Source organism: Peromyscus californicus, unplaced genomic scaffold (genome assembly GCF_007827085.1).
Source record: "Peromyscus californicus insignis strain IS unplaced genomic scaffold, ASM782708v3 Scaffold_4__1_contigs__length_199733344, whole genome shotgun sequence".
Lineage (NCBI taxonomy): Eukaryota > Metazoa > Chordata > Mammalia > Rodentia > Cricetidae > Peromyscus > Peromyscus californicus.
Window position 1 is genome coordinate 170,802,688 of NW_026294562.1, and position 144,179 is coordinate 170,946,866.

A 144,179-nucleotide genomic window follows, 5' to 3' on the forward strand; every position below is an offset into this window, starting at 1 on the left:
CAAAGGACACAGTCAATAAGACAAAATGACAGCCTACAGAATGGGAAAACATCTTGACCAACCCCCACATCTGACAGAGGGCTGATATCCAGAACATATAAAGAACTCAAGAAATTAGACATCAAAATACACAACAGTCCAATTAAAAATGGGCTATAGAGCTAAACAGAGAATTCTCAACAGAAGAAGCTCAAATGGCTGAAAGACATCCTTAGTCATCAGGGAAACGCAAATCAAAATGACTCTGAGACACCATCTTACACCTACCTCTCAGAAGGGCTAAGATAAAAACCACTGAAGACAAGTTATGTTGGAGTGGATGTGGAGCAAGGGGGACACTTCTCCACTGTTGGTGGGAGTGCAAATTTGTACAGCCACTTTGGAAATCAGTATGGTACTTTCTCAGAAAATTGGGAATTGATCTCCCTTAAGACTTAGCTATACCACTCTTGAGAATATACCCAAGGAATGCTCAATCATGCCACAAGGACACATGCTCACCTATGTTCATAGCAGCCTTATTTGGAATATCTGGAACCTGGAAACAACCTAGATGCCCCTCAACTGAAGAATGGATAAAGAAAATGTGGTACATATACACAATGGAATACTACTCAACAGAGAAAAACAATGACAGCATAAAATTTGCAGGCAAATGGATGGAACTAGAAAAAAATCATCCTGAGTGAGGTAACCCAGACTCAGAAAGACAAACATGGTAGGTACTCACTCATAAGTGAATAGTAGATGAAAAGCAAAGGATAAGCAGACTGCAACTCACAGCTCCAGGGAGGCTACCTAGTGAAGAGGACCCTATGAAGGACACAATATTGCCCAACGATGGAGAAATGGATGTGATCTACATGATCAAGCATCATTTGGGGTTGAGAGGGGTTAATGGAGGGCAAGGGTTGAGACAAAGAGAGCTTAGGGGAGCAGGAGGTCTTAGCTAGATCAGGAACAGAGTGGGAGAACAAGGAAAGAGATACCATGATAAATGAAGCCACCATGGGAATAGGAAGATGCAGAGTGCTAGAGAGGTCCCCAGAAATCCACATACATGATTCCAATAAGACTACTGGCAACAGTCAAGAGGGTGCCTGAGCTGACCTACACTGGTGATGGAATGGTCGAACACCCTAACTGTTGTGATTGGACCCTCATCCAGGTACAATGGAAGCAGATGCAGAGATCCACGGCCAAGCCTCAGGTGGAGCTCCAGGAGTCCAATCGACGAGGGAGAGGAGGGATCATATGAGCAAGAGATATTGAGACCATGATTGAAAAAGGAAAGAGACGACTAGCCAAACTAGTGGAAACACATGAACTGTGTCCAATAGCGTAGGAACCCCCATGAGATTGGATTAGACCCTATGTATAAGTGAGACAGTTTCTTAGCTTGAACTGTTTAGGAGGACCCCAGACAGTGGGACTGGGACCTGTCCTTAGTGCATGAGCTGGTTTTTTGGAACCTAGTGTCTCTGCTGAGACACTTAGCTCAGCCATGGTACAGGGAGGAGGGGATTGGACCTGCCCCAAATGTAGGTACCACGCTCTGCTGACTCCCCAGGGAAGACCTTGCCTTGGGATTGGTGGGAATGAGGGGTGGGTCGGGGGGAAGGCTGGGAGGTAGGAGAAGGAAGGACAGGGTTATCTGTGGTTGATATGTAAATGAATAGAACATATCTTAATAAAATGAAAAGAAAAAAATATAAAAAATTCATTTCTGCTGGCTCTTTTGAATTTTTGGTGTGACACAGAGTTGTCCTATTGAGTTACAGAATTTGGAAGGCATTCTTGCTGTCCTTTTGACCCTCTGTGACCAGATGAGTTTTGATCAGGCTGCTAAGAATGTTCAATGATGAATGAATGATGTTACACAAGGGATGTTGGGAAAAAATGGGATATCCAGGTAAAAGAATGAAGTTAAGCCTTCATTCATATACAAATCATCTCTACATGGATCAAAGATCAGAGCTGACAGTCATCAGACTTTTAAGAGACAGGATGAAAGCATCTTGAAACTCGATTTCTAATGGTATCTTTGTTATGATGCCAGATGCATCATGTGGGCCTTTTGACTGCTTATATGTCACTACAGAAGATGCATGTTTGGTACCTGAGGAGGACAGAGAGGGTGTTGAATTCTTTGGAACTTCAGTTACAGATGTAATAGGCTGCCATGTGGGTGCTGGGAATTGAACTCATATCCTTTGGAAGAGCTGCCAGGGCTCTTAACTATTGAGCTCTCTCTCCAGTCCCATAAACCATACATACACACACACACACACACACACACACATACTATTACACACCAAAAAAACCCCAGTTATTAGAAAAAAAGCATCTTGTGCAGGGATGTCATGCTTCAAATGTCAGCATGAGGATAAGAAACTCAGTATACGGGCCACCAAGATGGCTCAGCTGGCAAGAGTGCCTGCCGTACTCCCTCCCAGTACCTGGCCCTAACTGCCACACAGAAATAAATGCACAAACAAATGTGGGCCAGTGAATTGGCTTAGCAGATAAACGGCTGGTTCATCCACCTGAGTTCAATCCCCTGTCCCTGGATAACTGGCTCCCACAAATTGTCCCCTGACCTCCACTCTTGGGTTGGGACATGCACACAAAATGAATAAGTATGCAAATATAGTAAGAAACTCGTTACAGGTCCTTTCTATCTATGCATTTTATATATATGGAATGAAACCTTGGAAACAAACTACTTGAAATAGTATCTCTACATAGAAAAATGTATTGTTTCCTCCTGTCTTTATACTGTACTCAACACAGTAAGACTAGTGTCTATGCAGTATTCATATTAGGCATTGGAAATAATCTAAAGAAGATCCGAATGTGTTGAAAGAAGTGTAGACTAACATGAATATTTTACTGGTTTCTGAGAGTTGACTGTGTGACAGACTCAGACCCTAAACTCTTAATCACTTTGCATTTCCATTTGCTCTATTGACATCTATTGTTGTTAATATTGACCGGGTCTCACAACGTAATCTGGGCTGGCCTTGTACTTCTATGCCTCCTGCTTCATGCTCTCTCTCTTTTGAGACAGGGTCTCACTATGTAGCTCTGACTAACCTGAAACTGGCTACAAAGACCAGGGTGGTTGGGAACTCAAGAGATCCAACTGTCTCTGCCTCTGGTGTGCTGGGATCAAATGCATGCAGCACTGTGCTCACCTTGCTTGGTGTTGTATCATGAGATTAACATGCATCCATCACCAAGCTGGCTGTATTTGTTTCCTGAACAATATTTTTCTCCTTGGGACTTTGACCCATTCTGCACTCTGTTGATAAAGAAACTGGTCCTAATCCCAAACACTATGGATTAGGAGGGAAACAGTGGTCACTCACGTATTATGTCCAGCTGGATGGGGTCACTCCTCTTGGAACTGACTTGATTGGATACTTCACACTGATAGTCCCCAGAATCCTCAATCCTCACAGAGTCTATTTGGAGGGTGCTGTTGTTGTGGGACAGCTTCATCCTGTCTGTGAGCTCCACACTCTGGCCTTTGAAGAGCCAATTGACAGAGATCCCAGTGTTGTTTGACAAGCAGTTCAGGAAGACAGAGGTCATATCTTTGAATGTGTTGTTGGTGACTTGGATGAAGGGTAGAGTCAGTGGATCTGTGGATAAATAGTGGAGGGACCAGCTGAGAGTCCTTCACCCTCAGAGAAATCAGCCAGTTCACAGGGCCCGTACAATGAAGGGGCCCTCTGCAAGATTGCATATTTGGGTTCAACATATGGTCTGTAGGGAGAGAGCTGAATCTTACTCCTACCAAGATCACTCACAGTGACCCTGACTCAGGGTATTTGTGTAGATTCCACACTGGGAGCCTCTTCAGCCCAAAAACCCAGAAATCTCATGGTTGGGAGGAATGTATTTCCCAATGATTTTTGTGGGGATTCTTGTTCACACTTTCTGTGAACAGTCAGGTCCCTCTTTTATGAAATAACCTCCTGTTTATATTTAATTAAATAATTTGTCATGGGGTTAAGATGGCCCAGCTAATCTTAAAGGTGTTAAAGGCTAGACCTCAGGACTGGGAGAAATCCCTAACTGAAGGATTTCTGTTTGTAGAAAAAAAATGTATTTCCTGCCCCATGGATATGGATTAAATACTACAGAGAAGAAGTGAATAATCACAGTGCTGACCACAGCCTACAAGTCTAATCCTTAGTATTGATATTATTTGACACAGGGTCTCAGTTTATAGTTCTAGCTTGCTTGGAACTTGCTATGTAGACCAGGCTCTCCTCAAACTATTACTATCTACATGCCTCTCCCTCCTCAGTGCTAGCATTGAAGATGTGTGACACCACACTCAGCTATTTGGTTTTTGGTTTGTTGTTGTTGTTTTGGTTTTTCTAGACAGAGTTTCTCTGTGTAGCTTTGTGCCTTTCCTGGATCTTGCTCTGTAGACCAGGCTGGCCTTGAACTCAGAGAGATCCACCTGCCTCTGCCTCCTGAGTGCTGGGATTAAAGGCATGTGCCACCACTGCCTGACTCTTATTTGTTTTTTGAAGCTTGAGAAGAGTAAGCAAAAAGGCATCATCAATTGTCAGTTTCATGGTTCACCCTGACTCAGAACAGGGCTCCCAGGCACCTTCTCCACCCACTCTTCCCATCCCATGGAGTCAGAACTGAGACAGGGGCAGACCTGGGAGCAGAGGTGTAGTCCCCATCTGTGGGGAATATTCTCCTCCAATTTGGAGAATAAGAATGTGAGCACAGTTGAAAGTCCTGGGTGTTCCTTGTAGGTCGTGGAGGTCATAAAATGAAAATGGAGGGCACAGGACAGCTTGTGTTAGGTACAGAAAGAAATCTTGACCTTGAGGCTCTCCTAACCATGGAAAGTCCCTCACAGAAACTAAGGCTTTTCAAGAGTGGGAGAACCTCCTCCTCACATTGCAAAAGTGGTGGTATTGTGTTCCCCAAAATATTGTACACCCTAATAAACTTATCTGGGGTCAGAGACAGAGCAGTCACTAGATACAAAGGCTAGAAAATGGTGGCACTCACACCTTTAATCCTAGCACTCCAGAGGTAGAAATCCCTCTGGATCTCTGTGAGTTCGAGGCCACATTGGAACCAGCCAGGCATGGTGACACACACTTTTAATCCCAGAAAGCAAGCCTTTAATCCCAGGGAGTTGTGGTTGAAAGCAGAAAGGTATATAAGGCGTGAGGACCAGAAACTAGAAGCATTTGGTGGGTTAAGCTTTCAGGCTTCTAGCTGCACAGTTCAGCTGAGAGCCATTCGGATATGAGGACACAGAGGCGTCCAGGCTGAGGAAACAAGATCAGCTGAGAAGTTGGTCAGGTGAGGTTAGCTGTGGCTTGTTCTGTCTCTCTGATCTTCCAGTGTTCACCTCAGTAACTGGCCTCAGGTTTGATTTAATTAATAAGACCTTTTAAGATTTCTGCTACAGCAAGCTTCATCCCTATCAGCCAGAAACCAGAGAACCAGGAGGCCAATAGACATAGGGATGGAGCAGGAGGCTTGAGGGAAGACTGAGTTTTGCTAGTTCCCGAAGTCTTGGGCTGGAAATTAAATGCTTCTGCCACTTCCCAGAAAGCTAAAAGACTCCACTCCAAACCTGTAACTGATATTTCAGAGATCAACTTACTAAGGACTGTAATGTTCTTGACTGTGGTCCTATAGACTCCAGGAAAAATGTTATAGATGAGGCAGGAATAGGATCCGATATTATTAGTATTGATATTGAGGATAAAGAGCTCTTGGGAGGATGACTGGAACTCTCTATTGACAAACCAAGAGTACTGTTGAGGTGGGTTAGCATCTATGTGGCAGGAGATGTGAGGTTTGTCCTTGAATGGAAATGAATATTTGAGGGGGATATGATCTGGACTTCTGGACCATCTGGAGAAAATAGAATTAAATCACACATGATATCAGCACAGAAAAGGGATTCCTGGTCTGTAGAAGGACATAGTATCTCTTTGAGCTGTGCTTTAACCTTAGTTGAGCAGGTCCTACCCAGAGTTGGGGAGGAGATTAGTACAAGAGTACTCATTCAGCATGCACAAGCCCTGATCTTTCTCAAGCACAACACACACACACACACACACACACACACACACACACACACACACACACACACACACACACCTCCCCATGGACACTCATGTGTGCACTGAAACTGAGTGTGACTTGTCCCCTGTCTCCATTACCCTGAGACTCTCTAGGCAGAATTCCCTGCAACCCATTCAAGCTCATTGCTGGGCCTGTCCACATATGTTTTGGCTGGTACAGGATGTCCTGGCAGCCTAGGAATCTGTATGGTAGGTCTGTGTCATGAACCCAAGTGGACTGGGACCGAGCATGGTATAGCTCTAGCCCTCTGTATTTACGCAGTTGGGACCAGGATGAAACAGAAAATACTTACAGGTAATGTTCAGAGAGAATGGGTCACTTGGGGAGGCACTCACTGAGTTCCAGTTTCACATTCATAGGGTCCTGTGTCAGTCTCACAACACTGAGTAATGTGAGGTTCCTGTAGTCATAAGACAGCTTCAGCCTGTCCTCTTCTGAGAGGCTTTGATCATTTATCCTCCACAGGTAGGTTATATTCTGAGTCTCATGCTCACACATTAATGCTACTGATCCTCACCCTCCATGGGATTGGAATTGTTGGTTGTGATGCTGGGCTTGGGTAGCAGTGCTATGCTGACCACAGAGAGATGATTGCCTTGTGTGGTACTTTTGTATCTTACAAAGGCCTCTTACAGCCAGACATTGTCTCTTAACTCCCAGCTGACCCAGATCCCTAAAGAATCAGGCAGGAAGCAAATTAAAGGCAGAAGGAGTGGCTGAGTTTTCAGAGATAATGGGGCCTCCTGTGCTGTGTATGGAAGAAGCAAGGACTTTCTCGTGAGAGAACTGAGCTGCGGTGTTTGGTGATGGTCAGACTCAAGACTTGGAATCACAATTCTCATTTTATATCCTGGTCCTCACTGACCCATTGCTGCCTTGAGACACAACATAACAGAAACAGAAGGAACATTGCCAAACTCTTTTTACCAGACTACAGTCAACCTGATACGCAAACCACACAAAGATGCAACAAGAAAGAGAATTGCACACCAATCTCTCTCATGAACATTGATGCAAAAATTCTCAATAAAAAAACTGGAAAATTGAATTCAAGAAGGGAGTATATATATATATATCCACCACAATCAAGTAGGCATCACACAGATATGCAAGGATGGTTCAAAATACATAAATCTGTCAATGCAATCCACCATATAAACAAACTGAAAGAAAAAACCCACATGATCATCTCATTAGATGCTGAAAAAGCCTTTGACAAAATCCAACACCCTCTTCATGACAAAGGTCTTGGGGTAATCAGGAATACATGGAACATTCCTGAATGTAATACAGGCAATTTACAGCAGTCTGACAGCCAACATCAAATTAAATGGAGAGAAACACAAAGCGATTTCACTAAAATCAGGAAGAAGACAAGGCTGTCCACTCCCCCCATATTTATTCAATATAGTACTCGAAGTTCTAAGTAGAGCAATAAGACAAAAACTAAAATCAGGGGGATACAAGTTGGAAAGGAAGAAGTCAAACTTTCCCTATTTGCAGAAGATACGATAGTATGCATAAGTGACCCGGAATTTCTACCAGAAAACCCCTACAGCTGATAAACACCTTCCCACTTTGCTGGCGGAAGACTGATTGGGTGAGTTGAAGTGTGAGTATCTTAGCAAGTGTCCTTTTAACCTCCCTGTGTTTCTAGGTTAGTTCTCCCTCTTCTTTCCAATCTTCGAATTCAATCAACTTCATTGAGGCAATCATGTAAAGCTGTGGGAATGTTAGACAGGGCGATTGCAATTTTGTGTGTTGAATATCCAGCGTTTCCATCTTATTCTCAGGGTCTCAGTTGTGGCAGCCATGAATAAGTGGTCTCTTGTGGCTGTGACCTAAGTGACAGAATGCCCAGGCTATTGACTCTCATTGTACCATGTCCTCTGCAGAGACCATGGTTTCTGCAGTGGGGTAGGACAGCAAGGCAGACTCTGTAAGACCCCAAATCCCTCTGCTTGGTGACTGTAGGGAACTCAGCCTCAAACTTGTAGAAACACTGTTGGAACTGCACTGCCATCTAAGACATGCCTCCTTCTCTGCCTCCACAGAGATCATATCTGCATGTGTCCTGAGGGCTATCCCAGGCTCACCGTCACAAGTATATTCCTCCACTAATAACTTGCTTGTCTCAGCCCTTCATGGTCACATCCTGGAGGATGAAATCTAGTAAATTACCAGGTTTAGAAATTTTGCATCAGACACCCCCCTCATTTTTTCTCTCCCATTTTTATTTAGTAGCTATGTTAAAGTGGTTTCACTTTTGCATAACATGTTTCTCCCCACACTCCTTATGTATCAATGCTGTCCTCACCTCTTTACTCCTTGTTGTGACCATTTGGGGTTCAAACTTCACCAGTCTGCTCAAGAGTGATTATAATGCTAATGTTGACCAAGGTGGTATGGTATTTATTATGTGGCTGGCCCTGTATTTGTATCTGGTTTCATCTATATGATGAGTCGGTCACATAGAAATTATTTCCATTCAGAGAATGAAAAACTGGAGCTTAAAGTGATTTTCAAAAAGTACTTAAATCTGTATGGTTAATCAGAGATAGACCAGGCTACCTGGCTTCAAGGCTAACACTAGTGGTAGGAATAATTGCAGCAACATTTTTTTCTTTCTCTGTGTGTGGTATTTTGCCAAAAAGGTTACTTGATTATTATATTAAGTCTTTAAAAACTACTATGAGGCAGGTGAAGGATGTGATATAACCTAGCACCCTAGCATCAGAGGCTGAGGCAGGATGATTGTGAATTTGAGGCAAGTTTGGGTTATATAGAGAGACCCCTGTCCCCTAAAAGGTTCCCTCAAGCTAGTAGATGGAGAAAACTAAAGATGAGGATGAAGATAAACAAAACAGAGTCTAGAGTAACTGCAAAGAAAGCTGATGCACCAAATGTTGGTCCTTCAAAAATGATTAACAACATTAGCAACTTTTTCCCAAATGAATTTTTAAAAAATGAGATGGATATTAATACAATTTGAGATCTCACCATCCATTCTCAAGAATATGAAGATTTTCAAGAGCACTCAGTAGTTATATGCTAACTGTTGTGTGGCCTAGATGCAATGGACAAATTCCTACAAACAGATTCTTTAGAGATGGAAGGGTGAAAGAAACCAAATGGAATAGCTGTATAACCAATAAGATTGAATCAACAAAAACATTGACAAAATTTCACAGACTTTGATAAGAAAAAAACACTGAAACATGATAGAAGTCCAGCGTCATATAACAAAGGCCACACATGGAAACCCACAGCCAACATCATATGCAGTGGGGAGACTGACAGCTTTCTCTTTAAGATCAGGAAGAACACAGGATGCTGCTGTGACCACCTCTGTTCAAGAGACCTTTAGGAGTGCTACACAGAGCCATTACAGTAGACAATGAAATGAAGGTACCCAATTATGAAGTGCTAAATATATCTGTAGATGAGAGGAACTTGTTCATAGAAAATCCTGAACATTCTACAGAAGGATCTCAGAACTACATGAGCAAAACTAGTAAATTTGTTGGCTAATGAAATGATCAAGCCTAAGTGAGCTGTATTTCTATATACTACTATTGACCATGAACAATCTGATTTTTGTTTTTCCTGGCAGTAGTAGAGCTTGAACCTAGGGCCTCGTGCATGCCCAGCAAGCGTTCAGCCCCTGAGCAATAAATAGTCCCAGCCATAACAGTGAACAATTGGAAAGGAAATGAAGAAAGTATTTATTTGTGAAAGCACCAAAAAGAATAAAATACTTAGAATTAACTCCACCAAGGAGATAAAAGACTTGCACTCAGAAAACTACCAAATAAGAGATGATGAAAGAAGACAAGAAATGACAGCCATTGGGGTTGATGGCCTGGAAGACTTAATCTCATTATTACTGTTGTTCTGCAGTACTGGGATTGAAGCCAGGGCTTTGTGCATGGTAAGCAATGCACTACCACTGAGCTATACTCTAAGCTCTGCCTTCTAATTTTTATTTAGAAACAGGATATCACTAAATTAATCAGGCTGGCCTTGAATTGGTTGTAGTAGGCACTTTTAGAACTTGTACTCCTGCCTCAACTTCTTGAGTAGCTGGAACTTTTTTTAATAGATGACAATATCCCTGAATTTACTCTATCAGTTCTATGCATATCAGATCAAAACCCCAGTAGCAATTTGCACAGAAATAGCAAAGTCCATTCTAGCTGTCCTGAAACTCACTATATAGTTCAAGCTGGCCTCAAACTGCTTGTCTCTGTTCCAAAGAGCTGGGGTTAGAAGCAAGCACCACCATAAATGGCCTTAAAAGTATCTTGAAAAAAACAAGAATAAAATTGCAGGTCATCCCCCATGATTTCATAATTTTAGTAGAAAGCTGCAACAATCAAAATAGTCTAGTGCTGACATAAAGGCAGACATACAAATCAGTGAAATAGAATTGGAAAGCCCAGAACTGCTCATGCACACTGGCCATGATTAAATTAAAGATTAATTAATATGATCAATATGTATGTTTATGGGGCACAGTTTTGCATATATATTATCATGTGTGTCAGATATGCACAGAGATTTCCTATTCATTTCACATATCAACCACAGATTCCCCTTTCCTCATTCCCCCAGCCCACCATTGTTCCCACCCAATACACCCCTATTCCCAACTACTCCAAGGCAATGTCTCCCATGGGGAGTCAGCAGAGCCTAGTCCATTCAGTTGAGTGGCCTTGTACTTCTATGCCTCCTGCTTCATGTTCTCTCTTTTGAGTCTATATAGCTCTGGCTAACCTGAAACTGGCTACAAAGACCAGGGTGGTTGGGAACTCATAGAGATCCAACTGTCTCTGCCTCTGGTGTGCTGGGGTTAAAGGCATGCAGCACTGTGCTCAGCTTGCTTGGTGTTGTATCATGAGATTAACATGCATCCATCACCAAGCTGGCTGTATTTGTATCTTGAGCCATCTTTTTCTCCTTGTGACTTTGACCCATTCTGCACTCTGTTGATAAAGAAATTGCTAGCCCCCATCCCAAAAGCTATGGAGTAACAAGGGAGGAGAGGTCACTCACCTGTTATGTCCACCTGGATGGGGTCACTCCTCTTGGAACTGACTTGATTGGATACTTCACACTGATAGTCCCCGGAATGCAAACTCCTGGCAGAGACTATTTTGAGGGTGCTGTTGTTCGGGGACAGCCTCATCTCATTCGTGATCCTCAGACTGTGGCCTTTGAAGAGCCAATGGATTGAGATCCCAGTGTCGTTTGACAAGCACTTCAGGAACACAGAGGTCAGGTCTTTGACTGTGGTGTTGGTGAATTGGATGGAGGGTTTAATCACTGGTTCTGTGAATAAACAGTGGAGGTTACCAGTTGAGAGTCCTTCACCCTCAGAGATCTCAGCCAGCTCCCAGAGCACATACAATGAATGGGCCCTCTGCAAGATCACATGTTCAAGATATAGTCTGTAAAGAAAGAGCTGAATCTTACTCCTACCAAGACCGCCCACAGTGACCCTGACTCAGGGTATTTTTGTAGATTCCACACTGGGAGCCTCTTCAGCCCACATGTACAGAAATCTCATGGTTGGGAGAAATGTATTTCCCAATAATATTTGTGGGAATTCTTGCTCATATTTTCTGTGAGTGTGAACAGTCAGATCCTGCCTTTATGAAATAGCCTTTTAAATTTTATTTAAAATATTAGCCATAGGGTTAAGATGGCCTAGCTAAACTTAAAGGTGTTAAAGGCTAGACCTCAGGACTGGGAGAAATCCTTAACTGAAGAAATTTTGTTTGTAGAAAAATTGTAATTCTTGCCACATGGATATGGATTAAATACTACAGAGAAGAAGTGATTAATCACAGTGCTGACCACAGCTTACCACTCTAATGCTGAGTACTGATATTTTTGAGACAGGCTCTCACTGTACAGTCCTAGCTCATGTGGAACTTGCTATGTAGACCAGGCTGGTCTCAAACTCACACTATCTACCTGTCTCTCCCTACTCAGTACTGGCATCAAAGGTGTGTGCCACCACACTCAGCTGACATATGTTTTTGGAACCTTGAAAAGAGCAAGCAAAAGGGCATCATCAACTATCAGTGACATGGTTCACCCTGACTCAGAACAGGGCTCCCAGGCACCTTCTCCACCCACTCTTTCCATCCCATGGAGTCAGAGCTGAGCCAGCCCCCTCACCCATGAGACAAGAGCAGACCTGGGAGCAGAGGTCTAGTCCCCATCTATGGAGAATATTCAACTATGGGAGTTACTCTAAACCTCATAGAAGAGAAAGTAGGAAGTAAAAGAAGAGAAAGGCTTGAATACATTGGCATCAGAGATCACTTCCTAAATATAACAGCAGTAACAGAGACACTAAGAGCAACAATTAATAAATGGGGCCTCTTGAAACTGAGAAGCATTTGTAGGACAAAGGAAATGGTCAATAAGACAAAATGACAGCCTACAGAATGGGAAAGTTCTTCACCAACCCCACATCTGACAGAGGGCTGATATCCAGAATATTTAAGAATTCAAGAAATTAGACATCAAAATACTCAACAGTTCAATTAAAAACGGGCTATAGAACTAAACAGAGAATTCTCAACAGAATAATCTCAAATGGCTGAAAGACATTTAAGGAAATGCTCAACATCCTTAGTCATCAGAGAAATGCAAATCAAAATGACTCTGAGATACCATTTTACACCTATCAGAAGGGCTAAGGTGAAAAACACTGAAGACAGCTTATGCTGGAGAGGATGTGGAGCAAGGGGAACACTCCTCCACTGTTGGTGAGAGTGCAAATTTGTACAGTAACTTTGGAAATCAGTATGGCGATTTCTCAGATAATTGGGAATTGATCTCCCTTAAGACCCAGCTATACCACTCTTGAGAATATACCCAAGGAATACTCAATCATACCACAAGGACACATGCTCAGCTATGTTCATAGCAGCATTATTTGGAATAGCCAGAACCTATAAACAACCTAGATGCCCCTCAACTGAAGAATGGATAAATAAAATGTGGTACATATACACAATAGAGTACTACTCAGCAGAGAAAAACAATGACAGCATGAAATTTGCAGGCAAATGGATGGAACTAGAAAAAAATCATCCTGAGTGAGGAACCCTGACTCAGAAAGACAAACATGGTAGGTACTCACTCATAAGTGGATACTAGATGAAAAGCAAAGGATAAGCAGACTGCACCTCACAGCTCCAGGGAGGCTACCTAATAAAGAAGACCCTATGAAAGACACAGGATTGCCCAGCAATGGAGAAATAGATGAGATCTACATGATCATGCTGGGGTTGAGAGGGGGTGATGGAGGGCAAGAGTCGGGGCAAAGAGAGCTTAGGGGAGCAGGAGGTCCTAGCTAGATCAGGAACAGAGTGGGAGAACAAGGAAAGAGATACCATGATAAATGAAGCCACCATGGGAATAGGAAGATGCAGAGTGCTAGAGAGGTCCCCAGAAGCCCACATAGATGACTCCACTATAGATTACTGGCAATGGTTGAGAGCGAGCCTGAGCAGACCTATACTGGTGATGGGATGGTCGAACACCCTAACTGTCATGATAGAACCCTCATCCAGGGACAATGGAGTAAGATGCAGAGATCCACAGCTAAGCCCCAGGTGGAGCTCTGAGAGTCCAATCAATGAGAGAGAGGAGGGATCATATGAGCAAGAGATATTGAGACCATGATTGGAAAAAGCACAGGGACAACTAGTCAGACTAGAAGAAACACATGAACTGTGTCCAATAGCTGAGGAGCCACCAAGGAACTGGATTAGACCCTCTGGATAAGTGAGACAGTTGTTTAGCTTGAACTGCTTAGGAGGACCCCAGGCAGTGGGACCGGGACCTGTCCTTAGTGCTTGAGCTGGCTTTTTGGAACCTAGTGCCTATGCTGAGACACTTAGCTCAGCCATGGTACAGGGAGGAGGGGATTGGACCTGCCCCAAATGTAGGCACCAGGCTCTGTTTACTCCCCAGAGAAGACCTTTCCTAGGAGGAGGTGGAAATGAGGGGTGGGTTGTGAGTGGGAAGACTGGGGGGTAGGATGAGGGAGGAGTGGGAAATCTGTGGTTGATATGTAAACGAATAGAACATATCTTAATAAAAAAGAAAAGAAATATAAAAAATTCATTTCTGCTGGCTCTTTTGTATTTATTGGTGTGAAACAGAGTTGTCCTATGGAGTTACAGAATTTGGAAGGCATTCTTGCTGTCCATCTGACCCTCTGTGACCAGATGAGTTTTGATCAGGCTGCTAAGATTGTTCAATGATGAATGAATAATCAGTTAAACAAGGGATGTCGGGGAAAATGGGATATCCAGGTAAAAGAATGAAGTTAAGCCTTCACTAACAACATATACCAATCAGCTCTACATGGATCAAAGATCAGAGCTGAAAGTTATCAGACTTTTAGGAGACAGGATGAAAGCATCTTGAAACTGGATTTCAAATGGTATTTTTGTTATGATGCCAGATGCATCATATGGGCCTTTTGGCTGCTTATATGTCTCTACAGAAGATGCATGTTTGGTACCTGAGGAGGACAGAAGAGAGTGTTGAATTCCTTGGAACATCAATTATAGATAGTAATAAGTTTCCATGTAGGTGCTGAGAATTGAAACCCTTTTCTTTATAAGAGCTGCCAGGGCTCTTAACTATTGAGCTATCTCTCCAGTCCCATAAACCATATATATACACACACATACTACTAAACACCAAAAAAACCCAGTTATTAGAAAAAAGCATTTTGTGCAGGGATGTCATGCTTCAAATGTCAGCATGATGATAAACTCAGAATACGGGCCACCAAGATGGATCAGTTGGGAAGAGTGTCTGCCGTACTCCCACACGGTACCCACCCCTGATTGCCACACAGAAATAAATGAACAAACAAATGTGGGCCAGTGAAATTGCCTAGCAGATAAAGGGCTAGTTCACGCACCTGAGTTCAATCCCATGTCCTTGGAGAACTGGCTACCACAAATTGTCCCCTGACCTCCACTCATGGGTGTGGGACATGCACACAAAATGAATAGATATGCAAATGTAGTAAGAAACTCATTACAGGTCCTTTCTATCTATGCATTTTATATTTATGGAATGAATCCTTGGAAACAAACTACTTGAAATAGTATCTCTGCAGTGAAAAATGTATTGTTTCCTCCTATCTTTGTACTGTACTCAACACAGTAAGACCAGTGTCTATGCAGTGTTCATATTAGGCATTGGAAATAATCTAAAGAAGATCGGAATGTGGTGAAAGAAGTGTAGAGTAACATGAATATTTTACTAGATTCTGAGGGTTGATTGTGTGACTGATTCAGACCCTAAACTCTTAATCACTTTGCATTTCCATTTGCTATATTGACATCTATTGCTGTTAATATTGACCGGTCTCACAATGTAGTCAGAGCTCAGCCTTGTAATTCTATGCCTCCTGCTTCATGCTATCTCTCTTTTGAGATGGGGTCTCACTATGTAGCTCTGGCTAACCTGAAACTGGCTACAAAGACCAGGGTGGTTGGGAACTCATAGAGATGCAACTGTCTCTGCCCTGGTGTGCTGGGGTCAAGTGCATGCAGCACTGTGCTCAGCTTGCTTGGTGTTGTATCATGAGACAAACATGCATCTACCACCAAGCCTGTTGTATTTGTTTCCTGAACAATGTTTTTCTCCTTGTGACTTTGACCCATTCTGCACTCTTTTGATAAAGAAACTGCCCCCATACCCACCTTATGAAGTAAGGAGGGAGCAGAGGTCACTCACGTAAAATGTCCAGCTGGATGGGGTCGCTCCTCTTGGAACTGACTTGATTGGATACTTCACACTGATAATCCCCGGAATCCTCAATCCTCACAGAGTCTATTTGGAGGGTGCTGTTGTTCTGAGACAGCTTCATCCTCTCTGTGAGCACCACACTCTGGCCTTTGAAGAGCCAATGGATTGAGATCCCAGTGTCATTTGACAAGCACTTCAGGAACACAGAGGTCAGGACTTTCACTGTGTTTTTGGTGACTTGGATGGAGGGTGTAGTCACTAGATCTGTGGATAAATAGTGGAGGGGACTAGCTGAGAGTCCTTCACCCTCAGAGAAATCAGCCAGTTCACAGGGCCATAGAATGAAGGGGTCTTCTGTAAGATTGCGTGTTTGGGTTCAAGATAAGGTCTGTAGGGAGAGAGCTAAAATTTACTCCTATCAAGATCACTCAGAGTGACCCTGACCAGGGTATTTGTGTAGATTCCACACTGGGAGCCTCTTCAGCCCACATGTCCAGAAATATCATGATGGGGGGAATGTATTTCTCAATGATTCTTGTGGGGATTCTTGTTCACACTTTTTGTGAGTGTGAACAATTAGGTCCCTCTTTTATGAAATAGCCTACTGTTTATATTTAATTAGACAATTTGTCATGGTGTTAAGATGGCCCAGCTAATCTTAAATGTGTTAAAGGCTAGATCTCAGGACTGGGAGAAATCCCTAACTGAAGGATTTCTGTTTGTAGAAGAAAATGTATTTCCTGTCCCATGTATATGGATTAAATACTACAGAGAAGAACTGAATAATCACATTTCTGAGCACAGCCTACAAGTCTAATCCTCAGTATTGATATTGTTTGAGACAGAGTCTCACTGTACAGTTCTAGCTTGCTTGGAACTTGCTGTGTAGACCAGGCTCTCCTCAAACTCATACTATCTACATGCCTCTCCCTCCTCAGTGCTAGCATTGAAGATGTGTGACACCACACTCAGCTATTTGTTTTTTGGTTTGTTGTTGTTGTTTTGGTTTTTGAGACAGGGTTTCTCTGTGTAGCTTTGTGCCTTTCCTGGATCTTGCTCTGTAGACCAGGCTGGCCTTGAACTCACAGAGATCTGCCTGCCTCTGCCTCCTGGGTGCTGGGATTAAAGTCGTGTGCCACCACTCCCTGGCTTTTATTTGTTTTTTGAAGCTTGAGAAGAATAAGCAAAAGAGCATCATCAACTGTCAGTTTCATGGTTCACCCTGCCTCAGAACAGGGCTCCCAGGCATCTTCTCCCACTCTTCCCATCCCATGGAGTCAGAACTGAGACAGGAGCAGACTTGGGAGCAGAGATCTAGACCCCATCTGTGGGGATTATTCTCCAGTTTGGAGAATAAGAATGGGAGCACAGTTGATCCATGGGTGTTTGTTGTAGGTCATGGAGGTCATAAAAAGAAAATGGAGGAGACAGGAAAGCTTGTGTTAGGCACAGAAAGAAATCTTGACCTTGAGGCTCTCCTAACCATGGAAAGTCCCTCACACAAGCTAAGGCTTTTCAAGACTGGGAGAACCTCCTCCTCACATTGCAAGCTCCATCCCTCTCAGCCAGAAATCAGAGAACCAGGAGGCCATTAAACATAGGGATGAAGCAGGAGGCTTGTGGGAAGACTGAGTTTTGCTTGTTCCCATAGTCCTGGGCTGGAAATTAAATGCTTCTGCCACTTCCCAGAAAGACAAAAGACTCCACTCCAAACCTGTAACTGATATTTCAGAGATCCACTTACTAAGAACTGTAATGTTCTTGACTGTGGTCCTATAGACTCCAGGAAAAATATTATAGATGAGACAGGAATAGGATCTGCTATTATTAGTATTAATATTGGGGATAAAGAGCTCTTGGGAGGAGGACTGGAGCTCTCCCTTGACAAACCAAGAGTACTGTTGAGGTGGGTTAGCATCTGTGTGGCAGGAGATGTGAGGTTTGTCCTTGAATGGAAATGAATATTTGAGGGGGATATGATCAGGACAATTGGATCATCTGGAACAAACAGAATAAAGTCACACATGATGTCAGCAGAGGGAATGGGAAATCCTGGTCTGTAGAAGGACATAGTATCTCTTTGAGCTGTGCTTTAACCTTAGTTGAGCAGGTCCTACCCAGAGTTGGGGAGGAGATAAGTACAAGAGTACTCATTCAGCATGCACAAGCCCTGATCTTTCTCATGCACAACATACACACACACACACACACACACACACACACACACACACACACACACACACACATCCCCATGGACACTCATGTGTGCACTGAGACTGAGTCTGACTTGTCCCCTGTCTCCATCACCCTGAGACTCTCTAGGCAGAATTCCCTGCAACCCATTCAAGCTCAATGCTGGGCCTGTCCACATATGTTTTGGCTGGTACAGGATGCCCTGGCAGCCTAGGTATCTGTATGGTAGGTCTGTGTCGTGAACCCAAGGGGACTGGGACCGAGCATGGTATAGCTCTAGCCCTCTGTATTTAGGCAGTTGGGACCAGGATGAAACAGAAAATATTTACAGGTAGTGTTCAGAGAGAATGGGTCACTTGGGGAGGCACTCACTGAGTTCCAGTTTCACATTCATAGGGTCCTGTGTCAGTCTCACAACACTGAGTAAAGTGAGAGTCCTGTTGTCCTCAGACAGCTTCAGCCTGTCCTCTTCTGAGAGGCTTTGGTCATTTATCCTCCACAGGTAGGCTGTATTCTGAGTCTCATGCTCACACATTAATGCTGCTGAGTCCTCACCCTCCATGGGATTGGAATTGTTGGTTGTGATGTTGGACTTGGGTAGCAGTGCTATGCTGACCACAGAGAGATGATTGCCTTGTGTGGTTATTTTGTATCTTACAAAGGCCTCTTACAGCCAGACATTGTCTCTTAACTCCCAGCTGACCCAGATACCGAAAGAATCAGGCAGGAAGCAAATTAAAGGCAGAAGGAGTGGCTGAGTGCTCAGAGATAATGGGGCCTCCTGTGCTGTGTATGGAAGAAGCAAGGACTTTCTCATGAGAGAACTGAGCTGCAGTGTTTGGTGATGGTCAGACTCAAGACTTGGAATCACAGATCTCATTTTATTTCCTGGTCCTCACTGACCCATTGCTGCCTTGAGACACAAGGTTTGGGTCCCTCTAGCTACACTGACCTTGCCTGCTTTGTGTAGACCAGAGCCCTCCCAGCCTTTGCTGTCCTACAGATAGGTCATGATTAGTCTTCCCATTGAGATTCCCTGAGAAACCTGACAGCCTGTCAGAGATCTCACACAGCTCAGGATCTGCCTGACATTTAGTTCAGGCTGGGCCACATATGGGCCATTCTTGTTAGGTGTTTGATGTTGATTGACAGGAATCTGGGAGCCCTATAAGAATCCTGTGTCTATGAAATGATCTAGAAGAGTGAAGTCCACCTAGTAGGTCCCTATGATGGGGACCTGGAGATGTGGTTTTGGACAGATAGCTTGTGCCACTGATGGTCTATGTGACCCTGACTCAATGACTGTGTTGGCTATCTCACTTTTTCTATAATAGGACACATGGTAAAGGATCATTGCTATGCCTGCAAAGTAACCTTAAATGTGAACAGTGATCTGACCTTCCACCAAGCAGTGTCTACTAGTATTTCCTGCAGGAAATAATCCCTGGACTGCGGTGGGAGAGATGGCTCAGTGGTTAAGAGCACTGGCAGCTCTTCTAGAGCTCCTGAGTTCAAATCCCTTACACCCATCTATAATTAAAATGTGGTGACCCTTTCTCGTGTGCAGGCAGAACACTTTATAATAAATAAATAAATAAATAAATAAATAAATAAATAAATAAATAAATAAATAAAGGCTAATCCGACTGTGGGAAGAAAACACCAAGGAGCTGTTGGTAGAAACATGTAAATTTCACATTGGAAAGAGGTGCAGATTATAAGCAATCCATAGACAATTGTAGTCAATGGCAGTGTACATTTCAGAGTAATCAAGACAAATTTACAATTTCTCACCATAACAAATGGGAGATAAAAGTGTAGTGGGTGTTACAGAGTTGACTTAATCATTCTGTCTTGTATACAGACATCAAAGATTACACTCTATTTCTTCAGACTAAGTACAGTTGGGAGGCCATTTAAAGCACTATTAACAAGCAATAGATCATGGATCAAAACAGTGGGAATATCATTTTCAAGTGCCAAAAAATGTTACATATTGTACATCTGAACATGGGCCAAAATATATAAAGAACTCTCACAGTTCAACAATAGTAACAATAAAACCACAAGTAGCTCAATCCAAAGAGAAGGAAAAGACCTGACATTCCTTTTAAAGAAAGAGGAACATATGACCAATAAAGACATGCTGCTTAGTTTTTGTCTATTTGACAGACTAAATTCACATTGGAAGAGAAAACCTCATTTGAGGTATCACCTCCATCACAATGGCCAGCAAGTCATTTTCTTAATTACTGTTTGGTGGAGGAGGACCCGGGGCTATCCCCTTGCAGATAGCCCCTTTCTTATGGGCTCTATAAGAAAAGCAGCTGAGCAAGTTGTGGGAGCAAGCCAGGAGGTTTTCCCCATGGTTCTTGCCTGCACTCCCCTCAATGACACACCCTGATTAAGACATTTAAGCCAAATAAACCCCTAACTGCCAAGTTGGTTTGGGTTGTGGCATTTCATCACAGTAACTGGAAAATCTATCTAGGACAGCACATAAAGAATTGCTATGGAAGCCGGGGGTGGGGGTGGGGTGGCACATTCCTTTAATCCTAGCACTTGGGAGGTAGAGAAGGGAGATATCTGGGATTTGAGGCCAGCCTGATCTACAGAGGGAGATCCAGGACAGGCACTAAAACTTCACAGAGAAACCCTGTCTCAAAAAAAACAAAAATTAAAAAAAAAAGAAATGTTATGGAGTTATGCGTAGTGGCACATGAATTTAATCCCAGCACTCAGGAGGCAGAGGCAGGTGTATCTGTGAGTTCCATGCCAGACTGGCCTGCAGAGTGAGTTCCAAGACAACCAGGGATATACAGAAAAACTCTGTCTCAAAAAACCAAAAATGAAAAAAAAATAAAAGAAATGCTTATGGGCCAGGCAAGGTGGTGCACACCTTTGATCCCACTACTCTAGGAATTCCAGCCTGGCCAGCTGGGAGTATATAGTGAGACCCTGTCTCACAAACAAAAACCAAAAACATGCTTAACACCAGTAGTCATTGTAAAAATGCACATGATTGACGGACCTAAACTGTACATTCTTAAGGATAAGTTGTATATAATTATAAGCTAAAAAGTTAGTTATTAGGATACAAATTAAAGCTTGATCATCTTATAAATGATCAAATTCTCTATACAAATGTATGTTTAGAAACAGGCTAAATATGCTGAATATTAGCATAATCAATTCCTTACTTCACCTATGACATTTAAAAAATGTTAAAGCCTCCCACTTTAAACTATGCCATGCCTCTTACAGCCAGGAATTAGTCCAAATTATACTTTGAGATCATTTAGACTATATTTCCACTTACTAGGTCTAAAGATAATTTGCCTTGCTATCCAATTTTCAGTAAAAGATAGCTCACCAAACAGATTTCAGAATAAGCTTTTACTATTCCTTCATTAAAAGAAATTTACTTTACATTGACTGTTCTCAATAATCAATCACCTATGTCTCCTGACTAATTAAATACATAAATGGTTTTGGATGTAAAGTTTTTATAAGGGTATAAAAGTTTAGATATAGAGACCGTTTAGGAAAGTTAAAAAATAACTTATGATATATGAATTGCCAGTTATTGGGATAGATAAATATAATATATAAACATCTAGATATGGTATAAATGATATCCACGTCTCCATAAATAACCTAGAGATACTGAGGATGTATACCTATGTTAGATGTATGGATAAAGTTTTTCTTGAGATCTGAGATCTGAGATATATAGGCTTTAGAAATAGACTTATGTATGCATTAATACATTAGTCTACAGACGTCCCCCAGAAGAGACCTGGGGCTAATAAAAGGCCATAGCTCCTCCACTGTACAAGGTATAATAATTGTCCAAGGAATGATTGATCTGACTTTACTTGGAAAATTAAGATTATTGTAAACCTCCTACAAAACAATTCAGAATCTACAGGGCAGCACCTAAGGGAGCTGCCAGTTTGGATTCAAGTTTTATGGTCTTCTGGGTTCAGGAAATTAAATATTCCAGACCAACTAAACCCTTAAAATACAGGGAAAGAAAGTAATTGATTTGCTAGACATAAGCATAGACATTTCTTACATTTTAGGAAATGACTGACCAAATACTTAAGACAATTATTAATCCTTCATCTCATATAGGTCTAGGAGGTCAAGCTAACATTGTAACCAAAAGCTCAGAAATATTAAAATGGCCAGACAGATAAAATTATGGACGATTCTGCCCACAGGCATCCCCTTTATACCTAACACTCTGTGGGGAAGAGACATGCTGCAATTAATTTGTGTATCATTAATCTCTGCTATGGACTAATATCAGTTCAAATGCTATAAATGACTGTTTAACTTTAAAGAACTTGGGTAAACAAACAAAAGGCATAATTGAGTCCATTATTCTAGAAATTATAAATGATAGACATGGCCTAGGGTATCAAAATTAATCTGAGGCACCACTGTTGACTGCTGACCCCACTACATGGAAATCTGATGCTCCTAACTCAGTTAAACAATGGACTTTGAATGCTCAGAGAATTGTAGCTGCTACTTGTCTGGTGGAAGAGAAGCTTAAAAATAGGGCATATAAAGCCTCCCACCAGCCCTTGAGTCACCCCAATATTTGTTGGTTAGAAAAAGTCTGGCTTACAGCTGTTACAAGACCTTAAAAAATTAAATGAACATTTTTGGAACCAAGGGGAGCTTCACAATCTAGTTTGCCCTCTCCCACTGCCACCCCTAGAATTCAAAACATAATTGTCATAGACTTACAAGATTGCTTCTTCACCCTACATTCTCACCCTAAAGATTGTCAGCATTTCACTTTAAGCTTGCCTTCTAACCTGACACAATGGAAGTCAAAAGCTTACATGCAGAGCAGAAAATATGTGTTCTGTTTATCCAGAACACATTGATTGAGCTGAGTTCCTCATCATATATATAGATTAACTATCAAATCTATCTGTAAATTATAGTTTCCTCACTGTCCCCTAACCCAATTATATCTATATCTCTATCTATCTATCTATCTATCTATCTATCTATCTATCTATCTATCTATCTATATCTGTGAGTGTGTGTGACTGTGTTTGTATATATATATATATATATATATATATATAAATACATTTATAACACAGGTGACATTATATTTATAACAAACTATAAAACATATGAGTCTATAGACTGGGAGATAAGTCTATGCTAGGTACTTTCTAATGTCTGTCCAACAATTACAAATTCTCACCCTATGGAAATTCACCCATGAGGCCTATGTCCTTATGATTTTTGTGTATGAAATAAAGAAATAATGCACCATTTATTCCACTGCTTTAAAATTTTAAGAAGACCTAGAGCTCATAATTGGACAAAAGCCTTATTATACTTCAAGAGCTCTTAACAATTGGTGCTTAATTTTTCATATCTCCCACTACAGACATCCCTTATTATCCACAGGCCAAGCCACAAAGTTACACCTAAGCAGCCAGAACCTTCTCACTTGTATTTGTAAAGGTCCTGATGTTTTCATAATGTAAAAACTGGATATGCTTACATGTTTTCACAGGATACTGACACATCTTTTTGAATCCTGGATTGCCTTGTCATGCCATATACTAGGCCGCTGCAGGACAAAGATGCTCTAAAGCTGCCAGTCTGAAAGAGGCTTATATTTACCTCTAGATTCTTAAATATTGAGCTGTGACTTTATGAATAAATTGATACAATTCCAGATGTTTTTGATGAACTCTGTTCATCAATGATATCAAAACTTGTAGAAATATGATTAGAAATAATCCTGTCCTAAATGAATTTTTATTAATTTTGACCAAAGATAATCAGGACTTGAGATATATTATAAATGAAACATTTCAGATTTCGTTTTCTGACTAGCCTGCTGTTTTGCTGAGACTCCAAAGATTCATAATCTTGCTCTGACAAATCACCAGTGTTATCATATTACTAATATGTCTAAAGATTTTGTCTTTTTAAGGAATGCATCCTGACTGCAGTTTATGTCTTCCACTTACAAATTCTCTTTTTCTTCTCTAGGACGGTGGATCTTTCCCTCTCTCCCTGGCCTGATATCCTTCCCTCATCTGGTAAGACATGCACTTAATATTCCATAGGTACACTTAAGAGAAAAAGTTTCCTCCTTAAAACTCCTCAAATATATGTTTTAATACATATATTTGTTTCCAGCAGAAATTCTGATTATTTAAAGAGTCATCCTCTGGACCACAGACATGCTGTCTAGCTGCAGGTCTGCACCCCATCCTCCATCCTCCAGTCCACATGGATGTGTTGTCCAGCTTAGTCCTGCATCATGCCCTCTAGCACAGGAGACAGAAAATCCTGCTACCCAAGTCTTACCCTGCAGAGCCTGAAACAGCCTGCTCTTCCTGGGTTTCCACTGCATTCCAGCCTTCAAGACCCTCAGCTTCAGACCCATATCAGCAGGAAGTAACCATGAATGATTTCTATAGCCCCGTTGTGACTTACCCCTCTTTCAATGCTGAATTCCCCAGCCCAGGGGCTGGACTGCCCTTAAAAAACGCTCCTTTATTAATACTATAAACTCTGATCCTGAAATATATATACTATCAGATTTTCTCCTCAAGTATTTCTGACACTGTTCTGTATATAAGTCTGCTAAGTATATCCTGACACAGATTATTACAGTCCTCCCATAGCTAAATGGGTCAATATTGTCTTGATTACAAATTTTAATTATTAGGTCAGTTTTAACTGCAGCCTTGGTCCCACAGGTGCTCATGACAGGCAAGACAGGAGCTAGGCAAGAGAACAGAACTGTAGCTCTGTAGACAGGATTTTATCCCAGATGAATAAAGTTGACAGACAAAGAAAAGAGCTTGGTTTCCTCAGATATATTTCCAAAAAATAATTGTCAGTGTTTACAGGCTTCTCTTCTTGGCTCCTGGGAAAAATATTATTAAGGTGGGTCCTTAATAATATTTGAGAATAATTCCTCTATGTTTTGTACCACCATGGCTTAAAGTTATATTTCAACAACAACAAAAATTAGAATCTACAATCTCATGGAAAGTGAATAGTGCTCAACATATTCACCAATCCGTCAAGGAGGAAATAAAGAAAGAATTAAAGACTTCCTAGAATTCAATGAAAATGAATGTACAACATACCTAAACTTATGGGACACTATGAAAGCACTGTTAAGAGGAAAATTCAAAGCACTGAATGCCCACATATAGAAGTTGGAGAAATCTCACACTAGAGACTTAACAGCACACCTGAAAGCTCTGGAACAAAAAGTAGCAAACTCACCCAGGAGGAATAGATGCTAGCAAATAATCAAATTGAGAACTGAAGTCAATAAAATAGAAACATATAGAAAAATACAAAGAATCAATAAAACAAAGAGTTGGTTCTTTCAAAATATCAACAAGATAGACAAGCCCTTCCCCAAACTAACCAAACTGCAAAAAGAGACCGTCCAAATAAATAAAATTAGAATTGAAAAGGGATACATGAAAACAAAAAATGAGAAAATCCAGAGAATCATCAAATCATTCCTCAAAATCCGTTCTTTACAAAATTGAAAAATCTAAAATAAATGTTCATTTTTTCTGGATTGGTACCATATACCAAAATTACCTCAAAACCAGATAAACAATTTAAATATAGCTATTACACTCAAGAAACTAGAAACAGTCATTAAATTTCCCAATCAGAAAAAGCCCAGGACCAAAATTCAACTAGATTTTCAAAGCAGAGCTAATACCCATATTCTTTAAATTGTTCCACATAACAGAAACAGAAGGAACATTTCCAAACTCCTTTTACAAGGCTACAGTCACCCTGATACGCAAACCACACAAAGATGCAACAAAGAAAGAGAATTGCACACCAATCTCCCTCATGAACATTGATGCAAAAATTCTCAATAAAATCTGGCAAATTGAATTGAAGAAGGGAGTATATATATATATATATATATATATCCACCACAATCAAGTAGGCTTAACACAGATATGCAAGGATGGTTCAAAATACATAAATCTGTCAATGCAATCCACCATATAAACAAACTGAAAGAAAAAACCCACATGATCATCTCATTAAAAGGTGAAAAAGCCTTTGACAAAATCCAACACCCTCTTCATGACAAAGGTCTTGGGGTAATCAGGAATACATGGAACATTCCTTAATGTAATACAGGCAATTTACAGCAGTCTGACAGCCAACATCAAATTAAATGGAGAGAAACACAAAGCGATTCCACTAAAATCAGGAAGAAGACAAGGCTGTCCCCTCTCCCCATATTTATTCAATATAGTACTCGAAGTTCTAAGTAGAGCAATAAGACAAAAACTAAAATCAGGGGGATACAAATTGGAAAGGAAGAAGTCAAACTTTCCCTATTTGCAGAAGATACGATAGTATGCATAAGTGAACCGGAATTTCTACCAGAAAACTCCTACAGCTGATAAACACCTTCCCACTTTGCTGGCGGAAGACTGATTGGGTGAGTTGAAGTGTGAGGATCTTAGCAAGTGTCCTTTTCACCTCCCTGTGTTTCTAGGTTAGTTCTCCCTCTTCTTTCCAATCTTCGAATTCCATTAACTTCATTGAGGCAATCATGTAAATCTGTGGGAATGTTAGACAGGGCGATTGCAATTTTGTGTGTAGAATATCCAGCGTTTCCATCTTATTCTCAGGGTCTCAGTTGTGGCAGCCATGAATAAGTGGTCTCTTGTGGCTGTGACCTAAGTGACAGAAGGCCCAGGCTATTGACTCTCATTGTACCATGTCCTCTGCAGAGACCATGGTTTCTGCAGTGGGGTAGGACAGCAAGGCAGACTCTGTAAGACCCCAAATCCCTCTGCTTGGTGACTGTAGGGAACTCAGCCTCAAACTTGTAGAAACACTGTTGGAACTGCACTGCCATCTAAGACATGCCTCCTTCTCTGCCTCCACAGAGATCATATCTGCATGTGTCCTGAGGGCTATCCCAGGCTCACCGTCACAAGTATATTCCTCCACTAATAACTTGCTTGTCTCAGCCCTTCATGGTCACATCCTGGAGGATGAAATCTAGTAAATTACCAGGTTTAGAAAGTTTGCATCAGACACCCCCCTCATTTTTTCTCTCCCATTTTTATTTAGTAGCTATGTTAAAGTGGTTTCACCTTGTGTATAACATGTGTCTCCCCACACTCCTTATGTATCAATGCTGTCCTCACCTCTTCACTCGTTGTTGTGACCATTTGGGGTTCAAACCTCACCAGTCTGCTCAAGAGTGATTATTAATGCTAATGTTGACCAAGGTGGTATGGTATTTATGATGTGGCTGGCCCTGTATTTGTATCTGGTTTCATCTATAGGATGAGTCTGTCACATAGAAATTACTTCCATTCAGAGGATGAAAAACTGGAGCTTAAAGTGGTTTTCAAAAAGTACTTAAATCTGTATGGTTAATCAGAGATAGACCTGGCTACCTGACTTCAAGGCTAACACTAGTGGTAGGAATAATTGCAGCAACATTTTTTCTTTCTCTGTGTGTGGTATTTTGCCAAAAAGGTTACTTGATTATTATATTAAGTCTTTAAAAACTACTATGAGGCAGGTGAAGGATGTGCTATAACCTAGCACCCTAGCATCAGAGGCTGAGGCAGGATGATTGTGATTTTGAGACAAGTTTGGGTTATATAAAGAGACCCCTGTCCCCTAAAATGTTCCCTCAAGCTAGTAGATGGAGAAAACTAAAGATGAGAATGAAGATAAACAAAACAGAGTCTAGAGTAACTGCAAAGAAAGCTGATGCACCAAATGTTGGTTCTTCAAAAATGATTAACAACATTAGCAAACTTTTCCCAAATGAATTTTTTTTTTTTCGAGACAGGGTTTCTCTGTGTAGCTTTGCGCCTTTCCTGGAACTCGCTTTGGAGTCCAGGCTGGCCTCGAACTCACAGAGATCCACCTGGCTCTGCCTCCCGAGTGCTGGGATTATAGGCGTGCGCCACCACCGCCCGGCTCCCAAATGAATTTTTAAAAAATGAGGTGGATATTAATACAATTTGAGATCTCACCATCCATTCTCAAGAATATGTAGATTTTCAAGAGCACTCAGTAGTTATATGCTAACTGTTGTGTGGCCTAGATGCAATGGACAAATTCCTACAAACATAGATTCTTTAGAGATGGAAGGGTGAAAGAAACCAAATGGAATAGCTGTATAACCAATAAGATTGAATCAACAAAAACATTGACAAAATTTCACAGACTTTGATACGAAAAAAAAAAAAAAACACTGAAACTGGATGGAAGTTCAGTTTAGTGTAACAAAGGCCACACATGGAAACCCACAGCCAACATCATATGCAGTAGGGAGTCTGACAGCTTTCTCTTTAAGATCAGGAAGAACACAGGATGCTGCTGTGACCACTTCTGTTCAAGAGACCTTTAGAAGTGCTACACAGAGCCTTAGGCTAGACAATGAAATGAAGGTGCCCAATTATGAGGTGCTAAATATATCTGTAGATGAGAGGAACTTGTTCATAGAAAATCCTGAACATTCTACAGAAAGATCTCAGAACTAAATGAGCAAAATTTGTTGGCTATTGCAATGAAAAAGCCCAAGTGAGCTGTATTTCTGTATACTACTATTGACCATGAACAATTTGTTTTTTGTTTTTCCTGGCAGTAGTGGAGCTTGAACCTACAGCCTCATTCATGCCCAGCAAGTGTTCAGCCCCTGAGCAATAAATAGTCCCAGCCATAACAGTGAACAACTGGAAAAGAAATGAAGAAAGTATTTATTTGTGAAAGCACCAAAAAGAATAAAATACTTAGAATTAAATCTACCAAGGAGATAAAAGACTTGCACTCAGAAAACTACCAAATAAGAGATGATGAAAGAAGACAAGAAATGACAGCCATTGGGGTTGATGGGTTGGAGACTTAATCTCATTATTACTGTTGTTCTGCAGTACTGGGATTGAAGCCAGGGCTTTGTGCATGGTAAGCAATGCACTACCACTGAGCTATACTCTAAGTTCTGTCTTGTAATTTTTATTTAGAAACAGGATATCACTAAATTAATCAGGCTGGCCTTGAATTGGTTGTAGTAGGCACTTTTAGAACTTGGTACTCCTGCCTCAACTTCTTGAGTGGCTGGAACTTTTTTTAATAGATGACAATATCCCTGAATGTACTCTATCAGTTCTATGCATATCAGATCAAAACCCCAGTGGCATTTGCACAGAAATAGCAAAGTCCATTCTAGCTGTTCTGAAACTCACTATATAGATCAAGCTGGCCTCAAACTGCTTGTCTCTGTTCCAAAGAGCTGGGGTTAGAGGCAAGCATCACCATAAATGGCCTTAAAAGTATCTTGAAAAAAACAAGAATAAAATTGCAGGTCATCCCCCATGATTTCATAATTTTAGTACAAAGCTGCAACAATCAAAATAGTCTACTGCTGACAGAAAGGCAGACATACAGATCAGTAATATAGAATTGGAAAGCCCAGAACTGCTCATGCACACTGGCCATGATTAAATTAAAGATTAGTTGAAATGATCAATATGTGTATTCATGGGGCACAGTTTTGCATATATATTACCATGTATGTCAGATATGCACAGTTGGCATATCCAGCATTTCATCTGTCACTTTTTATGTTTGTTAAAGCATACATTTCTGCTGGCTCTTTTGAATTAATTGGTGTGAAACAGAGTTGTCCTATTGAGTTACAGAACATGGAAGGCATTCTTGCTGTCCATCTGACCCTCTGTGTCCAGATGTGTTTTGATCAGGCTGCTAAGACTGCACAATGTTGGAAGTAAAATCAGTTAAGCAAGGGATGTTAGGAAGATGTAATATCCAGGTAAAAGAATGAAGTTAAACCTTCACCTAACAACATACACAAATCAACTCTACATGGATCAAAGACCTAACATGGATCAGAGCTGAAAGTCATCAGACTTTTAGGAGACCAGATGAAAGCATCTTGAAATTGATTTCAAATGTTGTCTTTGTTATGATGACAGATGCATCATATGGGCCTTTTGGCTGCTTATATGTCTCTACACCACATGCATGTTTTCTACCTGAGGAGGACAGAAGAGGGTGTTGAATTCCTTGGAACTTCAGTTACAGACAGTAACAAGTTACCATGTGGGTCCTGGGAATTGATCCCCTGTCCTTTGGAAGAGCTGCTAGGGCTCTTAACTATTGAGCTATCTCTCCATGCATTTGGTTTATGGGACTGGAGAGATAGCTCAATAGTTAAGAATCAAATACACACACACACATCACATACACACACACACAGAGATACTACTACTACTACTACTACTACTACTACTACTACTACTACTGCTACATACCACAAAAAACAGATATCAGAAAAATGGAGTCTTGTGCAAGGAGCATGAGGATAAGTAACTCAGTATATGGGCCACCAAAATGGCTCAGTTGCGAAGAGTGCCTGCTGTGCTCCCTCACAGTACCTACCCCCAACTGCCACACAGATAGCTATAAATGCACAAACAATGTGGGCCAGTGCGATGGCTTACCAGATAAAGGGCTTGCTCACCTACCTTAGTTCAATTCTCTATCCCCAGAAACTGGCCCCCACAAATTGTCTTATGACCTCCACACACTAGAGGGGAACAACCATGCAAAATGAATACATAGGCAAATGTAGTAAGAAACTCAATACAGGTCCTTTCTATCTATGAATTTTATATTTATGGATCAAAACCTTGGAAACAAACTACTTGGAAAAGTATGTCTGGGATGAAAAGTGTATTGTTTCCTCCTATCTTTGTGCTGTATTCAACAGAATAAGACTAGGGTCTATGCAGTATTCATATTAGGTATTGGAAATAATCTAAAGAAAATTTGATTGTGTGGTATGGGATATAGCGGAACATGAATATATTACTAGATTCTGAGTGTGGTCTGTGTGTCTGACTCAGACCCTAAACTCTTAATCACTTTGCATTTCTATTTGCTATATTAACATCTATTGTTGTTATTATTGTCCGGGTCTCACAATGTAATCTGGACTGTCCTTGTGCTTCTTTTTTTATTAAGAGATTTTCTATTCATTTCACAAACCAAACACATATTCCCCTTTCCTCATTCCCCCAGCCCACCAGTGTTCCCACCCCATACACCCCTATTCCCAACTCCTCCAAGGCAATGTCTCCCATGGGGAGTCAGCAGAGCCTAGTCCATTCAGTTGAGTGGCCTTGTACTTCTATGCCTCCTGCTTCATGTTCTCTCTTTTGACACAGGGTCTCACTATGTAGCTCTGACTAACCTAAAACTGGTATAAGACCAGGGTGGTTGGGAACTCATAGAGATCCAACTGTCTCTGCCTCTGGGGGTTAAAGGCATGAAGCACTGTGCTCACCTTGCTTGGTGTGTTATCATGAGATTAACATGCATCCATCACCAAGCTGGCTGTATTTGTATCTTGAGCCATGTTTTTCTCCTTGTGACTTTGACCCATTCTGCACTCTGTTAATAAAGAAACTGCTCCCACCCCCAAAGCTATGGAGTAAAAAGGGAGGAGAGGTCACTCACCTGTTATGTCCACCTGGATGGTGTCACTCCTCTTGGAACTGACTTGATTGGATACTTCACACTGATAGTCCCCGGAATGCGAACTCCTGGCAGGGACTATTTCGAGGGTGCTGTTGTTCGGGGACAGCCTCATCTCATTCGTGATCCTCAGACTCTGGCCTTTGAAGAGCCAATGGATTGAGATCCCAGTGTCGTTTGACAAGCACTTCAGGATCACAGAGGTCAGGCCTTTGACTGTGGTGTTGGTGAATTGGATGGAGGGTTTAATCACTGGTTCTGTGAATAAACAGTGGAGGGGACCAGCTGAGAGTCCTTCACCCTCAGAGATCTCAGCCAGCTCCCAGGGTACATACAATGAAGGGGCCCTCTGCAAGATCACATGTTTAAGATATAGTCTGTGAAGAAAGAGCTGAGTCTTACTCCTATGAAGATGACCCACAGTGACCCTGATTCAGGGTATTTGTGTTGATTCCACACTGGCAGCCTCTCCAGCACACATGTCCAGAAATCTCAGTGGGGGAGGAATATTTCCCAATGATATTTGTGTAAATTCTTGCTCACATTTTCTGTGAGTGTGAACAGTCAGATTCTGCCTTTATGAAATAACCTTTTAATTTTTATTAAAAAATTAGTCATAGGTTTAAGATGGCCTAGCTAAACTTAGCAGTGTTAAAGGCTAGAACTCAGGACTGGGAGAATTCCCTTAATGAAGAATTTCTTTTTGTAGAAAAATTGTATTTCCTGCCCCAATGGATATGGATTAAAAACAAAAGAGTAGAAGTGAATAGTCACAGTGCTGACCACAGCCTGCCACTCTAATGCTCAGTACTGATATTTTTTGGGACAGGGTCTCACTGATCAGGTCTGGCTAGCTTGGGACTTGCTATGTAGACCAGGCTGCCTCAAGGTCACACTATCTACCTGCCTCTTCCTCCTCAGTGTTGGCATCAAAGGTGTGCACAACCATGATCAGCTGATATTTGTTTTTTGAACCTTGAGAAGAGTAAGCAAAAGAACGTCATCAACTGTCAGAGACATAGTTCACCCTGACTCAGAACAGGGCTCTCAGGTACCTTCTCAACCCACTCTTTCCATCCCATGGAGTCAGAACTGAGCCTGCCACCCCACCCATGAGACAGGAGCAGACCTGGGAGCAGAGGTGTAGTCCCCATCTGTGGGGAATATTCTCCTCCAATTTGGAGAATAAGAATGTGAGCAAAGTTGAAAGCCCTGGGTGTACCTTGTAGGTCATGGAGATCATAAAATGAAAATGGAGGGGACAGTAAAGCTTGTGTTAGGCACAGACAGAATTCTTGACCTTGAGGCTCTCCTAACCATGCAAAGTCCCTCACATAACTGAAGACTTTCCAAGACTGGGAAAACCTCCTCCTCTCTTTGCAAGCTCCATCCCTATCGGCCAGGAACCAAAGAACTGGGAGGCCATTAGACATGGGGATGGAGCAGGAGGCTTGGGGGAAGACTGAGTTTTGCTTGTTCCCATAGTCCTGGGCTGGAAATTAAATGCTTCTGCACCTTCGCAGAAAGCCAAAAGGCTCCACTCCTAACCTGGTACTGATATTTCAGAGATCCACTTAGTAAGGACTATATTGTTTTTGATTGTGTTCTTACTGAGGACAGTGACAGTTATAGACCAGGAAGGTATAAGATCCACTCTTACTAGTATTGATGTTGGGAATATAGTGCTCTTGGGAGGATGACTGGAGCTCTTCATTTACAAACCAAGAGTACTGTGCAGGTGGGTTAGCATCTGTGTGGCAGGAGATGTGAGGTTTCTCCTTGAATGGGAATGAATATTTGAGGGGGATATGATCTGGACATCAGGACCAACTGGAGAAAATAGAATAAAATCACACATGATGTCAGCAGAGGGAAGGGGAAATCCTAGTCGGTAGAAGGACATAGTATCTCTTTGAGCTGTGCTTTTACCTTAGTTGAGCAGGTCCTACCCAGAGCTGGGGTGCAGATTAGCAGAAGAGTACTTATTCAGCATGCACAAGCCCCGATCTATCTTAAGCACAACACACAAACATCCCACTGCACACTCATGTGTGCACTGAGACTGAGTCTGACTTGTCCCCTGTCTCCATCACCCTGAGTCTCTCTAGGCAGAAGTCCCTGCAGCCCATTCAAGCTCAATGCTGGGCCTGTCCACATATGTTTTGGCTGTACAGGATGCCCTGGCAGCCTAGGAATCTGTGTGGTAGGTCTGTGTCATGAACCCAAGGGGACTGGGACCGAGCATGGTATAGCTCTAGCCCTCTGTATTTAGGCAGTTAGGGCCAGGATGAAACAGAAAATACTTACAGGTGATGTTCAGAGAGAATGGGTCACTTGGGGAGGCATTCACTGGGTTCCAGGTTCACATTCATAGGGTCCTGTGTCAGTCCTCACAACACTGAGTAATGTGAGAGTCCTGTTGTCCTCAGACAGCTTCAGCCTGTCCTCTTTTGAGAGTCTGTGGTCATTTATCCTCCACAGGTAGGCTGTATTCTGAGTCTCAGGCTCACACATTAATGCTACTGAGTCCTCACCCTTCATGGGATTGGAATTGTTGGTTGTGAGGTTGAGCTTGGGTAGCAGTGCTATGCTGACCACAGAGAGATGATTGTCATGTGTGGTACTTCTGATTTTTGCAAAGTCCTCTTATGACCAGAGACAGTCTCTTAACTTCCAGCCTGCCCAGATCCTTAAAGAATCAGGTAGGAAGCAAATTAGAGGCAGGTGGAGTGGCTGGGTGCTCAGAGATAATGGGGCCTCCTGTGCTGTGTATGGGAGCAGAAAAGACTTTCTCATGAGTGAACTGGGCTGCAGTGTTTGGTGATGGTCAGACTCAAGACTTGGAATCAGAGACCTCATTTTATCTCCTGGTCCTCACTGACCCATTGCCTGCCTTGAGATACAAGGTTCAGGTCTCTCCAGCTACACTGACTTCCCCTACTGTGTGTAGACCAAAGCCCTCCCAGCCTTTGCTGTTCAGGACTGTCCTACAGATAGGTTATGATTAAGCTTCCCTGAGAAACCTAACAGCCTGTCCGAGATCTCACAAGGCTCAGGATCTGCCTGACATTTAGTTCAGGCTGGGCCACAGTTGGGCTATTCTTGTCAGGTGTTTGATGTTGATTGACATGAATCTGGTAGCCCTATAAGAGTCCCAAATCTATGAAATGATCTAGAGGAGTGAAGGTCACCTAGTAGGTCTTCATGGTGGGGAGGCTGGAGATGTTATGTGGACTAATAGCTTGTGCCACTGATGGCCTATGTGACCCTGACTCAACCACTGTGTTTCCTGTCTAAGTTTCCCTATAATAGGACACATGGTAAATGATCATTGCTAGGTCTGTAAAATAACCTTAAATGTGAACAATGACCTGACCTTCCACCAAGCAGTGTCTACTAGTATTTGCCTGCAGGAAATAATCCCTGGACTGTGGTGGGAGAGATGGCTCAGTGATTAAGAACACTGGCTGCACTCCGGGGAGGAGCTGCCCAACTTGGCCCCAGGTTCTGGCCATCAGGCAGGACCCCACCCCCACATCCACTGGGAAGGTTTCCCTTTTCCAAGACCCCAGGCATACCCTGTAATCTACGTGCCCTGCCCCCACACCCATAGACCCAAGACCCCAGCCACTGCCTGAGACTCAGAGACCAGCCCCCAGCTCCCATCTGGCCCAGAGCTTCTGTCAGGACCAGAGAGAGACTTCCTGAATCTGTCAGCTCTGTCTGGACCAAGAGTGCTGATAAGGCCAAGAACAAATCCATAAGGAGATGGGCAGACATCAAGGCAGAAGTACATACAACAAAATAAAGAGCAATACAGCATCACCAGAACCTAGGCCTCCTCCAACAGCTAGACCTGAACATCACAAAATGGAAGAAGCAGAAGAAAGCAACCTTATGAATAACATCATGAAGATGCTAGAGGCTTATAAAGAAAAAAATCCAAAATGAATTGGAGGAACAAACAAAAAATGGGAAGAACGCTACAAAAAAAACTAGAGGAAAGGACAAATAAAGCAAAGAAAACAATAAATCCCTGAAAAAAAATCATGAAAAAGCAAAAGAACACATGAGGGAAACAGTCCAAGATCTGAAAAGGGAAATAGAAACAATGAAGAAGACACAAACAGGGAATGCTGGAAATAGAAAATCTGAGTAAACGAACAGGAACTTCAGATGCAAGTATAACCAACAGAATGCAAGAGATGGAAGAGAGAATCTCTGGTGTTGAAGATACAGTAGAAGAAATAGATCCAACAGTCAAAGAAAACACTAAAGCCAACAAAGTCATGACCCAAAATGTCCAAGAAATTTGGGACACCATGAACAGACCAAACCTACAAATAATAGGGATAGAGGAAGGAGAAAAATACCAACTCAAAGGCACAGAAAATATATATTCAACAAGATCATAGAAGAAAACTTTCCCAACTTAAAGAAGGAAATGCCTATGAAGGTACAGGAAGCCTATAGAACACCAAACAGAGTAGACCCCCCAAAATAGTCGCCTCACCACATAATAATTAAACAACTAAATCTACAGAATAAAGAAAGAATATTAACAACAGCAAAGGAAAAAGGCCAAGTGACTTAAAAAGGCAAATCCATCAGAATAACACCCGATTTCTCAATGGAGACATTGAAAGCCAGAAAGACCTGGACAGATGTAATGCAGACACTAAGAGACCATGGATGCCAGCCTAGACTAGTATACCCAGCAAAACTTTCAGTCATCATAGACGGAGTGAACAACACATTTCAAGACAAAGCCAGATTTAAACAATACTTATCCACAAACCCAGCCATACAGAAAGTACTAGAAGGAAAATTCCAACCTAAGGAAGTCAGATACACCCTCGAAAACACAGGCAATAGATAACACCACAGCAGTAAACCCCAAAGAAGAGAAGTACTCACACACTACCACCAAAAAAATAACAGGAATAAACAATCACTGGTCATTAATATTCCTTAATATCAATGGACTTAATTCATCTATAAAAAGACACAGGCTAACAAGAATGGATATGGAAGCAGGACCCATCTTTCTGCTGCATACAAGAAACACACCTCAAATTCAAAGATAGACACTACCTAAGAATGAAAGGCTGGGAAAAGACTTTTCAATCAAATGTTTTTAAGAAGCAGGTGGGTGTAGCCATCCTAATATCCAGCAAAATAGACTTCAAACTAAAATCAATCAAAAGAGATCAAGAAGGGCTTTACATACTCATCACAAGAAAAATCCACCAAGTTGAAGCTTCAATTCTGAACATTTGTGCCGCAAATACAAGGGCACCCACATATGTAAAAGAAAATTAGTAAAGCTTAAATCACATATAAAACCCAACACATTAATAGTGGGAGACTTCAACACCCCACTTTCACCACTGGACAAATATTCCAAATCGAAACTTAACAGAGAAAAAAAGGACTTAACAGATGTTATGACTCAAATGGACTTAATCAATATCAATAGAACATTCCATCCTAACAAAAAAGAATATATCTTCTTCTCAGCACCCCATGGGACCTTCTCTAAAACTGACCACAAACTTGGCCACAAAGCAAATCTCAACAGATACAAAACAATTGGAATAACCTACTGTGTTCTATCAGACCACCATGGTTTAAAGTTAGCTTTCAACAACAACAAAAACTACAGAAAGCCTACAATCTCATGGAAACTGAATAATGCTCAACTGAATCACCAATGGGTTAAGGAAGAAATAAAGAAAGAAATTAAAGACTTCCTAGAGATCAATGAAAATGAATACACAACATACGCAAACTCATGGGACACTATGAAAGCACTGCTAAGAGGGAAATTCATAGCACTAAATGCCCACATAAAGAAGTTGGAGATATCTCACACTAGTGAATTAACAGCACATCTGAAAGCTCTAGAACAAGAAGAAGCAAAGTTTCCCAGGAAGAATAGATGCCAGGAAATTACCAAATTGGTAGCTGAAATCAATAAAATAGAAACAAAGAGAACAATACAAAAAATTAATGAAACAAAGAGTTGGTTCTTTGAGAAAATCAACAAGATAGATAAGCCCTTATGCAAACTAACCAAAAGACAGAGAGAGAGAGCATCCAAATTAACAAAATCACAAATGAAAAGGGAGACATAACAACAGACAGTGAGGAAATCCAGAGAATCATCAGGTCATACTTCAAAAACTTGTACTCCAAAAAATTGGAAAATCTAAAAGAAATGGATAATTTTCTGGATAGGTACCACATACCTAAGTTAAATCAAGACCAGGTAAACTATTTAAATAGTCCAATAACCCCTATGGAAATAGAATCAGTCATTAAAATCTCCCAACCAAAAAAAGCCCAGGACCAGATGTCTTCAATGCAGAATTGTACCAGATCTTCAAAGAAGAGTTAATACCAACACTCTTTAAATTGTTCCACATAATAGAAGCAGAAGGAACTTTACCAAACTCCTACAAGGCTACAATTACCCTGATTCCTAAACCAAACAAAGATGCAACAAAGAAAGAGAACTACAGACCAATCTCCCTCATGGACATTGATGCAAAAATACTCAATAAAATACTGGCAAACAGACTCCAAGAACACATCAAAACAATTATCCACCATGACCAAGTAGGCTTCATCCCAGGGATGCAAGAGTGGTTCAACATACGAAAGTCCATCAATCTAATACACCATATAAACAAACTCAAAGAAAAAAAAACACATGATCATCTCACCAGATGCAGAAAAGGCATTTGACAAAATCCAACACCCCTTCATGATAAAGGTCTTGGAGCGATCAGGAATACAGGGAACATACCTAAACATAATAAAGGCAATTTACAGCAAGCCAACAACCATCAAATTAAATGGAGAGAAACTCAAAGCGATTCCACTAAAATCAGGAACAAGGCAAGGCTGTCCACTCTCTCCATACTTATTCAATATAGTACTTGAAGTTCTAGTCAGAGCAATAAGACAATATAAGGAGATTAAGGGAATACAAATTGGAAAGTAAGAAGTCAAGCTTTCCCTATTTGCAGATGATATGATAGTATACATGAGTGACCCCAAAAATTCAACCAAGGATCTCATACAGCTTATAAACACCATCAGCAACATAGCAAGATACAAGATCAACTCAAAAAAATCAGTAGTCCTCCTTTATACAGTTGAAAAACAGGCTAAGAAGGAAATCAGAGATACATCACCCTTTACAATAGCCACAAATGATATAAAATACCTTGGGGTAACCTTAACTAAGCAAGTGAAAGACCTGTATGACAAGAACTTTAAGTCCCTGAAAAAAGAAATTGAAGAAGATGTCAGAAAATGAAAAGATCTCCCATGCTCATGGATGGGCAGGATTAACATAGTAAAAATGGCAATCTTACCAAAAGCAATCTCCAGATTCAATGCAATCCCCATCAAAATACCAACACAATTCTTCACAGACCTGGAAAGAATAATACTCCACTTCATATGGAAAAACAAAAAACCCAGGATAACCAAAAGAATCCTGCACAATAAAACAAACTATGGAGGCATCACGATCCCTGACCTCAAGGTCTACTATAGAGCTACAGTAATAAAAACAGCTTGGTACTGGCATAAAAACTGACATGTGGACTAATGGAATCAAATTGAAGACCCTGACATTAATCCACACACCTATGAACATATAATTTTTGACAAAGAAGCCAAAACTGTACAATAGTAAAAAGAAAGCATCTTCAACAAATGGTGCTGATATAACTGGATGTCAACCTGTAGAAGGCTGCAAATAGATCCATATCTATCACCGTGCACAAAACATAAGTCCGAGTCTGAACCCGATAGAAGAGAAAGTAGAAAGTAGTCTTGAATGCATTGACATAGGAGATCACTTCCTAAATATAACACCAGTAGCACAGAAACTGAGAGAAACAATCAACCAATGGGACCTCTTGAAACTGAGCAGCTTTTGTAGAGCAAAGGACATGGTCAACAAGACAAAATGACAGCCTACAGAATGGGAAAAGGTCTTCACCAACCCAATATCTGACAGAGGGCTGATATCCAGTATATATAAAGAACTGAAGAAATTAGATATCAAAATGCCCAACAGTCCAATTAAGAAATGGGCTATAGAACTAAACAGAGAATTCTCAACAGAGGAAGTTCAAATGGCTGAAAGACATTTAAGGAATTGCTCAACATTCCTAATCATCAGGGAAATGCAAATGAAAATGAATCTGAGATACCACCTTACACCTGTCAGAATGGCTAAAATCAAAAACACTGAAGACAGCTTATGCTGGAGAAGATGTGGAGCAAGGGGAACTCTCCTCCACTGCTGGTGGGAATGCAAACTTGTACAGCCACTTTGGAAATCAATATGGCGCTTTCTTAGAAAATTGGGAATCCATCTCCCCCAAGATCCAGCTATACCACTCTTGGGCATATACCCAAGTCATGCTCAATCATACTACAAGGGCACTTGCTCAGCTATGTTCATATCAGCATTGTTTGTAATAGCCAGAACCTAGAAACAACCTAGATGACCTTCAACTGAAGAATGGATAAAGAAAATGTGGTACATATACACAATGGAGTACTACTCAGCAGAGAAAAACAATGACATCATGAGGTTTGCAGACAAATGGATGGATCTAGAAAAAATCATCCTGAGTGAGGTAACCCAGACTCAGAAAGACAAACATGTACTCACTCATAGGAGGATACTAGATGTAAAACAAAGACGACTAGACTGCTACTCACAACTTCAGAGAGGCTACCTAGAAAACAAGACCCTAAGAAAGACACAGGGACCACCCAATGACAGAGAAATGGATGAGATTTACAAGAACAACCTGGACATGAGTGGGGGTAATGAAGGGCAAGTTTCAAGGGAAAGAGAGCTTAGGGGAGCGGGAGATCCCAGCTAGATCAAGAACAGAGAGGCAAAACAAGGAATAAGAGACCATGACAAATGAAGACCACATGAGAATAGGAAGAAGCAAAGTACTAGAGAGGTCCCCAGAAATCCACAAAGATACCTCCACAATAGACTACTGGCAATGGTGGAGAGAAAGCCTGAACTGACCTACTCTGGTGATAGGATGGCCAAACACCCTAACTGGCATGCTAGAAATCTCATCCAATGACTGAAGGAAGTGGATGCAAAGATCTACAGCCAGGCTCCAGGTGAAGCTCCAGGAGTCCAATTGGCAAGAAAGAGGAGGGATTATATGAGCAAGAATTGTTGAGACCAAGATTGGAGAAAGCACAGGGACAAATAGCCAAACTAATGGAAACACATGAACTATGAACAAATAGCTGAGGAGTCCCCAACTAGATCAGGCCCTCTGGATAAGTGAGACAGTTGATTAGCTTGAACTGTTTAGCAGGCACCCAGGCAGTGGGACCGGGACTTGTCCTTAGTGCATGAGCTGGCTGTTTGGAACCTGGGGTTTATGCAGGGACACTTTGCTCAGCCTGGGAGGAGGGGACTGGACCTGCCTGGATTGAATCTGCCAGGTTGAGGTGAATCCCCAGGGGATTCTTTGCCCTGGAGGAGATGGGAATGGGGGGTGGGATGGGGGAAAGAGGGGGAAATGACAGGGGAATCCATGGCTGATACGTAGAATTAAATTAAATTATTAAATACAAAAAAAGAACAACAAAAAAAAGAAAAGCAGCTGAGCAAGTTGTGGGAGCAAGCCAGGAACTTTTCCTATGGTTCCTGCCTGCACTTCCCTCAATGACACACCCTGATCAAGAAGTTTAAGCTGAATAAACCCCTAACTACCAAGTTGGTTTGGGTTGTGGCATTTCATCACAGTTACTGGAAAGCTAACTAGAACAACACATAAAGTAATGCTATGGTAGCCAGGCACATGCCTTTGACCCCAGCACTTGGGAGGCAGAGGCAGGCAGATTTCTGAGAGTTCAAGGCCAGTCTGGTCTACGGAGTGAGATCCAGGACAGGCACCAAAACTACACGAGAAACCCTATCTGGAAAAAAACCAAAAAAAAAAAAAAAAAAAAAAAAAGAAAAAGGAAAGAAAAGAAAAGAAATTCTATGGGGTCACGTGTAGTGGCACATGAACTCTCTGTGAGTTCCACACAGACTCGTCTACAAAGTGAGTTCCAAGACAACCAGGGCTACACAGAGAAACCCTGTCTTGAAAAACCAAAAGTGAAAAAAAGAAAAAAGAAATGCATATTGGCCAGGTATGGTGGTGCACACATTAAATCCCAGTACTCTGGGAATTCCAGGCTGTCCAGTCAGGAGTATATAGTGAGACTCTGTCTCACAACCAAAAAACAAAAACATGCTTAACACCAGTAGTCATTGTAAAAATGCACATGATTGGCTGACCTAAACTGTACGTTCTCTAAGGATAAGTCATATGTAACTTATAAACTATAAAAGAGAGCTATTAGGATACAAGTTAAAGCTTGATCATCTTATAAATGATCAAATTCTCTATACAAAACTATGTTTGGAAACAGGCTAAGTATGCTGAATATTAATAGAATAAATTTCTTACTTTACCCATGACATTTTAAAAATGTTTAAGCTTCCCACTTTGAACTATGCCATGCCTCTTACTGCCAGGGTTTAGTGAAATTATACTCTGAGATCATTTAGAATATATTTCCATTTACCAGGTCTAAATATAATTTGCCTTGCTATCCAATTTTCAATAAAAGATAGCTCACCAAACAGATTTCAAAAGACTTTTACTGTTTCCTCATTAAAAGAAATTCACTTTACATTGACTGTTCTCAATAATCAATCACCTATGTCTCCTGACTAATTAAATACATAAATGCTTTTGGATGTAATGTTTTTATAAGGGTATGAAAGTTTAGATATAGAGACTGTTTAGGAAAGTTAAAAATAACTTATGATATATGAATTGTCAGTTATTGGGATAGACAAATATAACATATAAACATCTAAATATGGTATAAATGATACCCACATCTCAGTAAATAACCTAGAGATACTGAAGATGTATACTTAATTTAGATCTATGGATAAAGTTTTTCTTGAGATCTGAGATATATAGGCTTTAGAAGTATACTTATATATGCATTAATACAGTACTCTACAGATGTCCTCCAGAAAAGACCTGCGGCTAATAAAGGCCATAGCTTCTCCATTGTACAATGTATAATAATTGTCCAAGGAATGATTGATCCTGACTTTACTGGGAAAATTAAGATTATTGTAAACCTCCTACAAAAACAATTCAGAATCTACAGGGCAGTGCCTAAGGGAGCTGCCAGTTTGGATTCAAGTTTTATGGTCTTCTGGGTTCAGGAAATTAAATATTCCAGACCAACTAAACCCTTAAAATACAGGGAAAGAAAATAATTGATTTGCTAGATATAAGCATAGACACTTCTTGCATTTCAGGAAATGGTTGGCCAAGTACTTAAGACAACTATTACTCCTTCATCTCTTATTGGTCTAGGTCAAGCTAACCAAAAGCTCAGAAATATTAAAATGGTCAGATAGATAATATTATGGCATATTCTGCCCAAAGGTCATCCCCTTCATACCTAACACTCTGTGGGGAAGAGACATGCTGCAATTAATTTGTGTATCATTAATCTCTGCTATGGACTAATATCAGCTCAAATGCTAGAGATGAGTGTTTAACTTTAAAGAACTTGGGTAAACAAACAAAAGGCATAATTGAGCCCATTATTCTAGAAATTATAAATGATAGACATGGCCTAGGGTATCAAAATTTACCCAAGGGGACACTGTTGACTGCTGACCCCACTACTTGGAAATCTGATGCTCCTATGTGGGTTAAGTATTGGACTTTGAATGCTCAGAGAATTGTAGCTGCTACTTGTCTGGTGGAAGAGAAGCTTAAAAATAGGGCATATAAAGCCTCCCACCAGCCCTTGAGTCACCCCAATATTTGTTGGTTAGAAAAAAATCAGGCTTACAGGCTTTTACAAGACCTTAAAAAATTAAATGAACTTTATTGGAACCAAGGGGAGCTTCACAATCTAGTTTGCCATCTCCCACTGCCACCCCTAGAATTCAAAATATAATTGTCATAGACTTACAAGATTGCTTCTTCACCATTCCTCCTCACCCTATGGATCATCAGCCTTTCACTTTTAGCTTGCCTTCTAACCTGACACAATGGAAGTCAAAAGCTGACATGCAGAGCAGGAAATATGTGTTCTGTTTATCCAGAACTCATTGATTGAGCTGAGTTCCTCATCATATATACAGATTAACTATCAGAACTAACTGTAGATTATAGTTTCCTCACAGTCCCCCAAACCAATCATAATATGTATGTATATATGTGTATATTTTAATACATTTATTGCACAGGTGATGTTATATTCATATCAAACTATAAAACTTATGAGTCTGTGAGACTGCAGCTGTTCCCTGAAACAGAGCCCACCAGCACCTGATCAGACTAAGAAGTGAGTATCCTAAGAAGTCTTTATCCTCATACTCGAACACCCCAGCTCCTAGGATTTGGGCCCAGGGTCACAACCCTGTACCCCCACACCACTGCCCATTGCAGACACAGTTACAGGCCAGTTGGCAGGCAGACTTCCTGCAGACAGGTCAGATTACCACCAACCCCCATCAGACCTTGTAACCCAAAAGTCCAACCTCCCCTAAATCCAACCCACCCTCCAAGACTGCAACTGTTCCCTCCAAAAGAGCCTGCCAGCACTTGATTGGATTAAGAGGTAAATCCTTGTCTACATGGGGCCCAGGGACACAAACATGTGTGCCCACACCACCACCCATTGCAGTCCCAGTCTCAAGCCAATAGGCAGGCCTCCTGCAGACAGGTCAGACTACCACCATGCCCCACCAGACCCTGTAACTCAAAACCCCCACCTCCTTAATTCTCACCCAACCTCCCAGACTGCAACTGTTCCCTGAGACAGAGCCTGCTAGCACCCGATTGGATAAGAGGTGAGTCTTTATCCTCATACCCAAACACATCAATTCCTAGGCTTTAGGCCCTGGGGCATATGCCTGCACCCTCACACCACCACCCATTGCAATCCCAGTTTCAGGCCAGTCAGCAAGCAGACCTATTACAGACAGGTCAGACTACCACCATTCCCCATCAGACCCTGTAACCCACAAGCTCCACTCTGTAGTGGTATAATTTCCTTAGTTACGGTAAGGGATAAGTTAGATATGAAACCTTAGACTCACAAATATAAGATAGATAGGATATCTTCTTTAATTTTTCCAAATATAAATAGACTAGATATTATAAATAAACTAGATATTATAACTGTAATTCTTGCTTGATAATTGTTTTGCTTGTTATATGTTAAAGTTAAAACCTTCCTTTTGAAAATAAAGGGGGGGGGGAAGTTCTGTGGATGATTGATTGATAAATAAAACTGCTTGGCCAGTAGCCAGGCAGGAAGTATAGGTGGGGCAAAGAAAGAAGAGAAGTCTGGGAAGTGGAAGGCTGGAGGGAGGAGATGCCAGCCTGTCATCCAAGGAGCAGCATGTAAAGGCAGCAGGTAAAGCCACGGAACATGTGATGACATATAGATGAACAGAAATAGGCTGACTTTAAGTGTAAGAGTTAGACAATGGTGGGCCTGAGCTAATGGCTGAGCAGTTTAATTAATATGAGCTTCTCAGTCATTATTTTATAAGTTGTTGTGGAGTCTGTGGTGTTGGGCAAGACTGGAGAAATCTCCAGCTACACCACCCCTCCCAACACACCCATGTGCTGAGATTGCAGCTACTTCCTGAGACAGAGCCCATGAGCGCAAGTTGGACTAAGAGCTACTCCCTGAGACAAAGAGTCCATCAGTACCAATTAGACCAAGAGCTCCCACTGGACCAAGAGTATCCATCAGACCAAGAGAGGCTCTCTCAGACACAGACACACCCCTTGAGACAAAGAGTCCATCAGCACTGTTTAGACCAACAGCTCCCACTTGACCAAGAGTATCGATCACACCAAGAGAGGTTCTCTCAGACACAGACACCACTTGCACCAAGTGGAGAAAGAGATAGGGATGTGCCAGTGCAAAAATACAGTCAACAACATAAAAACCATATAGCTCAGTCAGAACCTACATCAGCAAGACCTGGACATACCAACACAGAAGAAACAGAAGAAATCGACCTTAAAAATGACCTTAAGAACATGATAGAGATCTTTAAAGAGGAAATGAAAAAATTCCTTAAAGAATTAAAGGAAAAGTCAAACAAAAAATGGGAAGAAATCAGTAAATCCCTTAAAGAAAGCCAAGAGAAATCAATTAAACAAGTGAGGGAAACAGTTCAAGATTTGAAAACTGAAATCTAGACAATAAAGAAGACACAAACTGAGGGAATGTGGGAAGTGGAAAATATGAGTAAATGAACAGGAACTACAGATGCAAGCATAACCAACAGAATGCAAGAGATGGAAGAGCAGATCTCTGGTATTGAAGATACAATAGAGGAAACAGATTCATCAGTCAAAGAAAACACTAAAGCCAACAAAGTCATGACACAAAATATCCAAAAAATTTGGGACACCATGAAAAGACCAAACATAGGAATAATAGGGATAGAAGAAGGAAAAGAATACCAACTCAAGGGCCGAAAAATTATATTCAACAAAATCATAGAAGAAAACTTGCACAACCTAAAGAAGGAAATGCCTATAAAGAAACAAGAAGCTTCCCGAACACCAAATAGACTGGATCAAAAAAAAAGTCCCCTCACCACATAATAATCAAACCACTAAACATACAGAATAAAGAAAAAATATTAAGAGCTGCAAAAGAAAAAGGCCAAGTAACATATAAAGGCAGACCCATAAGAATAACACCTGACTTCTCAATGGAGACTCTAAAAGCCAGAAGGCCCTGTTATGCAGGCAATAAGAGACCATGGATGCCAACACAAACTATTATACCCAGCAAAACTCTCAATCAAAATAGATGGAGTAAACAAAATATTCCATGATAAAAACAGATTTAAACAATACCTTTCCACAAATCGAGCCCCACAGAAAGCACTAGAAGGAAAAATCCAACCTAAGGAAGTTAGATACACCCATGAAAACACAGGCAATAGATAGTCCCACACCAACAAATACCAAAGAAGGAAAACATACAACACTACCACCAAACAATAAGAGGAATTAACAATCCCTGGTCATTCATATCAATGGTCTCAATTCACCTATAAAAAGATACATGCTAACATAATAGATACAAAAACAAGATGCATCCTTATGTTGCATATAAGAAACACACCTCAATTTCAAAGATAGACACTACCTCAGAATAAAAGGCAGGGAAAAAACTATCCAACCAAATGGATTTAAGAAGTAAGCTGGTGTAGCTATCCTAATATCCAACAAAATAGACTTCAAATTATAATCAATCGAAAGAGATCAGGAAAGACATTACATATTTACACAGGGAAAATGTGAAAAGATGACATCTCAATTCTGAATATTTATGCCCCAAATACAAGGGCACCTACATTCATAAAAGAAACATTACTAAAGCTTAAATCACACATCAAACCCCATACACTAGTAGTGGGAGACTTCAGCACCTCACTCTCACCAATGGACAGTTCTGCCAGACAGAAACTTAGCAGAGAAATAAGGGAACTAAGAGACATTATGACTCAAATGGACTTAATAGGTATCTACAGAATATCCCACCCTAACATAAGAGAATAAACCTTCTTCTCAGAACCCCATGAAACCTTCTCTAAAATCAACTACATGCTTGGTCACAAAGCAAATCTCAACAGATACAAAAAATGAAACAACTTCCTGTATCTTATCAGACCACCATGACTTAAAGTTAGATTTCAACAACAACAAAATTTACAGAAAGCCTAAATCTCATGAAAACTGAATAATGCCCAATTGAATCACCAATGGGTCAAGGAAGAAATAAAGTAAGAAATTAAAGATTTCCTAGATTTCAATGAAAACAAATGTACAACCTAGCTAAATTTATGAGAGAGTATGAAAGCAGTGTTAAGAGGAAAATTCATGGCACTAAATGCCCCCATAAAGAAGTTGGAGAATTCTCACACTAGTGACTTAACAGCACTCCTGAAAGCTCTAGAACAAAAAGAAGCAAATTCACCAAGGAGAAATAGATGACAGGAAATAATCAAATTGAGGCCAGACATCAATAAAACAGAAACAAAGCAAACATTACAAAGAATCAATGAAACAAAGAGTTGGTTCTTGGAGAAAATCAACAAGATAGACAAACCCTTATCCAAATTAACCAAAAAGAAGAAAGAGAGCATCCAAATTAATAAAATCACAAATGAAAAGGGAGACATAACAACAGACAGTGAGGAAATCCAGAGAATCATCAGGTCATACTTCAAAAACTTGTACTCCATAAAATTGAAAAATCTGAAAGAAATGGATGATTTTCTGGATAGGTACCACATACCAAAGTTAAATCAAGACCAGATAAACAATTTAAATAGCCCAATAATCCTAAGGAAATAGAAACCGTCATTAATAGACTCCCAACCAAAAAAAGCCCAGTACCAGATGGTATCAGCAGAGAATTCTAGCAGAAGAGCTAATACCAATAATCTTTAAATTGTTCCACACAATAGAAACAGAAAGAACATTGCCAAACTCTTTTTATGAGGCTACAGTTACCCTGATATACAAACCACACAAAGATGCAACAAAGAAAGACATTACAGACCAATCTCCCTCATGAACATTGATGCAAAAATACTCAATAAAATACGGGCTAAACAAATCCAGGAAAACATCAAAAAATTATCCACCATGACAAAGTAGGCTTCATTCCAGGGTTGCAAGGATGGTTCAACATACTAAAATCTGTCAATGTAATCCACCACATAAACAAACTGAAAGAAAAAAAAGACATGATCATTTCATTAGATGCTGAAAAAAACCTTTGACAAAATCCAACACCCCTTCATGATAAAGGTTCTAGAGAGATCAGGAATACAAGGAACATACTTAAACATAATAAAGGCTATTTACAGCAAGCCAACAACCAACATCAAATTAAATGGAGAGAAACTCAAAGTAACTCCACTAAAATCAGGAACAAGACAAGACTGCCCACTCTCCCCATACTTATTCAACACAGTGCTTGAAATTCTAGCTAGAGCAATAAGACAAGAAAAGGAGATGAAGGGGATACAAATTGCAAAGGATAAGTCAAACTTTCACTATTTGCAGACGATATTATAGTATACATAAGTGACCCCAAAAATTCTATCAGGGAACTCCTACAACTCATAGACTCTTAAGTAAGGTGGCAGGATACAAGATTAACTCAAAAAAATCAGTAACTCTCCTATATACAAATGATAAATGGGCTGAGAAAGAAATCAGAGAAACATCACAGTTTACAATAGCCACAAATAATATAAAATACCTTGGGGTAACTCTAACTAAGCAAGTGAAAGACCTGTATGATAAGAACTCTAAGTCTCTGAAGAAAGAAATCGAAGAAGATATCAGGAAATGGAAAGGTCTCCCATGTTCATGGATAGGTAGAATTACCATAGTAAAAATGGCAGACTTACCAAAAGCAATCTCAAGATTCAATGCAATCCCTATCAAAATCCCAAACATTCTTCAGAGACTTGGAAAGAACAATACTTAGCTTTATATGGAAAAACAAAAAACCTAGAATAGCTAAAAGAATCCTGCACAATAAAGCAAACCCTGGAGACATCATGATCCCTGAACTCAAGCTCTACTATAGAGCTATAGTAATAAAAACAGCTTGGTACTGGCATAAAAACCGACACGTGAACAAATGGAATCGAATTGAAGACCTTGACATTAATCCACACACCTGTGAACATATGATTTTTGACAAAGAAGCCAAAACTGTCCAATGGAAAAAAGGAAGAATCTTCAACAAATGGTGCTGGCATAACTGGAGTTAACATGCAGAAGATTTCAAATAGATCCCTATCTGTCACTATGCACAAAACTCAAGTCCTAGTGGATCAAAGACCTCAACCTAATTCCAGTTACACTGAACTTGATAGAAGAAAAAGTAAGGAGTAGTCTTCAACACATTAGCACAGGAGACCACTTCCTAAATATAACACCAGTAACACAGACACTGAGAGCAACAATTAATAAGTGGGACCTCCTGAAACTGAGAAGCATTTGTAGGGCAAAGGAAATGGTCAATAAGACAAAATGACAGCCTACCGAATGGGAAAAGATCTTCACCAACCCCATATCTGACAGAGGTCTGATCTCCAAAATATAAAGAACTCAAAGGGCTAGACATCAAAGTACTGAACAATCCAATTAAAAAATGGGCTACAAACTTAACAGAGAATTCTCAACAGAAGAATCTCAAATAGCTGAAAGACTTTTAAGGAATTGCACAACATCCTTAGTCATCAGGGAAATACAAATCAAAACAACTTGAGATACCATCTTACACCTGTCAGAATGGCTAACATCAAAAACACTGAAGACAGTTTATGTTGGAAAGGCTGTGGAGCAAGGGGAACACTCCTCCACTGTTGGTGGGAAGGTAAACTTGTAGAGTCACTTCAGAAATCAGTACGGCGCTTTCTCAGAAAATTTGGAATCAATCTTCCTCAAGACCCCTTATACCACTCTTGGGCATATACCAAAGGAATGCTCAATCTTACTACAAGGACACTCTCTCAACATGTTCATATATCAGCGTTATTTCTAATAGCCAGAACCTGGAAACAACCTAGATGCCCCTCAACTGAAGAATGGATAAAGAAAATGTGGCACATATACACATTGGAGTACTATTCAGCAGTGAAAAACAATGATATTATGAAATTTACAGGCAAATGGATGGAACTAGAAAATATCATCTTGGGTGAGGTAACCCAGATTCAGAAGGACAAACATGATATGTATTCACTCATAAGTGGATACTAGATGTAGAGCAAGGGAAGGCCAGACTGCAGCCCACAGCTTCTGAGAGGCTAGCAGACAGGGAGGGACCCGGGAAGTTTACATAGATAGCCCAGAGAAGTGGAAGTGGATGGGATCTATATGAGCGGGCTGGGGTTAGGGGTAGGGTGGTGGAGAGCAAGGAATGGGTGGTGAGAACATAGGGAAATGGGAGGGTCAAGCTAGAGCAGGGACAGAGTGGGAGAGCAGAGAAAGAGATACCATGATAGATGAAGACATCATGGGAGTGGGAAGAGCCAGGGTGCCGGGGAAGCTCTCAGGAATCCACAGGAATGACCCCACCCTGAACTGAAGGCAGTGAACAAAGGGGTGCCTGGACTGATCTACTCTGGTGACTGGTCTAGTGAATACCCTAACTGTCATCATAGAGCTTCTATCCAGTGACTGATGGAGGCAGACTCAGGGGTCTGCCTGAGGCGGCCAGGTGCCAGGCTGACCTCTGGGAATATCCAGTCAATAGGAGAGAAGAGGGATTCCACAGGCGGGAACATCTAGATCATGATGGGAAGATGTGCAGAGATGACCGGCCAAACTGGTGAAGACTCATGAACTGTGGACTAGTGGCTGTGGAGACTCCAGGGGACTGGACAAGGTCTTCTGCATACGGGAGAGAGTTGTTTAGCTGGAACTGCTTGAGGGACACTGGGACGGGGGATCGAGATCCATCCCTGGCAGGCTTTTTGGAGCCCAGTGCCTGCAGTGTGGCACCTTGCGCAGGCTTGGTAAGGCAGGGAGGGCTTGGACCTCAGCGTGCCGGGCTCTGCTGACTCCCTATGTGAGAACTTGATTTGAGCATGTGGGGATGGGTGGTGGCTTGGGAGGGAGGGCAGGGGTAAGAGGAGGGAGGCTGTGGGATCTGTTGGTGGTATGTAGGGTGAGTAGAAATTTTTTTTTTTTTTTAGGTTTTTCGAGACAGGGTTTCTCTGTGTAGCTTTGCGCCTTTCCTGGAACTCACTTTGTAGCCCAGGCTGGCCTCGAACTCACAGAGATCCGCCTGCCTCTGCCTCCCAAGTGCTGGGATTAAAGGCGTGTGCCACCACCGCTCGGCTGAGTAGAAAATTTTTTAATGAAAAAAAACTTATGAGTCTATAGAGTGGCAGATAGGTCTATACTGCACTTTCTCATGTATGTCTAACAATTATAAATTCTCTCTCTACGGAAGCTCACCCATGAGGCCTACATCCTTATGATTTATGGGTATGAAATAAAGAAATAATACACCATTTATTCCACTGCTTTTCTATTTTAGGAAGGCCTAGAGCTCTTTATTGGACGAACATCTTACATATACTTCAAGAGATCTTAACAATTGGTGCTTAATGTTTCATATCTCCCACTACAGGCATGCCTTATTATCCACAGGCCAAGCCACAAAGTTACACCTAAGCAGCCAGAACCTTCTCACTTGTATTTGTAAAGGTCCTGATGTTTTCATAATGTCAAAGGAGGATATGCTTACATGTTTTCACAGGATACTGACCCATATTTATGAATCCTGGGTTGCCTGGTCACACCATATACTAGGCCATTACAGGACACAGGTGCACTAAAGCTGCCAGTCTGAATACAGGCTGCTATTTACCTCTAGATATTTAATATTGAGCTGTGACTTTATAAACAAATTGATACAATTCCAGATCTTTTTGATGAACTCTGTTCATCAATGATATCAAAACTTATAGAAATATGATTAGAAATAATCCTGTCCTAAATGAATTTTTATTAATTTTGACCAAAGATAATCAGGACTTGAGATATATTATAAATGAAACAGTTCATATTTCATTTTCTGACTAGCCGGCTGTTTTGCTGAGACTCCAAAGATTCATAATTTTGCACTGACAAAATTCACCACTGTTATATTGCTAGTATGTCTAAAGATTTTCTCTTTTAAGAAGGTTCTTAAAAGCTTCAGGAAATCTAAATTCACCAATGCTCACAAGGCAAGAAGGACCAGGAGGAATGCAACCTGACTACAGTGCATGTCTTCCACTTACAAATTTTCTTTTTCTTCTCTAGGAGGGTGGATCTTTCCCTCTCTCCCTGGCCTGACATCCCCTTCTCTCATCTGCTAAGGCCGTGCATTTATTATTCCATAGGTACACTTAAGAGAAAAAGTTTCCTCCTTAAAACTCCTCAAATGCATGTTCTAATACACATATTTGTTTCCAGCAGAAATTCTGATGATTTAAAGAGTTACATGTTGTCATCCCCTGGACCACAGACAAGCTGTCTAGCTGCAGGTCTGCACCACATCCTCCATCCTCCATCCCACATGGATGTGCTGTCCAGCTCAGCCCTGCATCATGCCCTCTAGCACAGGAGACAGAAAATCCTGCTACCCATGTCTTACCCTGCAGAGCCTGAAACAGCCTGCTCTTCCTGGGTTTCCACTGCATTCCAGCCTTCAAGACCCTCAGCTTCAGACCCATATCAGCAGGAAGAAACCATGAATGATTTCTATAGCCCCGTTGTGACTTACCCCTCTTTCAGTGCTGAAATCCCCAGCCCAGGGGCTGGACTGCCCTTAAAAAACGCTCCTTTATTAATACTATAAATTCTGCCCATGATCCTGAAATATATATCCTATCAGATTTTCTCCTCAAGTACTTCTGACACTGTTCTGTATATAAGTCTGCTATGTATACCCTGACACAGATTATTACAGTCCTCCCATAGCTAAATGGGTTAATATTGCCTTGATTACAAATTTTAATTATTAGGTCAGTTTTAACTGTAGCCTTGGTCCCACAGGTGCTCATGACTAACTCAAGTAACTCTTTATCTAACAATGCCTCTTTTAAATACAGTTTAACCAAATTAATACTACTAATCAGAGATTGATAGAGGTATTTTCTAAACTACTCATTTCTTTTTGATTAGTCACAGTTATAGTATTTAGACATATTCGACCATATTATGCTATACTAGCTAATAATCCATTTTTTAATGTTACTCCTCTGCTCCCTTCTTGGAACATAGATATTCTGATTATATACAACTACACCTATTAGATGGATAAACTAGTTCTTAGCTTGCCATCTACATAGATTATTGATTATAAATATTAATTAACCATTACTTTTCATTTTTCAAGTCACCTCCAAGTTTAATTTTTTTATGTTTTTCTCTACCCTAGAGAGAATTAAACTTTCTTCTCTTTTTAATAATTGAAATAACTGGAACTGCTGCAAGCCATAGGAAAACGTAATGGAATTCAGCTACTATCCCAAGACCTGAAACTTGGAAAGGTCAAGGACATTTCTGAAAGTCAAGCCATGGTTTAAGAAGTCTTGGTGAGATTTTAGCTTTTGTATATATATATTAGCTGGTTCCTACAATGACTTTCTTGTATACTCTGTGTGCATCCAAGAACTCCTAACAGTGTATTTATCTAAAATACCTATCAAGCATCAAAAGTCAAACAATCTCCTGAACTAAGGTAACACCCTTATGGAAACAATACCTGTCTCCAGGTCAGGGGATACTTCTTGTGCAATTTAAGCTGAGACCCTCCTTTCTTTTATAATTATTTTTATTACTATTTTTTCTATCATCAGCTTGATACAGTACAAATTCTTATCCTAATAGTGAAATGTTTCACTGATGCTTGCCCAGTGAATGTGTAAAACCAAAACTTATTATAAGCCACAGTCATCCTAGGGTCCCCCCTGCTATGTAGCCTCCCTGGATCTGTGGGTTGCAGTCTGATTGTTCTTTGCTTTATATCTAGTAGCCACATATAAGTGAGTACACACCATGTTTGTCCTTCTGGGTCTTGGTTACCTCACTCAGGATGATATTTTCTAGTTCCATCCATTTGGCTGCAAATTCATGCTGTCATTGTTTTTCTCTGCTGAGTAGTACTCCATTGTGTATATTTACCAAGTATTCTTAATCCATTCTTCAGTTGAAGGGCATCTAGGTTGTTTCCAGGTTCTGGCTATTATGAGTAGTGCTGCTATGAACATACTTGAACATGCATCTTTTTGTTATGATTGAGCATTGCTTGGGTATATGCCCAAGAGTGGAATAGGGGGTCTTGCGGTAGATAAATAGCCAATTTTCTGAGACACCACCATATTGATTTCCACACTGGTTTGACAAGTTTGCATTCCCACCAGCAGTGGAGGAGTGTTCCCTTTGCTCCGCATCCTCTCCAACATAGACTGTCATTAGTGCTTTTGATCATAGCCATTCTGACAGGAGTAAGGTGGTATCTCAGAGTCGTTTTGATTTGCATTTCTCTGATGACTAAGGATGTTGAGCATTTCCTTAAATGTCTTTCAGTCATTTGAGATTCTTTTTTTTTTTTTTTTGAGTATTTATTCTCTGTTTAGCTCTTTAGCTCATTTTTTTTTTTTTTAGGTTTTTCAAGACAGGGTTTCTCAGTGTAGCTTTGCGCCTTTCCTGGAACTCACTCTGTATAGTCCAGGCTGGCCTCGAACTCACAGAGATCTGCCTCCCAGGTGCTGGAATTAAAGGCGTGCGCCACCACCGCCAGCTAGCCCATTTCTTAATAAGCCCATTTCTTAACTGGATTGTTCAGTATTTTGATGTCTAGTTTCTTGAGTTCCTTATATACTTTGGTGATCAGTCCTCTGTCCGATGTGGGGTTGATGAAGGTCTTTTCCCATTCTGTATGCTATCTTTTTGTCTTATTGACCATGTCTTTTGGCCTACAAAAGCTTCTCAGTTTCAGGAGGTCCCATTAATTAATTGTTGCTCTCAGTGTCTGTGCTACTGGTGTTGTATTTAGGAATTGGTCTCCTCTGCCAATGCAACTCCCTCCTTTCTTATACAACCTTACAAACATTATAGACACCCAACTTCTTTCTTAACCACTTCTAGCAATGTAGACTGAGCACATAAATCCCATTTTCTTGATAGACTAACCAATCATTAGCTCTCAGTTGACCTCCTCTTGTACCAGTCCATTTTGGGTTGGAAAACAAAGCCTGACAGGCACTGTTTGAGAAAAATTTTAACCAACCTTTATGACCCTGTAGGAATTCAAGCCTGATGACCTTGCTCTGCCAGAGGATTGCTATAGCTTGGGTTTGTGACTGAATACCTCAGGGACTTGGGGAAACTGAGAGATATAAGGAGACTTAGAGGAAGATTTTGAGGAGATAACTTAAGGAAAAGATAAAAGATGAGGAAAAGCCGGACAGAGAAGTACTAGATGGGTAAGGACAAGATGAGAAGGCTCTGACGAGGCAGAATTAAGATGAGAGAATTAAGATAGAACTTAGAGGGGACAGTAGATAAATATAGAGAGAAATCAGGTAAGAAAGAAGCTAGGCAAGAGAACAGAACTGTAGCTCTGTAGACAGGATTTTATCCCAGAGGAATAAAGTTGACAGACAAAGAAAGAGCTTGGTTACCTTCAGATTCATTTTCCAAAATAATTGTCGCTGTTCATAGCTTCTCTTCTGGGCCTCTGGGAAGAATACTATTAAGGTGGTTCCTTCATAATATTTGAGAATAACTTTTTCTATTTTATAGGACCACAGTGGCTTATAGGTAGATTTCAACAGCAACAAAATTACAGAAAGACTCCAGTCTCATGGAAACTGAATAATGCTCAACCGAATCACCAATGGGTCAAGGAGGAAATAAAGAAAGAATTAAAGACTTCCTAGAATTCAATGAAAATGAATGTACAACATACCTAAACTTATGGAACACTATGAAAGCAGTGCTAAGAGGAAAATTCATAGCACTGAATGCGCACATATAGAAGTTGGAGAAATCTCACACTAGGGATTTAACACCACACCTGGAAGCTCTGGAACAAAAAGTACCAAACTCACACAGGAGGAATAGATGCCAGCAAATAATCACATTGAGGGCTGAAATCAATAAAATAGAAACAAAGAGACCAATACCAAGAATCAATAAAACAAAGAGTTGGTTCTTTGAGAAAATCAACAAGATAGACAAGCCCTTGTCCAAACAAACCAAAAGGTAAAGAGAGAGCATCCTAATAAACAAAATCAGAAATGAAAAGGGATACATAACAACAAACAATGAGGAAATCCAGAGAATCATTAGGTCATACTTCAAAAACCTGTACTCCACAAAATTGGAAAATCTAAAAGAAATGTACAATTTTCTGTATAGGTACCATATACTAGAATTAAATCAAGACCAGATAAACAATTTAAATAGACCTAATACCCTTAAGGAAATAGAAACAGTCATTAAAATCTCCCAACCAAAGAGCCCAGGCCCAGATGGTTTCAGCACAGAATTCTACCAGTTTTTCAAAGAAGTGCTAATACCAATACTCTTCAAATTGTTCCACACAGTAGAAACAGAAAGAACATTGCCAAACTCTTTTTATGAGGCTACAGTTACCCTGATAAACAAACCACATGAAGATGCAACAAAGAAAGAGAATCCTAGACAAATCTCCATCGTGAACATTGATGCGAAAATACTCAATAAAACACCGTGTTTCTAGGTTAGTTCTCCCTCTTTCTTCCAATCCTCGATTTCCATCAATTTCATCCAGGCAATCACGTGAAGCTGTGGGAATGTGAGACAGGGCAATTGTGACTTTGTGTGTTCAATATCCAGTGTTTCCATAGCTACATCTTTTCTCAGGGTCTCAGTTGTGGTAGCCATGAATAAGAGGTCTCTTGCAGCTGTGATCTAAGTGACAGAAGGCCCAGGCTATTGACTCTCAATAGACCAGCTCCTCTGCAGAGACCGTGGTTTCTGCAGTGGGGTAGGAAAGCAAAAAAGACCCTGTGAGATCCCATTCCCCTCTGCTTGATTACTGTGGAGAACTCAGCCTCAAACTTGTAGAAAATCTGTTGGAACTGTTCTGCAATCTAAGTCCCTTGTCTCAGCCCATCATGGTCACATCCCTGAGGATGAAAATTAGTAAATTACCGGGTTTAGAAATTTTGCATCAGACCCTGCCCCCCCTCCTTTTTTCTCCCCTATTTTAATTTGGTAGCTATGTTGCTGTGACTTCACCCTTTGGATAACTGTGTATCCCAACACCCCTTATGTATCAATGTTGTGCTCACATTTTTACTTCTTGTTGTAAACATTTTGAGCTCAAACCTCACCAGTCTGCTCAAGAGTGATTATTAATGCTAATGTTGACCATGGTGGTATGGTATTTATGATGTGGCTGGCACTGTATTTGTATCTGGTTTCATCTATATGATGAATCTGTCACATAGAAATTATTTCCATTAAGAGGATGAAAAACTGGAGCTTAAAGTGTTTTTCAAAAATTACTTAAATCTGTATGGTTAATCAGAGATAGACCTGGCTACCTGGCTTCAAGGCTAACACTAGTGGTAGGAATAATTGCAGCAACATTTTTTTCTTTCTCTGTGTGTGGTATTTTGCCAAAAAAGTTTACTTGATTATTATATTAAGTCTTTAAACACTACTATGAGGCAGATGAAGGATGTTATATAACCTAGCATCCTAGAATCAGAGGCTGAGGCAGGAGGACTGTGAATTTGAGGCAAGTCTGGGTTATATACTGAGACCCTTGCCCCCAAAAAGTTCCCCCATGCTAATGAAAGGAGAAAACTGCAGATGAGGATGAAGATGAACAAAACAGAGACTGGAGCAACTGCAAAGAAAGCTGATGCACCAAAAGTTGGTTGTTCAAAAATGATTAACATCATTAGCAACCTTTTCCCAGATTAACTTTGAAAAAGGCAGATGGATATTCATACAATTTGAGACCTCACCATTCATTCTCAAGAATATGAAGAATTTCAAGAGCACTCAGTAGTTATATGCTAACTGTTGGTTGGCCTAGATGCAATGGACAAATTCCTACAAACCTGGATTCTTAGAAATGGAATCCTGAAAGAAACAAAATTAAATTGCTGTATAACCAATAAGACTGAATCAACAAAAAAATTGACAAAATTTCACAGACTTTGATAATAAAAACACTGAAACTGGATAGAAGTCCAGCTTATTGTAACAAAGGCCATACATGGAAACCCACAGCCAATATCATATGCAGTAGGGAGACTGACAGCTTTCTCTCTAAGATCAGGAAGAACACAGGATGCTGCTGTGACCACTTCTGTTCAAGAGACCTTTAGGAGTGCTACACAGAGCCATTAGGCTAGACAATGAAATGAAGGTACCCAATTATGAGGTGCTAAAGATATCTGTAGATGACAGGACCTTGTTCATAGAAAATCCTAAACATTCTACAGAAAGTTCTCAGAACTAAATGAGCAAAACTAGTAAGTTGGTTGGCTAATGAATTGAACATAACCAAGTGTGCTGTATTTCTGTATACTACTATTGACCATGAACAATTTGATTTTTGTTTTTTCCTGGCAGTAGTGGAACTTGAACCTAGGACCTCATGCATACCCAGCAAGTGTTCAGCCCCTGAGCAATAGTCCCAGCCTTAACAGTGAACAATTGGAAAGGAAATGAAGAAAATATTTATTTATGAAAGCACCAAAAAGAATGAAATACTTAGAATTAACTCCACCAAGGAGATAAAAGCCTTACACTCAGCAAACTACCAAATAAGAGATGATGAAAGAAGACAAGAAATGACAGCCATTGGGGTTGATGGGTTGGAAGACTTAATCTCATTATCACTGTTGTTCTGCAGTACTGGGATTGAACCCAGGGCTTTGTGCATGGTAAGCAATGCACTACCACTGAGCTATACTCTAAGCTCTGCCTTCTAATTTTTATTTAGAAACAGGGTATCACTAAATTAATCAGGCTGGCCTTGAATTGGTTGTGATAGGCACTCTTTGAACTTTGGTATTCCCACCTCAGCTTCTTTCAGGCATAAGCCAGCTTGCCTGAAAGACTTTTTTTTTAATAGATGACAATATCCCTGAATGTAGTCTATCAGTTCTATGCTACACCAGTGGCATTTTGCACAGAAATAGAAACGTCCATTCTAGCTGTCCTGGAACTAACAATATAGATCAGGCTGACCTCAAACTCCCAGAAATCCACCTGTCTCTGCTCCCAAGAGCTGGGGTTAGAGACAAGCACCACCATACCTGGCCTTAAAAGTATCTTTAGAAAAACAAGAATAAAATTGAAGGACATCCCACATGATTTCATAATTTTAGTACAAAGCTGTAACAATCAAAATAGTCTACTGCTGACATAAAGGCAGACATACAGATCAGTAATATAGAATTGGAAATCCCAGAACTGCTCATGCACACTGGCCATGATTAAATTAAAGATTAGTTGAAATGATCAATATGTGTATTTATGGGGCACAGTTTTGCATATATATTATCATGTGTGTCAGATATGCACAGCTGGCATATCCAGCATTTCATCTGTCACTTTTTATGTTTGTTTAAAACATTCATTTCTGCTGGCTCTTTTGTATTTATTGGTGTGACACAGAGTTGTCCTATTGAGTTACAGAACTTGGAAGGCATTCTTGCTGTCCATCTGACCCTCTGTGACCAGATGTGTTTTGATCAGGCTGCTAAGACTGCACAATGTTGGAAGTAAAATCAGTTAAACAAGGGATGTTAGGAAGATGTAATATCCATGTAAAAGAATGAAGTTAAGCCTTCACCTAACAACATATACAACTCTACATGGATCAAAGACCTAACATGGATCAGAGCTGAAAGTCATCAGACTTTCAGGAGACAGGATGAAAGCACCTTGAAATTGGATTTCAAATGTTTTTGTTATGATGCCAGATGCATCATATGGGCCTTTTGGCTGCTTAAATGTCTCTGCAGAACAAGCATGTTTGGTACCTGAGGAGGACAGAAGAGGGTGTTGAATTCCTTGGAACTTCAGTTACAGACAGTAATAAGTTGCCACGTGGGTGCTGGGAATGAATTTCTGTCCTTTGGAAGAGCTGCCAGGGCTCTTAACTATTGAGCGCTCTTCCCAGTGACATAAACCACACACACACACACACACACACACACACACACACACACACACACACACACTATTACACATCACAAAAAAAAGTTATCAGAAAAAAAGAGTCTTATGCAAGGAGGTCATGCTGTCAATGTTAGCATGAGGATAAGAAACTCAGTATATGGGCCACTAAGATGGCTCAGTTGAGAAGAGTCCCTGCTGTACTCGCTCCCAGTGCCTACCCCAACTGCCAAATAGAAATAAATACACAAACTAATGTGGGCCAGTGAAATGGCTTAGCAGATAAAGGGCTGGTTCACCCACCTGAGTTCAATCCCCTGTCCCTGGAGAACTGGCTCCCACAAACTGTCCCCTAAACTCCACACATTGGTGTGGGACATGCACACAAAATGAACAAATATGCAAACGTAGTAAGAAACCCCATACAGGTCCTTTCTATCTATGGATTTTATATTTATGGTTCGAAACCTTGGAAACAAACTACTTGGAAAAGTACACTTACTGAAAAATGTATTGTTTCCTCCTATCATGGTCCTGTACTCAGCACAGTAAGACTAGTGTCTATGCAGTATTCATATTAGGTATTGGAAATAATCTAAAGAAGTTTTGAATGTGTGTGGGGTGTGTGTGTAGAGATACATGAATATTTTACGACATTCTGAGGGTTGACTGTGTGTCTGACTCAGACACTAAACTCTTAATCACTTTGCATTTGTATTTGCTATATTGACATTTATTGTTGTTATTACTGACAGGATCTCACAGTGTAATCTAGGCTGGCCTTGTATTTCTGTTTTTATAGAGAGATTTTCTATTCATTTCACATACCAACCACATATTCCCCTGTCCTGCACCCTTCTGCCCACAAGCGATCCCCTCCAATCCACCCCCCATTCCCACTGCTTCCAAGGCAAGGTCTCCCATGGGGAGTCAGCAGAGCCTGGTACATTCAGTTGAGTGACCTTGGACTTCTATGCCTCCTGCTTCATGCTCTCTCCCTTTTGAGACAGAGTCTCACTATGTAGCTCTGGCTAACCTGAAACTGGCTACACAGACCAGGGTAGTTGGGAACTCATAGAGTCCAACTGTCTCTGCCTCTGGTGTGCTGGAGTTAAAAGCATGCAGCACTGTGCTCACCTTGCTTGGTGGGTTATCATGAGATAACATGCATCCATCACCAAGCTGGCTGTATTTGTTTCCTGAACAATGTTTTTCTCCTTGTGACTTTGACCCATTCTGTCCTGTGTTGATAAAGAAACTGCCCCCACCCCAAAAGTTATGGAATAACAAGGGAGGAGAGGTCACTCACCTATTATGTCCAGCTGGATGGGGTCACTCCTCTTGGAACTGACTTTATTGGATACTTCACACTGATAGTCCCCAGAATCCTGCCTCCTGGCAGGGACTATTTTGAGGGTGCTGTTGTTCTGAGTCAGATTCATCCTATTCATGATCCTCACCCTCTTGCCATTGAAGAACCAACCAATGTAGATATTAATGTCGATTGACAGGCACTTCAGAAACACAGAGACCATGTCTTTATCTATGGTTTGCTTGAGTTGGATGGAGGGTGTAGTCACTGGTGCTGTGGATAAACAAGGGATGCAGCCAGCTGAGAGTCTGTCACCTTCAGAGATCTCAGACAGCTCCCAGGGTCCTTTGAATGAAATGGCCCTCTGCAAGATCACATGTTTGGGTTTAAGATATGATCTACAAGAAGAGAGCTGAATCTTACTTCATCAAGATCACTCACAGTGACCCTTACTCAGGGTATTTGTGTAGATTCCACACTAGGAGCCTCTTCAACCCACATGTCAAGAAATCTCATGGTGGAGGGAATGTATTTCCCAATGATATTTGTGGGTATTCTTGCTCACACTTTCTGCGAGTGTGAATGGTCAGGTCCCTCTTTTATGAAATGGCCTTCTGTTTCTTTTTTATTAAATAATTTGTTTTGGGGTTAAGATGGCCCAGCTAATCTTAAAGGTGTTAAAAGTTAGACATCAGGACTGGGAGAAATCCCTTACTGAAGAATTTCTGTTTGTAGAAAAATGTATTTCCTGACCCATGTATATGGATTAAATACTACAGAGTAGAAGTGAATAATCACAGTGCTGACCACAGCCTGCCACTCTAATGCTCAGTACTGATATTTTTGAGACAGGGTCTCACTGCACAGTTCTAGCTTGCTTGGAACTTGCTGTGTAGACGAGGCTGGCCTCAAACTCACACTGTCCACCTGCCTCGCCCTACTCAGTGCTGGCATCAAAGTTGTGCGCCACCACACTCCGCCAACATTTGTTTTTTGAACCTTGAGAAGAGTAAGCAAAAGAACATCATCAACTGTCAGTGACATGGTTCACCCTGACTCAGAACAGGTCTCCCAGGCACCTTCTCAACCCACTCTTCCCATCCCATGGAGTCAGAGCTGAGCCAGACACCCCACCCTTGAGACAAGAACAGACCTGGGAGCAGAGGTCTAGTCCCCATGTGTGGGTATTATTCTCCTCCAATTTGGAGAATAAGAATGGGAGCACAGTTGAAAGCCCTGGGTGTTCCTTATAGGTCATGGAGGTCATAAAATAAAATAGGAAGGGACAGGAAAGCTTGTGTTAGGCACAGAAAGAAATCATGACCTTGAAGCTCTCCTAATCCTGGAAAGTCCCTCCACTACCAAAGGCTTTCCAAGACTGGGAGAACCTCCTCCTCACATTGCAAGCTCCATCCCTATCAGCCAGAAACCAGAGAACCAGGAGGCCATTAGACATAGGGATGGAGCAGGAGACTTGGGGGAAGACTGAGTTTTGCTTGTTTCCATAGACATGGGCTAGAAATTAAATGTTTCTGCACCTTCCCAGAAAACTGAAAAACTCTACTCCAAACTTGGTGCTGATATTTCAGAGATCCACTTACTAAGAACTGTAATGTTCTTGACTGTGGACTTACAGAGGACAGTGACAGTTATAGATGAGGGAGGTATAATATCCACTCTTATTAGTATTGATGTTGGGAATATAGAGCTCTTGGGAGAATGATTGGAGCTCTCCATTGACAAACCAAGAGTACTGTGCAGGTGGGTTAGCATCTGTGTGGCAGAAAATGTGAGGTTTGTCCTTGAATGGAAATGAATACTTAAGGGGGATATGATCAGGACATCTGGACCATCTGGAGCAAACAGAATAAAGTCACACGTGATGTCAGCAGAGGGAAGGGGAAATCCTGGTCTGCAGAAGGACATAGTATCTCTTTGAGCTGTGCTTTAACCTTAGTTGAGCAGGTCCTTCCCAGAGCTGGGGTGCAGATTAGCAGAAGAGTACTCATTCAGCATGCACAAGCCCTGATCTATCTCAAGCACAACACACAAACATCCCCAATGCACACTCTTGTGTACACTGAGCCTGAACCTGACATGAACCCTGTCTCCATTACCCTGAGCCTCTCTAGGCAGAAGTCCCTGCAGCCCATTTAAGCTCAATGCTGGGCCTGTCTACATGTGCTTGGGCTGAGACAGGATGCCCTGGCAGCCTAGGTATCTGTATGGTAGGTCTGTGTCATGAACCCAAGGGGACTGGGACTGAGTATGATAGATCTAGCCTTCTGTATTTAGGCAGTTGGGACCAGGATGAAACAGAAAAAATTAAAGTAATGTTCAGAGGGACTTGTGGAGTCCGTCACTGGGTTCCAGGTTCACATTCATAGGGTCCTGTGTCAGTCCTCACAACACTGAGTAAAGTGAGAGTCCTGTTGTCCTCAGACAGCTTCAGCCTGTCCTCTTCTGAGGGGCTTTGATCATTTGTCCTCCACAGGTAGGCTGTATTCTGAGGCTTAGGCTCACACATTAATGCTACTGAGTCCTCACCATCCATGGGATTGGAATTGTTGGTTGTGATGCTGGACTTCGGTAGCAGTGCTGTGCTGACCACAGAGAGATGATTGTTGTGTGTGGTACTTCTGATTCTTGCAAAGGCCTTTTATGACCAGAGACAGTCTTTTAACTTCCAGCCAACCCAGATCCTTAAAGAATCAGTCAGGAAGCAAATTACAGGCAGATGGAGTGGCTGAGTACTCAGATAATTGGGCCTCCTGTGCTGTGTGTGGGAGCAGAAAAGACTGTCTCATGAGAGAACTGAACTGCAGTGTTTGGTGATGGTCAGACTCAAGACTTGGAATCAGAGACCTCATTTTATCTCCTGGTCCTCACTGACCCATTGCATGCCATGGGACACAAGGTTTGAGTTCCTCCAGCTACACTGACCTCCCATGCTGAGTATAAACCAGAGCCCTTTCAGCCTTTGCTGTTCAGAGCTGTCCTACAGATAGATTATAATTAGTCTTCCCATTGAGATTCCCTGAGAAACCTGACAGCCTGTCTGAGATCTCACATAGCTCAGGATCTGGCTGACATTTAGGTCCGGCTTGGACACAGGTGGGCTATTCTTGTCAGGTGTTTGATGTTGGTTGACCTGAATCAGGGAGTCCTGATTCCAAGAAATGGTCTAGAAGAATGAAGGTACCTAGTGCCATTTCCATGGTGGGGAGGCTGGAAACGTGGCTGTGAACAGATAGCTTGTGCTATCCACAACCTGTGTGACCCTGACTCAGTGGCTGTGTTTCCTGTCTCAGTTTCCCAATAATAGGACACATGGTAAATGATCATTGCCATGCCTGCAAGTTAACCTTAGATGTCAACAACAACCTGACCTTCCACCAAGCAGTGTCTATTAGTGTTTGCCTGCAGGAAATAATCCTTAGGCGGGACCCCCAGAGGAAAGGAGCTGCCATTTGTACACTTTTTCTTCTATCTCTTTAGGGCTCTTGACCTTCCTGGGAGGTCTCAGAAGACCATCAGAAGAGCTGGCTGATTGCCTTTCCTACCTCTTCACCTATGCTGAGCACACTGTGTCTCAGGAGGAGATGCCCAGGTGACCTACCTCAGACATGGCTCTCAGAGGCTGACTGTCAGCAGGCTCCCAGTCTACAATCCATCATTGTCCCCTGTCAGCTCCAATAGGAGATCAAATTCCAACCCAGTCTACAAGATTTTGTGGATTCCTGTTCTAGTCTGGTAGGAGTTCTTCAGCAAAGCTATTGGGGGGTCATCTCTCTGTGAGACTCTCATGGTTTCCTCTGCCAGGCCCTGCCTGAATCCTGAAGGGTCTTCCTCAAGGCCATGTTCATGATGAGCATCTAAGACCCTGGGAGAGTCTAACATGCCTGAGCTCAGTTACCTCACCGCCTCTTCTCTGAGGTGGATTCAAGTGAGGCATCCTGATTTATTGCCTTTTTCTTCATTTTGTGTCCTTTCCTAAATGTTTGTATCACAATGTCATGACCATAACACAGAGTCATCCAGGAAATGACAGCTCTATAGATGAAGTAGGATTAGTTCCACCCATGACCCAAAAGTTGCAGAGAATGACTTACAGTACACATGAAACTTGATGGGTAGAAAAGTAGTATCATTGTTGTCATATATAAGCGCTGCTCCGTAGTCTCCTGTGTCATCCTTACTGACATTTTTGATACGCAGGGATTTATTGAGGTACATTGTCAATGTATCTTCGTATCCAGGCCTAATCTTTGACATATATAGGTACTTATAAAAGAGGGTTAGGAAGATCTTCTCACCATTGACTGATTTGTACCAGGAAAACGAAGAGACATTATTTGGCATGTTGTGGATACGTAAAAAAACGTCATTCCCTACAGCAACATTGGGTGGAACTACTTCAAGAGTGATGCCTTGGACAGCGGTGGGAGAGTTCCAGTAGGTTAAAAGAGAGACTAAGAGGGAAGAGAGAAAAAAATCAATTAATATTAGGACCTTTGCTTTTGGTAGAAATTTGAAATATGAGTGTTTAACTCTCAGCCTTGGTGTGTGTGTCCTGTTGGGGTGAGGTCAGCAGCATCACCCCCATTCATCAGTACCCCTGAATCTTTCCACTGTATGAAACTGGCTTCATAGTGTCTACACAGCTCACCCCTCACTGCCCTCAGATCCCTACTCATACTCAGAATCTATGGTGAGTGTAGCATGTCTTGTCTGACCTCCTCCTCTAAAGACTCTGTGCCTTCATTTTCTGACCTTTCCCTGCTCTGTTTCTTCTGAAGTGCTCCTCAACCCCTGAACCACCTTCTAGATGTCCTTGCTGCTCTATCTTCCTGCCCAATAGTAGCAGGTCTTTGAGGACTAGTTTGATTTTGGTTTAAACCTCTCTACCTCAAACAGGCTCAGATACCTGTGAGCAAATGAGTGTCCAGAGCCTGGGGTTTATTTGCAGATTTCTCAGGGTCCTACATAATGATGTTGTTTACTTGCCCACTTTAAGTTTTACTTGAAGAGTCACCCTGATGGAGTTGTCAACTTGAGTCTTTAGGATCCAGTGGCCAGTGCTGATAAATCTACAATGAGGAGCAACTGAGTTTTCTTCCCCACTTCCCAATTTCCATCCACTCTGAGCTTCCTGATGGTCTCAGGCTTCAAGCAGAACCAGATGTCATTTCTCAGGCTCTTTCCCTCTCCCAGAAGACCCCATCCAGTCTGTGAGCTCCCCAACTCTCTACTCCTGAGAAATGTTTCCTTACCTGTAAGCAAGAGTCCCCTCCAGGGGACCTGTCCTTTGTGGAGAGGGGCTGAGGTGAGCATCATAGTTTCTACTGTAGGCTAGGCTCTTCCTCTGGAGAGGAAGTTTGTGTCTCAGCCTGCTGCCAAGCTGGACTCCTCTGGTGTCTGCTCTGCTTTTATTCCCAGACCTCAGCCTCCTCCCAGAGGAGGGCACTTCTTGGAGTCAGATGGGCTGTGGGTGGAGTCTCTGTGTGTGCATTGCTCTGTTCTTCTGTGAGTGCTGCCTCCCATCCTTCTATTCCTTTGTTGTTCAGTGTTCTAGAACATACTTTGAGCCAAAAGGCTGAGAAGTGTCCTGTATCCCAAGAGAACAGCAGCTCACCCCAGGGCCTTGTCCCTGAACTTCCTGTGGCCAAGAGTGTATATCCTTGAGACCCCCAAACCTAGCAGAGCCCAGTCTGTCCTGTGATCTCAATGCTCAGGGAAGGTGGGGTTTATTCCCAGCAGAGATTGGCAGTCTGCTCTAGCGGCAGGAAAAGGTTCAGCTGAGTGATGCCTGTGGAGGGTCCAGACCTGTCATCAATCACTAGTGTCACCAGTCAGGTATCTGATGAAGGAATACATGTTATCTCAGGGGTTCATATTCTGCTGTGCAGGAGAAGGTGACCTGTGTTTCCAACGAAGAGGACCCTGTGCTCTAGTTTCTTATGGAGGGCACCAAGGAGACTCCTCTATCCCCAGCTTCCTTTGCTGGCTGAATGTGATTCAGGTCTGCCCATGCCCTCCCTGACCTTCTGGGTTGCCTTTGCTCTCCTTGGTGATTGCCCTGCGATCTTCCTGTCTTTCCTTATGGATGATGAGAGGAGGGAGGGGACTACATAGGGTCTCCTTGCAGAGTGGGGGTCACAGAGACACAGGGAATGATTATGTGAGGGAGCTCCAGGTCTGTTGGACCTGGGATGAAAACAGGGCTGCAATAAAGGTTCACACCTCAAGGAGAGTTTTCCCTGTTGAATATGTGTTTTTTTGTAACCCCCTCTTGTTCATGAGGAGACCTGCAGCTCATGTTTGAGCTACTACAAGGATGGTAGCCAAGCTCCAAATGCTGGAATGAAGCTGAGCACCAAGTTTCCCAGGAAGGTCCCAGTGAGCAGCCGCCTTTGAGGATCTAGGTAGATTTTTACTGCAGACTAGAACAGCTCAGATGAGACTCACTGCCATTTTGATCTGCAGTTCCAGGAAGACTGATGATGTTGAGTCCACTTTCCAATGTGTTTTTATTAGATTTTTTTTATATACATATCTTCTTCAGGGAAGGAATATCCAAGTCCTTTGCTAATTCTAAAATCATTTTATTCCAACTTTAAATTTTAAGCAAAGTACATTCATTCACTAACAATAATACATTCTAGACTTACAATATAAGATGAAAACCAAACCAAACACTGCAAACTTTTCAGTGTTGGTAATTCCTGGTGTGTTAACCTTTGAGATTCAGGGGCAGTAAGTCGGCATTCCCTGGAATTTTCAAAAATTCTCCAATTATGATGATTTAACCATACCTTGGGAGCCTTCACTCACTATAATTGTTATACCTGGATTTCTTGTTTAAAGAACAATGCACCCTAAGTTTGTAGCACTTACAAGAACTGCATTGTACAGGGACATTTAAAAGATGAAAAAAAAAAACTTCAAATTTGAGCTCCCAGTAAGGTGGCAGCACAGAGTTACATGTGGATATTGCTTGTTAAAAACCTGTTTTATATCAAAACCTTGTTCCATGTTGAGAGAGCAAGCATTCAGAGAACCCACACAAAGTACAGCATTATGTGAACTCACTAGGGAGTGTTCTGTCTCTTTAAAATTACCCTTTCATGTTCCTCTTCCTAAATGTTGCAGTGTACCTCTGCATATTTAATTACACGCATACATTATATAGGCTAGGATCCACACACAAGAAAGAACATGTGGTTTTTCCCTGAGATTGGGTGATCCCATTTAACAGTATACATTCTAAGTCTATCCACTTTAGTGTAAATTTTGTGATTTCATTTTTCTCTAGAGATGAATAAATTTCATTTGGTACATGCACTAGACTTGCATTTTGCATTCATCAATTGATGGACATCTAGATTGGTTCCATCTCCTTGCCATATTGAATAGAGCAGCAGCAATCATGGGGTGCCAATATCTCTATGGTAGGATACAGGATTTCTGGTTATATTCCCAGTAAAATATCTGAGTCTAGTTGTATTTTCTAATGTTTTGAGGCACTTCCACAAGCTCTATATAATGACTGTATTAATTTTCACACCCACCAGCAGAGAATACGTGTTCCTCTTTCTCCACATCCTCTGCAACATTTGTTGTCAGTTATTTTGATTATAGCCAATCTCTCTGGGGTGAACTGGCATCTCACAGTAGATTTAATTTGCATTTCCCTGATGACTAGGGATCACTTTTTTTCCAGAGCTGTACCAGTTATTTATTCTGAACACAAAAGATGTACCGTATAGATGACTTACAAATATGTTTTTCTGTTCTGTAGGTTGTCATTTCAGTTTGTAGTTTTAATTCAAAACTTACTGTCTTAAGGTTACTATTGTTGTAATGAAACAACATGATTAAAAGGAATTTGGGGGAAAAAAGGGTGTATTTGCCTTACCCTTCCATATAACTGTTCATCATTGAAGGAAGTCAGGACAGGAACTCAAATGGGCAGGAATCTGGAGGCAGGAGCTGATGCAGAGGCCCTGGAGGAGTCCTGCTTACTGGATTGCTCCTCATGGCTTACTCAGGCTGCTTTCCTATAGAACCCAGGACCACCAGCCCAGGAATGGCTCCACCCACAATGGGTTGGGCCCTCCTCCTCCCCCATCAAGCACTAATTAAGAAAATGCTCTTCAGGCTTGCCTACAGCCCAATCTTTTTGTTGTTGTTGTTTTTAGTTTTTTTCATTTATTTTACATACCAACCACAGTTTCCCCTCCTTCCTCACTTCCCATTCCCTCCCCCCACCTCACATCCTCCCTCCCATCCATCCCCTCCTCCTCCATTCAGAAATGGACAGGCCTCCCATGGGAGTCAACAAAGCATGACATATCAAGCTGAGGCAGGACTTAGTTCCTCCCCCTGCATCAAGGTTTCACAAGGCATCCTAGCATGGGGAATATGTTCCAAAAAGCCAGATGAAGCACCAGGAACACCTGATCCCACTGCTAGAGACTCCACAAACATACAGAGCTACACAATTGTCACCCACATGCAGAGGGCCTAGGTTGGTCCCATGAAGGCCCTCTAGCTGTTGGTCCAGAGTCTGTGAGATCCCACTAGCTTGTTTCAGTTGTCTCTGTGGGTTTCCACATCATGATCTTGACCTCCCCTGCTCATACAATCCTCCTCCTTCTCTTCAACTGGACTCCTGGAGCTTGGCCCAGCCCTTGACTGTGGATCTCTGTGTCTCCTTCCATCATTTACTGGATGCAGGCTCTCTGACGACAACTGTGTTAGTCACAACTCTGATTACAGGAGAAGGCCAGTTCAGGCCCCCTCTCCACAATTGCTAGTGTCTTAGCTGGGGTCATCCTTGTGGATTCCTGGGAGTTTCCCTTGCACTAGGTTTCTTTATAACACCTCCCGCCCCCCGCCCCCTATGGCCCCTTTATCAAGATATCTCTTTCATTACTCTCCCCCTCCATCCCATCCCAGGTACCAGTATGACCACTCATGCTCCCATCCCTTTCCTTCTTTCCCACCTCCCCCCCTCCCAGTTTACCCAGGAGATCTCATGTATTTCCCCTTCCCAGGGAAATCCATGTGTCCCTCTTATGGTCCTTTTTGTTACCTAGCTTCTCTGGGGCTGTGGATTGTAGTCTACAAAGGTTATCCTTTGTTTTACATCTAATATCCACTTATGAGTGAGTACATACCATGTTTGTCTTTCAGGGTCTAGGTTACCTCACTCAGGGTGATTTTTTTCTAGTTCCATCCATTTGCCTGCCAATTTCCTGATGTCATTCTTTATTACTGTTGAGTACTTCATTGTGTAAATGTACCACATTTTCTTTATCCATTCTTTGGTTGAGGGGCCTCAAGGTAGTTTCCAGGTTATGTCTATCACAAAAAAAGACTTCTATGAACATAGTTGAGCAAGTGTGGTGTGATGATTGAGCTTCCTTTGGGTATATGTTCAAAACTGGTATAGCTGGGTCTTGAGGTAGATTAATTCCCATGATTCTGAGAAACCTTCATACTGATTTCCAAAGTGGCTGTGCAAGTTTGCACTCCTACCAGCAGTGGAGGAGTGTTTCCCTTACTCCACATCTTCTCCAATATGGGCTGTAATCAGTGTTTTTGATTTTAGCCATTCTGCGAGGTGTAAGATGGTATCTCAGAGTTGTTTTGATTTACATTTCCCTGATGGCTAACAATGTTGAACATTTCCTTAAGTGTTTCTCAACCATTTGAGATTCTTCTGTTGAGAATTCTCTGTTTAGATCTGTACCCCATTTATTTTTGGTTGTGAGCCTAGCCTTTAACAGAGCCATCTCTCCAGCCCTGTACCCCATTTTTAAATTGGATTATTTGGTATTTTGATGTCTAGTTTCTTGAGTTCTTTATGTATTTTGGAGATCAGCCCTCTGTCAGACATTCTGTAGGCCGTTGTTTTGTCTTATTGACCATGTCCTTTGCCTTACAGAAGCTTTTCAGTTTCAGGATGACCCATTTATTAATTGTCGATCTCAGTATCTGTACCACCTGTGTTATATTCAGGATGTTGTCTCCTGTGCCAATGCATTCAAGGCTACTTCCCACTTTCTCTTCTATTAAGTTCAGTGTCACTGGATTTATGTTGAGGTCTTTGATCCACTTGGATTTGAGTATTGTGCAGGGAGATAGATATAGATCTATTTGCATTCTTCTACATGTGAACATCCAGTTATGCCAGCATCATTTGCTGAGATGTACAGCCAGATCTTATGGAGGCATTTTCTCAAATGGTGTTCCCTCTTCTCCCATGACTCTAGCCTGTGTCAAGTTGACATAGAATTATCCAGCACACATACTAAATCTGAATAAACTAAAGGTCAATACTCATCACAAAATCAACCTTAGCACTTTATATGAAATTCTTCTAGAATTTAAAAGCAAATTGATTTTCCACATTTGAAAATCTTTTAAAATATTTTATGTCCTTAAAAAATTTAAAAAAAAAATTGTGTCCTTTTGCTTCTCAGAAAACCTAAGGAGGTAAACCAGTTCTCTATTCTTTTTTTTTCTTTTTCAAGATTTGAAATAAAGAGTTGAGAGAGTCCATTTTGTGTCCTAAGTATCTTTCTTTTTCTTCATAGAGTGAAGAGAATTGCAGCCACTTGCTTTAAAACATGTTTAAAATTCATTATTTGATAAACGCCCACATACACATACATATAAATTTATCTTGGTCATATACAACCCCATTACTCTCTCATCACTTCCCAGTCCTGCTGAACTCTTCTTCCTAAAATGCTCCACTCTTACATGTTTCATGTATGCTTATGTAATTTATTATACATATGTGTGTGTGTGTGTGTGTGTGTGTGTGTGTGTGTGTGTGTGTGTGTGTGTGAATGAGTGTGGGTATACACCACAGTACGCAGACGTCAGATAGTAACTTTCAGGATTTGGTCCTCTCTTTCCATCCTTACATGAAGGTTAATCTGGAGGTTAATCTCAGGTCATCAGGCTTGTACAGCAAGTGCTTTTAGTAGGCAAGCCATCTCACTGGGCCTCCATCTTTGTCTGTGTGTTCAACACTGTGCTATTTAGAGTTTCTTACATGAGCACAGATGGTGAGGTGGTTAATTTCCACACACATTGATCAAGAGACACCTGTGCAGTTCCTATATTATAGGAAATTAAGCACTGAAGAAAATAATTTGCCACCCCAGGGCACGTGGTCCTGGATTGTATAAGTAGGTTGAGTAAGCCATGAGGAACAAGCTAGTAAGCAGCACTCCCCTGAGGTCTCTGCTTCAGCTCCTGCCTCAGCGTCCCTCAATAGACTGTGACTTGAGATATATGAGCCAAATAAACCCCTTGCTCCTCAAGTTGCTTTTGGTTATAGTCTTTATCACAGTAAAAGAGAGCCAATGAAGACACTCCCTGCCCACACCAATTCCTGTTCAGGTAGAGCTTATTGCTGACCTCTGTCCCTCTGTGTCTTCTCCTTTGATGCCCCAACTAAAAGCCCTGTGTCCCCTCTCAGGCTTTTATCCTACCTAGGAGACCCAGTCAGTCTCTGTGCTTCCTTCTTCCCACCACTTGCAGGAAATGGTCCCCTCTCCTGCGAGTAGGAGCCCCTGCCAAGGGACCACCCAGGGACACACTGTGCACGATGGGGTAGTAAGGAGCTGCAATTCTTTCTGTCTATGGAGAAGAGCTTCAACTCCAGCATGGCTCCCATGACCTGCTGCTCTGGTGTCAGTTTTGTTGTCCTTCCTTGAAGCTGAGCTTCCTGGCAGGAGGCAGCACCTTCCAGCTGAGGGCAAGGTCTGTGTCCCTAATTCTGCTCCACCTCTTCCCTCTCAACATAGGCCTTCCTTTCCTCTCCCCCTTTCTCTATTTATGGTCCAGTCCTCTAGAACACTCTTTGAGTAGAAAGGCTAATCAGGAACCCTTGGCCTGAGGGAACAAAGGTCACCCCAGGGCTGACCTCTGCCATGTCTTCCCCCATCCCTGTCAGCATCAGAGGGAAACCCTGTGCTTCCTAAACCCAATGATGGATTTCCTCTTGTGACACAGAAACACACTGAGTCCATCTGCTCTTTGTTCTCACTGCTCTGGGAAGGGGGGGATTTATTCCCAGCAGGAAGGTGACAGAGATGTCTGTGAGGGCTGGAAAGGAACCAGCTGAATGATGACTGGGGAGGGGATGGAACCACTGTCACCGGTGCCACCAATCAAGTGTCTGATCCAAGCATTAGAGGTTTCATGTCCTGGGTGTGCAGAAAGTGGTGACCTGCATGTCCTAAAGAGAGGATGTGGACTTCATCATCCTATGAATAGTCTCAGGGAGACTCGCTAACTTCCTGTGTGGGTTGAGCTGTGGCTGTGGTCTGCCCATGTCCTCTTGACCTTCCTGGAATGTCATCTGTCTAGGTAACTCCCCTGTGACCACCCTGTCTTTCCCTCTGAGTGACACCAGGAGGGAAGGGACTGTCAGGAGGTAAAGTAGCATCCTCAGAGACATGGGAAGAAGATGGAATGTTAGAGTAGGCTTGTGGGAGGAACCTCTAGGTGTTGGGACTGTTCGGAATCAGGTGTCTCAGTTACCTTTCTATTGCTGTGAGAAACAGCATGACCAAAGTAACTTGGGGAGGAGGGGGTTTCTTTTGTCTTACAGTATACAGTCCTATGATGGGAAGTCATATCAGGAACTGAAACAGAGGCCATAGAGGACTGCTACTTACTGGCTTATTCCCAAGGATGTTCAACTTTATTTTTTTTATCCAATTCAAGACCCCCTGCTCAGGAGTGGCATTCCTCACAGTGGGCTTAGCCCTTCCACATCAATTTTATTTTATTTTTTACCTTCTTTTTTTATTTTATTTTTTTTTTTGTTTTGCAATACAATTCAGTTTTACATATCAGCCACAGATTCCCTTGTTCTCCCTGCTCCCGTCCCCCTCACCTTCCCCCCAACCCCCCCCCATTCCCATCTCCTCCAGGGCAAAGCCTTCCCCCACACCACATCAATTTTAAATCAAGAAAATGTTACACAGATTTGTCTACAGGTAGTGGGGATATCTGCAAACGCCTTGGCCCAAAGAGGCAAGAAGAAAATCCAGTTCAACAGGACTCAGGAGTCTGTGATGGTTCAGACTTCAAGAGTCTGACTCCAGTCAGAATATTTGAGACTGTTTAAATACAGTTCAATTTTGATAAAAAATAAGTTTCTGTGTGCACAAGGAGACATGATTACATAGAAACTCTTCTCAAAGCACATGTCAGGTCTTCTGTGAAATTGGGCTCTATAGATAGGTCACATGTGTTATCTTAAGGACCTAGGAGAGTATCTGGTGTGCTCTCCATTATACAGAGAACACAGAGGTCACCTAGGTTACTAACCATCTCTGGTCCTATATGTGGGTACTTGGGGAGCCCCTAGCCATGTAGATAGCACAGAGGTCATCTGGACTGTTAACCACTTCTGGTCCTGCTTGTTGGAGCTTGTGGGTACTAGATATGGCCTGGCCCTTCAGATCATGCAGAGATCACCTGGGCTATGGGACATTCACCTTCTGGGCAGAAATCAGGTCATAACTACCCAGCATGTTTAACATTCCTGGTTTTCCTAGTGCTTCTCTGTGAGTGCAAGGACCTTTGTGTTCCCTACAACAGGCTAATCTGATGAGGCATCTTCTCCATTGAGGTTCCCTCTTCCCAAATGACCTGGCTTTTGTCAAGTTGAAAAAACATAACAAGCACACCAGGCTTTGAGATTGTGTGTCTGAGGGAAATATTCTTCTGTATGTCCCAATGTCTCCATCTGGCCTTCACTATGAGATCTGCAGCTCATCTCTGAGGTGTTGCAAGGAGACTCCAGATGCTGGGTGGGCCTTTATAGCTGTCTGCAAGTCGCCCAGGGAATCTTTGAATATCTATCTAGCTTTCTTTAGAAATGGTTATGGCAGTGGAGATGTCACTGTGATTTTGATATGTATTTCCTCAACGGTTAATGATATTGACTTTTTATTTATGTGTTTTTATCCACTATTTGTTGATCTTCTTTAGAGTTATGTCTGTTTGAAACTTTTGCCCACATTATTTTATTTTTTTGCTGTCTATTTTATGAACTTTTATTCTTTTCTCATACATTACACCTCAAGCTCTGTTTCTCCTCCCTACATGCCTCCCCATTCTTCTCCATATCTCCCTTCTCCCTCAGATCAACTCCACCTTTGTTTCCCTTTTTAAAAAGAAAGGAGGGAGCTGGAGAGATGGCTCAGCAGGTAAGAGCACTGGCTGTTCTTCCAGAGGACCTGAGTTCAATTCCCAGGAACCACATGGTTGTTCACAACATTCTGTAATAAGATATGGCGCCCTCTTCTGGCCTGTGTACATAATAAATAAAATAAATCATTTTAAAAAAATAGGAGGAGGAAGGAAATAAAAGGAGCAGGCCTCCCAGGGACTTTCAGCAAACGTGACCTAACAAGATACAATAAGACTGGGCACGAACCCTCATATCATGGCTGGATATGGCAGCCCAGTAGGAGGAAAAGTGCCCCAACCACAAGGGACAGAGTCAGACACCCCCCATGTCCACTGTTGGAAGTCCCACTAGAACCCCAAGCTGCACAACTGTAACATATGCAGAGGACCCAGATCAGACCCACACAGGGTCCATGTCTGTCTCCTCAGTCTCTGGAGCCCCTATGAGCCTGGCTCTGGCTCCTACATCCTTCCTCCCCCTCTGGCTCTGCCTAGTGTTTGGCTGTGGGTCTCTGCATTTGCCCATTTTAAAACTAGATTGTGTTTTCTTTTTCTTGATGAGTTTTGTTTTGCTTTGGTGTTCTTCTCTGTCTTCTATCCTCTAACCCTGACACCAGGTGTTTTTGTCGTATCCCCAAACTCCCATGTCCGGTTCATACTTTTGGTTAAATTCCTGACATTTCCTGAATGATCCAATTTCTCTACTTGGTCTTCCATCCCCAGCTCTCTATTTTCTACTTGCCCCATTATGTTGGTGAGGCTTTCCAAGGAATTTTGTTTTGTTTCATTTCATTTTGTTTGGAGACAGGGTCTCACTGTGTAGCTCTGGCTGTCCTGGAACTTACTATGTAGACCAGGCTGGTCTCCAACTCACAGAGATCCTCCTGCCTCTGCCTGGCAAGTTTTGGGATCAAAGGTGTGTACCATCATGCCTGACTCCACTGAGATTTTAAACAGTTTATTGAGTTTTCCATTTCTAGCATCATTTCTGTTTAGGTTTCTTAAACTCTACTTTTCTGTCTTGTATTGACTTTGTTATTTCCCTGTTCTTTTAGTCTTTGACTGTTTTGAGAGTTCTTCCAAGTCATTTTCAAAATGGGCTGTTACTGTGGGGTGTGTGTGTGTGTGTGTGTGTGTGTGTGTGTGTGTGTGTGTGTGTATTGGTAGAGATGTGTTATTTTGATTATTTGTATTGGGATTTGTGCATCTGGAGTTGGTTATCGGTTGAGTTTTTTCTTTTTGTTTAGGGCTCTTTTCTTTTTGGCAGAGGTGTTTACAGTGTTCAGGAGCGAGCTGATTCACAGCAGGTTAGAATATCAGTTTTCTCTGTCTGGTATTGGGGCTGCAGCCTCTTCCAGGTTTTCTGGTTGTCAGCTATAATCTAAGGTCTGCAGCAGCTTGACTGAGAAAGTTGGAAGAAGTTTCTCTGGCAGTGTGACCTGGCCCTGGGTCTCAGGCTGGGTAGGAAAACTAGAGGGACCCAGTTAGACAGCTGACAGGGCACTGGTGAGTCCCAAAGAATAAAGTCACCTGGATCTCCCAGCCAGTGTGGTGGTTGGAGAGTTCCTCGTGGGGAGCAGGCTGAGAACTGGTGAGTCTCAAGGGGAGAAAAGGGGCCAGGAGGAGGTAGCAGCTCCTAGCAATCAGCTGTGGGGCAGTTGAGCACAGCAAAAAGGAAGGGTCCTGGGAAGTGGAGGACAGGTCTTCTCCCTGAGTCTCCTCCTGCATTGTGATTTATCATATTGGTTTAGTGTGTGTGTGTGTGTGTGTGTGTGTGTGTGTGTGTGTGTTTGACACAGGCTTTCTCAGTGAACTTGGAGGTAGGGGAGAACCACCTGACAGTTGTCATGTACACTTTTGATTCACACTTCCCTGGTGGATAAGAACACTGAATTTTTCATGTATTTACTCCCCATTTGCACTTCTTTTCAGGACTCTGCTCTGTACCTTTGTCTATTTATTGCCCAGATGATTTGAGGCTCTCTTGCTATCTGATTCACTTTTTGAACTCTTTCTATAGACTCCGTGTTGATTCCTTGTCAGAAGTGTATCTGGCAACCTTCCCACCCATTCTGGCTGACTCTTCACTCTGTTGTTTCCTTGCTGTGCAGAAACTTCTCGGTTTCGTGTAATCCCATCTGCCAATTATTTTCTTTCTTTCTTTTTTGGTTTCTCTAGACAGGATTTCTCTGTGTTGCCCGGCTGTCCTGAATTCACTCTGCACATCAGGCTAGCCTCCAACTCACAGCTATCCTCCTGCCTCTGCCTCCTCAGTGTTGGAATTAAAGGCATGTGCCACCACTGCCCAGCTTCATCTGCCAATTCTTGTTGTGATTTCTGAGGCAGTGGAATCCATTCCAGAAAGTCCTTGCTGCTGCAGGTTCTTGAAGTTTCTTCCTTCAGAAGTTCCCAAGTTTCAGGTTCACATGGATTTTTGGGCAAATGACAAATAGGGACCTAGTTCTGTTCTTCTATTCAGTTTCCCCATGATTATTTGTCAAAGAGGCTGTCTTTACTTGGATGTATTTTTTTGGCAATGTATTTTTGGTCACAGATCGGCTGTGGCTGCTCAGTTTATCTCTAGGTCCTGTGTTCTGTTGTACTGGTTTGAATGTCTATGTCTTACCAGTAACCATACTGTGTTGCTAGGTTTGCTCTTAGGGATATTTGACATGGAGCATGGTGATGCCTCCAGCATTCCTTTCTGCTCAGGGTCACTTTGGCCATTGAGGTCTCGTTAGCTTCTGTGAGAATGTAGTGTTTTCTATTTCTCTTCACAGATTTCAGTGTAGCAGATACCTACAAAACTTCATTCCAGTGTTCAGTTAATTGTCTATTTTTGTTTATGTACAATAGGGTCATTTATTTTCCTCTCACAACTTTGCCTTTTCAAGGTACGTACCAGGGCCTGAGATTTATTCTATAAGCTACATGACAGAGGAACTCAGGCCTAAACTTGGGTGTAGAAACACAATTGCTTTCTTTAACCCTCAGCCTGTTTTTCCACATGCAGCATTCATGGGTCTATAATGCATGAGACTTCCTTGTTTTCAGGTTCCATCCTCTGCAAATCCCACAAAAACCAAGGGGAAGGTGACTTCTAGCCTATTTTTGTCTTTTTGTGTCTCTTATTGGATCAATTGGCAGAATAATGCAAACTATTTCCCTAATCATCTTTGTAGCAGGGTCTTTGCTGTTGTTCCCTTTGGGGGTGGGGGCCAAGTAGGCGCAGAGTCAAACCACACAGACTCTGGGAGAATGTCGAAACAACAAGCTCAGTTTATTCAGGAAGAGGCAAGCCTTATATACCCTCCACCCCACCCTGGGGGGAGGTCTGATGACTATGCATCTGCTGGTGTGACATGGCTGCCTCTCATTGGTCCAGGTCAGTTTCAGCTGCTGTTGCTAAGACCATCAGGCAGACCCAGGCTGGCTCTCAGAAAGTATCTTTTTTACTTGTTTGGGCCGTCTGGCCCTCAAGCCCGTTAGAGATGAGTCATCCCACACATCTTCACTACCTGTCTTAGTCACTTGTATCTTTTAGGCTGGCTCAGAAATTTCAGTCAAATCATTGATCTAACTAAGCATCATTGCTCTTATAAAAATCATCTTCATTATAATCTGTAAGTAAGTTGCCCAGCGAGGAGTGGGATTTTCCCAAGATACAATCACACTGTAATAGATAAGGTGGGATCCTTTCACGTAGTAATCATACCATGTCACATACAGCAGGAACACAGCAGCAGCAAAGGGCATTCTGGAGACTATTCACCCCAGGTGGGCAGGGCTTTGCCTCTCCAGCATTTAGCTTTGCTATTTGGTGAATTGAACTTCATAAGCTTAATTGCTGACTACAGCTCCTCTGACATAACCACCGACAACATTTGAACCCAACTGTGACCCTTCCAGTCTCCTGTGGGTACTCCCTTCACATCATGATGCTTCTCTCCATTTCTTCCCATTACTCACCCCTCCAGCACACACCAGCTTAGCCCCTGCCTCTGAAATTTTTTATTTTATCCTCTGAAGGATAAAATAAGCCAGTGCCAGGCTTCCCATGGCTACGATCCTGACTGATTTGCTCTCTGGCAGGAAGCATCTACTAGAGCATCAGTTCTCAATCTGTGGGTCTCGACCCTATTGAGAGGGGTTATGAACTACCCATTCACAGGGGTCAAATATCAGATATCCTGCATATCAGATATTTACATTATGATTCATAACAGAAGCAAAATTATAGTTATGAAAATAATTCTATAGCTGGGGGGGGGGGGTGTCACCGCATCATGAGGAACTGTATTATAAGTTCACAGCCTTAGGAAGGTTGAGAACCACTGCTCTAGAGGGCAGATGCCGGAGACGGAATATGAAAACCCTGAGGTGTTGCCAGTGGAACCTGTGCTGGAGGTACACAAAAATGAGGACATTGATCCCTCCAGGGCTGCCCCACCTGATATTCTACTAAGCCTGCCTTCTGTGGGCCAAGGAGAAAACAACCCTTGTGTCCCGAGGGCAGACTTTATGGCATATGCTTGTCATGTTCTCATTCATCCAACTGTTACTGGTTCTTGTAATCCTCCTACTCTATTTGTTCTTTATGATTTTTTTTCTCTCTCCTGCAGTGGTTCCCATGAAATTAGAAACGTTATTGAGATTGTGACAGTGGCAGGAGGTAAAGCTGTTCTGCAGGTCATGGGAAAAACCCCGAAGGCTGGTGGCAGAAATCTGTAGATGGAGTGACACACAGATAGGATAGAAGACAAGAGTTGCCCAGAACTAGTTAGAAGACAACTTGACGAATTACAGAGAGATGAAGAAGGACTTAGGCTGAGAGGAAGCTGGCGTCTGGTACCTTAAACCATTGCTTGTATTTCTGTGATTTCTGAGAAACCACAAGTAGATGGCCTCTGAGGTGCTAACCTCAGATGTCCTGATAATTATTAACCTGCAAAAGAATAACCTGGTATGCTTTGGCTTTCTTCCTGGGAACTTCTATGTGCAATCAAGGGGCACAAGGTACACTTTGCTGATTTACAAAAAGAACTTTTGAAACTATTGTGAAGAACCCAACCACCTCCTGAATTTCCTCATCCCCTATTTCCTTGTATTATTACAATAAAAGACTGGGGCTGAGTCAGATCGAGAGAAGGCAGAGAAGATGCATCTCTCCAGATCTGACAAGACTCGTCAGCTTGCACCAACTTGGGTGTCCGAGTCTTTTCTTGTGCCTGCCAGACATCCCTGCCCTTCGAGATCCTTGAAACTGCTGAGGCTGGTCCCCAGCAGGCAGACATGCTCCTTTTTGAGATCATGTGACCCTTTCACTCCTAAGACAAATGTGGCTGCTTTTACAGCCCCAATCTCAGTTCACAGACAGGCCTGGAATTGAAATTCCTGGTACAGTCCCTGGCCCACAAGGGCCTCATGTGGAAGGTGTGATGGCATGAGCTGGTGATGGGGAACCAAGGCAGGACCCAGATCACTTAGAGGGTCAATGGTCTAGGCACAATGGCTAGACACTCAGAGCCCAGTTCTACTGTCTGCAGTTGTGAAGCTGTGCCCCCAAGGGCTCAGTCACTTCAGATCTATGTACATGGGCCTTGAAGGGGATGCTGTGGAACATTCTAGACAGTATCTTAAACAGTGGGAGCAAGGTCTTCCCAAGGACTTGAAGTAGCACTCTCACCTGGAAGATCAGGAGGGTGTGACAGTCACATTGGGACAGATGCTACCTGGGCCTGAGGGAGCAGATGGCTCCTGGGTTCCAGGTTCACCCTAAAGTGGGGTGTGGTGCTGCACATTCCCCTTTAGCAGACCCTATTCTTGGTTTTCTATGAAAAGCTGGGTCTCCCACCTGTGCGGGATAAACAGACCATGTGGGTTGACTCTAAAGGAGGGGACTATTGTGTGTTTCTGTTCCTTTCCAGAAGGCTCCAGCTACATAGTAACCTATATTCTTCTTAGCAATTGAGATGGTCACTTAGAGAATTTAAAGGCTGGAAATGTAGTCCTATTGCTCCAGTGCTTGCCTGGCTGTCCCTGGCCTAGGTTTGATCCACAGAATCACAGTGGAGCACACCTGCAGTCACAGCACTTGGTCCCTGGAGAAGATGGGGACTCCCTGGGCTACATGAGAGCTGGTTCACACCAACATACACACACCAACACACACACACAAACCAGGATTAGGGCAGATGAGATGGTTTAATGTGTAAAGTGCAGTTTACAAATCTGACATCTGAGTTCATTCCCCAAACCCTGAGGTGAAAGGAGAGATCCATTCTGCAAGTTGTCCTCTGAGATGCACCCATGTTCTGTCTGTCTGTCTCTGTCTCTGTCTCTGTCTCTGTCTCTGTCTCTCTGTCTTGAGACTGACTGTACGATCATACTTTTCAGGTGGATAGAGCTTCACATTATTTCCTGGAAAACAATGTCCAGCAACCCCGATCCCTAACTTCAGTCTACCCATCTCCACCAGCAACGGCAACGGTCTTCTGAAATAAAAACACAGCGATGGGACCTGTCCCATTAGCTGCTGCTCATGTATTCCCAGTCTCCTGTCCCTCACTAGGAGGGAAAGGGGAGGAGAGTCCCCAAAGGACACAACCCTGCAGTCCCAACCTTCAGAGTCAGCAGAGTGAGTGAGACTCTTTCAGGCTGAGGAATTGGTGAGGTAAGAGGTGGTGGCTGTGGCTTGCTCTGCTTCTCTGATTTTCAGGCACATTTTATTAGGGTACACAATATACCACCACACACATGGATTTAGAATTGGAAGACATATAGAGAAGAGTTTGTCAAAGTTTAATGTGCTCACAAACCACACAATAACCACACAAGGTTACTGTGTCAATACAGATTCTGACATTTCTAGTGGGACCTAAAAGTCTCCGGCCCCCTCCCTCCCCCTCCTTTCACTTCCCTCTCTCTCCCTCCTCCTCCCTACTCCTCCTACCTCCCTTTTTCCCTTTTCCCCCTTCCCCTCCCTCCCTCCATCCAAACATACCTGGTCTTCTTTGATGGTCTAGTCTCCCCCTACTTACATCCCTCCCTCCTCACCTCCTTCCCTCTCCCTTTCCCTCCCTCCCAACATGCCTGGTCTCTCTTTGATGCTCTGCCCTACCTCTGCCACCCTCCATGGATCCATCCACCCATCCATCCATCCATCCATCCATCCATCCATCCATCCCCCCTCCCTCCCAACACACCTGTACTCTTTGCTACTCTGATCTTGCTGTGTTGCCTAGGCTGACCCTGAACCACCATACAACCCCAGTGCTGCTAAGATCTGGTAATGCATCACTGCTGGTTGGTGGATTACACTCAAGTAACAAGGGTTTAGAGATCACTTTAGAGAGGAATTTTCATTGCACCTGCTTTGATTTGTGGATAAAGTGAGAATGAAGTCTGGAGGGACAATCTAGCTTGTCTGGTGTAGTTGTGACTTCTTCATACAGCTTTCTCTTTGGATTCTTTCATACAATACATCTTGATCACAGTGTCCCCTCCCTCCACTCCTCCCAGTCCCTCCCTCACATATCCCCTCTCCCCCAGGTCTACTTCTCCTCTGTTTCTCTTCAGAAAAGACCAGACCCCCCACTGGGGATATCTAAATACTAAATACATAATAACGCTAATAACTAAACACATCATAACAAGTTACAGTAAGACTAGACACAAACACTCATATCAGGGTTGGGTGAGGCAACCTAGTAGGAGGAAACAGTCCCAAAGGCAGGTGAAAGAGTCAGTTACAACCCATTTCCACTGTCAGGAGTCCCACAAAAACACCAACTTAACAGCCATAACATATATGCTGAGACCTAGAGCAGTTCCATGCTGGTGAAGACATGGAGCAAGGGGAACACTCCTCTATTGAGGGTGGGAGTGCAAACCTTTACAGCCACTATGGAAACCAATATGGTGGTTCCTCAGAAAATAGATCTACTTCAAGACCCAGCTATACCACTCTTGGGCACAAACCCAAAGATGCCCCATCTCACCACAGGACATTTGCTCAACTATGTTCATTGCAGCTTTATTCACAATAGCCAGAAGTTGGAAACAACGTAGGTGTCCCTCAACCAAAGAATAGATAAAGAAAATGTGGTACATTGACACGATGGAGCTGACTCAGCTGTTAAAAATGACATCATGTTTTGGCCACTCCCACAAGTTCTACTCCTCCATTGACCCCACTCGTCTTGCAGGCAGGTAGATTGTAGGTTGACGGTTTTGTGGCTGGGTTGATGTCCCTAGTTCTACCACTGGAAGTTGCCTGGTTACAGAAGAGGGCCAGTTCAGGATCTGAATCCTTCATTACTAGGAGTCCTCACTAGGGTCACACTCAGAATTCTGGGAGCTTCCACTGCCCTAGGTTTCCACATCACTCCCCAAATGACTTCCAATTTCAGTCATCTCTTCCTGTACTGTCTCCTATCTTTCCTGCAACCTGATCCCTCCTGTTCCCATTCCCACAACCCCAGTACCACAAAATCTATTTCCCCTTACCAAGGATATGTTTGTGTCCCCCTTAGAGCCTTCCTTGTTACTTAGCCTTTCTGTGTCTGTGTGTTGTATTATGATCATCATACATTTAACTAATATGCACTTATGAGTGAGTATATACCATGTTTGTCTTTCCAGGTGTGGGTTACCTCACTCAGGTTGATTTTTTCCAGTTATGTCCATTTGCTTGCAAAGGTCATTAATTTTTTTAAGCTGAGTAATGCTTTATTATGCAAATGTACCATATTTATCCATTCTTTGTTGAGGGACATCTAGATTGTTTCCGGTTCCTGGTTTGTGTTACTGATCTTAGCCATTCTGACAGGTGTAAAATGGATCCTCAAAGTAGTTTTGATTTTCATTTCCCTGATAGTTAAGAATGCTCAACATTTCTTTAAGTGTTTCTTGGCTTTTGAGATTACTCTACTGAGATTTGTCCTTTTAGATCTATACCCCATTTTTTTATTGGTTTTTGTTGATGTATACTTCTTGAGTTCTTTATATTTTTTGGATATTAGTCCTCTATTGGATATGGAGTTGGTGGACATTTTTTTATAGGCTGAAGTTTTGTCCTGTTGATGGTGTCCTCAGCCTTACAGAAGCATTTCAGGTATATGAAGTCCCATTTATTAGTTGTTGATCTTAATGCCTGTGCTAACAGTGTTCTTTCCAGGAAGTTGTCTCCTGTGCCAGTGAGTTCAAGGCTATTTCCCACTTTCTCTTCTATCAGATTCAGTATATCTGGTTTTATGGGTTTTTTTTCCTTGGTGTTTTCAAGAAAGGGTATCTTTGTATTCCCTGACTGTCCTGGAACTCTCTCTGTAGGCTAGGCACTTCATCCCTGCCCCTGTCACCACAAGACAGATGAGTAATGTGGACAGCTCTCCCACGGTCATAGTTTTGGGGCTGAACTTCCACATCTGCACTAAGATTGGTGCTTTTTGTTGTTGTTGTTTTATTTTTTTTGTTGTTTTGTTGATTTTTCAAGACAAGGTTTCCTTTCCTGGAACTAGCTCTGTAGACCAGGCAGACCTTGAACTCATAGAGATCTACCTGCCTATGCCTCCTGTGTGCTGGGATCAAAAGTGTATGACAAGGATGCCCGGTTCTTCTATTTTATATTATTTAAAAATTTTAAATTTGGGTAAGGATGTCCTTGCTGGTGCAGAAGTTTTTTGAGTCCCTCTGAAACAATTCAGGGTGATAGTCCTTTGGAGAGATTTTATGTCAGCTCAATGGAACAGTCCAGGTACAGTAATTCACTGGAGCCAAAGCTGTATTTGTGTTTTTCGTCAAGGTGCTGCCCAATGACTCTGCAAGTAGAGATGTATGGGCAAAGGGACAAATGGGTACACAGTGTGCCTTGTTGGGTCCCACAGCAGCTTCCTGACATTGACTATGCTGAGGGTGCTATTGTTCTGGGACAGCTTTATCCTGTCCGTGAGCCCCAGACTCTGGCCATTGAAGAGCCAAAGACTGGAGATCCCAGTGTCCTTTGAGGAGCAGGTCAGGACCACAGAGTTCAGTTCTTTTACTGTGGTGTTGGTGACTTGGATGAAGGGCAGAGTCACTGGCTCTGTGGAAAAATTGTGAAGGGGACCAACTGAGAGTCTTTCACCCTCAGAGATCTCAGCCAGCATCCAGGGCCCACAGAAAGAAGTGGCCCTCTGCAAGACCACATGTTTGAGTTCAAGATACAGTCTGTAAGGGGAGAGCTGAGTCTTCTTCCTACCCAGATCACCCACAGTGACCTCTGACTCAGGGTATTTGTGTAGATACCACACTGTGCTCCTCTTCGGCCCATGTGTCCAGAAATGTAATGGGGATGGGAGTGTATTTCCCATTGATTTTTGTGTGAATTTTTACTCATACTTTCTGTAAGTGTGAACACTCAGGTACTTCCATTATAAAAATAGCCTTCTGTTTCTTTTCCACTAAATAATTTGTGGGCCATTCTTGTCAAGTATTTGATATTGATTGACATGAATCCAGGAACTCTATAAGAAACCTGAGTCTATGAAATGATCTAGAAGACTGGAGATCACCTGGTAAGGTCTCCATGGTGGGGAGGCTGGAGATGGGGCTGTGGACAGATAGCTTGTGCCACTGATGGCCAGTATGAACCTGACTCAGTGACTGTGTTTCCTGTCTCAGTTTCCCTAGAATAGAATACATGGTAAGTGATTATTGCCATGCCTGCAAATTAACCTTAAATGTGAACAATGACCTGACCTTCCACCAAGCAGTGTCTATTAGTGTTTGCCTGCAGGAAATAATCCCTAGGTGGGACCCCCAGAGGCAAGGAGCTGCCATTTGTACACTTTTCCTTCTATCTCTTTAGGGCTCTTGACCTTCCTGTGAGGTCTCAGAAGACCATCAGAAGAGGTGGCTGATTCCCTTTCCTACCTCTCCACCTATGCTGAGCACACTGAGTCTCAGGAGGAGATGCCCAGGTGACCTACCTCAGACATGGCTCTCAGAGGCTGACTGTCAGCAGGCTCCCAGTCTACAATCCATCATCGTCCCCTGTCAGCTCCAATAGATCAAATTCCAACCCAGTCTACAAGCTTCCCAGGATTCCTGGTCCAGACTGGCAAGGAAGTCTGGAGCAAAGCTTGGGGCACTCTTCTCTCTGTGAGACTCTCATGGTTTCCTCAACCAGGTCCTGAAGGGTCTTTCTCAATGCCATGTTCATGATGAGTATCTGAGACCCTGGGCAGTCTGATGTGCCTGGGCTCAGTCACCCCAACCCCTCTTCTCTGAGGGTGGATTCAAGTGAGGCATTTTGAGCTATTGCAGTTTTTTCCACACATTAATGTGTGCTGTAGCAGGAATCTTAGAGAGTCTTATTAATAAAATCAAACCCGAGGCAGGTATTGGGGTGAATGCTGGTAGATCAGAGAGACAGAACAAGCCACAGCTATCTCACCTTGCCAATTCCTCATTTGGTCTTGTTTCCTCAGACTGGAAGCTTCTGTGTCCTCATCCCAATGGCTCTCAGCTGAACTGCTGCTGTTCAAAAGCCTGAATGCAGGCTGGAGAGATGGCTCAGAGGTTAAGAGCACTGACTAGTTCTTCCAGAGGTCCTGAGTTCAATTCCCAGCAACCACATGGTGGCTCACAACCATCTGTAATGAGATCTGGTGCCCTCTTCTGTCCTGCAGTCATACATATAGACAGAACACTGTATACATAATAAACAAAAGCCTGAATGCTTAACCAGGCCAAATGCTTAACCAGCCAAATGCTTCCAGTTTCTGGTCCTCACGCCTTATAAACCTTTCTGCTTTCTACCACCACTCCCTGGGATTATTAAAGGCTGCTTTCTGGGATTAAAGGCGTGAGTCACCATGCCTGGCTGTTTCCAATGTGGCCTTGAACTCACAGAGATCCAGAGGGATTTCTGTCTCTGGAATGCTAGGATTAAAGGCGTGTGCTAACATTTTCTAGCCTAAGTATCTTGTGGCTTTTCTGTTCTCTGACCCCAGATAAGTTTATTAAGGTACACAATATTTTGGGGAACACAATACCACCACAGTGTGCCCTTTACTGAATGCTTGAACATCAATGTAGGGACCATAACACAGAGTCATCCAGGGCTGACAACCCTATGTGTGAAGTAGAAGTAGCTCCACTCATGACCAGAGTGCTGGAGTCCAGGTCCAGCAGGGTTCTGTGCCACAGGATGGGTATGTGAAGTCAGTGAAGAATGAAGAATAGGACACCGGTTGCCTATCAAAGTGATGGTCCCGACTAGCTCACACCATCTTTGTTATACAAGTTCTAATGCATTCAAGCATGAGCAGTTTCTAATCATTCCTCATTAATCATTTTCCAAGAATCATTAACTTTTTTTTTTTAGTTTCTTTTCTTCATCCCACTTACTCAACATTATTGATCTTTACCACATATCATTATACTGCTAGCCAAATGATTATATCTTGCTAGGCACATCTTCTTCATACTGTGCCAGAGCCAGCAGCAAATGTGGTTACAAAGTAAGAGACTTAAGCCCTGTGAATCATTCTTAACAACACGATACTTTTATATTTTTTGTAATCAGCTGAGTGTATTGTCATACCTTGGATGAAGAACCAAAGCACCCCCATTTCAAGCAAGACCCTCACCCCAGCTTGAAACAGGCCTGAGTTTCAAAATTCTCAGAGCTGCTGACATAGGTCACAGGACAAAGTCAGGATGTTTGAAGAGCCATCTGGGAGCAACTGATTAACCATAGAATACCCCAATGCTGGAGATGGTCAAAAGTACAAAGTCAGGATGTTTGAAGGACTATCTGATAACAATTGTTTAGCCACAGAATGCCCCAATGCCAGAGGTAGTCTATAAAGTTTGACAAACAACTGGTTAAAACTACAAAGTGAGATAACACAGAAATTCTGAAAAGCCCCTAAAACTTGAGCCAAAAAGAATTGTACCTGTACTAGTACCCCTAAATGATGTAACCTTGTGGATCTTGTCTTTAAAAACGGAGCTTGCAGAGAGGCGGGCACCTCCTCTAGCCTCCACTGTGTCGGGGTGCTCGACTGAGGTCCCTGCCACGGTTTGAATTGAATAAACCTTTCTTTTGCTTTTCAGTGAGTTTGTGTCTCTGGTGGTCTCTTCAGGGGTCTTGCGCCCAGGGCACAACATTTGGGGGCCCATCTGGGATTTGGGGGGACCCCAGAGACCCTGAACCCTGAAGGTTTACACTGGCCAATTGGGTGAATCTGTCTGTCTTGCCTGTTTGTTGTTTCTGTTTTCTGTTTCTCCTTTTTGATTGCTGCTGGCAGCTGTCTGAATCTGAGAGGTTCCGCTTTGGTGAATGCAACGTAAAACTGAACCCAGAGGAGTTGGGATACATCCCCTCTCCTCGTCTCAACTGTGAGGCCACTTTGCCAGGGACCCCTGAGGGTCCCATCTGTAACCTGGAGGAGTCGGGAGACATCCCCTCTCCTCATCTGGACAAAGGTCTTAAGTTTGAGGGCACTTTGTCAGGGACCTCAAGGGTCCCATCTGTATCTGGGGATGGAGAGACTCTGTAGACTTGCCCCCGTCCCATCTGTAGGTCTTTGGCATAATTGAGGCTCCCTCTCCTGATGCCCGGTCTACCCGGACCATCTGTCCGTGGAATTCTGTAAAGGGCCCTTGTTCTTCCTTTTTGTCTGACTGTCTTGTTCGTCAATGTAATTTGTTATATTTCTGCTCATCATCCCTTTGCTAACACACTGCAGACCATGACACAAGGGGATTTTGTCTGCAGGCACCAGGAGAGCTGTTTTGTTGTCTTGTCTTGTCTTACGTTGTAAAAAAAACCTTTTGTTTGCCTTTCTGTTGGAATATCCTACCTATATGAATGCATAAATGTGTAAAAATATGGCCACATGTATATGTGTTTTATGCCTGAGCTTGTGTTTGCATTGAGACTGGATGATACTGAAAGACCCTAGCCCTTCAGGCTTACACCCCCAAGCCTCAGAAAGAGAGAAACTTCAAGCACCAGGAAATGAGAAACTAAAAATCTAGTTCCCAGGGCAACCTGACTTAGCCACTATTCAATCACCCCTGTAACAATATAACAATGTAAAAAGATTTCTGTTAAGAGATGTGCTCAACTGTGACTGGGATAGTTGCAGGTGTTCCAGGAAGGACCACTGTGACTGTGTAAGCTCCACTCCCACCCTGATACCCCCCCTTGAGGTTTACGTAACTGTACCCCCTCTGTGATCACCCTGTGATTAGGCCATGAAATTGTATGGGAATTATAATCTTGTGGGTTTTGTGGGTTTTTCCTTTAAAAGCCCTTATGGGGCTGCAGTAAGATGCGGCTCTTGCTCTTAGGAGCAGAGTTTGCCCTTCTATATAGAAGCTTAATAAATCCTCATGGTGTTGCATCAACTGGACTGGAGTCTGGGTTCTTGGGGCACCCACTTGAGACCCTAAATTTTGGGGTCCAACAGCACATTGTGGGCTGGATGGCCAGCAAAAGAGACAGAGGTCCTTTTGGTTGCTCTCTGACCAGAGTTCAGGCAGCGGACAGGAACTCGCAGCAACGAGTCTGGCAGGCAGCAGTCGGTCAGGCAACGGCTGTGGCTGTGCAGGCCAAGGCACGGCTGAGTGGGCTAGGAGGGCTGTAAGCACTACAGGGCCCAGATTCAGAGCCTGCATGAGGACTAGTCATGGCTGGATGCTAGGGCAGGCTGTGAGCACTGTGGGGCCCTGACATGGCCAGCAGGTTCAGGCTGGGCCCCTGTGCAGAGAGACATGGGCCAGAGCTGGCTGGAGTCAGCAGCCCCCCCCCCCCCAGAAGCTCAAAGTGTGCTGGAACCAGGGGCTAGTGGAGAACTAACTGCCACTCCAGGGTCACAGCTGAGGAGTGGCCTACAGGTCTGTGGCCCAGCCAAGGACAGGGAGTCCCTTCCAGTCTGCCACTCTCGTGTATTTAAAAATCTGAGGTTAACAGCAATCTTTTGTTCCCATGGTAAGTGCCTTCCCCATCCTCTTCCTCTCCCATGCTGTTGAGTGGAGCTCCCAAGACCTGCCCTGGGGCTAATACTTGATGAAGGTCTGGCTCCAAGAATAAAATGTCACTGCCTATGGTTGCTAAGCTACCTCGACTATGTTATAAGGCTAACCAACAGTTTCTTGTCTGTGGTACAGTGCTGATGTAAATTTAAGAGTTATTCTTGTTATGGTATATGTATGTATTTCTGTTCTTGTTTAAAATATTGTAGCTTTACAATGTATTCTAGACTACTGAGGAAAATCACAAAAAAGATTTTGATAAGAGTTTCTGTTTAAAAAAAAAAGCAAAATTTGTCTGGAGTAAATGTCTGAGGGATCAAAGGAATGGATTTAGGGTACATAAAAAGTTACAAAAAGTCAGAGGGGATTTGATGTAAACTATATTTGTTATGGTTTCTTATACCTGCAAATGCTGAATTTAAAAGTTAATTCTTGTCAGTTTTCATTTTAAAAATAGCTAATGATACTGCAAACTGCTTATGTATGTGTATGTAAACAGGTATGTGACTTGGATTTAACTATGTATGTAAACGTAAGCAAGCTTTAACTGTATGTATATGTATGTAACTTGGATCCAACTATGTATATGTGTGCAAGTAATTATTGTTTAGAAATCATGCTTTAAACAGCAACCAAGTGGCTTTCCTCCATCTTGGCTGGTGACCTCATGGGCAGTCACATGACTGGCAGCCATCTTTTACTAAGGTTATAAAGATCTACTCTGGTTAACACCTAAGTACTTTTATCTTTACCAAGTGTTCAACAGCAAGCTTCTAAAACATTTAAATAGATGTCAACATATGTTTAATAAATAAGATATTTGATAAATATTAAAGCTGCACCTCAATGCTTTTATATACAGGAATATACCTTGCTCTGGCAGTTAAATTTTGTAATTTAAGATTTACTCATGTAATAAGATGATAATGGTTTTAAAGACATAAAAAGATCATAGGAAATAGCTGAGGTTTGCAAATGTATGGCAGGACTAGAGTTCCAAAGAGAGTCTTGTTACAATGATGGACCTTATCAGTTTTAGAAGTGCCAGGTGATGATCACTGGAAGTACCAGCCATAATAAAATGGAACAGGCAGGCTATGTATGTTCTGCCAAGGGTAGGGTCAAAGAAATCATCCAAGCCTCTAAGTAAAAGAACCAAAAGGAGCCGGGCGGTGGTGGCGCACACCTTTAATCCCAGCACTCGGGAGGCAGAGGCCGGCAGATCTCTGTGAGGTCGAGACCAGCCTGGTCTCCAAAGTGAGTTCCAGGAAAGGCGCAAAGCTACACAGAGAAACCCTGTCTCGAAAAACCAAAAAAAAAAAAAAAAAAGAACCAAAAGGATTATAAATGAATCCCAGATATTGGACTTTGGGATTGTTTGCACTTTGGAGCTTGGTTTTACCTTAAAGAGATTGTGGTGATGCCATGTTTTCTCCCCCTTAAAGTAAAAGAAGGTATTTTATTGTTTTTATTACAGAAGACATTTGAGAGTTCTTAATCTTTTTAAGAACAATTTTTAAAATATTTAAATTTATAAGACTATGAGACATTTTTAGCTTATAAAATGCTCTATACTGTTAATGTTTGGACTTAAAATAAAAGGCTAAAAATTAGGGTCAGAGCCATAAGCTCCAAATGCTAACTAGAAACTGGGATGTTCATTTCTTGTGATGCAACAAGACAATGACCTAAGCAGTCTGATAAAGGGCTTGAAATGACTCCATGAGTTTTCACCCTTTGGGAGTGGAAAAAATTTCTTTACAGGGGTGGCCTAGGACTACCTGCATGTCAGACATTTACATTGAGATTCAACAATGGCAAAACTGCAGTTATAAAATAACATTTAAAAAGTTGAGAACCAGTGACTTGGAAAATGTTTCTCCTTGCCCAAGGTACATAGAATGTTATCTAGCCTCCTTATATTTGCTAAGTTTGTTAAGCTTAAGCTATTTGGATAAACTGATTCATATATATATATATATATATATATTTCATATTGATGTTTTATTTTGGTTTCTTTATTGAACCCATATTTGATGCTAAAAGAGCTTCAATTTAAAATCATTGTTTTTGAGGCTGCTTATTGTAGATTGTTAGGGAACATAAGTAAATAGTCAGCCATAAATAATCAAGTTTTTTAATTATAGTCAGGGTAAGTAAGTACTGATGTAGTATTACAGGGATGACTTTACTCAGTCCCTTGCATGTGTTTTCAGGGTTGAGCTTGAAACGAGTAACTAGAAACAAAGTTTGTCTACTCGGATATACCTGGACAGCCCTCATACTTCAGAGATCTGCAGAATATGGCATTTAAATGTTGATCTAAAATCTTATTATCTCAGACAGACTTCCAGATCCTAGCAGTGACCCTAGGTCTCCAAAGAAGATTACTTATGAGGCACCACAACAACTCTGCCTGGATTATGGCAACACTGACCACAGGACAAGATGCCCCAATGCAATGCCTGCAGCCAGGACTCAGCCCAGACTGTGGACAAGCAGCAGGACACTGGAATTGATTGCACCCTTTTGCCTGGACAAATCAATATCAGTCCTCCGTGTCCCTACTCCACAGGAAAAATACTCTGCCTTATGAGCCTGATGGTGGAAGAAGATTGATGCTGTTCTGACTGGTGCCTCCAATGCTGTGGAGACCTGGGTAAGGACTGGTCCCTGCCATTTATAAAATTAGAAGCTGCTTGGTCTGCACTCAGATAATTTATCCTTCTCAGATCTCTGATAGTACTGACGGCTAGGTTAGCTCTAACTTTGTCAGCTTGGCAGCATCAGACAACCAGATCCTTCAGCAAGGCTATAGCCAGCTTGCTAGTTCATTTTTTAAAAAAATGTTCTAAGGTATAAAATTTTAGATAAGTCATAAAGATAAAAAAAGCTTCTAACCTTTAAAGATCTCAAAAAATAATTTAAGATGAAAAATGTTTCAGAATGCTCTCCTGTTTTATGATATAACAGTTTAGAGCTTAACATTTAATAGAGTTTTGATAAGCTGGTAAATCAATGACTACTTACTGTTCAGCCACAAGCTCAACATTTTAGATTTATTTTAGACGGCATCTAAATATGTCTAAATATAAACCTAAAAGTGCTTCTCATCAGGTCAAAAATCTCTGTCCAATTTATACCTGACTCTCTGGACAGAAGAAAAATATACAAGCTTTAACCCAAATCTGTATTTCTTGTTTGGACTCAAATGTATGAGTCCACTTCTGCTGTTTTACAGATATCCATTACCTGCTTTGTCTACAATATAAATTTCAGTTCAAATTGGTAATACTAATGTATCTAAAGCTTTTATGTCATTTTATAAGTAGGCCTCAGAGGATTAAAAGAGTCATAAAACCTAGATCCACTTCACAGAGGTTGGAAGGGCCCCAGATGAGTATTCCTAAGGATGGTATTTTTCCTCTCTCCTGGTCTTGGGACCACTGCTTTTCCCCATTACTAAGGGTATGGACCTAAGGGTTCCAAATAAGTTCATAAATTTTAACGTCTGTTCCTAGTTTAAGTTTGTCTCAACAGATTTCCACCTGGCTGGCAGACACCTCCAAGCTTCAGTTGCTGACTCCACTGCTCCAGACAACCGTGAGCTCCAGACTTGCTAAAAGCTGACGTGGACCAGCCCAGCCAATGTGATTGTTCCCTGTCTCTACAGTGTCAGAGAGCCACATGCTTCTGACAAATGCCTGCCTCATTGCCCAGTCTTTGACTAGCCTTTCAGCCTTTTGGAGGCCCTGACAATGGCGCCCCAATGCCAGCTCGAAACAGTTCCAGAAGAAAATACGTCATCCTGTGTTCCCTCTTCAGATAAGGCTGAAATGCTGGGTTAAAAGAAAACTCCCTGACATAGAGGCAAAATGGTCATTTTAACTACTTTAATTTCCACCCTAATATGCCCATAAATAGTCAGTCTTGCTTCTGGTACTAACCCTCAAGCCCCATATCCTCAACCGGCTAATCCAATACATAAGACAGAGGCTGGGTACAATTTAACTCATGGTATACGCCCATGGAGACAAGGGACATCTACGAGCTGGCCATTAGGAACCCATGATTGGTTTCCACTAGGGACATGAGAAGGGAGAAATGAAGAACCAAAGCACCCCCATTTCAAGCAAGACCCTCACCCCAGCTTGAAACAGGCCTGAGTTTCAAAATTCTCAGAGCTGCTGACATAGGTCACAGGACAAAGTCAGGATGTTTGAAGAGCCATCTGGTAGCAACTGATTAACCATAGAATGCCCCAATGCCAGAGATGGTCAAAGTACAAAGTCAGGATGTTTGAAAGACTATCTGGTAGCAATTGACTAACCATAGAATGCCCCAATGACAGAGATAGTCTATAAAGTTTGACAAACAACTGGTTAAAACTACAAAGTAAGATAACAGAAATTCTGAAAAGCCCCTAAAACCTGAGCCAATCAGAATTGTACCTGTACTAGTACCCCTAAATGATGCAACCTTGTGGATTTTGTCTTTAAAACCTGAGCTTGCAGAGGGGTGGGCATCTCCTCTGGGTGTCTGGGTGCTCAACCGAGGTCCCTGCCGAGGCTTGAAATAAACCTTTCTTTTGCTTTTCAGTGAGTTTGTGTCTCTGGTGGTCTCTTCAGGGGTCTTGCACACAGGGCACAACATAGGATATCATGTTCAGGTGTATGCCCATTTTTAAGTAATCTGTATAACACTTTTATGTGGACTACAGTTATAATCCTACTCTTTATGAGTTCTCAAAATAGTAATGAATAATACCAATCTTTAGCTGCTGGGACTAAATTTCTATTCTTCCTGGTAATTTCTGCATGTACTTTTCTTTTAAGGGAACTGGAAGTTCCCTTGTATTTAGATTCTTGTATTATTATTATTTTGACATTGGAAAAATATCTGAATGTTCACATCCTGGCACTAGAGAAATGTCTGGCCGGGCATGCCTTTAATCCCAGCACTCAGGAGGCAGAGCCAGGCAGATCTCTGTGAGTTCGAGGCCAGCCTGGACTACCAAGTGAGTTCCAGGAAAGGCACAAATCTACACAGAAAAACCCTGTCTGGGAGTGGGGGAGAGAAATGTCTGACATTTCATTTCGTATATCTTTACCTTATATGTTCCTATAAGTTTTTAATGTCCCCTTTTAAGAAACTGTTTTCCAAGTTCTTAAGTTCTTTGGAATACATATATCTGATATTGAATAAGCAATAATCATTAACCTTAGTAAGTTCCTCCTGCTCACTCAAGAATGACTGCAAAGGCAGCCAGAGATGACCAGAAATACTGGTTTCTGTAACAGATCAGAGCTTTTATCCCCAGTAAACTCAAACACTATCACCACTAACAAAGCCAAACTATGTATTACCATAAAAATAAGCATAGAGCCAGGCAGTGGTGGCACATACCTTTAATTCCAGCACTCAGGAGGCAGAAGCAGAAAGATCTCTGTGAGTTTGAGGCCATCCTGCTCTTTAGAAGTCAGTTCCAGGACAGGCTCTAAAGCTACACAGAGAAATCCTGTCTCAAAATACCAAAAATCATCATCATCATCATCATCATAGTGATAGTTAGAGAGACCTGAAGCCCAGGTCTACCTAGGATCAGCACAGAGGGCTGCAGTATTGTTTCCATAGGTCCTTCCAAATAGATGGAATTCTCCAAATGACTTTGCCTACTAAAGATTTCCATTTGCAAAACATTTATGCTCCTTTCCCAAGGGTGACAGTGTGGAATTTACTACCAGAGGTTACAGAGAACTACTTAGAGTATGCAGTGAACTGCCCAGATGCACTTTTGATTTTCCACTTTTCCATTACAATAAATAACATGTAGGCTCCCATATCTTTCTGAGCGACATTCTAGAAGAACAAGGATCCGTTGTGGTGTACTGTCTCTCTGCTGCTGTATGCAGGCTCTGTTTCAATCATATTTTTGGACATTATAAATCATGCAATTTCATTCCTCTGAACCACAGTTTCTCCCCTGTACCAGTAAAACAAAAGGACTGTCCCGGGCAGATTGTGTACACGGAGAAGAACGTTCTTCCCTTCAGCACTGTGTAGTGGAACTGCTTCAACAGTGACTTGAACAGTGGCGGTAGAGGCTAAGAGGGAAGAGAAAAAAGATCTATCAATATTAGGATCTTTGCATGGTAGAAATAGGAAACCTGAGTGTGGCGTCCAACGTGGTGCAAGAGTTTCCACCTAAAACCTGAGAAAAAAGATTTTAAAACGGAGCTAAAAACAGTTCCTAATTGTCTCTCTCAAATGAGCGGCAGCTGCCAGTTTGAGCTACTGGTGCGCGCTCGACCTGCAGTATGGTGGGAATGAGGCCTCTGCAAGTGGCACATTAAGCTGCATGGTGGATTTAGACTTTGCAGGTACAAAACAAAAAAAAAGAGGTTTCTGGACTACACGCTGCTTGGCTAAAAGCATAGACCCACGATAGCTCCCAGAGCTGGTGGAAAAGGTAACACCGCCATGTTGGAAGCTGAGGTGGGTGGAGCCAGCAGCCATAGCTGCTGCAGTTTAAGGCAATAGATTCACAATAAGACAGATTCAGATGTAATAGTTTACAATGTGTGTAAAATATATGTAGGCTTGAAAGAGACAAAAAAGGTGATATATAGTTATATAAACAAATACATAGTTTTAAAAAATAAAGTCTTTAAAGAGACAGTAAAATTAATATTAAAAATAAGCCACATAAAGATGAATATTACACAGAGAATCTGGATTGTGTTGTCTTTGGGATTTTTAACTGCAGAAAAACATTTGATTGTAAAAGCTGTTGAGTTATGTCAAAATGTATACTTTAAAGGTACCTTGACTTCAAAATTTGGATATAAGGATATGTTGCTTTGGAAAAGAGACTCTACTTTTGTTTCTACAGAAAGCCAGAGGCTTTGGATTTGTTCCAGATTAAGATACTTCAGGTTTGACCAGCCAAGGCCCCCTGAAAGGTCTCCGATGACACCATGGCCCAGATTATCCAACATCCAGAATGGTTTCAAGGCAACTGGCTCAGACGATACAGCCTCATGGACTATTCCATAATCCTAAAATTTTCTTTGTGTCCCCATAAGATACAGCGCCCCCCTCCAGCAGGAAGTAGTAAGAGAAGCTATGCCCAAATTCCCAAATTATATGTAATTTTACTTTGTTAAGGTTAAAACCTTCCTTTTTGAAAAAAAAAGGGGGAAATGCTGTGGGATGTTCTGTATGGCAAATGTGTTGCTAATTAGTCAATAAATAAAACACTGATTGGCCATTGGCTAGGCAGGAAGTGTAGGCGGGACAAGGAGAAGAATAAAGCTGGGAAGTGGAAGGCTGAGTCAGAGAGACACTGCAAGCCGCCACGATGACAAACAGCATGTGAAGATGCTGGTAAGCCACGAGCCACGTGGCAACATATAAATTTATAGAAATGGATTAATTTAAACTGTAAGAACAGTTAGTAAGAAGCCTGCCACGGCCATACAGTTTGTAACCAATATAAGTCTCTGTGTTTACTTGGTCGGGTCTGAGTGTTTGTGGGACTGGCAGGTGAGGGACTGGCAGGTGAGAGATTTGTCCTGACTGTGGGCCAGGCAGGAAAACTTTAGCAACATGAGTGTGTTCAACTCTCAGCCTTGGTGTGTTTGTCCTGTTGGGGGAGGTCAGCAGCAGCACCCCCATTCACCAGTACCCCTGAATCTTTCCACTGTATGAAACTTTCTTCTTGTTGTCTACACAGCTCACCCCTCACTGCCCTCAGATCCCTACTCATACTCAGAATCTATGGTGAGTGTAGACATGTCTTGTCTGACCTCCTCCTCTAAAGACTCTGTGCCTTCATTTTCTGACCTTTCCCTGCTCTGTTTCTTCTGAAGTGTTTGTCCATCCCTAAGCCCACCTTCTAGATGTCCTTGCTGCTCTGTCTTCCTGCCCAGTAGTAGTAGGGCTTTGTGAGGAGGAGTACTTTGATTTTGGTTTAAACTCCACTGCCTAGGGTAGGCTCAGATACCTGTGAGCAAATCATTGTCCTAGAGCCTGGGGTTTATTTGCAGATTTTTCAGGGTCCTATGTAATGAGGCTGTGATTTACTCTCCCTAGTTTGAGTTTGACTTGGAGAGTCACCCTATAGGTGTGAATGTCAGTGTTCAGGATACAGTGGCCAGCTCTGATAAACAAAGACTAGTGTGGTTGAGACTCATAGAGATTTTTCTGTCTCTGCCTCTAGTGTGCTGGGGTTAAAGGCATGTAGCACTGTGCTCAACTTGCTTGGTGTTTTATCATGAGATTAACATGCATCCATCACCAAGCTGCTGTATTTATATCCTGAGCCATGTTTTTCTCCTTGTGACTTTTACCTGTTCTGCACACTGTTGATAAAGAAATTGCCCCCACCCCCAATACTATGAAGTAAGATTGAGGAGAGGACACTCACGTATTGTGTCCAGATGAATGGGATCACTCCTCTTGGAACTGACTCGATTGGAGACCTCACACTGATAGTCTCCCAAATCCTGCCTCCTGACAGGGTCTATGCTGAGGGTGCTGTTGTTCTGAGACAGCTTCATCCTGTTTGAGAGCCCAAGACTCTGCCATTGAAGAGCCAACTGATAGAGATCTTCATGTGTTTTGAGAGGCAAAACAGGAACACAGAGTCCATTTCTTTCACTGTGGTGTCAGTGATTTGGATGGAGGGTGGAGTCACCTGCTCTGTGGATAAACAGTGGAGGGGACCAGCTGAGAGTCCTTCACCCTCAGGGATCTCAGCCAGCTCACAGGGCCCACAGAATTAATGGGCCTCTGCAAGATTGAATGTTTGGTTTCAAGGTAGGGTTTTTAAGAGGAGATCTGAATCTTCCTCCTACCCAGATCACCCACAGTGACCCCTGACTCAGGGTATTTGTGTAGATTCCACACTAGGAGCCTCTTCAAATCTCCTGTCCAGAAATCTCATGAAGGAGGATATGCTTCCCATTGATGTTTGTGAAAATTCTTGTTCATACATTATGAGAGTTTGAACAGTCAGGTCCCTCCTTTATAAAATAGCTTTCTGTTTCTTTTAATTAAATAATTGCTATGGGGTTAAGATGGCTGTGGTGATATTTTATTTGTGCTGAAATGTGATTTTATTTGTATGTTAATAAATAGAGTTGCCTGGGGGTCAGAACTAATAGCAAGCCATAGCAGAAATCTGGCAGTAGTAGCACATGCCCTTAATCCCCATCACATGACAGGCAGATCTGTGTTCAAGGACACCACCAGCATGGAGACACATGTCTTTAATCTCAATACCAACCATAGAAGACCTGGAGGTCTGTGCAGACAGGCAGTGACGAGGAGGTCATGTGGTTGGGTTTACAACCAATGAGAAGGCAGAACAGACAGTCAATAAAAAGACAGACACACAGGAAGTAGGTCTCTTTCTGAGGGGAAGGACGGCAGCAGCTGGTAAGCTAAAGGCTATTTGCTAGTGCTCTGACCTCTTGAGTTTTAACTCTGCATTTAGCTCTGTTTCTTATTTAATATGACCATTTACATCTACAGATGGCACCAATGGAAGCTTCATCTTCTAATCCAGTCCTTGAAGGCTGAGTAGAGGATGGCCCTCTTCCCTGTCACTTAAGATGCCTCTAAATATTGCATGCAATATTTAGCAATCACGTGACAGCACAGGTTGCCTCAACATCAAACGAATCCACATGTCCTAGTCAGGACTGTGAACCAGATGAACGCTCAGATTGATTATGCATAGATTTAAGTCCTTTGAAAATATTTTAATTTATTTGGTGTGCATGGGTCTTCATGTGTGTGTCAAGGCACACGCCTGAAACTCAGAGGTTGTTAACTCTCTACTTCCAGCACGTGGGTCCTGGGAATCAAACTCAGGCTATTAGTTTTGGTGGCAAGTATCTTTACCCCCGAGTCATCTTGATGGTCCCCAGTAATCATTATTATTATTATTATTATTATTATTATTATTATTATTATCCCTCTCCCTCTTCTTCTCCTCCTTCTTATTCCTTCTCCTCTTCTTCCTCCTCTTCTTAATCTACTGTATATTAAGTAATTAAAACAAAGTAATGAGTTTCATTGTAATCTTTTAATAAGTGCACATGATTTATGTTGTTCAAATATTGTTCTTTTGAGGCAGAGTCTTCTAGTTCAGGATAGCCTTGAACCCTCTGTGTAGCTGAAAGTGACCTTGACCTTCTGATCCCTCTGACCCCTCTTCCTGAGTCCTGGGTTACTGGTGGGTGCCACCATTTATGTGGCACTGGGGATGGGAGCATGCTAGGCAACACTGTTTCAGCTGAGCTCCAGCCCAGAGGCCCTCGTTCAGGTTTATGACTTCTGTTCCCTTCCACCTTCCCTCAGTCCTCTACTTTCATGTCCCTTCTGCCTAAATTCCACACAGGGAGGACACCTGTGCCCTTTGTCTTCCTGACTCTGCTGACTCTGCTTTACACAGGGTCCTGAGAAGGGCAGGGTTTTGTTGATAATGGCCTCTTAGTACGGCACTGCACACTGCACGCTTCTTCATCGGTTGATGGACACACTGCTGTCATGAAGGGCACAGTGATCATGGTGACCAGGAAGGAATCTCCAGAGCAAGCGGACTTTGGTACAGATGCATCACATGGGGTTCAGGGGCGATCATGCTGTTTCACACAGCTGCTGGCTCCTTGCCTACAAAGTACGAAGCATCAACCTTGTGAGAGTATTTTGTGTTATCATATAAGTGAAAATGTCGACGGTGTTGTGAGTGAATATTTATTTTTCTTTTGTTGTATGTGTGAGTGTTTGCTTGCATATGTGTGTGTTTGTGCACCACTTGTGTGTCTAGTACATGCAGAGTCCAGAAGAGGCCATCAGAGCTCCTGGAACTGGAGTTAGAGCAGTTGTGAGCTGCTCTGTGGGTGTTGGAATCAAACATGGGTCCTCTGGCAGCTAGTGCTCTTAACCAGTGAGCCATAGCTCCAGGCTCTATTAAAAAAAATTTTTTTTAAATACAGAAAATGTCACAACAAGGGAAGGGGTCAGTGAAGCTCTCAGTTTGTCAATAGATGTAGAACAAGCCTTGACTAAAATGACACTCCAGTCAGATGCTGCAAATACCAAGAAATGGTAACTCAGATACAAGACCTAGGAATAATATTATGCCCCTTTAGGATCTCCAGAGATGAGTTTTTCATGTATGTGAGTACAGGAGGTCAGATGTCTGTGTTGAATGCTTTCCTCTCTCAGGGTCCAAATAAAGTTTTTGAGAAAGGCTTCTTACTGTACCTGTGGATAGGCAATGAATGCCTGGGATCCAGCTGTTATGTCCCCTAGTGCTGCAGTTACTATTACGTGTTGCTGTGCCTGGCTTTAACCTGCGTACTAGGGATTGGAACTCAGGTCCCCACACTTGCATAGCAAGTACTTTTCCCACTGAGTCAGCTCTCCAGACTCCAAAAATGCCTTTTTTTGTTCATTCATTTTGTGTGTGTGTGTGTGTGTGTGTGTGTGTGTGTGTGTGTGTGTGTGTGTTTTCCAGACAGGGTTTCTAATCCTGTCCTGGAACTCACTCTGTACACCAGGCTGGCCTTGAACTCAGAGATCCTCCACACTCTGCCTCACAAGTACTGATATTAAAGACGTTCGCCACAAATGCCCACCTCTAGAAATATCTTTTTGAAACTTAAACATAATAAAAGAAACAAAATATTTCAATTACATTGCTCAGTGGTCTTAATCGTCAGTAAGAATTTAGCATCTTAGGATTCAGTACACTTAAGATAGGTATGTGATTTGTGGAGGGAATGGGGAAGAAAGAGGGCTAAAAACTTTTAGGTCCTGGTTATGACAGGTGTTATGGGGTCTTTAGGATTCAGAGAGAAGTGCACCCCTTAAATCCTGTTTTGTCTAGTTCCTTCTCTCTGGGATGTTGGTAGTGGTTGTTGGAGCTAACTAATTCAGGAGAGCAAATGTTTAAATTTTCAGAAAAGTGTCAACCTAATTTCTAAACACAGACATTATTAAAAATTATGTGCATTTACTATTAGATTGAATTTTAAAGTAAATATTTCAGAACCACTATTTGTCTTTGGACATTCCCGATTTCCAGTGTTTTTTATGTCACTTACCCTTGTCCCAGCTCTATGGTGGAAATATATGATTGCTTCTGAGAAAACCTATTCATTATCTATGCCAGTGTGTCCCCGGGTAGGTACAGCCTCAATTCTTGGGGGTCCCCCTGCTTCTGTCTCTGAAGTGCTACAATTAGAGCTTTGTACCTCACCTGGCTTGGAATTGTTGTTTATAAAAGGGGCCTCATGTAGCCTAGGCTGGTCTTGAACTCACAGTGTAGCCAGAGAAGATATCCTGAAACTTTTGATCCTCTTGCCTCCACCTCTGATGTTCTGGGATTGCAGGTGTGCACCCTAACACCTGGTTTATACAGTCCTGGGGATCAAACTGGTGCTTCATGCATGCGAGATGAGCACTCTGCAGCCTCAGTCCTTGGAGTTGTTCTCAAATGTTAGAGTGTCAGTGTGGTCTGGAGACCTGCTGCCAACAGCATGATCACTGCTGAACTACATGATCACTACTGAACTGCATGATCACTACTGGACTACATGATCACTACTGGACTACATGATCGCTACTGAACTGAACTACGTGATCACTATTGGACTGAACAGTGGAAATGCAATATGGTGATATTTTAATTGTACTGAAATGTGATTTTATTTGTATGTTAATAAATAAAGTTGCCTGGGGGTCAGAGCCAATAGCAAGCCATAGCAGAAACTGGGCGGTGGTGGTGCACGCCTTTAATCCCAGCTCTTGGGAGGCAGAGCTAGGCGGATCTCTGTGTGTTCAAGGATACAGCCAGCATGGAGACACACGCCTTTAATCTCAATACCAACCATAGAAGACCTGGAGGTCTGTACAGACAGGCAGTAACAAGGAGATCATGTGGTTGGGTTTACAACCAATGAGAAGGCAGAATAGAAAGTCTATAAAAAAGACAGACAGGAAGTAGGTCTCTTGCGGAGGAAGATAGCATCGGCAGTGAAGGGTAAGGTTTTTAGCTCTTAGCTATCACTCTGATCTCTTGGGCTTTCATCTTTGCATTGGCTCTGTGTTTCTTATTTAATAAGACTGTTACATCTACAAAATGCTAACAACCAAAATTTGTTTTCTGTTTTCATTTTGAGATAGAATCTCATGGAGCCCAGACTGGCTCTGTAAATGATTATTTTTACCATTTATTAATAAACAAATCCTATGTGCAAATATTAAGGAAAAAGAAAACCAGAAGCTAATGCAAGTGACTTTGAAACACTTCCTGGCTGGAAAAGGCCTGAGCTCCTTCTCACCCTGACTCTTCTTCCTGGTCTTGTCCATCCTTAATATAAATCCCACCTCTCAGATTAAAAAGCTCCTTTCAATTGGATAATGGAGCTGTGATAGAATTCCAGTAACATTTCCCCCTTTTTGTCTAATTAAGAAGGAGAGGTTCTAAGCCTAATGTAGTAAAACTATATACAATAAGAATTACTATCAAGTATTGTCCAAATAGGCAGGAAAGGTAATAACTTAACAAAAATGAAGCTACATACAACAAGAACAATTATCAAGTAAGAAATACATTCTAAATATGCCATCCACAAGGGATTGGCAAATTTATAGAGATTATTCCATTAGTCGTCTTCTCCTGAAGAGTCCAAAGTTTTGTACATAATATAACTTTCATCAAGATTCAGGAAAGCTGAAACTGTAACTGTCTAGTCTACAACCCCATCAAAGACCTGAGAAGGATGGAATATTAGCTGAGTAAGGAGGATATACATAGAAAGCGACTACCAAAAAATATGAGAAGTGACAGAAAGAGCTGTCTGTCTGGACAGTTACCCAAGGTTCCTCTGCAACACTGGGGCATTTGTCTTTGGCTTGCAAGCATAAAATATCTGACAGACTTTTCTCAGAAGCAGGAAAATTTTGAAGGACTATCCTAATCTGTCTTGGCAAAGTTCAATAGTCACTTTTCTTTGTGTCCTGCTTGTCCAGTTTGGACAGCATACTGTCAGTAGTCAAGGCAATGGCATTTACTTGCCCAAATGGCTAGCTTTTGCCACAAAGAAACCAAACTCCATATGAGGTTTCTTTTGCCCATCATCCTTTTTTTTTTTGAAGTAGATTGGTGCTGCCAGGAGCATATGTGTCTCATGTCATAAAAAGCCAAAGTTATTAAAACATTTTAAATGTCATATTCTATAGGCCTTTCAAATATTTGAATATTACCTATCTCTCTATATTATATCTCTGTATGATCTTGAAAACCTAACTAATATGACTGTAACTTTGGTAGTTACAGGTGGCTATTAACCTGTATTTCTTAATTATGTTAAATAGTTTGCACAGATAACTTTAAAGGACTAGAAATTTACATTACATTACATTGTGAAATGAATTGCAAAGGTACAATACCTTAAACAAGAACATAAATGCATGTACAATATGTTCTAACAACAATAACCTTAAATTTGTATCAATATACAAAAATCCATACCAGTGTAAAATATTTGAGACTAGTATTTGGGTTTTTTTTTTTGTTTTTTGTTTTTGTTTTTCAAGGCAGGGTTTCTCTGTATAGTTTTGGTGCCTGTCCTGGATCTCACTCTGTAGACCAGGTGGGCCTCAAACTCACAGAGATCTGCCTGGCTCTGCCTCCTGAGTGCTGAGATTAAAGGCATGTGCCACCACCGCCCAGCTATTTGTGTTTTTTTTTTTTTAGTTTAAAAGTAGATTCAATAATTTTCCCTTTTATCTTATCATCTCCATATCCCCCCTATTTCTTCTCAGAATGGGATACCCAAATCCTTTGTTCAGCTTTTTCCCTGACCATTACACATAACAACTTGTAATTAACTCCCCTAGCAGTGACAAATATCCATCCCCCAGTGAAGGACCAAAAACCACCCACCCCACCTCTTGTGAATGTGGATGTCATGTTTTCTAGATTGCTTCCTATTGTATTGGGGGCAATGGTGTCTCTAGGAGACCCTGATAAACTTGAAACAGTGGTCAAGTCCTGGGAGAGGTATTTGTATCATTTGTTGACATCTCTGTGTGATAAGAAAGTGTAAGGCTTATCGGAAGTGCTAGACTATCTCAGCTAGCCACCTTGAAATTGTCCTGAGCACTTTATAGTCCAGAGCCAATCTTTGGGTGGTGTTCTTCAGTTTATCAGCATTACCACAATCCAGGTAGAATCATCCTTGTGGGGCCCCATCATGCTTTTGGAGACTTCAGAGACCTCTGCTACTAATGTTTATTGTTCACTGTGGAAAACTCAGACACATTAAATGTCATATGCTGTAAATCTTAGGTAGGTTAAAGGAGCATGATCTATTAAATATATCTGGGATATACAGGCTTAATTCCTAAATATCTGCTTCAGACTCCAGCCTGAAATCACACACAGGAAGGTACATCAAGCCTAAGGTTAGAATTAGTACTCTATGAGACCATTAATATCAAAACAGAAAGTTTAAATTTTGAGATAGTATTCACACTTTAAGAAAAATTTTAAAGATTCAGAATAAATCTGAGGGCTATGAGATTAGTGACCATAGTAGTCCCTAGATTTTGGTCTTCATCTGTCCCATACCAAGTGGTTCTTCTGATCGGAGACAGTGACTGGATTTTCTTTTAACAAGCATGCTTGGGTTTAGAGAAGGAGAGGCACACTCCAACTCCAAAGCCAGATTTAGTTTTGAATTGGACTACATAAAGATCACCTGCTTAACCTGTCTGTAGAGTCCAGCAAAAACAGACATTTTGAAAGGCTTATGAAATTTTACCCTGTTGGAAGTATTCTATATATATAGAATATATAATATTCTATATTACTCCTTTTTGGGGGTATAGTTTTTGGGGAGTGGTTCTCTTTTTTTGATGCTACATTTGTTCCAAAGTCTTTAGATTCCTCAGTTGGATGGTTTTATTTTCCTGGAAAGATGAAAGCAAAACCCTGCCCTGACCTCAAAGTTTTCCCTTTGTTGGGTATCATTTGATGTCATTTTAATCAAGAGGTCTCTCTTGTTTGAATGGAATCTTTACCAGCTTTAATGGTATCCATAGGTTTTCTTCTCCTGTGGAAACAAAAGCAAAATCCACTTTACTTAATTTCCTGATTAATAACCTGCCTTTCTTGATTTATTTGCATTGGTGTAGAATGTAGAACGTAGAGGCTTCAGAAATTGGTGTTCCTCATACAACATGAGGAAGAATACAACTAGTTCTTTTTATAAATTGAAGCCTGTTGCTTTTGGGATATTTGTTGTTAATGTCTCCCAAAAATTACTGCAAGCTCTTTGTCAATGTTTATTTTCTGCCCATAAAGAGAAAATTTCAGCATTAGTAAAAGGTACTACAATTTCTGCTATATTCATTCCCATTAATTGACAAAGCCTCAATTTTCCTTTTAGAATCAATTTAGAACCCTGTTCTACATAGGTCTTTATTTTTTGCTCTGTTCATGTGGGAAAACTATCCATTCCAGAATATTATCTTCTCCCTACACAATAATTCCAGTAGGAGAATGAGTAGGAGGTAGAATAACCAGGACACAGTCAAGTCTGGATCCAAGAAATGCACATGGGCATCTGTAATTTTTTCTCTACCAGAACCAATTCTCTCTCAGTTTCAGCTAACAAGTTTCTAGGACTATTTTAAGTCCTCATCACCTTGTTAGGTTTGAAATAAATTACTTAGTTCTTGATTTATTAATCTAGTTGTGGGCTCTAGTCAGTCAATGTCTCCCAGTAGTTTTTGAAAGTCATTAAGAATCTGCAGTTGATTTCTCCTGATTTGTACTTTCTGTAGTTGAATTTTTTGTAAACCTATCTTATACCCTTGTAGTTAATAGAATCTCCTCTTTGTATTTTTTCAGGAGCCATTTGTAATCCCCAGCAAGGCAATATTTTCTTCACTTTCTTCAACATTTCTAAAGTATCTACATTTGAATCAGCTAATAAAATATCATTAATATACTGGTAAATTATAGATTGAAGAAACTGTTTACAAATTATTTTCAATGGCTGTTGTACAAAATATTGGCACAAGGTGGGGCTGTTTAACATCCATTGTGGGAGAGCTTTCCATTGATACCTTTAAATGGGCTGGGAATTATTATAAGTAGGCACCATGAAGGCAAAGTTTTCTCTATCCCGTTCTTTTAAAGGTATAATAAAAAAAAACAGTCTTTTAAATCAATCACTATAATAGTCCACCTTTAGATAATGAGAAGGCAGGGTATTTCTAGGTTGTAGAGAGTCCATTGGCTGAATTATTTTATTTATGACTCTTAGATCTGTTACCATTCTCCATTTTCCAGATTTGTTTTTAATGACAAATATAGGAGAATTCCAAAGACTGGTTGATTCTTCAGTATGTTGAGCATTCAGCTGCTCCTGTACCAGCTAGTCTGATCCTTGTAATTTTTCTGATATCAAAGGTCATTGTTCCACCCAGACAGCCATTTAAAGGTAGGGTTGTTGGTACCTTCAAGAGGTCATCAGCTGTTTTGCCCTGTTTATGTACAACTTGAACAGTCTGTGACTGCTCTAGAGAATACCTTTTAATATTGCTCTCTCTTTATGGTTTGTTTTTGAGATCGGAGGAATGTTGATCTCTGTTTTTCACTGCTGTAATAAATCACATCCACATAAGTTCATGGCTATATTAACCACATATGGATTTAATTTTCTTCACTGTCATTTCAGCCCTAAGCATTCGACCCATCTCGTGCTTTGTTTCTCCTGAGATAAAGTTATAATCCCTAGAAGCTGTATGTTTACCTCCTAAAGAGGCCAATTTGAATGCCAAGATTTCAGCTCAATTAGAGTTACGTTTGCTCCAGTGTCCATAAGACCTTCACTTTCAATGCCATTTATCTGTATTGTTAACTTTGGTCTTTGATTGTTTATAGAAGTTTGTCAAAATATTTGTTTTATGATTTCTCCTGAAAATTTTGCTTTATCTTCTAAAGCTGTTCTGTCATCCAGAGAAGTCTTTTTTCTTTTTTCTTTTCTTTTCTTTTTTTTTTTTTACAATAGGCTTTAGGTCTTTTAATTGCTCTGTGGAGGAGTTTCCCTGATGGGAACAGAAAATGGTTGAACCAAATTTCACATGGGGACCTCTGAGAGGCATCCCCAAGAGTCATCTTGATGGCAAAGGGTTGTCTCACCTGACCTTTATTGATCTGCATTCATTAGTCCAATGTCAGCCTTTGCCACACATTCTGCATATTCCAGAAGGCTGCTGCCTTGTGTTTGCATTATTGCTAGAAAAAAAAAAAACCAAACTATTGTTTTAGGAATGCCCTGCCAACAGTTCCTTTTTGGGTGACCTTGTTTACCACAACTAAAACATATGACATTTTGATTTTTCTTTAAGCCTTTGGAAACCACCTCTCCTATGCAAGCATTGTCATGATTATGAGATTCAATATTGAATATATTGCTGTGGGATGGTCTGTATGTCAAATGTGTTGCTCTGATTGGTCAATAAGTAAAACACTGATTGGCCAGTAATCAGGCAGGAAGTATAGGCGGGACTAACAGAGAGGAGAATTGACAGAACAGGAAGGTGGAGGGAGACACTGCCAGCCCCCACCATGACAAGCAGCATGTGAAGATGCCAGTAAGCCACGAGCCACGTGGCAAGGTATAGATTTATAGAAATGGATTAATTTAAGATGTAAGAACTAGTTAGCTAGAAGCCTGAGACATTAGGCCAAACAGTTTAAATAGTATAAGCGTCTGTGTGTTTATTTTATAAGTGGGCTGTCAGACTGCCAGGACTTGGCGGGACCCGGAGAGAAAACTCTCCAGCTACAATGTATCTTGGATTCATTCCTCTATGGGTGCTGATCTTGCCTTTAAAGGTCTAATTACCCTTTTGCATTATGAATTAGCATTTTCTTTTTTTATTTTTATAATAAGCTTTACTTTTTTTCCTTAAAATAGATCCCTCACTAAATTAAAGAAGCACACTTAATACCATTCAGTCCTTCACAGTTTGAATGATGAGATCTTCTTCTACTTGATCCTTTTAGTAATTGTTATTCACAGAGAACAAGTGCTGATGTGTAATCATGGGTCAGAGTGCTTTTGTCCTGGAACCAGCAAAGCATTTCTGAAAGTCCAGAAGAATCATTTCCACCTGTGTGAAAGTCCAGGCAGAGCCTAGGAATTTTCAGTAGACTGTGAAGGCTGGAATTCTGCTTCAAACTTTTCCTTGAATTTTAAGTAGTCTCTTCTTTTGTCAAAATATTTTATCCACTGCTGGGGGCAGCTGGCCTTGAACGAGCTCCTCAGCAGATGGCACTGAGCTGCGTCCTCTGCCAGTTCACCTGCCTTTCCTTCATGGACAGGGATGCCATTCCTGAAGGGGTCATGCAGGGAACAATGTGACTGACATGTGATCACACGACTAGCCTACAACCTGAGGCTGAGGCGCTAAGGGCCCTGAGACTTCTGGTCCCACACTCAGCCTACTGAGGATCAGCCAGCATGGAAGAGCATGGTGCAGAGTTCGGTTCCTGTGCTGCAGAATCACCCAGCAAATTCATGGTCAACACAAGGAACCTCTCACTGAGAAAGCTCCGGCCTCGGGTTGACCCTTCTGGGCCACCATGAATTAACATTTTCAAAAGCCAGATATTCAATTAGTATTTGTCTAGCTTCTGGAGTTGGCATAATTCTATTTACAGCTTAAGTCAATCTTTGTAAAAAAAAAATTGTGAATGTTTCTTTTGGGCCCTGTATAACTTTAGTAAGTGACTTAGTTCTCTTTCTGACTTTCTTAACTCTGTCCCAATCATTCAAAGCTGTTGTACAGCACAGAATCAAGGTATGTTCATCATATATAGAGTGTTGACCCGTCCCGCGGGCCAGGTTATTGGGGAGACCCGAGGAGGCACCTCCTGAAAGATCAATGGGGGTGAGAGAGAAAGGAGACCAGGCACATAAGGGAAGACAGAGGCAGTCTGAGTCGCGTCAAGGTCTCGTTTATTGACTGGGTATTGAGGCTTATAAGCAGGGCTTCAGGCAGGGAGGGGGAGCAGAGGAAGCAAAAGGAGAGAAGAATGAAAAATTCCTAAGGAAGGGTGAGGTCGCTTTGGTCCCAGGCCCCTGCAGCTGGCTGATTAGCAGGTACTCCAGGAAGTTGTACTGCCCGCGGTTAGGACAGGAACCTGTTTTTGCAAGGTTTGATAAAGTAAGGAAGGTCACACAAAATTCAAGACACAGCTGTCTGGAGTCGGTCTCCAACAGAGTGTCTTTGTACATTAGCATAATCATCCTCTCCAAGAAATGGGTCTTGGGAAATTACAATACCTCTAGTCCTACTTCCTTATTCAACAGTCCTAGCCTCATCTTTCCACCAAGTCCTCCACTGTAATTGAGGACCAAGCTCCAATACTGCTGTAACTAAGTCTTTTCAGTCTTGTGGGACAACTCTGTTACTATTTGCCCATGAATCTGCCTCACAAAAGGGAATGCATATCATATGAGACTATTGCTTCCTTAAGTCAACTCTAACATTTCTACAGGATTCCAATGAGCTCTGACACAGCTTTGAGGCTATCTGTCATTTGGTGATTGTTCCTGTGTGGTGACTGGATAAATTAAGGTTGTTTTTTTTATATATATATAATCTTAGACTGCTCCTCTCTAATTTCATAATGTAATGATGAGGTTGGTTCTCATCTAAACTCCTCTGTCTGTATCTGAATATTTTTATTATCTGTTTTAATAACTTCTTTCAATGCCTGTAACTTATCAGTCAAAAGTTTATTATCTTCTTTAGTAACAATTTGTAGGACTTGTATATTATCAGTACTAATCTTTTCTAAGGCTTGTATCTTGTGAATGGTGTTTTCAAGGTTGGTTTCTCATCAGTCCATTTCTCCTATTTGGCACTGATATCAAAGCAATTTTTAAGGATAAAATACAAATTGCCAGACTGATAATATGACCGACATTATTTAATTGTTTATCTCATTTATTTTACCATATGTATCCCGTCCATAGTAGGAAGACAGGGCCTCGTTCTCTGCATTGTGATCATTCCCATTTTTAACATAGGGAAGGTTTTAAGATTATCCTTTCCCTTTTTTATTTTTTAAATTTGTTTATTTATTTATTTTAATTAATAAATTCATTTAATAGCCTAGTTTACTGTTTAAAAGTTCTCAGGTGTCTTTCCAGTTCTGATGCCTATCCTCTGAAGATTGGGTTGTGCAGATGTAGTGACCATGTCTGACCAGCAGGTGGAGCAGGCGCAGCACCAAGGCAGCATTGCTATGGGAGCTCCAGGTGCAGAAGCTGCAGTGACTGGGCACTCTAGGAGTGCTTGTGCTCTGGCTGGCGCCCCTGGTGACCGCCTTGGGGAAGTTCGGCAAAGCAGCTGGGCTGGCCTCTACCCTGGCACTTGTGAGTGCCAGGTAGAATTGGCCGGAGAGGCACAGCTATGGTACAAGGACCTTGCTGGAGGCAACTACAGTAGCGGTGGGGTGTGGCTTTCCTTCCTGTCGCCAGGGGCTTGATAACAGCTGTAGGGCCCTGGCCCCCCATTTTTGGTAGCTGCCGCCTTGCTTGCCGACCTTGACCAGATGTCCTCCCTATGCTGATTCCCTGCCTGTTTCCTTCTCTCTGAATGCTCACCGGAGGTTCTTTGTTTGTCTATCCTGCATTTGGTGTAAACAGCTTAGATGTGAGAATGTAGAACATTCGGTAGCAGACTTCTGCCCTCCGGGGATCCTCCATTGTGCTGTAAGCCTGTATTTAAGGTTTCCTCCCTCTTTCAATAAATGGCATTCCGCATTCTGCTGGGGCAAATGACCCGCTGTTTCTTGTCTCTATTTTTTAATCCACAGCCCCTCACTCAGATGTGGTGATCAGGTGGTGGTAATGCGGGTGCTACCACAACAAACAGCAGCCTCAAAAGTTCCAAGCCCTGAGCCTGTCTCAAGGCCAGCTGAGCTGTCTGGATTGGGAGCCTGGATTGGTTGGAAAAAGCTCCTCAGGCAGGAAAGCAGCCTAGAAGGGGGATGAGGAAATAGTGAAGTGTGCAGGCACTCTGGCTCCCCTTCTCGGGACTAACAATGGCTCTCACAAAGTCTAACAATGCCCTACTTTGAGTGCCAGGTATAAGTGATTTCTTTTACCGTTTATTAATAAACAAATCCTGAGCACAAATATTTAAAGGCAAAAGAAAACCTGAGGCATATCCAAGGGACCACGAAAACATACCACCTTGGTTAGCTTCTCCACTCGAGAAGTCCCTTGCTCCTCACCCCACCTCTTCTCCCCCGATTTTGTGGTCCTAATTTTTTTGTTTTAAATTGTTTTTGAAACAAGGTTTCTCTGTACAGTACTGGCTGTCCTGGAACTGGCTCCATTTACCAGGTTGGTCTTGAACTCAGACCCGCAGGCCTCTGTGTCAGGAGTGATGGAATTAAAACAGCATGTTTCAAACACAGATCTGTGCCTTTGTCTTCCAGCATCTGTTTCCCCAGGACTCTGATGTTACATCATTGGGTGTGGTGGCACAAACCTATAAGCCCAGGATGGGGTGCAGAAGCAGGATGTAGGGAGATGAGGTGGCTAGTCAAAGGCAGTTCTGATTGTTACCAGCTGTCACCCCCAACCCGAGCTGCTTTTCTGTGTAATCTTTTTCCTCTTTTTCTATTCATGATGTGAACTAAGGGGGACACTGTGTAAGGTTATTACATAACATTACAATGATGGAGCAATGGGATCTTATCCTTCTATACGGAAGACTCCAACATGTCAAAGAAAAAGGGTGGCTGGTAAGTATTTGGTTACTATCTTTTGATAAGGAATTAGACTGAGAGACAGATAGGGCATTAATAGCAACATTTGGGGATGTGTCTGTTGAGTGTGTTTCCAGTGAGACAAAATGGAGTAGGGGCAACCCACCTGACTGTGGGCAGGGCACCATGGCATGGCTGAGACCCATCCTTCCAATGTTGCCATGCTTCCCTTCCAAAATGAGCTATTATGCTGCCAACAAATCTTCCCTCCATTTAAATTTTTTTCAAGTTTGCATCACAGCAATGAAGAAATTGGTTAATCCATGGAGGAGTGTGTGTGGACTCCTCGGCCTCAGTGGACCAATGGCCATTTCTGCCTCTTCAGATTCACACTTCCAGAGTTTCCCTATCTCAGCAATGTGGGTGTCAGATCTATGGGGACTGACTGCCTTAGTCTCTGGGTTCAGCCTTTGCATGTCCAAAAGGGCAGTGACAATTGGAATATGAATTCCCGGCTCCCTCCTTACAGAGCCACTGCTGGGCAGGATGCAAGTTTCAGCCCAGAATGAAAACTCTAAAAACATCAGTCAGTGAGATGGTTCATTGTGGGTAATGGGACCTGCCTCTCTCTAAGCTAATGAATTGAGTTCAATTCCCCAGAACCACATTGTGGAAGAATAGAACCAAATCCTCACACACACAAGCAGCTCAGGGTCACAGGTCAGACCGAGTAAGGCCCAGCGACCAGTGATCCCCTAGGTCCCAGTGAGGCCCTGTGCTTCAGCTGCAGCACCAGGAAAAAGAAAGCAAAGCAAAGCAAAGCAGCCTTGGAGTCACCCATGTGTTGTGAAAGTTTCCTCTGAGATGGAAACATTTCATCCTACAGGGCAGCTGCTTAAGCAGGAAGCTAAACAACTCAAAATAACTTCAGGAAGTTCCTGAAACCAACCAGATCCCCCAATCCCCTCTCAGCCAGGGCAAGCAGTAAGTTACAAAGGAGACTCAGAGACCAGACCAGCTGCCTGCAAGAAGTTTAGACCAACTGAGGCACCTGGAAAAGACACCCTTCAGCTTGTGGAGCTGCCTGTAGGCTGTGCCATGTTCCCCAGGATCCCAGCTCTGGGAGCTGTCACTCATGCAGGGGTGGGCTTTGGTGATGAGCTGTCTTGGAGTCATTTCTGCTCCTGTAAGTAATTCTTGACCCAAACATTTTCTTGTAAGTAACTCCAATATAAGACGGATTGGTTCGGCAAGTTGGACTTTGGCCAAGGGGTCCCAATCTACAGTGAGCAGATGTGTATGTTGAGTCTCCCCAGGAAACATTTTGTCACACAGCACTACGGAGGCCAGGCCTTGGCAGAGCAATGGATCCCACCGTTGGTGTTTAGCTGGTCACATTGAAAAACAAGTATTTGGGGAAAAAACAATGAGTTTATTATTCCACATGTGTGTTGAACATGTGTATGTGTCCCCTCTGGGGCACAGTGAGTTCAGTGCCTCCCATATAGAAATATCAGGAGGCAGAGACGTGTGGTGAGGGTTGATGGCCCCAGGACAGCACAGGCTGACACTTCCAAGTGTAAGGTCATAGGTTATGATGTCAGAGGAGGGATGGGTGTGGGCGGCCAATAGGGATTAGGAATCACAGGTAAATGGGTTCATCTGAGAGGACCAAGCCCTCCAGACAAAAGGCTAAGAAGAGCCCCAGCCCTAACACCCAAGCCAGGGTGACAGGGACAAACATATGTGCGAATGAATTTATAGTGATTAAGTTCACGTTTTCCAACACGCTGAAGATCCCAAGTGTTTCGTCTCTCTTAAATATGTCTTTAGTCGTCACGTCCAGACATCCTTTAATGCTAAAATTGGCATTAACTCCACCTAGAAGATGAAGATCCAGTCAGGTTCAAAGGGAAGGAAGGGATAGTTCAGGAAACCTAAAAAAACCTCATACCTAGGAATCCAGGCTCCAGCCCTCTTTCTATGGATGCAGGAGCCCAGGTCCTGAATTTTTCCCTCAGTCCCAGGGTTCTAGACTCCATCCACACTCCCTCTGCTACAGCAGTGAGGGCCTCTGACCTCCCCACACACCCAGGGTTCAGTCCCCATCCCTCCTGCTGAGTCTCTGGAGTCATGGCCTCTGTCTCCCTCATCCTGGGGATGCAGCCTCCAGCACTCACCTCCTTCAATGGCAATTTCACCGTCATAACAACCAGTATCCTTTGGACAGAAGACAAAGTTTTTGCGGCAGGAGCCCCAATAGTGCAAACAGACGGGACACCTGTTGTTTTTTGACTGATCGGAGGCTGAGGAGAGAGGAGGAGGTGGCTGTACAGTGTGCTCTCAGCTGCAGCCCCAGACAGATTGCTCAAGTCTGTGTGCCCAGATCCCATACTTGCAATATGAAGGCCCCTAAGGAGGACTCTGGTGGTGTTATCGCTGTTGCACAGATCAGCATGACAGGTCTCGTGATACATGGCAGCCAAAATTCCAGGACCATAAGAATACATAAGGACAGTGCCGTTATCAGGATATATACCCACACCCGAGTAATCATACATACGGATATTGTGGACATCCTCATCCTTAGAGATGCCTGTGCCTTTGCTCCCCACTAGGAGAGATTTGGGACCTAAGAGAGACAAGAGTGAAAGCCAGGCTTGGATGGGGAGGTTGGCCAGGCCTGGGAGACCACTTCTTGTGTCCTCTGATGTTCCCAGTCACAGGGAGAGCACAATGCCCAGGGACAATGGGACACAGCATGTCCTGTGTCAGCCAAAGCCTGCAGCACAAGCCTGGCTCCTTCTGCCCTGCCCCTGCACATCCTGTTGAACAGTCTCCACAGTCTGCCCTGAGCCCCTCCTACAGGCTGCAGCCTCACTCTGCTCACCATCTCCTCTACCCTGCTGGATTTGTCTGCACACTCTGCCCTTCACACCCACAGCTGGCTCCCTGTGGTCTGCTTCTCTCCTTTCCCACTTCCCTGTAAAGCTGCAAAAGGACTCAGTGGCTTAGCAGAGCCAGAAACAGGCTCTCAGCATCCTTCCTTCCTGTTTTCCATCCTCCCTCTTCTCCTTAATCCCTCCCTCCCCCTTTCCAGCACTCTTCCCCAGTCCTGAGTCTCATCCAGTCCAGGCTCCTCTGGAACTCCCTATATAGCTGCAGGTGAAGTCGACTGTCTCCACCCACAGCTCCAAGCTGCCATTACAGACAGGTGCCACCACACCCAGTTCACATGGTAGTGGGGCGAAAGTCCAGGGCTTTCCCCCTAATTACCACAGGACTACATTATATATTCCCATCATGACCTAGATAACAAGGCACAGAGGAAGAGCCTAGGCAGTAGGGGAGCTGAGCAGGAACTCCACGGCACAGAATCCAGTGCAGGGCTGTGCTGGCCAGTATCGGAGTGCGGCCCTCCATCACATCCCACATACCTACGTCTATTAGCACAAGGGTCTCATAACATGCCTCCTTAGGTCCAGCAATCTTGGTTCCCTGTGAGGTCCAGTCAACAACTGTCTTAGGGAAACCGGAGCCAAATGTCACCATGACTCCCTCCTTACAGATAAGAGTATCTGTGGAGAGGAAAATCACCAGGGTTTGTGAGAGACAGGGAGCCACAACTGATGCTGTACCCATTGCTCTTCTTCTACACCCTTACCTGAGTAGTGGGTGAAGCCCAGCAGGAAGAAGAGCAGGAAATACTGGATGCAGCAGGCTGCCATGGCTTCTCTTCTGCTGGGAAGAGCTGGTCGGGACCTGGGAACTGATGGAAACAGGAGACAGTTCAGACAGACAGACAGGGATTAACCCTTGGCCTGTGCCAACTTTAAGGTATGCCAGAGCGTGAAGCTAGTCTGTCCTGAGTTGCTTGGGAGTTACAGCAGGCTTACTGTGCCTCATGTTCTATGGTTGCAATTTTCAGACTCAGCCATGGATTCCCAACTCCAAGAATCCAGCAAGTCTGCTCCTTCAGTGTCTAGATGGATTCTGGGTCACGGAGCCCTCTGCCTCAGGACTTCAGATCGTAAGCAGGTTCTTCTCAAGGTCTCAGGGTCTCAGCTCTCAGCACCCAATCTGCCCAGATCTTGAATCTGAGGGACCTGGCTTGTCTATCCTAGGAATGTGACATTCAGTTTCTGCTCCTCCCACCCCACAGGACCCAAGATTCTGGTCACTCATCTTCCTTCTTCAGGCCTAAGTGTACAGTACTCAGCACCCTGCCATGAAGGAGTAGCAACCGTGGGCTCCTCCTGCTGTCATGGCTGGCTGTCTAGTACCCAGATGCCACACAGAGACACAAGACCCAGGAAAACAAACCAAGCTTTCTAAAACCAGAGTCCCTCCCCCATCCCCCACCCCCCCACCCCGCATCCGATTCGGGTTCCCAGGCCCTGTTCTCTCTCAGACCCAAGACTTCAGTCCCTGTTTATCAGACTCAGGCATCCATGCTCCGGCCCAGGAGTCCAGGCCCAGCCTCTTCCCTCAGAGGCATGACTGCCTGTTCCCTTCCCTTACTTCTTCCTGTTTATCCTCACTGGCTTCTGGGATCTGGCCTTTCCCTGTTCTTTTTCTCTTTTAAGCAGCAGAATCTTTCTGGTTCCACTCACCAGATCTTGGGAGGCGTGTCCCGAAATGTTCCAGTCTCACCTCTGTCTCCTCCCAGGGTCACAGGACGAGGTAAGAGAAGACACTCGAAGTCCCATTGGCTTATGAGAATCCTTTGCAAACTTCATTGGGTAAGCCTGGAGAACGGCTGCACCCTATTGGTCCCCAGAGATGCCAATTACTGGGCTCTTCACAAGGCATGCATGCGCAGAAAATGAGTGTTGGGCAACGGTCAGTGGCAGTTGCTGCTTAGGTCATCCTCCAGTTGCGGGGTCACATGGTGTCCTGGAGTGCCACGTGGTGGAAAGTCCGTTGCCCTGTCACTTAAAATGCTTCTAAATTGCACCTATGAGCAGGGAGCCGGTGACAGGACAGGTCGCTATCACAGATATTACCCTCGTCATTACTGTGTGGGTGACCACTCAGATTATACACATTTGTCAGTTCTTTTATTACATTTTAATATATCTTGTGTGCATGTGTGTTTGACAATCGTATGTCAAGGTGCACATGACAGGGGACAATTTGGGGAGTGAGTTTCTCCTTCCACTGCATAGCCCCAGGAGTCCAACTCAGGATTTCAGGCTCGTGGATAGGTCCCTTTACCGGTGGAGTTGTTTTGCTGGCCCTTATTTCTTTTCTTAGAAATAGTAACATATTAACTATATACAAAGTAACTAGTTTCGAAGCAAAGCGTTTCTAAAACCATGTAACGTACTTCAGATGTTACATTTTGAGGCAGAGTCTTCCAGCCCAAAAAGGGTTGTAGTGTTTTTGTGTAGCTGAAACTGACCTTGACCTTCTGATCCCTCTGACCCCTCTTCCTGAGTCCTGGGTTACTGGTGGGTGCCACCATTTATGTGGCACTGGGGATGGGAGCATGCTAGGCAACACTGTTTCAGCTGAGCTCCAGCCCAGAGGCCCTCGTTCAGGTTTATGACTTCTGTTCCCTTCCACCTTCCCTCAGTCCTCTACTTTCATGTCCCTTCTGCCTAAATTCCACACAGGGAGGACACCTGTGCCCTTTGTCTTCCTGACTCTGCTGACTCTGCTTTACTTACACAGGGTCCTGAGAAGGGCAGGGTTTTGTTGATAATGGCCCCTTAGTACGGCACTGCACACTGCACGCTTCTTCATCGGTTGGTGGACACACCACCTTTTTCTTTTATTATTGGGTCGTTGGGTATTGGGCAATCGGTCATCTTTCTCTGTGGCTGCTTCTTGTTGACAATGGGGACCCAAGGAGGCTGGGTTGCTGGTCAAGGCTTGGAAAAGCAGGCTTTTTCACTAGTTGTAACATTGGGAAGTGTTGTCTGTGAGCCTTGACCAGTATGTAGATTCTGAGGAATCAGCTAGAGCTGGTGCTGGAGTTGTCTGTTGTTGATTTATTGGGACAGATGGACAAGGGACAGTAAAGTTAAGTAGTTTAGAGAAAAAATTTTATCTTGGATGTCAATTGAAACTTTTAGGCCCATGGTCCTTGTAGTTGTGAAGGGGAATCCTAAGACCGGGGAGAGGGGAGAGACCCCACCTTAGGCATAAGCAGTAGGCAGGGAAACTTGGCTCTTGGATGGCAGGATACTTACCTGGTGTCTGTTTGAGAGTTCTTGAGAAGAGCTAGGACAGTTAAGACTGGCCATATAAGGTCAGTTAGGGAACACTTGTCATCTGAAAGCTGGGTCTGGGTGTGCTGGGGAGAACACACTTCTAGAGGCTTCAGTTACAGCAGAAGAATCTTTCCTGGGGTGTTCAGGTGGGTCCTGAAATGGAGATATTTTGGGAACATGGGTGATTGGGGAGGGTCATGGCAAACGGTGATGGGGACTGTCTGTAAAGGTTGAGAGAACTTGGCTTTGCTTCCCAAAGAGGGACTTGGAGGATCAAGGGGACAAACAGTCAGTAATGGGGGTTGGGCATTGGCAACTGGGGTGATTGGGGGGGACTGTGGTTAAAGGAGGGATTTGAAGAGAGGCACAAAGAAAGCAGTGGGAGGTGATGAAGGAGGAATCAGTGAAGATGAGGAGAGAGTTTGTTGGATGCCCTTAGCCCAAGTGAGTGTGTGTTGGAAAGGGGATGGCTCAGGCTACATCTTGTAATTGAAAGTGTAGAATTTGCTCAGAGTGTTTGATGTCTGAGATGTCTAGACAGTTAATGAATTTTGGGGAGGCAGTGGATCTGTGGCAATTATTTGGGCAGAGGAAAAGTAAGAGCGTGAGGAGATGAGATTCATTTTGTTTGGGAATAGTTGTCTGTGGGGAATGGGTGACCGTGAGGGAACAGGCATCAGAAGGTGAGGATGAAAACACAAAGTCGGGTTAGCAGAGTGTCCTGTGTTGAAGGAGGGTTAGGTGTGTTACTGAGTTGTATAGTCGGGTAGCCTGGAGGAAAGTGGGGTGAGCTGTAAGGGATGAAAAAGCAGCTTGATGACTGTCATGTTGGCATGATTATCATCTTTACTGATACAGCCGACAGATAGGAAGGAGCTGCCACCCATATAAAAAGTGCAGGCAGAAGTAGCTGGATGACCCTCTTGTCTATGAGAGGGATGGGGAGGAGGTCTTTAAGAGTTTTGGACAGGAGTGCAGAGGATCTGGGGAAGGTTGAGTCAAAGGGATGTGTGGATGGGTTGAGGGGAGGATGGGAAAGGAATGTGAGTGATGTGTTAATGCTAGAAGTTTGGAGGGATGAAATCTGAGATGTGGAAGGAATTGGATATCCCCTCTAAGTTAGGACTTGGGGGCAGGGAGACATTGTTGGGAATGGATTTTGAGAGGGGACCCTAGAGTTTGTTAGATTTAGAGGTGGGCAGAGAGGCAAGAGTGTAGAGACAAAGAGCTAGGCTGTGGAGGGTCTGTCTAGTTTTGGAGAGGTAGGAGACACGGGCAATGGTCAGTCTAAAACAGTTTGTTTTTGTTAGAAGTGATTTGTTTTGGAAGTATAAGTTCCAGATAGATCTTGGAGGCAGAGGGCTGGAGCTGAAAGGAGAGCGTTTTAAGTTTTGGGAATTGTTGTTGTTGTTGATGATGGGGGGAAGGAGGAGGTCCAGAAGCAGCTTGGTGTAGGGAATGCATTAGAAGTGAGTATTTAGGAATGTAGGAGTGGAGGAAGTTGGCCATGAGGGCAGAGATAAAGGATGGAGAAGAGCAAGGTGGTGTTCAGTGATGTGTTATGGGTGGGGCTGAGAGAGAAATTGAGATAGGTGACTTGGGGAGAGGAGACTGAGCTTTGGAAGTTGAAATCTGGTGACTCCTGGAACTGAGGATGCGGAGGAGTGAGGCAGTGTCAGATTGGCCGTCAGGGAGGGAAGGGCTGCAGAGGAGGAGGAGGCCGTCTACATCATAAAGAGGCGGGAGGGGAAAGGTGGAAGGCAGGGAGCAAGTGCCTGGCTGAAAAGGTGGAGACTGCCTGAACCCTTCGGGGAGGATTGTCTGGGTTGGTTGCTAGGACTGTTGAATGTCAGGATCCATCTATGTGAAGGCAAAAAGGTCTTGGGAGTGGGTGGAAAATCCCCTTAGGTGTTTTGACTGTTCACATGGGAGTATTGTAGGGTGAGGAGATGGGGCATAGAAATGATGGGTTGGAGGCCTAGGCAGAGGCTGATTAGGGAGTATTGGGGTTTGGAGATGTAGGCAGAAGGGTCTTTGAGTATGATGTGCATCGAGAGAAACTAGGGTTGACTAAAGAAGTAGGCAGTGGGCAGGGGAGGTTTGGGGATTTTGGAGAGTGGGAGAGTGAAGAAACAGAGGCCAAGGAAAGGACAAGTGGGACAGGAGTGTCTTGGGAGCTGTCGTCAGCACAGAAGGCAAAGTTTATTCCTGTTGGAGAAGACATCCCTTCCTAGTAAAGGGATAGGGCCTGAGGAATGAGCAGAAAGGAGTGGGAAAGGGACAAACCTGGGAAGGCGCAAGTTAGGGGGCATGTGGAGCGGACTGGAGGGGTGGGGTCCTCCCTTGTATTGGAGCAGGGCCAGTGTAAGACTCGGAGGAACTGAGGGTTTTTTTTAGTCTCGTCTCGAAATGTTGTTTGGATTTACAAAGCTTAATTTACTTTCTCAGACCCATAAATCACTTAAGCTTTCATATTTTCAGACTTCAAATTATTTTCTTATCTACATCGCCTATTTGAGTTTCTCTGTCCTTAGACCCTATAACTTACATCATACATTTTTCCTTGACCTACATAACTTTCATGTCTGTTTCTCACATCCTTTAGAAACTCCAAATCTCTTTTAGTGTGAAGCTTATTAGAAGGTGAACTCTACATATAAAATGGCCTGACCAGGCAGCTGGGTGTTTGCTGTTGCTAAAGATAGAACTTGTCATCTACGTCATCAGAGATCTGAGTAGGATAAATTTGAGTAGGATGTATAATTTGAATTTTCTTTCTTTCTTTTCTTTTTTTTTTTTTTTCAAGACATGGTTTGTCTGTGTAACAGCCCTGGTTGTTGTGGAACTGACTCTGAGGACCAGGCTGGCCTGGAACTCAGAGATCCGCCTGCTTCTGCTTCCCAAGTGCTGAAATCAAAGGCGTGCGCCACCACTGCTTGGCCTTAAATGGTTTTTGTATTAGTTAAAACAACAGAGACTTAGTCGTTTGAGGCGTGTGGTTCAGAAGGTAGAAGCAGTTGGTCTTCAGCTGTCAGACAAGAGCCACGTGTTGTCTTTAGCAGTCACACAGTGCTGTGGCCTTCAACCGTCAGACCAGCTCAGAGGAATTTTTCTGGTAGAGGAAGAACGCGGGAAAATGACTGACTTTGCCCAGGCCGGGTACAGCAGTTAATCTAAAATGTCCACAGTTTGTGCAAGTTTCTGGCAGCCGGTGAGGCATGGGGCAGTTTAGACCTGTGGTTAGCGTCACCACAGGCCAGGTGGTGTTATCTGTGCAGGGTCCCATCTGCCTTCTTTGGAGGCCTTCAAGTTTCTTGTTAGGAGGGTTCTCTGCTTATTATGTGAAGTTCTTCGAACATTTTAAATGCCGTATTCACCAGATCTCTGAGGAGTTTGAGGACTAGATACTTATTAATATACCTGATTTTAGGCTTACCCTTGAAAACACATATAGGAGGCTAAATAAAGCTTATTCCTATAATGAATCATGATAGTAAGTATAGTTCTGAACATTAAAGAATTTGATTATTTATAAGGTGATTGACTATTAACTTGCATATCTTAATTATCTTTAGCAGTTTGCAGAATGTTAGTACAACTTCATCCCTGTTAAGTTTGAGCCTTTAGTGTGAGTTAGAGATTTAATTGGAGATCCTGTAGCATCAAAATAAACCATAAATGCAGTAAACTTTAACCATTGCAGAATGTCACTTTTTGTGTGTGACTCAGTTTAAGCTATGGGCAGTGCCAGGACAGAAGGGGTTACCTTGGTAACGCAGCCATCGTGGCCACGGCGGATGATGGGCAGGGAATTTGTTTTTAGCATGGGAGAGGTCCTTTTGGTGGCAGGGGAGAAGGGGAGCAGTGGTGGGTTGGTAGGGATTGGAGTGGGTGGGTAGGTGGGGAGGGTTGCAGAACTCCAGACACAGGCCTAAGAAGCTGTAGCTCCTGGCGGGAGGAAAGGTGTGAGTTTGTTTGGGATTTTGGTCACTGGGAAGAGGAAAAGTAAAGATGGACAGGTTCAGCTTGGGCCTGCTAGTGCTCTGTGTTCTGAGCATTGACTCCTCCCAGCCAGGCTCGGCACGACTGGGCCGTGCAGAATGGGCAGGGTGGATTGGTAGTGGCGGGGGGGTGGGGTGGGGTGGGGGGGGGGTGGGGGTGGGTGGAGGACTAAGGGGTGGCTAGGGGAGGGAATCTGCAGAGCCAGTGGTCTGGATATAGAGCAGAAGGAAAAAATAAGGCGGCCCTTTTGCCAGGGGTGAGTGGCAGATGCCATGGGCGTGGCCTGAGGTGGTAGCAGGCGTGCCCGGGCCTGAGGGATGAGGCCTGCAGCCTCTGTGCCTGGGGCATTGGTGCAGTGGGGATGTGTGTAGCTAGCTGTGCAGCCTCAGTGGAAGTGGGGGCTCAGGGAGGCTTTGAGGCAGCCTGGGCTGTACAGCCTGCAGGGATCACTGCATGGGCAGCAGGCTAGTGGGGCAGTGGCAGACTGTGCTGGCAGAAGAGGCAGGCACACAGCAGGATTTTGTTGTGACTCCTAGTCATGCCAGGGCACAGGTGCAGCAGCTGGTGGGCACAGAGTGTTGGACAGTCAGTATTCCTACAGTGCGAGGAGGTTTAAATAGGACACGAGCCGGGCGGTGGTGGCACATGCCTTTAATCCCAGCACACAGGAGGCAGAGGCAGGCAGATCTCTGTGAGTTTGAGGCCAGCCTGGGCTACAGAGTGAGTTCCAGAACAGGCTCCAAAGCTATCCAGAGAAACCCTGTCTCAAAAAACAAAACAAAACAAACAAACAAATAAATAAATAGGACACGAAACAGATTGTACATGAAACAATGGAGTGTAGAAAAGCTGAGAGTGTTAAGAGTCACACAGAGGACTTGGAGCAGACAGAAGAGGAAGTGCAGACACGTTCAGAGTTATTGTTGGGTGGCAAAGTGCACCATTAATATCGGGTATGAGTTTCTGGAAGCTATTCCCATCACCAGTGGAATGCTGGTGGGCCAAGATGGAAGCTATTCCCATCACCAGTGGAGGCTGGTGGGCCAAGGTCGAGAGACAGGGTGTCCCCATGAATCTTGAGAGGTGATAAGGAGATCTCTGGGAAGGAGTCATCATCCAGACTCTGTCACCAAGAAAGGGCACAGTTGTCTTGAACAAATCTGGGACCGGCCATAGGATTTTCAGAGGGGTGAGGGGCAATTGTCAAATGTGAAAGCAGAGCTTACAAACCACACCTAATGAAACAGAGTGTGCTTGTCAGAGGTGTAGGAATGTGGCAAGTTTAGGGAAAATTCACCAGTTAGACACTGTTGGGTGGAGAAGGCTGGCAAGGAAGGTCAGAATGTGTGAGACCTGGGCTGATGAGGTGTCCTGCAGACTGAATGAAAGTCATGGACGGCATCAGTAAGAGGACCAGGATCAGCACAAGACACCCCAAGACCAAGTTCTCAGCACGAGGGAGATGTATTTGCCCCAGAAGGACAGAGGGCAGGGAGTAAGAGACAAAGACATGAGTCAGAGGAAGAGGGAGAAGGGGAAGGGACAGGGGAGGGAGGAGGTCTTATTTGTCCTTAGAGGGATGTAGGACCGCCTCTGGATAGAGAGGAGACGGACGTGACCCATAGGAAAATGGCGGTTTATAAAGGTAAAATGGGAAATCCTCGTGTTAGGATGAGGTGTTCACTTTTAATTGGGCATGTTAATTAGGCAGCCAAAGGGGGTTTTTGATTGCTGGACTTCAATACTTTGATAGCTGGACCTTGGTAGTCAGCCTCAGGAGGAGGAAGTGGCCAAATAAGGGAGTAGACCTTGAGGGCTAGCCTTAGGAATGTGATCTAATGGTTGTTAGCAAGACAGAGGGAATGGGGGAGGGGGGCAAGACCTGTCAGAGTTGTGTTTGTCATGCCCAGGACGGCTAGAGTCCCTTCAACAGCTACAGCTACAGGGTGTGGGCAAGTAAGCCATCTGATCATAGACTGAGAATAAGGGATGAGGAGGAGTCCGTGATTGGGAAACACACGGAGGACCCCCGGGACCACAGAGGATGTGGTACTGAACCTAAGCAATAAGAGAACACCAGCTCCAGGAACCTCATGAATGAAAATTAGGACATGATTTCCTAGGTATGTTGAGAAGGATTTTTATCTCAGATATGAGGGATAGTACAGCCAGAGGCATCTGGACATAGACAGTAAGACCCTATTTGCTAAAGACATTGCAGGACATGGAGAAATTAAACTGGGACTTGATTGGAAACTCCCAACCTGCTGGCTGACTTTCATGGTACTGGAAGGGGACATATAGGCTGCTGGTGGAGAACTGTAACCAACATTTCTGTTTGTCTCTGTGTAGCTTGAATCTTAAATTGGTCTTAATAATAAAAACCCAGAGCCAGATATCAAGGTGATTGCTGAAAGATCAGAGAAACAGAGGAGCAGCCACTGGAGAGACTTCTCACCTCTAACGCATCCTCAGGCCCCCAAAGGGCCAAATCCTGTGTACTTCTGCCTTATATTCTTCATTCTGCCCAGCCATATCACTTCCTGTCTCCACCTCCCTAGTGCTGGGATGAAAGGCATGAATGAGATCCCAAGTGCTGGGATTAAAGGCATAAGCCTCTACCACCTGGCTCTGTTTCTTTTTTAGACTGGATCAATTTCTTGGAGCTCAAGGTGACCTTGAACTCCTGATCTTCCTCCTCCCAAATGCTGGGATTAAAGTTGTGTGTCACCACTGCCTGGCCTCTATGGTTAACAAGTGGCTGGCTCTGCCTTCTGATTTTCAAGCAAGCTTTATTTATTAGAGTACAAAGGAAATACCACCACAGCTGTGGACCCTCTGGGCTGAAATACTGAAAGACCCCTGAAGGTAGTCTTCCCTCTGGAGAGACCCTCGCCCAGAGATCACACCGAGACCACAAGTCAGATGCAAACAGCAAGAGGCTTTATTCAGGAACACGGGTACCCGGGGCGACACAGTCCCTCCAGAGGCTGAAGAGACTGGCGCGCCGACCGGCTGGAGTGGAGGGTTTTTATAGGGTCGGGCAGCGGAAGGGCGGGTACAGAAGCAGGAAGCATAGTTTACAGGGTTCTGATTGGACGACTCATATGAGGCCATGGTTTACAGGGTTCTGATTGGACGACTCATATGAGGCCATGGTTTACAGGGTTCTGATTGGGCGATTCATATGAGGCCAGGTTTACAGGGTTCTGATTGGGCGATTCATATGAGGCCAGGTTTACACTCAGGACAGTTCGTGGTCCTTCCCCGAGCTCGAGACGCCCGCTGAATTGGCTCCTATCCAGGGTACAAATTGCCCTTCTGACCCCTTAGCTCCCCGCTCTGGGGCCAGGTGGCCGACCGCAGACACCCCGCTCATTCCTGCGCCCATGTCCTCCAACTGAACCCTCCCCGTACTCCTCAGGCCCTGCTCAAAATGGCGTCAGGCCAAGCAAGCATGCCGGGGCCCCTCAGCACCACCCCAGAAGAGTCCCGGGGTCCCGGCCTGCACCTCCCTGCAGGGCTCCCCAGTCCTCAGGCTGCGCCACCCCGGGGGCACCCGGGTCGCAGGGTCCCCGGTTCTCGGCCTGCTCCACCCGGCAGGGTCCCCTAGTCCCGGCCCGCTCCATCCCGCAGGGTCCCGAGTGCCCGGGTCGCGGCCCACACCACCCTCGCCAGCGGCGGCACCGGGCGCTGGCGCCGGGCAGCGGCGCCGATCGGGCTCGAGGACACGGCGGGCCCGGGCTGGGAGCCTGCGGTCTCCGCCCGCCGCGCTACGACGCGGGGCCCGGGCGCGCGGGCCGCTGCGGGGCGCGCATGGCGGGCGCGGGCGGCTGGCGCGGGGACGGGGATGCGGCCCGGCCTGCGCTGCCGGCGGCTCCGCTCCTGGCGGCCTTTCAATACCAAATGCATACAGGATGTGCCTGCTTTTTCAAGAGTGGTTTTGTGATTAGGGGTAAAGCCTTTGGTGTGAATGTGAACTTCCTCCGTTCCACACGAGGAAGTTCACATGTGGTACTGTAAGCAAGGAGAACACCTTAGCTGGGGAGGTCATAGGTTCCCAGTGAGGAAGCAACTTCTATGGCTTTTCTAGATGGGTGTGATGTGCCCATCAAACTGCATTCAAAACGTGTTTACACCCATCGATCAGTTGTTAGCAGCCTCAACTCAACACCCTGTGAAGCTCCTGAGAACCAATGACTGTTACTGTGACACGGTGGCCTATATCTTAGCCATAGGTGGACATCTATAGTCACCCCTTCAAGACTCGGGAATCCTTGTGGAAGAGGAGGTGAAAAAATGTAAGAGCCAGAGAAAGGGGTGGAGTGCTGTGTAACAGCTTAGCAAGGTGGAAACATTCCACCTTTCAGGGGACCTCCTTTAGCAGGAGGCTAAACAACTCAGAGTGACTTCAGGAAGTCCCAGAATCCAACCAGATCCCCTTGGCCCCTCTCAGCTAAGGCAAGCAGTAAGTTACAAAGGAGACTCAGAGACCAGACCAGCTGCCTGGAAGAAGCAGAACCCAGACGAGCTGCCTGCAAGAGGTTTAGACCAACTGAGGCACCTGGAAAAGATGCCTTCCAGCCTGTGGAGCTGCCTGCAGGCTATGCTGTGTTCCCCAGGATCCCAGCTGTGGGAACTGTCACTCATTCAGGGGTGGGCTTTGGTGATGAGCTGTCTTGGAGTCATTTCTGCTCCTGTAAGTAATTCTTGACCCAAACATTTTCTTGTAAGTAACTCCAATATAAAACGGATTGGGGCGGTGGTGGTGCACACCTTTAATCCCAGCACTCGGGAGGCAGAGGCAGGCGGATCTCTGTGAGTTCAAGGCCAGCCTGGTCTACAGAGACCCAGGACAGGCTCCAAAGCTACACAGAGAAACCCTGTCTTGAAAAAACAAAAACAAAAACAAACAAATGAATGAACAAACAAACAAACAAATTAATTAATTAATTTAAAAAACGGATTGGTTTGCCATCTTGGACTTCGGTGGTATCTGTATTGTGTTCTCTCAAGGTGTCCTGTCTAGGGTGAGTGGATGTGTATGTTGAGTCTCCCCTGGAAACATTTTGTCACAGAGCACCGTGGAGGCCATGCCTGTAAATGCCCTACTTATTACTCAGCCACATTCACCTGATATAGCCCAGAGGAATTAAGCTAGACTGGTAAGGGTGTGCACAGCCATCCTGAGGCTATGGAAATGTTACTGAGAGCAATCAGGCTTTTTATCGACTTATCAGAAAGAGAAGGTAATGGCGGTTGCCAGGATCAATACAGTTGTGGTTGTCAAGATACAATGAAGTGTGTAAACTGTACAGGGTACACCGATCTAAGACCAATTGTCCTGTGAAGCTTCCATGCTTGACAGTCAAGCATGCTTCCTTGACTACTAAGGGACTATGAAGAGAAACACAAAGTGTCCTGAACACTTCACTTCCCCACAGAGCATGTGGGTCTCTCAGGAACTGGAAGGCACATTATGCTCCAAGAGCCATAGACTCTAACCTGAAAAACCTATGACATGCCATTCTAAGCAACTAGGCCAGGACAACTTCCTGGTCCCTGCACAGGGCTTGGCAGTGGTCTCTTCATGATGCCACTGAGTGTTGCTATCACCTCACAGAGCAGAAACCCAATATTTGGAGAAGAAAAAGCAATGTTATTATTTCACAGGTGTGGATGTCTGCTCTGGTGCAGGATTAGACTGCGGCTCCCATATATAAACATCAGGAGGCAGAGATGTGTGGTGAGGGTTGATGGCACCAGGACAGCACAGGCTGACACTTCCAAGTGTAAGGTCATAGGTTATGATGTCAGAGGAGGGATGGGTGTGGGCGGCCAATAGGGATTAGGAATCACAGGAAATGGGTTCATCTGAGAGGACCAAGCCCTCCAGACAAAAGGCTAAGAAGAGCCCCAGCCCTAACACCCAAGCCAGGGTGACAGGGACAAACACATGTAAGAATGAATTTATAGTGATCGAGTTCACATTTTCCAACATGCTAAAGATCCCAAGTGTTTCGTCTTTCTTAAATATGTTCAGTAGTCACGCCCAGACATCATTTAATACTAAAATTGGCATTGACTCCATCTAGGAGATGAAGATCCAGTAAGGTTCAAAGGGAAGGAAGGGATAGTTCAGGAAACCTAAAAAAAACTCATACCCAGGAGTCCAGTCTCCAGCCCTCCTTCTATGGATGCAGGAGCCCGGGTCCTGAATTTTTCCCTCAGTCCCAGGGTTCTAGACTCCATCCACACTCCCTCTGCTTCAGCAGTGAGGGCCTCTGACCTCCCCACACACCCAGAGTTCAGTCCCCATCCCTCCTGCTGAGTCTCTGGAGTCATGGCCTCTGTCTCCCTCATCCTGGGGATGCAGCCTCCAGCACTCACCTCCTTCAATGGCAATTTCACCGTCATAACAACCAGTGTCCTTTGGACAGAAGACAAAGTTTTTGTGGCAGGAGCCCCAATAGTGCAAACAGACGGGACACCTGTTGTTTTTTGACTGATCAGAGGCTGAGGAGAGAGAAGGAGGTGGCTGTACAGTGTGCTCTCAGCTGCAGCCCCAGACAGATCCCTCAAGTCTCTACCCAGATCCCAAACCTGAAATATTGATGTAGTCAAGTAGGACTTGACTGCTGGCAGCACTATTGTGCAGATCACAGCATTTGATACACATGGCAGCCAAGATTCCAGGTCTATTGGCATACACCTGGACATGGCCTGCATCAGGAAACTCATCACCATACACATTGAAATCGTGGGTAGCCTTATCTACATGAATGCCTGAGCCTTTGCTCCTCACTAGTAGAAATTTTTCACTTCAGAGGCAGGAGAATGAAAGCCAGGCTTGGATGGGGAGGATGGCCAGGCCTGGGAGACCACTTCTTGGGTCCCCTGATGTTCCCAGTCACAGGGAGAGCACAACGCCCAGGGACAATGGGACACAGCATGTCCTGTGTCAGCCAAAGCCTGCAGCACAAGCCTGGCTCCTTCTGCCCTGCCCCTGCACATCCTGTTGAACAGTCTCCACAGTCTGCCCTGAGCCCCTCCTACAGGCTGCAGCCTCACTCTGCTCACCATCTCCTCTACCCTGCTGGATTTGTCTGCACACTCTGCCCTTCACACCCACAGCTGGCTCCCTGTGGTCTGCTTCTCTCCTTTCCCACTTCCCTGTAAAGCTGCAAAAGGACTCAGTGGCTTAGCAGAGCCAGAAACAGGCTCTCAGCATCCTTCCTTCCTGTTTTCCATCCTCCCTCTTCTCCTTAATCCCTCCCTCCCCCTTTCCAGCACTCTTCCCCAGTCCTGAGTCTCATCCAGTCCAGGCTCCTCTGGAACTCCCTATATAGCTGCAGGTGAAGTCGACTGTCTCCACCCACAGCTCCATGCTGCCATTACACTCCATGCTACTACACCCAGTTCACATGGTAGTGGGGAGCAAGCCCAGGGCTTTCCCCCTTAATATCCCAGGGCTTCCTCATATACTCCCATCAAGACCCAAGGAAACAAGGCACTAGAGGAGGAGAGCCCAGGCCTGAGGGGACCTGGGCAGCCATTGCAGGGAACACAATCCAGGGCAGGGCTGGGCTGCCAGTACAGGAGTGTGGCCGTCCATCTCATCTCACATACCTACATCTACTTTCAGGATTGTCTCCTGGCATATCTCCTCATGTCCAGTTTCCTTGGTTGCAAATGATTTCCACTCAAATGGTCTTTTAGTGAAGCCACTGCCAAATTCAAACAAAATTCTCTTGTGACGTTTCAGAGTACCTGTGGAGAGGAAAAGCACCAGGGCTTGCGAGAGTCGGGGAGGCACCATGTCTGTCCCTGCAGTGTTGGGGCTAAGGGAGGCCATCACACTCTGAGTCATACTCCCAGTGCTCTGGCTGTGACCTCCCTGTCTGCATTAAGACGGGACTCAGAATCAAGGCTTCCAAGTCTGCAGCTCTGTTCACCCTGTCCCTCCCTGAACACCTGCTCTTCTCAGAGCCTCCTGAGGAAGGCTTGCTCCTCCGCAGATGGCTCCCCTTCAGCCGTTCTCTACTCCCCATCTGTTTCATGTCCTCGTTAGTGTCGTGGGATATTTGAACACTGTGTGAAAATGTATTACTGAGATTGGTTTAATAAAAAGCTGAACGGCCATTAGCTAGGCTGGAGGTATAGGCAGGACCTCTGGGCAGAGAGAAAAGATGGAGGAGATGAATCTAGTGAACACCAGACACCAAGGAGACTTGGAGGGAGTCAGACATATGGAATGAAAGAAATGTCAAATGGCACAAGGCTAAAGGTAGATGAACATAAATGAGTTAATTTTAGTTATAAGAGTTTGTGGGATAAGCCTAAGCTAAGGTAGAGCTTTCATAATTAATGAGAAATATCTGTGTCATTATTAATGAGCAGGCAACCCAAAGGAAGCCAGATTACACATTAGAATAATGAGGAGGGAGGCCTGGAGCCATCTCTTTCCGTGTGTGTATTTGTACTGGTGCTTGCCCAAGTGTGTGTGTGCATATGTGTGTGCTCAGGGGTCAATGCCTGGTGTTTTCCTTAATCAGATTTAATCCCCTGTGTCTATAGGGTCTCTTGCTGAAATAGAGCTCACTCATTTGACTTGACCCACTAATCAGTAAGCCCAGGGCTCCTCTGCAGCAATTGCAGACCCTTTACCATCAGTGCCATCTCCCCAGCCTAAGACATTTCTTTGGACTGAGAAGCCCTAGATTACAAACAAACCTCTGGATCCACCTCTAGTGAGCACTGGGTCTGCTGGGTGCTAGGGTACAGAAGTGGCTCTCCACAGATGAGCACACTGTGTCCCCGTGTGTGTGTGTGTGTGTGTGTGTGTGTGTGTGTGTGTGTGTGTGTGCATGTGCATGCGTGTGTGTGTGTGTGTGTGTGTGTGTGTGTGTGTGTGTGTGTGTGTGTGTGGCAGCTCTGCTGTGTGGTCCAGGCTGGCCTCCAGCTGGCAGCCCTCTAGCCTCTGCCTCTGGAGCGCTGGGATTGCAGAGCAGCCCTATCTTCACTGCCCACTGGACTGTCTCGTTTCCCCACCACAACCCACAGCAAGTGGCAGCATCTCAAGGCAGGGAAGCAGAGCAGTAAGTGCTGAGGACTTTGCCCAATGTCACCAGGCATTAGGTGGCAGAGCTGGACTCAGAATTCAGGCTCTCTGTCCCCTTAGGGTCAGGGTTGAACACAGCAGTCTAGTTTGAGGACCTTGAAGTTGGCCTTCCCTAAGGACCTGACATGATCATCACATAATGTCGAGTACCCTGTGATGAAGAAATTCTCAGAGCTGGGACTGTGTGTCCACTAGCACCCCAGCCTTCTTGCTGGCTCACAGGGGGTGCTGGCCATTTCCTCACTTCCCAGGTGACAGATGTGCAGCTCCAGCTGCTCTGCTCCTGCAAACCAGATGTGCACTCTCCCTGCTCCACCCCTCCACACCCTCCCCATTTGCTCAAAGGTGGCCTCTTTCCCCTGTAGCACAAGGAGCATAGCCACCGGATTCTCATCCACATTTTCTCTCCAGCCCATGCTGCCTTCTCCAGGAAACCCTGTGGCTTAGGCTGCACAGCATTGCAGAACCCTAGGGCTGTCACCACCTCGAAAGTGCTGCAAGATCCAGCTGCAAGATCCCAGCTGCTGCCTGACTGTCATGGGTCTCTCTGAGCCCCCCTTCGCTTCTCCTCTACCTATTTACCACCAATAACTGGAATCCTCTTAAAGGATAAGGCAATCATGTCAGGCCTCTGAGAAACCCCGAGAAGCCCTGGGAAGGCAGAAACTTCTGTTAGGTCCCCATCTCTCCCAGAATAAAATCTGTTGTCTTAAAATGGCCCCCGGGCCCCCATGTGACCTATCCTTCCTACTTCTTCATGGTCGCATCCTCCTCCTCTCTGCCTGGTCACTATGCCACAGAAACAGCCCTTAAGGCTAGGGGGATGACAGTGTCAGGGACTAATGGAAGACAGAGGATGTGCTCTGGGGACAGCAAGGGGAGGAAGGCAGAGGCAGTAGAGCGTCACTGTTAATCAAGCACTGCCTCCCTACGCACCAAGCAGGGTTCTGGTGACCAATGTGTGTCAGTACAGACATGGAATATGACAGGCACATGGGCCACCTCTAGGTACTTCACAGGCTCCTGTCCCCAGTGTCACAGAGCATTCCCTCCACCCTCCTCAGCCTGGTCTAAGAGGCTCAGGGGAACTGCAGTTTTGACATTCAAATGGTGTTTGGGACTCCTCTTCTCTCCAATGTAGACTCGAGGTTCTTAACAGCTGGGCAGTGGCTTCCATGATCTCACTCTTTGGTTCATCTTCAAAACGGTCTGCCGTGGGTAATCACACAGCTCACACCTAACGCTCTCTCACTCTGGAACCTTTGACGAGCTGTTCTGTTCCCCCAGACCTCCCTACTCGACACATCCTGTGCTTCTAGCATCTGCCACTGGCTTTTGCTGATCTCCAGTAAATGTTTACTAAACTGCCCAGCTGAACCCAGCCTGGGATGGCGATGCTCCTCCAAGGCTTGGTTCCAATGCCAAGAGCTCACTACCTGCAGGATAATGGCTGTGTTTTATGCAGCTTGCATGGGGTTTCTCTGTATGCTATTTGGGATGTGAGGGGTGCACATGTGGTGTGTGCAGATGTGTGATTTGTGGTGTAGCTTTGTATGTGTGTTGGGTGAGGTGGGTGTTCTGTATTGTCAGTATTTAGTTTGTGGGTGGCCTGTAGCATGAGCTGTGTGTATAGTGCACTATGGGTTCTATGGGGGTGCGGGCACATGAGGTTTCTGGGGTTTCCATGTTTATGAGGAACACAGGATCCAAAATGCATGAGACAGGATTATGAAGCACAGTGTGGTGCATCTGTGAGGCTGTTGTGTGCATTGTGTGGTATACATAGTGTATGTGGAATGTGTTTTCTCTTTTTAAAAAAGTTACTCTTATGTGTATGGGATTTTGCTCTCTCTCTCTCTCTCTCTCTCTGTGTGTGTGTGTGTGTGTGTGTGTGTGTGTGTGTGTGTGTGTGTGTGTGTGCGTGTGTGCGCGCGCGCGTGCAAAGGCCAGAGGAGAATGTGAAATGTCCTTTTCTATTGCTTTTCATCTTATTCCCTCCCTTGAGATAGTGTCTGTCATTGACCTGGAGATAGCAATCAGCAGGAGTCTCCTGTCTCTGCCTCCCACAGCACTGGGTTACAGCTGTGTGTATGTGTGTGTGTGTGTGTGTGTGTGTGTGTGTGTGTGTGTGTGTGTGGCCATGCCCACCTTTGTAGGGGAATGCTATGGACTTGAACTCATGTCCTCATGTTCACACAGCAAATACTCTTACTCACAGAGCCCTCTCCTGGTGTGGAACTCCCTTACATTGTGTGCAGATGTGTCACTGTGATTGGTTTAATAAAACGTTAAATGGCCAATAGCTAGGCAGGAGGTGTAGAGAGCCGTGTACGGCCGCGCCTCAAAGATGGCGCCGGCGTCCGGCTTCTGCCTTCCCGATGGCAGGTGTTCTCTAAGATAATCAACTCCTTATTTGGCTAAGGCTAGGATCTGGCTTGCTTCCGTGCACCTGGACCTAATCTGGCTTGCTTGCGTATGTCTGACCCTAGCGGCATTGTCCACGTGGCACTACAGGGTTGGTTGCCCAGTGGCTATAAAGGGCGTGGGCTGGCTTTCCCCAGGGTCAGAGAGAGAGAGAAGATGGCTTTCCTCGGGGTCAGAAGATTGTTCAAGGTTCCTGAATAAACTGCTTGGAGAAGAGCCTGGTGTTGCGTCTTCCTTGCTGGTCGAGGCGGACTCGACAAGGAGATATAGGTGGGACTCCTGGACAGAGAGGACTCTGGGAAGAAGAGAGATGGAGTCCCCATCCAGATGGGGGACAACTGCTGTGGGATGTTAAATGTGTTGTTCTGATTGGTTGATAAATAAAACACTGATTGGCCAGTAGCCAGGCAGAAAGTATAGGTGGGACAAGGAAAGAGGAGAATGCTGGGAAGTGGAAAGCTGAGTCAGAGAGATGCTGCCAGCTGCCGCCATGACAAGCGAGATGCAAGTACCGGTATGCTACGAGCCACGTGTCAACTTATAGACTAATAGATATGAGTTAATTTAAGATAAAATAACTAGATAACAAGAAGCCTGCCATGGCCATACAGTTTGTAAGCAATATAAGTCTCTGTGTGTTTACTCAGTTGGGTCTGAGCAGCTGCGGGACTGGCGGGTGAGAGAGATTTGTCCTGATCATGGGCCAGGCAGGACTGGAGAAAACTCCAGCTACAGACAACCAGGATGGGCACAATGGAGAGATGAGGTAACAAGTGTGCGGAAGAATATAGATTAAAAGTTATGGGTAAATTTAAGTTATAAGAGCTAGTTAGAGAGAAGCCTAACCTAAGGCCAAGCTTTCATAATTAATAATAAGTCTCCATGCCATTTTCTGTGAGTTGGTGACCCCAAAAGAAAAATCCGTCTACACTCTCCACAGTCACTGACACGCCGTTTCTACCAGGAAAGCTAAGACAAGTCACCTCCTTGACAGAGCTCTTTTTGACACCATCGTCAATCTCTGCCAGTTGTGGGTCCCATATTCAGTACTGCCTCAGCTCAGAATGACCAAGCGAAGGTATCTCCCCGGCACAGCCCAGGAGGCCCCTTAGATGTGCTACATTAGTTTATGCTGTGAAATATTTATTTATTATGTAAAGATGTTTGCATTTGTTCATGCTGAGGAATATTTGTTTAATTAGGTGAAGGTGTGCTGCATTTGTTTATGTTGTGGAATCTCTGTTTAACTATGTAAAGATGTGTTGCTATCTTACCTTGCCTGCTTAAGGCATCTGAGTGATCTAATAAAAAGCTGAATGGCCAATAGTAAGGGAGGAGATATAGGTGGGACTTCCAGGCAGGGAGAATAAGTAGGAGGAGGAATTTAGGCTGGGGTCGGGGAAAGGTGGGGAGAAAGGAAAGAGACTCCAGGGGCCAGACAGACAGGGAGGAAGCGGGAAAGTAGGACATACAGAAAAAAGAAAGGTAAAAAGCCCTGAGGCAAAACATAGATGAATAGAAACAGTTTAAGTTAAAAGAGCTAGTGGGACAAGCCTAAGCTAAGGCTGAGCATCCATAATTAATAGTAAGTCACTATGTCTTTATTTGGGAGCTGGGTGGTGGCCCAAAGAAAATTCCAACTATACCCACCCATTCTTAAGATTTTCTTTCCCATGGAGCAAGGCCACTGGAGTTCTACACCCTCATGAATGGGGATGAAAGGAGATGCAGAGAATGGGGGGGGTCATCTAAGTGAAGTGGGGTGACCAGAGGTCAGGGTACATGGAAATGTAATCAGAAATAAACACTTGTGTTCCAAATGAACCCGGCCAGGTGCCAGGATGCTGACAGTAGCAAGGTGACCACTGTGCACCCCAACTGTCCTCCTTACATCTCACCTCACACATGGACGTGTAGATGTAACCAACGGTCTTATTAAATAAGAAACACAGAGCCGATTCAGAGAAGAAAGCCAAGAGGTCAGAGCTAAGAGCCTCACCCTTCCTGATTCAGGGATCCTTTTCAGCGAAGAGAGCTCTCCGAAAAGGGCCTACTTCCTGTGTGTATGTCTTTATATAGTCTAGCTGTTCTGCCTTCTCATTGGTTGTAAACCCAAACATGTGACTGCCTCGTCACTGCCTGAATGTACCGCCCTCCAGGTCCTTAAAGGCGTGCGCCACCGCCGTCACGCACTTGCTATGGCTCTAATAGCTCTGACCCCCAGGCAACTTTATTTATTAACATACAATTAAATCACATTTCAGTACAAATAAAATACCACCACATTTCCCCTTTTCTATTTTAATAAAAAGGAAAAAAAAGAAAAAGGTTATAACTAACAAAAGAAAAACTATATACAAAAGTACAATGACTATATACAATATATACAAGTAATAAATGTCTAAACAATGTCTAGTCCATTTGTATTTGACAAATTCAGAGAAAATAATTCCATTATCTATCCTATTTTGGTAAGTCCAAAATGTACCTAATTCACTTTCTATCCTAACTAGTCTTCAACTATAACTAACTAATCTTCAACTATAACTAAGTAATCTTCAACTCCCTCAGAGACCCAAGAAGGAAATAATATTACCTAACAAAAATAAAAACAGGAAGTGCATGCAAGCAACTTCCAAAAATTTTTGAGTTGACAGAAATAGCCAGCTGCCTGGACAGTCACCTGAGGTTTCTCTGCAGTGTTGGGGCATCATCTTCAGCCTATAGGCTTAGCTTATCTGACAGACTCATTTGTGAAGTAGGATGTACACAAGGTCAACAGTTCAACCTCACATTGGGTGAGAGCTGTCCATGCACCAGAAACACCTGAATTCCACTAGTGTCATGTCATGATTCAGGATTTTAAATTCTGGAAATTGATGATGGTTTTTTAAATTCAGCTGTCCATTCTTGGCTGTGTAGATATGGCTTCATCTCAGCAACCCGTTCTTCTCCACATCCCTCTATCAAATGCCAGTCTACTATTGAGAGGCGTGAGCTTAGTTACTCTTCAAAAATAACTGTTTCAGCTGCTGTTCCATAGCACATTAGAAGCCATCGGGCCACTGCCTGTTCAGCTGCCTTTGAAGAAAAGGGCACTGTACCTTTTCTGGATTGCAAAGGCCACTTCAGAGATGGTGCCATATTGTCCTGGCCTCAGAAGATGCCTTTTGATAAAGCCATAACCACACTTGTTTTGACAAGAATCAGTAGTCCTTTGTTTCGTGTCCTGTCTGTCCTGTTTGTCAACAGTTGACTCGAGTATACTTTATTGTCCTGTGGCTATCTTTTGCCACAATGAAAGTTAACTCCATATGCAGTTTCTTCAATGCCCTTATTTTCTCTGAAGTAGATTGGTACTGCCAGGAGCCAACATGTCTCATAGTCATAACAAAAAAGAAAAACTTTCTAAGTTATTAAAACATTTTAAATGCCATATTCTGTAGATCTCTGAAGGGTTTGAAGATGACCTGTCTATCTAAAATATATCTGCTCGATTTTTAAAACATATCTAATATGACTACAAGTTCTATTGTAATGTCTAACTACTAACTTTCATTTCTTTATATCCTAATAGTTGGTAATAATAACATTCAAGGATCAGAAAATTGCATTACATTGTTAAATGAACGGTATAAGTACAATTAGAAATATACATATAGCATTTTCTAACAATATCAATTTCAAATTTGTATACAATATAAAACAATCCAATCCAATGTAAAGTATTTAAAACTAATAATTGTCTTTTTCTTTTTTCTTTTCTTTTTTTTTAAACAAGAACCTTAAATCTAATCTCCTTTGCTTAGCCTTTTTCCTAACCCTTGACAACAACTTGTAACCAACCCCCCTAAACAATGAAAATTATCCCAGACCCAAAACCCGTTAAAAAGACCAAAAAACCACCTGCCCCACACCACCTCTTTGGGAATGTGGACATTGTATTCTTTTTTTTTTTTTTCCTTTCAGATTTTTTTTTTAAATTTTGCAATACCATTCAGTTATACATATCACTCACAGATTCCCTTGTTCTCCCCCCCTCCCGTGCCCCTCACCTTCCCACCAGCCCCCCCCTCCATTCCCATCTCCTCCAGGGCAAAGCCTTCCCCACAGACTGAGGTCAACCTGGTAGACTCAGTCCAGGTAGGTCTAGTCCCCTCCTCCCAGGCCGAGCCAAGCAATCCTGCATAGGCCCCAGTTTTCAAACAGCCAACTCATGCAATGAGCACAGGACCCGGTCCCACTGCCTGGATGCCTCAAAAAACAGACCAAGCCTATCAACTGTCTCACCCATTCGGAGGGCCTGATCCAGTGGGGACCCCTCAGCCATTGGTTCATAGTTCATGTGTTTCCATTCATTTGGCTATTTGTCCCTGTGCTTTATCCAACCTTGGTCTCAACAATTCTCGCTCATATAAACCCTCCTCATTCTCACTAATTGGACTCCCAGAGATCCACCCTGGGCCTAGTCATGGATCTCTGCATCCAGATCCCTCAGTAGTTGGATGAGGTTTCTAGCACAACAATTAGGGTGTTTGGCCATCCCATCACCAGAGTAGGTCAGTTCGGGCTGTCTCTCGACCATTACCAGCAGTCTGTTGTGTGGGTATCTTTGTGGATTTCTGTGGGCCTCTCTAGCACTTTGCTTCTTCCTATTCTCATGTGGTCTTCATTTACCATGGTCTCCTATTCCTTGTTCTCCCTCTCTGTTGTTGATCCAGCTGGGATCTCCCGCTCCCCCAAGCTTTCTTTCCCTCAACCCTCGCCTTTCACTACCCCCACTCATGTCCAGGCTGTTCATGTAGATCTCATTCCATTTCTCTGTCATTGGGCGATCCCTGTGTCTTTCTTGGGGTCCTGTTTTCCAGGTAGCCTCCCTGGTGATGTGAGTAGCAGTCCAGTCATCCTTGTTCCACATTTAGTATCCTCCTATGAGTGAGTACATACCATGTTTGTCTTTCTGAGTCTGGGTTACCTCACTCAGGATGATTTTTTTCTAGATCCATCCATTTGTCTGCAAACCTCATGATGTCATTGTTTTTCTCTGCTGAGTAGTATTCCATTGTGTATATGTACCACATTTTGTTTATCCATTCTTCAGTTGAAGGGCATCTAGGTTGTTTCCATGTTCTGGCTATTACAAACAATGCTGATATGAGCATAGCTGAACAAGTGCTCTTATGGTGTGGTTGAGCATTCCTTGGGTATATGCCCAAGAGTGGTATAGCTGGATCTTGGGGGAGATGGATTCCCAATTTTCTAAGAAAGTGCCATATTGATTTCCAAAGTGGTTGTACAAGCTTGCATTCCCACCAGCAGTGGAGGAGAGTTCCCCTAGCTCCACATCCTCTCCAGCATAAGGTGTCTTCAGTGTTTTTGATCTTAGCCATTCTGACAGGCATAAGGTGGTATCTCAGAGTTGTTTTGATTTGCATTTCCCTGATGATTAGGGATGTTGAGCAATTCCTTAAATGTCTTTCGGCCATTTGAGTTTCCTCTGTTGAGAATTCTCTGTTTAGTTCTATAGCCCATTTCTTAATTGGACTGTTGGGCATTTTGATGTCTAATTTCTTGAGTTCCTTATATATTCTGGATATCAGTCCTCTGTCAGATGTGGGGTTGGTGAAGATCTTTTCCCATTCTGTAGGCTGTCGCTTTGCCTTGTTGACCATATACTTTGCTCTACAAAAGCTTCTCAGTTTCAAGAGGTCCCATTGATTGATTGTTTCTCTCACAGTCTGTGCTACTGGTGTTCTATTTAGGAAGTGGTCTCCTATGCCAATGCGTTCAAGACTACTTCCTACTTTCTCTTCTAGCAGGTTCAGAGTAGCTGGATTTATGTTGAGGTCCTTGATCCACTTGGACTTAAGTTTTGTGCACGGTGATAGATATGGATCTATTGCAACCTTCTACATGTTGATATCCAGTTTTGCCAGCACCATTTGTTGAAGATGCTTTCTTTTTTCCATTGTGCACTTTTGGCTTCTTTGTCAAAAATTATATGTTCATAGGTGTGTGGATCAGGGTCTTCAATTCGATTCCATTGGTCCACATGTCGGTTTTTATGCCAGTACCAAGCTGTTTTTATTACTGTAGCTCTATAGTAGAGCTTGAAGTCAGGGATCGTGATGCCTCCAGAAGTTGTGTTATTGTACAGGATTCCTTTGGCTATCCTGGGTTTTTTGTTTTTCCATATGAAGTTGAGTATTATTCTTTCCAGGTCTGTGAAGAATTGTGTTGGTATTTTGATGGGGATTGCTTTGAATCTGTAGATTGCTTTTGGTAAGATTGCCATTTTTACTATGTTACTCCTGCTTATCCATGAGCATGGGAGATCTTTCCATTTTCTGACATCTTCTTCAATTTCTTTTTTCAGAGACTTAAAGTTCTTGTCATATAGGTCCTTCACTTGCTTGGTTAGTGTTACCCCAAGGTATTTAATGTCATTTGAGGTTATAGTAAAGGGTGATGTATCTCTGATTTCCTTTTCCACTTCTTTGTCCCTTGTATATAGGAGGGCTACTGATTTTTTTGAGTTGATCTTGTATCCTGCTATGTTGCTGAAGGTGTTTATATGCTGTATCAGTTCCTTGGTGGAATCTTTGGGGTCGCTCAAGTATACTATCATGTCATCTGCAAATAGGGAAAGCTTGACTTCTTCCTTTCCAATTTGTATCCCCTTAATCTCCTTATGTTGTCTTATTGCTCTGGCTAGAACTTCAAGTACTATATTGAATAAGTATGGGGAAAGCGGACAGCCTTGCCTCGTTCCTGATTTTAGTGGAATTGCTTTGAGTTTCTCTCCATTTAATTTGATGTTGGCTGTTGGCTTGCTGTAAATTGCCTTTATTATGTTTAGGTATGTTCCCTGTATTCCTGATCGCTCCAACACCTTTATCATGAAGGGGTGTTGGATTTTGTCAAATGCCTTTTCTGCATCCAGTGAGATCATCATGTGGTTTTTTTCTTTGAGTTTGTTTATATGGTGTATTACATTGACGGACTTTGGTATGTTGAACCACCCTTGCATCCCTGGAATGAATCCTTCTTGATCATGGTGGATAATTGTTTTGATGTGTTCTTGGAGTCTGTTTGCCAGTATTTTATTGAGTATTTTTGCATCAATGTTCATGAGGGAGATCGGTCTGTAGTTCTCTTTCTTTGTTGTATCCTTGTTTGGTTTAGGAATTAGGGTAATTTTAGCCTCGTAGAAGGAGTTTGGTAATGTTCCTTCTGTTTCTATTGTGTGGAACAATTTAGAGAGTATTGGTATCAACTCTTCTTTGAAGATCTGGTAGAATTCTGCGCTGAAACCATCTGGTCCTGGGCTTTTTTTGGTTGGGAGACTTTTAATGACTTTTGCATTCCAGGGATGCAAGGGTGGTTCAACATACGAAAGTCTGTCAATGTAATACACCATATAAACAAACTCAAAGAAAAAAACCATTTAACTAGTTTATCTGGTCTTGATTTAACTTAGGTATGTGGTACCTATCCAGAAAGTTATCCATTTCTTTTAGGTTTTCCAGTTTTGTCGAATAGAGGTTTTTGAAGTATGACCTGATGATTCTCTAAATTTCCTCAATGTCTGTTGTTATGTCCCCCTTTTCATTTCTGATTTTGTTGATTTGGATGCTCTCTCTCTGTCTTTTGGTTAGTTTGGATAAGGGCTTGTCTATCTTGTTGATTTCCTCAAAGAACCAACTCTTTGTTTCATTAATTTTTTGTATTGTTCTCTCTGTTTCTATTTTATTGATTTCAGCTCTCACTTTGATAATTTCCTGGCGTCTAATTTTCCTGGGAGACTGTGCTTCTTCTTGTTCTAGAGCTTTAAGGTGTGCTGTTAAGTCACTAGTGTGAGATTTCTCCAACTTATTTATGTGGGCATTTAGTGCTATGAATTTCCCTCATAGTACTGCTTTCATAGTGTCCCATAAATTTGGATATGTGGTGTCTTCATTTTCATTGATCTCTAGGAAGTCTTTAATTTCTTTCTTTATTTCTTCCTTAACCCATTGGTGATTCAGTTGGGTATTATTCAGTTTCCATGAGATTGTAGGATTTCTGTAGTTTTTGTTGTTGTTGAAATCCAACTTTAGACCATGGTGGTCTAATAGAACACAGGAGGTTATTCCAATTGTTTTGTATCTGTTTAGATTTGTTTTGTGGCCAAGTATGTGGTCGATTTTAGAGAAGGTTCCATGGGGTGCTGAGAAGAAGGTATATTCTTTTTTGTTAGGATGGAATGTTCTGTAGATAGCGATTAAGTCCATTTGAGTCATGACATCAGTTAAGTCCTTTATTTCTCTGTTAAGTTTCAATTTGGGAGATCTGTCCAGTGGTGAAAGTGGGGTGTTGAGGTCTCCCACTATTAATGTGTGGGGTTTTATATGTGATTTAAGCTTTAGTAATGTTTCTTTTACATATGTGGGTGCCCTTGTGTTTGGGCATA

At 43.2% G+C, this 144,179-nt stretch overlaps 2 protein-coding genes across 2 annotated transcripts; both read right to left on the minus strand.

The window, feature by feature from the left end:
- Positions 1-1,964: 1,964 nt before the first annotated feature.
- On the minus strand, positions 1,965-66,117 carry LOC128124073 (carcinoembryonic antigen-related cell adhesion molecule 1-like). The gene is given in 11 exon segments (XM_052760305.1): positions 1,965-2,119; positions 3,372-3,647; positions 5,654-5,845; positions 5,848-5,907; positions 15,925-16,200; positions 17,681-17,872; positions 33,481-33,543; positions 34,021-34,074; positions 34,077-34,298; positions 61,879-62,154; positions 65,994-66,117. Coding segments are annotated over 11 exon segments (1,890 nt in total).
- A 49,876-nt stretch (positions 66,118-115,993) lies between these two features.
- Positions 115,994-117,690, minus strand: LOC128124074 (CD177 antigen-like). The gene is made up of 4 exons (XM_052760306.1): positions 117,627-117,690; positions 117,400-117,540; positions 116,358-116,594; positions 115,994-116,268 (listed from the first exon to the last, which is right to left on the minus strand). Exons 1-4 carry the CDS (start codon positions 117,688-117,690, stop codon positions 115,994-115,996), a joined length of 717 nt encoding a protein of 238 aa, XP_052616266.1.
- Between the last annotated feature and the right edge of the window lie 26,489 nt (positions 117,691-144,179).

What these genes read in the sequence shown, in the direction of transcription:
- LOC128124074 (XM_052760306.1), bottom strand. Translation starts at nt 117,690, where the DNA reads ATGGCAGCCTGCTGCATCCAGTATTTCCTGCTCTTCTTCCTGCTGGGC. An exon ending in CCTTGTGCTAATAGACGTAG is followed by an intron (nt 116,595 to 117,399) that starts GTATGTGGGATG and finishes TGTCTCTCTTAG; the next exon opens with GTCCCAAATCTCTCCTAGTG. An exon ending in TAGGGGCCTTCATATTGCAA is followed by an intron (nt 116,269 to 116,357) that starts GTATGGGATCTG and finishes CTCTCTCCTCAG; the next exon opens with CCTCCGATCAGTCAAAAAAC.